The following is a 140,476-nucleotide window of genomic DNA, read 5'->3' on the forward strand; positions in this document are numbered from 1 at the left end:
TGGTCTTTTCTTTGTTAAAGTCCTCCCTGAAATCTTGAATATTTTTCTGTAGATCTGTGAGCATGTTTACTCTGCCATATTTTTCTTCCAGAATGCAAATGTCTTTCTTCTTTCTTCCTTTTTAGCATGAAACCCGAGTGGCTAAAGAGGACTTCCCACATGGATGTCCAGTCCCATCTACTCAAGCCCAGTAAATAACACCTAAAAAGAATACAATCTCTTTATTTCTTCTCAAAATAGAAATGTTCAGATTGGGTGACAAGACAGAGCCAAATAGTGGAGACAATGGCTGGCTCTTCAATTTGTTCTAATGAATTGCAATGGAGAAAGAGGCTAAAAAGGATCTAGACCATTTTGGTCTATTAATATTCAGCTTATCAAATATACAACCTGGTACTTCAGCAGGATTGCCCTAGAAGGCCAGATACACTAACAGTTGAAGTTGGAGACGGCAAATAGAATTCAACATGTATACGCAGTTTAGTCTGATGTCCCCATATGCTCTCTGAAATTTCATATTTGATTAAAGCAAGGTGTGCTATCAGGATGTTCGCCCATCTTTGCTCCACTGTTCCTTTGATTCTGCTTTGCTGCTTTTCAGGGAGAATAGGATCAGATCATCTGGGAGCCAGTGGGGGACATTCCTTTGGCAGCTTGCTGGGCTAACCAGTACTTGCGTCTTTTGGTCTTGGGCCTCTCAAAGTTCACCACAGACATTGGTACTCTCACAGTGTCAAGCCCATTTACCTGTACATAAAACAACAGGAATCCTCAGAGATCAGTTGGGCAGATAATGGCTAACACCACCCAATTGCAGCTTTTAACCCAGTCAAAAAAAAGGAGCCAGTACATGAAACACTCACCGTCACCTCACACCAGTACTCGCCCCATTGTGTAATGGGCCCTTCTGGTAACTTTAATGCATGTGTGGCGACCACAACACCAAGCTGTAAAACATTACAGTCAAAAGGAGCTGTTTACATGCTACTGCAGGCAACCTCAAAGTTCTAGACTTTCTTGTAGTGGCATAAATAAAACTGGGGAGTTTACCCTGGGTGATTTCATGTAAGGGCACAGACCTCCAAAGATCATGGCAGAGAAACTGTCCTAATTTCTCAGAGAGGAAGGTGATTCACAAAGGGAAATAAGGCTTGAAACCAAAATCACTTCATTTACAAAAGTAAAAATTCTCTGGCAGGTCACATTTCCTCAGTTTTCCTCTCTCTCTAGAGAGAAAATAAATGATACCACAATCCTTTCCTATCCATCTTCAAATTCTATATGACCACACTTAGTTCTTAGCCATTTCTTTCCCACACCCCTGCAAACCAACAAAGAACACTTTCCGTAACTCCAGCTGGATGAACATACCCTTTCCTAACAAAAAGATCAATACTGGGCATCCTTCCCAGGGGTAGCTTCTACCCTCAGGGGTCCAGTGGTGTTTGGGAAAACTCACATTTTTGAAGAAGTGGCGGGCAACTATTTCAGGGTTTAGCTCCCATTTCACATTGTTCTTCATCCCCACCTCCAGGTGACAGCTTCTCAGAAATTTCACTGTCTGAGAGGAATTATAATCGAGATAGGTTAGACTTGGAACCAAAGGACAGGAAACATGTTAGCAAGAGGCACAAGGTCTGAGAGTTAAGGCAAGGGGCATAATTTCTGCCTCACAGCCAAGATAAATGATAAGATGAACACTCTTATTGTCTCAAGGTAGATATTGTGAAGATGTTTCAGTGATACTTTAGAAGGCAATGTCACTTATACCTGGCTGGCTCTTCCTATGCAAGGAGGAACAGGCCATGTCAAAGTTACATTTATCAATGGTGGCCAGTGGTACATCTCAGGATAGAATGACGTTTATAGACCATTGTAACCTAATACTCTGGCCTACCCATACTCCATTAATTATACCTCCTGTTTACAGAATGAAGGATAAATTAAATAGCTATGGATTCAAGATATTTTGTAAATCTTGCTCCAATCCTTTCTGTTTTAGCAAGACTGTTCAACTTTCTTTGTTAAAACATGCTTTAATTATCCACTTACATTTTTTTTCCTCAAGAATACCTTTCCCACCTTTCTGGCCTATCCAAAGCCTACTAATCCCATGAGTCCTAATTCAATCCCTTCTGAAAAAAAGACCTCAATCACCCTCACCCATTTTAGTCCATGACATTCTTATAATCTATTGCCTTGAATTTACTGATCACTTTCTAGTTTCTTTATGTTTTCTCCAACTTATCTGTGAATATCCCTAGAGGCAGAGCCCTTATCTCACTTTTCCATGGGTCTCCTGGTGTTCACATCCGGGTTTCCCTCAAAAAGGTAGGGCACTTCATCCAACAAGTCAGGATCTCCTGGGAGATCTCAATACCAACCAGTATGACAGCCACAACACTTCCCCTTTCCCCTATCCTTGTGCCTGCAATCAGGAGACTTAAAGGAAATCAAGGAGCCTATCAGGAAGAGATTACTGGTGATACCTACAGGCGACCAATAAATAAGGACTTTCTATGTTTCTACTCACCGCTTCACCTGCCTTGGTCTGGATCTTCTCTAATTTTCCTTCTTGTCTCAGCTAGAAAAGTAAGTTCAACATGAAAAAAAGTAAAAGAAAAATGAGTCCATGACAAATATCAAATTCTTCCTATGCTGAGAATAAGCTGGGCCTCTAGGTTCCTGTTCTTCTAGTCCCTGTCTCATATTTAAATTAAATAAATCAAAGACAAAGTTACTAGAGGAAATCTTAAGGTTTTATTCTTCCAAGTGCCTCTGCCTTTGAGCTCACCAATTTCTCCTCTTCAAACAGCTTCTTGTTTTCAGGGGATGCATATACAGCCAGTCCTTGAGGAAGTAGTTGATTTCGGCCCATGGATTTCTTCACTGAGACGAGGTCACCCCTCACTCCAAGTTCTGCCAAGAACACAGACACTGGATTAGAACTATCTAGGAAGCCCTAAGGATAAGGTGACCCAAGTAAGAATCCTCTTATTCTCTCACAGTATTCTTCCTAGGAAAAATGTTAATTAATATTAAGTACAACACTTATGAGACTTCTAATTAGTTTCTTTAGGGTCTGACTTAGAAACTTAGTATTTAATCCCTGTACCAAGTATGGTGTCATCCTAACACAGGATTTCTGAATCTGTGGCACATCTGTCGGGCATCTCTCCCCACACACTATTAATGATGTTGATGCATTCATGTACTAATTTTCCAAGCAAGCAACCAATGGCACAGTAATTTTTATGGTTTCCTCTTCTCAAATATAGAGCTGTTCATTTCCACAAAGTAGAGAAAGGCCAGCAAACAGCTGAGGGGGAAAAGTGGATGACAAACTGGGCCAGCCTGAGATGGGAAGTACCTCTGCCAGGCCTTACCTTCCACTGACTGAGTGAGGATTAGCTCCAGGTTGTCTTTGGGCCGGTGTTTTGTGTCCTCCACCAGCTTGTAGACGCGGTGTCGCCGGTGCAGGCGCGGCTTCCGACCTTCTCCGGCCAGCGGCACCTTCCACCAACGCTCTACGATGACCGTGCCCTGGAGGCCAGGGGGGCCGGGGTGAGCGAACGGCCACGGAGCGAGCCCTCCTGTCCCCGCCGCCGCCAGCTCACGGACCGCGCGTTACTCCAGCAGGTCCCAACGCGCCCCCAGAGACAACACTCGGGTGTCAGTAACCCCACCACAGGCAAGAACTCCGTGACTCGGAGCCGGCCCTTACCCGACCGTGGGAGAGGCTGAAGTCGCGCTCCCGGCCGGAGATGCCCCCCTCATGCCGTGGCGCCAGTAGCTCCCGGACTCCCCCTCTCAGCAGCCGTTCAGCGCCCGCTCGCAGAACTCGGCCGCGAGCACCGACAGCGACGGCAGCCATGTTTCCGCGCGCGGAGAGCAGGAGGCGGCGCCCGGCGCCGGGCGGCGGGGAAGGCCCCCACGGAGAAGGCCCCCACGGGCTGCCCCTGGCGCGCCTGAGGCGGCGCGTCTGGGTCCTGGCTGAGCGGGGGCGACGGGCGGCGGCGACGGGCCGGGGCTCACCGGGGCGCTGCCGCCGCGCGGAGAGAAATCTGGGTTAACGCTCCGCGATTCAGCCTGTTCCTCACTCCCTTCTACTTATTTTCGGGGGAGGGACGCCAACAGTTTTTGCTAGATAGTGGAATGAGTGTCAGGTGGACTGACGGAAAAGACACTCTATCTCCCTGATGGCTTCACTTTAGAATGCAGCGTTGGTTTAGCTCTAGCAGCTGAGGTCGCTTCCAAATCTGACATTCTAAGATAACTGGATACTGTGGGAAGAGGGATACTGCTCTCACTTTTCCTTCCTTAAATCTACCTAAAATGGTGGAAGGATGGAATCCTTTGGAAAACTATGCCAACCCCAGGAGGAGTCTAACTCTTAAAATACAATGCGGCATTTACAGAACAATTCTAAATCACGAGGGAGCCACACAAAAAGGAAACTGTTAGGACCCTGATGGTTCCTTGGTGGAGGGTCTCAGTGCTGAACATATAAATGGAATGAATAGGGTGTGTTTGGCAGAGAATATTATGTAAAGATGCTCTAGGCATGTTATTTGACGCATAAATAGCCTTTGACCAGTCGTCTTTCCTAATTACACTTTCTTTACCTATCTTACAATACACCAGTTTTCTTCCCAGTCTCCTTTACTAATACCTCCATTTCTGCCCACTTCCTGCAGTACCCCCAAGGGCTCAGCCTTTGGATTTTACTCTTCTGAGTAAGCACACTCACTCTTGATCTCATTCAGTCACAGGGCTTACAGTGTTTATATGTCAATGACTTCCAAATTTCTATCTCCATACTAGACTTTAAACTCCAGACTTGAATATTCAACTGCTTATTTGTCATCTTCCCCTTATATGTGTAATGGACAAGTCAAAGTTAACATGTCCAAACTAAACTGATCTCTGTTAGCCTGCACCAAACTGCCTCACCTGTAGCCTTCCGTATTTAAATAAACTCTACAGTTTATTTACAAGTCAGGATCTTTTTAAAAATATAAATCAGATCATGCCACTCTTCTGCCCAAAACTTGGCAATGACTTCTCCCTTTACTCAAAAGAAAAAGGCCATACAGGCATCTGCAAGCATCTATACAAACTGGCCCATTCTTTCTCTAACCTCATCTCCTTCTACTCTCCCTATAGCTTACATTGCTCCAACCACAGTGGCCTCCTTGCTGTTACTTGAAAACACCAGGCATTTTCTTCCTAGGGCTTTTGCACTGGATGTTGCTTGGGCACAAAAAGCCCCAGATGTTGATTTGGCTAACTCTCATCTCCTTCAAGTCTTTGATTAAATGTCACCTGTTCAGTGAGGCCTAGTTGGATCACCCTATTTCTGCAACCTGCCCCATCCCGCCCCTTCACACTCCTGATCCTCTTTTATTCTGCTCTAGTTTTCTCCATAGCATCTATGATCTTATAACACAATTATGTTTATTGTTTAGGCTTACTCTCAAAAGTTCCACTGGGCAGGGATCTTTGTTGTGTTTATTGGTGTATCCCAATCACCTAGAATAGTGCCTGACTTGTAGTAGGCCTTCAATAAATATTTGTTGAGTGGATAAATGAATGAATATGCAGAGGTCTCAAACTGGTGGCCCTGAAGGAGCCACAATTTTTGCTTACAATGTTGGTTTTTTTTAAATTAAGTTTTTATTTTTTAAATTAATAGCCAATATTATTTAAATGTGGAGAAATTTACCACAAAAATCTGTCTTTGGGAGCCAAGATGGCGGCGTGAGTAGAGCAGTGGAAATCTCCTCCCAAAAACACATAGAGCTTTGAAAATATAACAAAGAAAAATCTTCCTAAAATAGAGACCACAGGACACAGGACAACATCCAGACCACATCCACACCTGTAAGAACCCAGCGCCTTGCGAAGGGGGTAAGATACAAGCCCCGGCCCGGCGGGACCCAAGCGCCCCTCCCGGTGGCTCCCGGTGGGTGGAAAAAAACTGGAGCGGGTTTTTTTTTTTTTTTTTGCGAGTGCTTTTTGGAAGCCTTAAAGGGACAGGGACCCCGTTGCTAGGGAGGCAGGGTGGCGGGACCGGTGAGCGGGTGCCTGGGACCGGTGCCTGAGGATGGAGGAAATCGCGCGTTTTTCCCCCCTTTTTTTTTTTTCTCTTTTTGGCGAGTGCTTTTCGGAAGCCTTAAAGGGACAGGGACCCCGGTACTAGGGAGGCAGGGTGGCGGGACTGGTGAGTGGGTGCCTGGGACCGGCGCCTGAGGACAAAGAATATCCCGCGTGTTTCCCTGTGGGACCAGTGGGCGGGTGCCTGAGACTGGCACTTGAGGATGGAGGAAATTGCGCGTTTTTCCCCTTTTTCTTTCTCTTTTTGGCGAGTGCTTTTTGGAAGCTTTAAAGGGACAGGGACCCCGGCGCTAGGGAGGCAGGGTGGCGGGACTCGTGAGCGGGTGCCTGGGACCGGTGCCTGAGGACAAAGAATATCCTGCGTTTTTCCCTGCGGGACCGGTGGGCGGGTGCCTGAGACTGGCGCCTGAGGACGGAGGAAATCGCGCGTTCCCCCCCACCTTTTTTTTTTTTTTCTTTTTGGCGAGTGTTTTTTGGAAGCCTTAAAGGGAGAGGGACCCTGGTGCTAGGGAGGCAGAGCAGCAGGACTGGTGAGTGGGTGCCTGGGACCGGCGCCTGAGGACAAAGAATATCGCGCGTTTTTCCCTGTGGGACCGGTGGGCGGGTGCCTGAGACCGGCACCTGAGGACGGAGGAAATCGCGCATTTTTCCCCTTTTTTTTTCTCTTTTTGGCGAGTGCTTTTTGGAAGCCTTAAAGGGACAGGGACCCCAGTGCTAGGGAGGCAGGGCGGCGGGACTGGTGAGAGGGTGCCTGGGACCGGTGCCTGAGGACAAAGAATATCACGCGTTTTTCCCTGCGGGACCAGTGGGCGGGTGCTTTTTGGAAGCCTTGAAGGGACAGGACCCTTGGTGCTAGGGAGGCAGGGCAGCAGGACCAGTGAGCGGGTGCCTGGGACCGGCGCCTGAGGAAAAAAAAAAATCGCGTGTTTTTTCCTTTTTTTTTTTTTTTTCTGTTCCCTCTCTCATTGTTGCTGTTGTTGTTTTGGTTTGGAGAGTGCTTTTTGGAAGTCTTAAAGGGGCAGGACAGGTGACTTAGACCAGAGGCAGGGAATCTGGGGATCTCTGGGCACTCTAACCCCCTGGGCATCAGGGAGGACAGAGGCCCCTTACGGAGATAAAAAGCCTCCCAGCCGATCCCCCTCCAATGGGGCTCCACCATTTTGGAGGAACAGCCCCAGCCAGGCCAAGCCCACAGCAACAGCGGAGATAAACCCCATAGCAACCGGGCAGGAAGCAGAAGCCCTGTATGGACACAGCTGCCCAGCACAAGCCACTAGAGGTCGCTATTCTCCCAGGAGAGGAAGGCCACAAACCAACAAGAAGGGAAGCTCTTCCAGCGGTCACTTGTACCAGCTCTGCAAACTATCTCTATCACCATGAAAAGGCTAAACAACAGGCAGACAAAGATCACAGAGACAACACCTGAGAAGGAGACAGACCTAACCAGTCCTCCTGAAAAAGAATTAAAAAAATCATGAACATGCAGACAGAGATAAAGAGAAAAATGCAAGAGCAATGGGATGAGATGCAGAGAAAAATGCAAGAGCAGTGGGATGAAGTCCGGAGGGAGATCACAGATGTCAGGAAGGAGATCACAGAAGTGAAACAATCCCTGGAAGGATTTATAAGCAGAATGGATAAGATGCAAGAGGCCACTGAAGGAATAGAAGCCAGAGAACAGGAACGTATAGAAGCTGACATAGAGAGAGATAAAAGGATCTCCAGGAATGAAACAACACTAAGACAACTATGTGACCAAGCCGAAAGGAATAATATTCACATTATAGGGATACCAGAAGAAGAAGAAAGAGGAAAAGGGATAGAAAGTCTCTTTGAAGAAATAATTGCTGAAAACTTCCCCAAACTGGGGGAGGAAATAATCGAACAGACCATGGAATTACACAGAACTGCTAACAGAAAGGATCCAAGGAGGACAACACCAAGACACATAGTAATTAAAATGGCAAGGATCAAGGACAAGGAAAGAGTTTTAAAGGCAGCTAGAGAGAAAAAGGTCACCTATGAAGGAAAACCCATCAGGCTAACATCAGACTTCTCGACAGAAACCCTACAGGCCAGAAGAGAATGGCATGATATACTTAATGCAATGAAACAGAAGGGCCTTGAACCAAGGATACTGTATCCAGACACGACTATCATTTAAATATGATGGTGGGATTAAACAATTCCCAGACAAGCAAAAGCTGAGGGAATTTGCTTCCCACAAAGCACCTCTACAGGGCATCCTACAGGGACTGCTGTAGATGGGAGCACCCCTAAAAAGAGCACAGAACAAAACACACAACATATGGAGAATAGAGGAGGAGGACTAAGAAGGGAGAGAAGAAAAGAATCTCCAGACAGTGTATATAACAGCTCAATAAGCGAGCTAAGTTAGGCAGTAAGATACTAAAGAAGCTAACCTTGAACCTTTGGTAACTATGAATCTAAAGCCTGCAATGGCAATAAGTACATATCTCTCAATAGTCACCCTAAATGTAAATGGACTTAATGCACCAATCAAAAGACACAGAGTAACAGAATGGATAAAAAAGCAAGACCCATCTATATGCTGCTTACAAGAAACTCACCTTAAACCCAAAGATAAGCATAGACTAAAAGTCAAGGGATGGAAAAACATATTTCAGGCAAACAACAGTGAGAAGAAAGCAGGGGTTTCAGTACTAATATCAGACAAAATAGACTTCAAAACAAAGAAAGTCACAAGAGATAAAGAAGGACACTACATAATGATAAAGGGCTCAATCCAACAAGAGGATATAACCATTCTAACTATATATGCACCCAATACAGGAGCACCAGCATATGTGAAGCAAATACTAACAGAACTAAAGAGGCAAATAGACTGCAATGCATTCATTGTAGGAGACTGCAACACACCACTCAGCCCAAAGGATAGATCCACCGGGCAGAAAATAAGTAAGGACACACAGGCACTGAACAACACACTAGAACAGATGGACCTAATAGACATCTATAGAACTCTACATCCAAAAGCAACAGGATATACATTCTTCTCAAGTGTACATGGAACATTCTCCAGAATAGACCACATACTAGCTCACAAAAAGAGCCTCAGTATATTCCAAAATATTGAAATTCTACCAACCAATTTTTCAGACCACAAAGGTATAAAAGTAGAAATAAATTCTACAAAGAAAACAAAAAGGCTCACAAACACATGGAGGCTTAACAAAATGCTACTAAATAATCAATGGATCAATGAACAAATCAAAATAGAGATCAAGGAATATATACAAACAAATAAAAACAACAACACTAAGCCCCAGCTTCTATGGGATGCAGCGAAAGCAGTCTTAAGAGGAAAGTATATAGCAATCCAGGCACACTTGAAGAAGGAAGAACAATCCCAAATGAATAGTCTAACATCACAATTATCAAAACTAGAAAAAGAAGAACAAATGAGGCCTAAAGTCAGCAGAAGGAGGGACATAATAAAGATCAGAGAAGAAATAAACAAAATTGAGAAGAATAAAACAATAGCAAAAATCAACGAAACCAAGAGCTGGTTCTTTGAGAAAATAAACAAAATAGATAAGCCTCTAGCCCAACTTATTAAGAGAAAAAGAATCAACACACATCAACATAATCAGAAATGAGAATGGAAAAATCACGACAGACTCCACAGAAATACAAAGAATTATTAAAGACTACTATGAAAACCTATATGCCAACAAGCTGGAAAACCTAGAAGAAATGGACAACTTCCTAGAAAAATACAACCTCCCAAGACTGACCAAGGAAGAAACACAAAAGTTAAACAAACCAATTACGAGCAAAGAAATTGAAACAGTAATAAAAAAACTACCCAAGAACAAAACCCCAGGGCCAGACGGATTTACCTCGGAATTTTATCAGACACACAGAGAAGACATAATACCCATTCTCCTTAAAGTGTTCCAAGAAATAGAAGAAGAGGGAATACTCCCAAACTCATTCTATGAAGCCAACATCACCCTAATACCAAAACCAGGCAAAGATCCCACCAAAAAAGAAAATTACAGACCAATATCCCTGATGAGTGTAGATGCAAAAATACTTAATAAAATATTAGCAAACAGAATTCAACAGTGTATCAAAAGGATCATACAACATGACCAAGTGGGATTCATCCCAGGGATGCAAGGATGGTACAACATTCGAAAATCCATCAACATCACCCACCACATCAACAAAAAGAAAGACAAAAAAACACATGATCATCTCCATAGATGCTGAAAAAGCATTTGACAAAATTCACCATCCAATCATGATAAAAACTCTCAGCAAAATGGGAATAGAGGGCAAGTACCTCAACATAATAAAGGCCATATATGATAAACCCACAGCCAGCATTATACTGAACAGCGAGAAGCTGAAAGCATTTCCTCTGAGATCGGGAAAAAGACAGGGATGCCCACTCTCCCCACTCTTATTTAACATAGTACTGGAGGTCCTAGCCACGGCAATCAGACAAAACAAAGAAATACAAGGAATCCAGATTGGTAAAGAAGAAGTTAAACTGTCACTATTTGCAGATGATATGATACTGTACATAAAAAACCCTAAAGACTCCACTCCAAAACTACTAGAACTGATATCGGAATACAGCAAAGTTGCAGGATACAAAATTAACACACAGAAATCTGTAGCTTTCCTATACACTAACAATGAATCAATAGAAAGAGAAATCAGGAAACAATTCCATTCACCATTGCATCAAAAAGAATAAAATACCTAGGAATAAACCTAACCAAAGAAGTGAAAGACTTATACTCTGAAAATTACAAGTCACTCTTAAGAGAAATTAAAGGGGAGAATAATAAATGGAAACTCATCCCATGCTCATGGCTAGGAAGAATTAATATTGTCAAAATGGCCATCCTGCCCAAAGCAATATACAGATTTGATGGAATCCCTCTCAAATTACCAGCAACATTCTTCAATGAATTGGAACAAATAATTCAAAAATTCATATGGAAACACCAAGGACCCTGAATAGTCAAAGCAATCCTGAAAAAGAAGAATAAAGTAGGGGGGATCTCACTCCCCAACTTCAAGCTCTACTACAAAGCCATAGTAATCAAGACAATTTGGTACTGGCACAAGAACAGAGCCATAGACCAGTGGAAAAGATTAGAGACTCCAGAAATTAACCCAAACATATATGGTCAATTAATATTTGATAAAGGAGCCATGGACATACAATGGCAAAATGACAGCCTCTTCAACAGATGGTGCTGGCAAAACTGGACAGCTACATGTAGGAGAATGAAACTGGACCATTGTCTAACCCCATATACAAAGGTAAACTCAAAATGGATCAAAGACCTGAATGTAAGTCATGAAACCATTAAACTCTTGGAAAAAAACATAGGCAAAAACCTCTTAGACATAAACATGAGTGACCTCTCTTGAACATACCTCCCGGGCAAGGAAAACAAGAGCAAAAATGAGCAAGTGGGACTACATTAAGCTGAAAAGCATCTGTACAGCGAAAGACACCATCAATAGAACAAAAAGGAACCCTACAGTATGGGAGAATATATTTGAAAATGACAGATCCGATAAAGGCTTGACGTCCAGAATATATAAAGAGCTCACACGCCTCAACAAACAAAAAACAAATAACCCAATTAAAAAATGGGCAGAGGAACTGAACAGACAGTTCTCTAAAAAAGAAATACAGATGGCCAACAGACACATGAAAAGATGCTCCACATCGCTAATTATCAGAGAAATGCAAATTAAAACTACAATGAGGTATCACCTCACATCAGTAAGGATAGCTGCCATCCAAAAGACAAACAACAACAAATGTTGGCGAGGCTGTGGAGAAAGGGGAACCCTCCTACACTGCTGGTGGGAATGTAAATACGTTCAACCATTGTGGAAAGCAGTATGGAGGTTCATCAAAATTCTCAAAACAGACCTAGCATTTGACCCAGGAATTCCACTCCTAGGAATTTACCCTAAGAACGCAGCAATCAAGTTTGAGAAAGACAGATGCACCCCTATGTTTATCGCAGCACTATTTACAATAGCCAAGAATTGGAAGCAACCTAAATGTCCATCAGTAGATGAATGGATAAAGAAGATGTGGTACAGATACACAATGGAATACTACTCAGCCATAAGAAGTGGAAAAATCCAACCATTTGCAGCAACATGGATGGAGCTGGAGAGTATTATACTCAGTGAAATAAGCCAAGCGGAGAAAGAGAAATACCAAATGATTTCACTCATCTGAGGAGTATAGGAACAAAGGAAAAACTGAAGGAACAAAACAGCAGCGGAATTACAGAACCCAAAAATGGACTAAGAGGCACCAAAGGGAAAGGAACTGGGGAGGATGGGTGGACAGGGAGGGATAAGGGGGGCGGGAAGAAGAAGGGGGTATTAAGATTAGCATGCATGGGGGGGAGGGAGAAAGGGGAGGGTGGGCTGCACAACACAGAGAGGACAAGTAGTGACTCTACAACATTTTGCTAAGCTGATGGACAGTAACCGTAATGTGGTTGTTAGGGGAGACCTGATATAGGGGAGAGCATAGTAAACATAGTATTCATGTAAGTGTAGATTAAAAATTTAAAAAAAAAAGAAAGAAAAGGGGGATTACTCCTTGATAGGATAAAACTATTGGTAAATCAAAGATCAACGCATGGTTTAAATATCCTTAATGTTGATCACTTAAAGGGTGTCAGATGATCAGCTATGGAGGTACTCTTTTCTGATAATATTCCTTTCTCTTAATTTAAAAAAAAAAAAAAAAGCAGTTACTGTGTGCTGACCTCCAATGAGTTCTGCACAGTGGTATAGAGGGCATGTCAAAGTGTGGGCAAAGGGTCTGTTTGTTTCTATGCAGGAGATCAAGGCCTAGCTTGGATACCCAGAAAATGAACTAAGATACGATATGAGGAGGAGCTTCCGGCATCAGCACTCTCTGGAGGACTTGTGCCGGGGGATGATCATCAAAAAGCCTCCACAGGGATCCGGACGATGCTGCGGTTGTGGCTGCATCCAGCCCATCGTCTCCTGGACTTGCCATAGGAATGAGGAGGGAGATGTCTAGGCTGGCATGTGCATACAGTGAGACAACGAATTTGACCGGATCTGTACTGTTGGAACTCAACCAGGAGTTGGGAGGGGTGCAAGTTGTAGCGCTCCAAAATCTTATGACTATAGACTATCTACGGTTAAAAGAACATATGGGATGTGAACAGATCCCAGAAATGGGCTGCTTTAATTTGTCTGATTTCTCTCAGACTGTTCAAGTACAGTTGGACAATATCCATCATATCATAGACAAATTTTCACAAATGCCTAGGGTGCCTACATGGTTTTCTTGGCTTCACTGGAGATGGATGGTAATTATAGATTTGCTTTGTTTATGTCACCGTATTCCTATTATGTTAATATGTGTGTGCAAATTAGTTAGTAGTTTAAAACCTATACATACTTAAGGTACTATACAAGAAGATATGTCAAAGAAATAATCAATCCTCCCATGTTTCCTTCCATATGCTACATCTATAGCTTTTCTTTTTTCTTCTTTCTTCCTCATTACAACCCTTAAATAGAATTCGTGCCTCATATCGAAGTTACCGAGTATCATAATTCCTCCAGGTGGTAAAGATACCTCGAGACAAGTGCTAAGCATAGAAGCCACAGGGCATAAATCTGCAAAGAAGTAAAAAGCTAACCTTTTCAAACAATATGGCTTCTCTCTCACTTACCAACTTTACATTTCCCTGTATGGCCCCGGAAGATGACTGGTTAGCCAGAGACGGGTAAGATTCCTCAAGGGAGGAACAACCTAAGACAGGCACAGTCGCAGGGGGGCCATCAGGTGAGAATTTGGGGATCAACAGAGATGAGGCTCAGAACCTCACCCCCCCTGCTTTGAGAGAAATCTTCTGCATCCGTGGATGTTTTGCTGCCCTTGTCTAGCCTGGATTAATACTTAGTCCATAGGCACACACCTGAGCATCTGATCATCTACATTTGCCCTCTTACAGCACTAAACTATGTTTTCTACCTTTATCTTGCATCTACCTACCACTTAAGCATTTTATTCAAAATAAAAATAATAATAATAATAAAGGGAGAAATGTGGGATCAACATATAAATCAAGTACAAAAATCAAACGAATATTCATATTTGACCTGATTGTTTATAGGTCATAATGCGTGATCAAAACTGAAAGTTTCTGTGATGAATGCCCTTGTACTGTTCACCATGTAAGAATTTATTCACTATGTAAGAATTCGTTCACCATGTAAGAACTTGTTCGTTATGCTTCAGAAGATTGGAGACTGACGAGAATTAGACTTGAGATGGATTAATGATTGTACATTGAGCATTGACTCCCCCTACACTGAATTTTATTGTTGTTAACAACCATTTGATCAATAAATATGAGAGATGCCCTCTCAAAAAAAAAAAATCTGTCTTTCCAGTTTCTGGTGAAAAATCATACAAAATATCACTGAATTTACATTCCTGCACCTGGATGGAGCTGTGTAGCCTTCTTTTACACATAGTATGAACTTTCCATTTTGCTACAGCCCCACCCAGCAGCTCCCTAATTTCCATTATTTGTACAGGTCCCTGGAGGCAGTTTGCAATTCCTACCCTACAAGGAAATGAGAAAGTTCAATAACATGTAGCACCCCTGGGTTACAAAAAGCAGGGATAATGAAAATATTGAACTGATAAGAACCAGGAACCAACCAATTAGGTCAGCCACTGAATTAGGGCCTTGGAAGCATCCTGCAGTGTCAGAGACCAACCCTTTAGTTGCTGAAGTGGGGTGTGTGTATGCATATGTGGGGAGTGGGCAGGTTGGATGGGCACAGTGTATACTCTACAGAGGCTTAAGTTTTTTAATGACTTGAAACAGCGGTGAAGTGCATACTAGTTGAACAGGGGCCTTGGTTAAGGGGGTAGAGTTGGGCAGGGCAGTGGCAGAGTAGTGAAGTAACATAAGGGCTGATCCCTCGTCCATGTCATAGTGCCCACCGGTGTCACAATGGCATTAGGTTGCCTAAACTCCTGCCACCCATCTCTGAACCTCACTTTGCCACAGAGAGGCACTGAACTGAGAAACTGCCTTGTAACAGGTCATACCCCTGTGTCTATTCCCTTTCTTTTATCAAGAGGGGAAAAGCACAGAACTACCTCCACCTCATCTGGTCTCCATACGCCAATTATCTTTACTGTTACAAATACAAGATCACTCTCCGGGAGAGGATGCTGCCTTGTTATAAAAGGTGCTTTTTTTTCATTTCTACTTAAGGTGGTTTATATGAACTGTAAGTAAAATATAAGAATTTGAATGAACTTCCCAAGTGTCAAAAGAGATGAGAAGAGCAAAGTAAGGTGGAAAGCATGTATGGAACTTTACTTTTTACATCTGGCTGGCTTGAGAAAATATAAACAGGCCGGTCCATAGAAAATACAGAAGACAGTGCCAGAGCCTGGTCCTGTGTAGCTGGAAGTTATGAACCTTTCCCTATCTCAGACTCAGAGAAACTAATTTAGGCCTCTTCTTCCCAACTAGCATCACTTATAAAGAACGGGAGGACTTGACACTCCGGCCCCGTTCCTGCCTTCAGTGCTCCTGAGTCCCTAGCAGGCCTCCAGGTGGTCAGAAGCACCAAGCAGGGTGATCCCGACCAGCTGAAAGAATTGTATTTGGTAAGTGGACTTCTGCATTGCAACAGGGCAGCCCCTTGTTGCTGTAGAGATATCTTGCAGAGGAGGTATAATTAGCTAGTTGGGAAATAAATTACAGATTAGACCTAGAAGAGACCTTGGAGCTCATGTGTGAGGGCTACTTGCATTATAAACAAGGCTTCTGGCTCTGAGATCTCAAGTCAAGGTCATAGAGCTAGCAGTGATGAGTAGGATGGGAGAAGAGCAAATGGCAGCAAAAATAGAGCAGACTACATTAAGACTTCTGGGACCTAAAGTTGTTAAGATGTTAAGCTGGGACTAGAACCCAGAACTGCATCACCCTGTGTCACATTGCAATACAATGGCTGTGTGTAATCTGCATTTCAAATGAGTAATGGTGGAATTCAGAGAAAACCCATATTATGGGGAAAAGGTGAAAGAGTATTATTGGTGAGACAGCAAATAGATGGCACAGCTTTGTTTAAAGAATAAGCTCTGATGTGAATGTTTCTCAAGAGTTAGTGCATCCCTGAGGTGAGATTAGTAGGCAGTAATAATATACTGACTCCAGATTCCAGACTGATATCGAGAAGAGCTCTGTGATAGGGGTGGAATTAGGTCCTAGGACTAATGGGTATGTTAAGACTTTGGCTCCAGTTCCCCCGAGCTTCCCATTAGGCCCCTCTTTGCTCCCACAGACACACCCAAATCAGCCTGAGATCTGACTTGAGGACTAGATGAGTGCACAGGCAGATTATTACTCTCATTTTCTCTTTTTCCAGGCTGGGAACCTGACAGTGCTGGTTACTGCCTGCCTGCTCCATCAGGACCCAGTGCAGGTAGACTTCCACTTTCACCTCACTCCCCAGACCTCTGCTCATTGGCACGGCCTGCTCTGTGACCATCGACTCTTCCTGGATATCCCATATCGAGCCTTGGACCAAGGCCACCAGGAAAGGTGACTAAGCCTGGCAGGGAAAGTAGGGAGGGGAGATAGGGGACTTTACTCTTTTTATCATGGCATCATCAGGTAGTGGGTGTGCTAACCACTGAGGACTGATACAGAGCTGGATACATTTAAACCACTGAACTGGCATGCAGACCAACCTAGCTAAGTCAGGATGTGGGGTTCAAGGAATAACTGTCCATGGAAGGTTGCTGGACTCAGAATCACAAACACAGAAATGGGGATCCATAGAGTTGAATGGGAAGTGCTTTCCAGCTGTTTGTCTTTATAGAGTAATCCCTTCTCCCCAGACCCCTTCCATAGCATGGGTGTCAATCCAGTGGTGTGCAATCCCCTGGCTTCAGAGAAAAGTCAATAGACTAGCAACTTTCATTTTCTGGCTTGGGTCAGGAAAAACCAAGCAAGATTTCTTTGTCCCAGGTAGGCATCTTTCTAGATTCTGAGTTCACTAGACATTACATTAACCATGATTTTTTCTCTGGCCTCTAGTTTGACTGCAACACTGGAGTATGTGGAGGAGAAGACCAATGTGGACTCCGTGTTTGTAAACTTCCAAAACAACCAGAATGATAGAGGTGAGGATCTGCTCTGTCCTTCCAGGATGTTGGTGCTTGTGTTTAAGCAGCTAACAGCAACTTTCCATTGGAAAGTTTCCCTTTAGGAGACCCTCTTTCCCTCACCCTTTAAAAAAGGGCATGCCCAGGCACTTCATGAATTCAACTCCCTCAAATTTCCCCCAAAGAAATTTCCCCTGTTCATTCAGGTCACAACTGTATTATCAGGATGGCCGTGCAGGTAGATTTCAGAAGGTAGACTGAAGGACCACTGGTGAAGTTACACAGAATCCATTCAAAGGATGTGGCTGGTAGAACAGAAAGAGCCTCAAATTGATTAAGCACCTACAGTGTGAAAGGGCCAAGCATGAGGCCAAGAGGATAGGAATATATTTAACCAAATGCTGTAGCACATGTTTTAGGAGCCACTTCTTCCCTCAAGGAGAATATACTGTTGGATATGAAAGATGGTCAGGAGTTTATTAAACCACTGTTAGAAAGTTCATAAACATTTCATTTAATCGTAAATTCTGTGAGGTAGGTTCTATGATCCCCATTTTACAAATGTAAAAAACAAGTTCAAAGGGTTAACTGGAATGTTACAGAGTTAATGAAATGTTAAAGCCAGGGTTAGAGTCTAGGTCTGTTTGGCTTCAAAGCATATCATCCTAATGCCTGCACCACACTGCTTATCTCACAGCCATCCCTTAGTGGAATAGCTGTGCTGAGCTTCAAAGACTGTTATTTCTTTCCTTTCACAGGTACCCTGCTACGGGCCTTCAGCTACATGGGCTTTGAAGTTGTCAGACCAGATCACCCTGCCCTCCCTCCCTGGGACAATGTCATCTTTATGGTATATTCCCTTGACAGGGACCTTGGCCACCTGCCCAGTGAGCCTTCCTGAATGTGCTTATTACTACTATGTGAGGTGTTGGAAACCTTGATAAGTGGAAACCAGGGACCCAGGATGTGATTTAGAATACCTTTTTCCATCCTAGGAATAAAGGGTAGTGCCATCAAGTGTTCACTGGTTTTGGGGGCAAAGGTGGGGTTGGCTGGAGTGAAACATGAACCTTATGGAGCTGAATTCACTGTAGAATAAATGTTTAATGATTGAGTAGATCAGAGGGGCCTGGACCAGAAAGGGAGGGGACCCAAAGATTTTAGGCTCCTTCTGCCTTTCTCCCACCCCTCCCAGTCATTTACCAGCATTCTAATCATTTTCTGAGAGCCTGAGAGAACCAAGCACTAAGGAATTCAGAAAGAAAAGCCTTTTTGGGAGACTTCATCCATATATTCCAGTTCAAACTGGAGGCAAGTACTAATTCCTTCTCTTTGGATGTGGAGGAAATCAGAGAAGGTATGTGGATCCTGTAGTTTTGGTTCAAGGTGACGATTTTGACAAAATAAGTAGGAAGCATAAAAGAGGGCATTCCAGGCAGCAAGAAATTACAGGTTTGTATTGGAAGAATAACCCATGAGAATGGGATGTAAACCAACCAGACATAAAGGCTATACTACATAGACTGCTATGCACACTAACAAACTGCAGCTAGGAGTGAGTACTCATATTCCAGAGCAAGTCCTATGATTTATAACAGGGAACCTCTTAATAAAGGCTGAGGAGCCGAGGAAACTGGGGACCAACTGGCCGCATTACTCAGTTGTAAAGCAGCTCCAATTCCAAGGCCATGCCAGCTTCAGTGAATTAAGTCACTGCAGCCAAAATTTGAAATGTCCAGTCAAAGCAGCCCTGCACTGATTCCTCCACGACTACATGAGCTACTCATGAGAAATGCTCCTTCACTGGAAGCTTTCTAATTGGTACTGAGATTTTTCTGAGAAAATAAATTTTGAAAATTGTGGATATGGGAAAATACAGTTGTTATGTAGTATATGGGTAGATCTAATTTCTAGATTTTAAAAAATCTGCATACAGTATCCTTATGTGCTAATTTTATCTTGCTGATCCTTTAAAAAAAAAAAGAGTCCATTTGCTATTATTCTACCACCCACATTGATAATATTTACTTTCAAGTATGGTTCCTGTTCTCATTGGGTCCTCACGATACTGTCAGAAATGGAGAGATGCTGTAAAGCATAACAGGCTCTCTAAAGTCTCACAGGAAGTTTATGGTGGAGATATATTTCTAGAACCCAGGTTTCTAGAATCAATCTAGGCCTTTTCTTCCCAGTAGTTTAGGTGGGGTCTTATTTACATAATCAAAACCCAGATTGGTCCTGGTTCTTAGTGAATGGTTAATTCTGAAATTAAGGGGAAAGACTATGATTTGTGCATGAGAGGGATGCTTGCTTCATAGATGAGCCCCTCTGAGACATTTGGCAATTTTCACGATTTAGGTTCAGAAGATACCCAAAAGGCCCGTTTCCATCTTGTAATTCAATCAACATTTAACTTTAGATAGTTTTCTTGAGAACTTTATTCAACAAAGAATCCCTCAAGTGACTTAAAGAACTATTTACATTCTCTTTCTCTCAATGGATATGTGTGTATATCTGTATTATAGATACTATACTAACAGTTTGGAGTATTTCCTGAGTTACTCTCTCCTTGTCTACATGTATTTTAACTGAAGTTTACAGGGAAATTGCTGGAGCAGTTTAAAAAACCTGTCTCCAGTAACATCAGTAGTTGAGGCTGGGAGACAGTATGCTCTTCTCACTTCCTGAGGCCTTTTAATGTGATTATGTTGATTTTTGCCTTTGTCTTAACTGCAGTCTTCGAGCTCACCACTCAAAATCTTCCCTTTGCCAGAGTTGCCTGATGAAGTGAGTTAGCCATCTGCAGTCATCACTTACAGTGACCAAACCCTGGCTGTTTCCCATCCTCACAAAGGACACAGCCTAGCAGTAGTGTACTTTATGACTGAGGGGAACAAGCTGGATGCTGAGTAGCCTGAAGTGACACAGAAATATCCAAACACTAGAAGGGGGATGTGGGATGGAGTAGGGGCATGTATTTGTCTTCCTCTACCCCACACTCTTTCTTGTAGTCCAGTGGAAGGAGAAAATGCATTTGGTCCACAGCAAGCCAGATCATGTGTATAATAACTGCATAGATCTCTATCATAGGCTCCTCTCTCCAGGCACCAAATCCTGACAAAGACAAAAAGCTTAGAATTTAAATCAGAATCCCAGAGCCAGAAGGGCTCACTCTGAGAACAAGTTAACCTGCAGAACAGTAGTATTAAGGTAGCTACAGGAAGAGAGAGTAAAGGTCCCTGTTGTCACCCTTATTACTTTCATGTTGCTACAGACAGATAGCTCCACTCACACAGCAGATGGCTGAAGCTGACTTCAGAGCAAGTAATCATCTTCAAGGTTATCATCACCAGACATAGAAGCAGCTTCTACTTAGCAGAAGAGAGAAGGAAAAAGTTAGACACTGCCCTAAGCTAGCAGGCACTGCCACTGAGACCCAGGGGCAAAATGGGTTTCCTGGTGCTCAAAGACCACCTTGGTGAAGGGTCAGGTCCTAACAATCTCCCTAGTTTGGAGAGACTTAACTGAGAAATGATAGCTTCCAAAGATGCTCTAGGAAGGACATGCTGTTTGTACCTGATAAGCTGAGGCAGGACAGGGTATGTGCTATCTCTCCAGAGCTCTTCTTGGTTTCAGTGAGCATACTGCTAAGAGAGACATCTGTTTCTGTAGCCTGAGGGGATGAAAATGAGAAAAAGGAAGAATGTGTAGGTTGGTGAGAAAGGTGAGGCCATCCTATGATATCACTCGCAGTATTTGGTTAAGGCAACTGAGTTTGGCTGATGAGGAGGACACACTGTCTCCTTTGATCAACTAGTGTGGTAATTCAGAGTCCTTAGAAAGGCTCTCTACAAAGTGTCATGCATAACTAGAAGCCTTCATGTCTCGAGGCACCAAGTTTGCCCCCAGGAAATGACTACAATGGTTCACTTACCACATCTTGCAACACAGCAGCTCTGTTTTCTTCCATGTCGTCAGGAAGCTCAACTGCATATCCTTTACGAACTAATTCTAACCCAATATCAAGTTTCTGGAAAGAAAGGGAATGATGTTCTCTCTGTAAGAAGGGTAAATTAAATCTAAGGAAATAGGGCAGAAGTTCTAGTACTGATTAAAGATATTCCTTTGGTGGGATGCTAAGCAGAATCTTACTAGGTAGAAGTAACATCAAATAAGAGTTCCTGAGAAAGAAAAAGTAAATGAGATTGTAAATGTACTGAAGAGATAGTGAGGAATCAATGAACCCCAATCTTACCTTCCCATTGCTAGTATCATATAAATATATCTTGGGCCAAGTTGAGATCCCAGTCTGGACATAGCTGGAGATCTTGGCCACGAGGGGTTTCCAGTCAGCACAGTGAGTGAGTCTGTCAAACTCATCCAAAGCATCCTCTTCCCATTGTTCACCTGGCGAATGATTGTAGGGAGGGCATTAAGAAGAAGTCAGTGCTGATGGGGAGGATTATACCCTGGAGGAAAACAGGAACTACCTCTTTCTACTCAGGAAGGTACCTTTGTTGACTGCCAGGCAGGTTTTTGGCTGCTGCTTTCCAACACTGGTGAGGAAAAGACACCTGTACCCCCACAACTCAGAAAGGTTGGGAAAGTGGGAACCCCCTCATGTGCTGCATGAGAGTCACTCTATTTGGAGGCAAGATCAATAAATAGAATTATGACCAATTTACCTGAGGGGGCAATCTGTGCCAGACTGCACTCTATTGCTTGAAATGGAAGGCTTAGGAAGTCACTCCTAAAGGGAAAGAAATTGAAATTAGAATTCCAGAGCCAGAAGAACTTTCTTACATTCCTCACTTCTAGACGGCACCAATTAAGCTAGTGGGAGAAGATAATCATCTGCTCCTGGTAAACAGGTTCTCTTCCAATCCCTCTGGTAATGACCTCACCACCCTATGGCCAGGACGGAGTCAACAGCTGGGATTCCAGTCTGACTCTACCCTTGCCTCCACACTGACCTGAGTGCCCTGAGGTCCCTCAGTGGGCAATCTCCATTATCTCCAAAGTCAACAAAGTAAAGGTCCAGGTTCCCATTTTCCAAGGTGCCAAGGACCCGGGCACGATACCAGGAACCATTTGTAGGTAAAGGTGCTGCTACGATGTCTCCTACATGTACAGTCAAGTCTTCAGGCTATACATGGGGATGAGGATCAGGATGGGGGAGAGTTAGGGAAGGGGTGGGCTAAAAAACAGATATACAGGGAATACCAGAAAGAAGAAAGAACGAGCAGTTGCTCCATAGAAAGAGAAGAGAATATATCACAATGAAAAAGATATGCCCCTTTTAATCAAACCCCAGCTCTATCCCCATGGCAACTCACCAGACTGTTCTCATAGTGTTGGGTCATCTCATTGACAAGCTTATCCAACTGCAGGCTGCGGGAACCAATGATTTGGATCCAGAAGTGGTTAGGATGTTCAGAAGCAGAGACATAGACTTCTAGGAACTCATCAGCATGGAAACTGAAGTCTGGACTGGGGACTAAACAGATGGATAAGCAGGTGAGGCTTAAGAAACATCACCATCTAATATGATGACCATACCAGAATCATCTCTGGTTGAAATGGGGAGACTGCATGGGGAGGGGGTGAGAGATACAAATGGCTATTACTACTTAAAAAATGATTGGAGTGACAACTGGATAAATCATAAAAGAACATCTGAAGAAAGGTATCAAGTTATGTCCTGTATCTTTCTGTAACTGTAGTAAGAGTTTACATTCTTAGTCATCTGCCACGTACTCAAATAAATCCTCCATGTGCTAGCTGCAGCATGGATCAGTGAAAAGGCACATAGACAGATGAGGGCTTATTCCAGATCCCATTCTACTACTGACTCATTATGTGGCCCTGGACAAGTCTGTGAACCTCTTAGGGGCCCTGGTCTTTCCTGCTCTTTCTAGTGCCTATGCATATAAGAGAAAGCTCACAACGTTTTCATTCTTCTTGAATGGTGATGGTTTTTAAAAACAGGAATGAGACAGGGGAAAAAAAAATCAGTCTGAGTATTTTCCTGTTGCTTGGGAAAGAATATCATGTGAATGATATGATGTATTACAGACTAGTTTCCTATGAACTAGCATATTTCTGTAACATTCTCCATCATTCAGACAAATATTACTCATTTTTCATACTAATCCAGGTAAAATATTACCAGGGCTTATCTGTGATGAGAGACTTGTAAGTGTAGTCAAGAAAAAATAAAGTATTTTTAATTGCTTCCTATTTGGGATTATGGGTTTCCTTTGTTACTTACTTTCAAACATGGACATCTCTGGATTGGTCTGGGCTCCAGACTTATGAAAGTTGTCACCACCAGGTTTCTCCCAGGAACCCTCTTCTGGCCCTACAACAGCCACATCACCACCTCCTTTGCAGGGAGGAACCGCCAGCAGTACAACCGGCTCCATGCTACTAACAGTTTTTTCCCATAAAGCTGGTTCTCCAGTTCCATCAGACTCTGTTACTTCCTTTCTTCTTACACTGATGGGTTGCTTGCGTGGGACTCTGGTTTCTGCAGAATGGGTAATTCTCTTCCGAAGTTCTTCATCTTCTGAAACTTTCTCCAGTATCAAATACTGTGGAAAATAAGAGAAGGGATGATATCTATGTATTTTGGGCCAGGATAGAGTAAGGGTTTCTTCTCATTCACAGACACAAGTCAATCAGCTCCTTGCCTTGGCTGCCGTCACTTCCTTCTGTGTTCCTGAGATTTTTATAAGTCTTGATAGTAGTAACATCCCCTCTGGTTCTTTGTCACAGGTAATTTTGGCTCCAGAGGCTTTACAGATAGAACGAATTGTCTCGCCACCTCTCCCTGCATTAAACAACACATGAAAACCTGTCCTTACCTCTTAACCAAACTTAACTAGAGATATCACTGTTTTATAGATCCTGGGAGAGAGTCAGTTCTTACTTCCAAATTGAACAGAATGTAAGATATTGAATGGAAAGCAGGAGCTACTTTAATCCTTACTGTATGAAGGGAAATACTGGACCATTTGCTCTTCGCATGTCATTTAAACTCTACACACTGGCCAGGTTAACTTTGTCATTTCCATTTTTTAGACACTTGGCCTTTATCTCTTCAGTAGAAGATAACCTACACTGGTGTGTGGAACACTGGACCAGCAACAGGACATTTCTCAGCTGCTAATAGCAGCACAAGGAATGCTCTACAGTTCTACACCTTGAATGATTTGGGATAAAATGAGAAGGCTTAGCTGCCCTTTAAAAATCTATGAGGTAAATACATTTACCTGAACCCTTCCGGAATCTATTTGTAAGGTTCAGATCATACAACTTCTTGAGGTAATGCATTTTGCTTTACCACTGGTTCTGTAAAAAAGTAAAGCTCTGGCTCCACATCCCTGTCCTTTTATTCTCAGCAAAGTGAGGGGAGGAAGGCTAGGAAAAAGCCCTGGGACGGTGTCAAAGTAAGGCAAATGTACAGAAAAAGGAAACAGAGGAAGCGGTCCCATGGTACCTATGATTCTGCCCACAGATCTCTGGGGAACTGAAAGCTGCTCAGACACTGGGGTGTTCTCGGTCAGGATCTGATGGATTGCTGCTTTGGCCTTGCACACCTGAACAGGAAAACCACTGAGGAGCAGCACTCGCTCATCGCCTACATCCTCTGTGTCCACATCAATCCGGGCGCCTGTCTGTTTCTGCAGCTGCAGAGAGAAGGAAGGATACATGGCAGTATGCTCTGAAAGCTCCCATTTGGGTCAGCTAAGGACACTCTCAACCTGACCCTGGAGGTACATGGAATTGGACAGTTATCAGCTAAATCAGGATGCTATAAGCAGTCTTCAACTACTTGTACTTATGGAAGGAGATTAGCAACAAAGTAACCCCAAATAGCAGTTAATTCAAAAGTTTCTCTTTGTGTTTTGAACTCTTTCCCCCTAATTTTATTTGGATTAGAGAAAATTTTGTTTTTTTGACATTCCAACTGAACAGTGAAGATGGTAGCAATTCAGTATTTACTGTCAATTCCACAGAAAATGACAGTTCAAACTATACCACGCTGAGAATCATCCAATCAAAAACCCACTGTTTCAGGCTAAGTCATCCATTCTCCAGGGAGTACTCATCTTTAGAAGGAAAATAGCATAGTTAGCTGAAAAGTTTATGTATTTCTTTGAAAAATATACATAGTAAGGGTGGGTTCTGTGGGATGGGGTGGAGGAGGAAATAAGTCAAAAAGTAGACTCAACCCCTGGGAAAGCCAATTGCCTGCTTGCACATTTACCTGCTTGATATTGGCTCCTTGCCGGCCAATGATGAGCTTCACAGCCTCCTGGGGAACTCGCATCTCTATCTCGATGTCATCTTCCCCAACAAAAGTCAGCCGCTCTTCTGCACAGACATAGCTTATCAGATCAAACTTAGGTATAACACCAAAAGATACTACCAGCCCTCCCATGAATCTGTAAAAAGACACTGATTCAAAAGATAAACTGAGCATCTCTATATAACAAGAAGTAGCACCTGAGTGGAAATTAAAGGTCCCAAAAGGCCAGAAGAGGGGCATTCTCTCTGGGATACTTCAGATGCTAAAACAGCTAAAGCATTTGGTTCTTCAAGGAAGGGGTGCTGGATTTCGGGCAAACTACTTCTTCCAAAACATGACTCATGGAGAAGAATGAAGGTTAGAAGTTGTCTGAGGAGTCAATTAGGCTCAGAGCTTCTGTTTGTATGTAAATCATTTCTCTAGGTCCTATTTTCTAAGACCAGCCTGTGGGGAAACTGGATCCCCCAGTTACCTTCTAAAACCTAAATGGAAGGAGCCTATGAATAAGATGAGTGGAGATATTAAAAAAAAGAAAAAGAACCTATTGCAGTGCTGATGTTGCTGAAGTGAACACATCAACAGAATTACAAAATGAGTTCATTTCATAGACTAGCTTCACACTAAGAACATAGAAAAGAAGAAACCAAACAGTTTCAACGATCCCTCAGAACAAGCCAGTTAATTCCCAACAAACATACCAGGTCTGGCAAGGGAAGTTTTCATTTTGATCTAACAAGGCCAGAAGATAGTCTGAACATTTCTGTATGTATAGCTGTGGGGTTCACATACCTCTGCTTTCCCTGTATCTGCGGTATAGGATATATGCAATTGTTGCACTGGCTGGGATCCCGAGGCCCAGTGCTATTTTCTGAACAGTGGACAAACTTGTACAAGAAGTTGGTTCAGTAGACATATTTCTGCTGTACCCTTACATCCTGAAATAAGCAAATGAGGGAAAAGAAGTTTTCATCACCTTTACGACTGGCAGAGAGGCATGGGAACACATTACAATTCTATTAAAAAGACCACTACTATGAAAACAACAGCACAATGCCTCAACTTCTGTGGGATGCAGCGAAGGCAGTTCTAAGAGGAAAGTATATAGCAATCCAGGCCTATTTAAAGAAGGAAGAACAATCCCAAATGAATAGTCTAAATTCACAATCATTGAAACTGGAAAAAGAACAATAAATGAAGCCCAAAGACAGTAGGAGGAGGAACATAGAAGATCAGAGAAGAAATGAACAGAGAAGAAAAAATCAATAGAAAAAAAATCAATGAAACCAAGAGCTGGTTCTTTGAGAAAATAAACAAAATAGATAAATCTCTAGCCAGACTTACTAAGACAAAAAGAGAATCTATACACATAAACAATCAGAAATGAGAAAGGAAAAATTACGATGGACACCACAGAAAGACAGATTATTAGAGAATACTATGAAAATCTATATGCTAACAAACTGTATAACCTAGCAGAAATGGACAACTTTCTAGAAGAATACAACCTTCCAAGAGTGACCAAGGAAGAAACAGAAAATCTAAATAGACCAATTACCAGCAACGAAATTGAATTTGTAGTAAAAAAACTACCAAGAACAAAACTCCCAGATCAGATGGATTCACTGCAGAATTTTATCACACATTTACAGAAGACATAATACCCATTCCCCTGATAGAAGAGGAGGGAATACTTCCAAACTCATTCCATGAAGTCAGCATCACTATAATACCAAAACCAGGCAAAGACACCAAAAAAAAAGAAAACTACACACCAATATCCCTGATGAACACAGATGCAAAAATACTAAACAAAATACTAGCAAACTGAATTCAAAAATACATCAGGAGAATCATACACCATGATCAGGTGCGATTCATCATTTGAAAATCCATCAACATCATCCACCACCACAACAAAAAGGACAAAAATCACAGGAACAGAGGATTAAAGAAGGCGGCGTGACAGGAGAGACAGAGGCTTCCTCCTAAAACTGGATACAATGAGAAAATTTAATTGGCGCAACTAATCCTGAGAGAGCAACAGGAAAGAGGTCGGCATCAGACTGCACACCTGGAGAAAAGAGCAGACCTCAGCGAACCGTAAGGTACCAGTGCTGTGGCTCCGTGGGACCCCAGCCCCTCCCCACCCCAGCTCACTGGCGGGAGGAAGACAAATGGAGCAGGGAGGGAGTGGAAGGCTTGGGACTGCTGAATACCTAGCTCTGGAGATCTGTGCTGGGAGCACAAACCTACATCTCATGGTGCTTTCATGAGACTCGCATGACTACTGGGTTGGAAAGTTAAAACAGGCAGAGTTCCTAGGGAGACTGGGATTCCGGCTGCTTGTGGAAAGCAGGGATCCATATCTGGCTGCTCTGGGACAAAAATTTATACCTGTGTGACTGGCCCACTGGCTCAGGCAGTGGAGACAGGCACAGCACCCAGGAGGTGGGGAACAGCTCTTTCCTACCCCCAGGGAACAGTACCGCTCCCTTGCGACCCCTGACATTGCTTCAGGGGCTCAGCAGCTCCAGAATAGAGCTTCTGGACACTAGAGGGCGCCATATACAAACATGAAACCCCAAAGGAACCCTGTCCAGAGTAAAATTGTTAAACCAACTCCCGGAAAAGATAGATTTAAATGATATGGACCTCGTGATTCTTCCTGAAAGGGAGTTCAAAATAAAAATAGTCAAAATCCTAATGGAGGTACGGAAAGACATCCAAGAACTCAGGAATGAATTCAGATCAGAGATCCAATCGTTAAAGAACATGATGGAGGGTATTAAAAGCAGGTTGGATACGGTGGAGGAGACAATAAATGAAATAGAAACTAGAGAAGAGGAATACAAAGAAGCTGAGGCACAGAGAGAAAAAAGGATCTCTAAAGATGAAAGAATATTGAGAGAACTGTGTGATCAATCCAAGTGGAACAATATTTGCATTATATGGATACCAGAAGAAGAAGAGAGAGAAAAAGGGATAGAAAGTGTCTTTGAGGAGGTAGTTGCTGAAAACTTCCCCAATCTGGGGAAGGACATAGTCTGTCAGGCCATGGAGATCCACAGATCCCCCAACACAAGGGACCCAAGGAAGACAACACCAAGACACATAGTAATTAAAATGGGAAAGATCAAGGATAAGGACAGACTGGTAAAACCAGCCAGAGGCAGAAATAAGATCACATACAAAGGAAAGCCCATCAGACTAACAAGATTTCTAAGCAGAAACCTTACAGGCCAGAAGGGAGTGGCATGATGTATTAAATGCCATGAAGCAGAAAGGCCTGAAACCAAGATTACTTTATCCAGCAACATTATCATTTAAATTTGAAGGAGGGATTAAACAATTTCCAGATAAGCAAAAGCTGAGGGAGTTTACCTCCCACAAACCATCTCTGCAGTCTATTTTGGAGGGACTGCTATAGATGGAAGTGTTCCTAGGGTTGGATAGCTATCACCAGAGGTAGTAAAATCACAGTAGGGAGGGTGGAGCAGCTGATTGTGAGGCAAATGCAAAATTAAATTGACTATCCCCAAAGTCAATCAAGGGATAGACAAAAAGTACAGAATTTGATACCTAATATATAAAGAATGAAGGAGGAAGAAAAAGGAGGAGAAATAGAAAAGAACCTTTAGATTGTGTTTGTAACAGCATACTAAGTGAGTTAAGTTGGACTTTTAGATAGTAAGCAAAGTAATCTGGAACCTTTGGTAACCACGAATCTAAAGCCTGAAATGGCAGTAAGTACATACCTATCGATAATCACCCTAAATGTAAATGGACTGAAAGCACCAATCAAAAGACACAGAGTCACCGAATGGATAAAAAAAACATGACCCATCCATATGCTGCTTACAAGAGACTCACCTCAAACCCAAAGACATGCACAGACTAAAAGTCAAGGGATGGAAAAACATATTTCAGGCAAACAATAGGGAGAAAAAAGCAGGTATTGCAGTACTAGTATCAGACAAAATAGACTTCAAAACAAAGAAAGTAACAAGAAGTAAAGAAGGACATTACATAATGATAAAGGGCTCAGTCCAACAAGAGGATATAACCATTATAAATATATATGCACCCAACACAGGAGCACCAGCATATGTGAAACAAATACTAATAGAACTAAAGGAGGAAATAGACTGCAATGCATTCATTGTAGGAGACTTCAACACACCATTCACTCCAAAAGACAGATCCACCAGACAAAAAATAAGTTAAGGACACAGAGGCACTGAACAACACACTAGAAGAGATGGCCCTAATAGACATCTATAGAACTCTACACCCAAAAGCAACAGGATATACATTCTTCTCAAGTGCACATGGAACATTCTCCACAATAGACCACATACTAGCCAACAAAAAGAGCCTCAGTAAATTCAAAAAGATTAAAATCCTACCAAACAACTTTTCAGACCATAAAGGTATAAAACTAGAAATAAATTGTACCAAGAAAGCAAAAAGGCTCACAAACACATGGAGGCTTAACAACACGCTTCTGAATAGTCAATGGATCAATGACCAAATTAAAATGGAGATCCAGCAATATATGAAAATAAATGAAAACAACAACACAAAGCCTCAACTTCTGTGGGACGCAGCAAAACCAGTCTTAAGAGGAAAGTATATAGCAATCCAGGCATATTTAAAGAAGGAAGAACAAACCCAAATGAATAGTCTAATGTCACAATTATCAAATTGGAAAAAGAAGAACAAATGAGGCCTCAAGTCAGCAGAAAGAGGGACATAATAAAGATCAGAGAAGGAATAAACAAAATTGAGAAGAATAAAACAATAGAAAAAATCAATGAAGCCAAGAGCTGGTTCTTTGAGAAAATAAACAAAATAGGTAAGCCTCTAGCCAGACTTATTAAGAGAAAAAGAGAATCAACACACATCAACAGAATCAGAAATAAGAAAGGAAATATCATGACAGACCCAACAGAAATACAAAGAATTATTACAGACTACTATGAAAACCTCTATGCTAACAAGCTGCAAAACCTAGAAGAAATGGACAACTTCCTAGAAAAATACAACCTTCCAAAACTGACCAAGGAAGAAACACAAAATCTAAACAAACCAATTACCAGAAAGAAATTGAAGCGGTAATCAAAAAACTACCCAAGAAAAAAAACCCCGGGCGAGATGGATTTACCTCGGAATTTTATCAGACACACAGAGAAGATATAATACCAATTCTCCTTAAAGTTTTCCAAAAAATAGAAGAGGAGGGAATACACCCAAACTCATTCTATGAAGCCAACATCACCCTAATACCAAAACCAGGCAAAGACCCCAGCAAAAAAGAAAATTACAGACGAATATCCCTGATGAAAGTAGATGCAAAAATACTCAATAAAATATTAGCAAACCGAATTCAAAAATATATCAAAAGGATCATACACCATGACCAAGTAGGACTCATCCCAGGGATACAAGGATGGTACAACATTCAAAAATCCATCAACATCATCCACCACATCAACAAAAATAAAGACAAAAACCACATGATCATCTCCATAGATGCTGAAAAAGCATTCGACAAAATTCAACATTCATTCCTGATAAAAACTCTCAGCAAAATGGGTATAGAGGGCAAGTACCTCAACATAATAAAGGCCATATATGATAAACCCACAGCTAACATCATACTGAACAGCGAGAAGCTGAAAGCTTTTCCTCTGAGATCGGGAACAAGATAGGGATGCCCACTCTCCCCACTGTTATTTAACATAGTACTGGAGGTCCTAGCCACAGCAATTAGACAAAACAAAGAAATACAAGGAATCCAAATTGATAAAGAAGAAGTAAAACTGTCACTATTTGCAGATGACATGATATTGTACATAAAAAACCCTAAAGACTCCACTCCAAAACTACTAGAACTAATATCAGATACAGCAAAGTTGCAGGATACAAAATTAACTCTCAGAAATCTGTGGCTTTCCTATACACTAACAATGAACCAATAGAAAGAGAAATCAGGAAAACAATTCCATTCACAATTGCATCAAAAAGAATAAAATACCTAGGAATAAACCTAACCAAAGAAGTGAAAGACCTATACCCTGAAAACTATAAGACACTCTTAAGAGAAATTAAAGAGGACACTAACAAATGGAAACTCATCCTATGCTCTTGGCTACGAAGAATTAATATTGTCAAAAAGGCCATCCTGCCCAAAGCACTATACAGATTTGATGCAATCCCTATCAAATTACCAACAACATTCTTCAACGAACTGGAACAAATAGTTCAAAAATTCATATGGAAACACCAAAGACCCCGAATAGCCAAAGCAATTCCGAGAAAGAATAAAGTGGCGGGGATCTCACTCCCCAACTTAAAGCTCTACTACAAAGGCATAATAAAATAGACAATTTGGTACTGGCACAAGAACAGAGCCACAGACCAGTGGAACACATTAGAGACTCCAGACATTAACCCAAACATATATGGCCAATTAATATACGATAATGGAGCCATGAACATACAATGGGGAAATAACAGTCTCTTCAACAGATGATGCTGGCAAAACTGGACAGCTACATGTAAGAGAATGAAACTGGATCAGTGTCTAACCCCATACACAAAAGTAAATTCAAAATGGATCAAAGACCTGAATGTAAGTCATGAAACCATAAAACTCTTAGAAAAAAACATAGGCAAAAATCTCTTGGACATAAACATCAGCAACTTCTTCATGAACATATCTCCCCAGGAAAGGGAAACAAAAGCAAAAATGAACAAGTGAGACTAAATCAAGCTAAAAAGCTTCTGTACAGCAAAGGACACCATCAGTAGAACATAAAGACATCCTACAGTATGGGAGAATATATTCATAAATGATATATCTGATAAGGGGTTGACATCCAAATTATATAAAGAGCTCACGCACCTCAACAAACAAAAAGCAAATAAGCCAATTAGAAAATAGGCAGAGGAACTGAGCAGACACTTCTCCAAAGAAGAAATTCAGATGGCCAATAGGCACATGAAAAGATGCTCCACATCGCTAATCATCAGAGAAATGCAAATTGAAACCACAGTGAGATATCACCTCATACCAGTAAGGATCACCACCATCCAAAAGACAAACAACAACAAATATTGGCGAGGATGTGGAGAAAGGGGAACCCTCCTACACTTCTGGTGGGAATGTAAATTAGTTCAACCATTGTGGAAAGCAGTATGGAGGTTCCTCAAAAAGCTCAAAATAGAAATACCATTTGGCCCAGGAATTCCACTCCTAGGTATTTACCCTAAGAATGCAGGAGCCCAGTTTGAAAAAGACAGATGCACCCCTATGTTTATCACAGCACTATTTATAATAGCCAAGAAATGAAAGCAACCTAAGTGTCCATCAGTAGATGAATGGATAAAGAAGATGTGGTACATATACACAATTGAATATTACTCAGCCATAAGAAGAAAATAAATCCTACCATTTGCAACAACATGGATGGAGCTAGAGGGTATTATCCTCAGTGAAATAAGCCAAGCGGAGAAAGACAAATACCAAATGATTTCACTCATCTGTGGAGTATAAGAACAAAAGAAAAACTGAAGGAACAAAACAGCAACAGAATCACAGAACCCAAGAACAGACTAACAGTTACCAAAGGGAAAGAGACTGGGGAGAATGGGAGGGTAGGAAGGGATAAGGGTGGGGAAGAAGAAAGGGGGTATTATGATTAGCATGTATAATGTAGGAGGTGGGGGAAAGGGGAAGGCTTTGCAACACAGAGAAGACAAGTAGTGATTCTACAACATCTTACTATGCTGATGGACAGTGACTGTAAAGGGGTTTGTGGGGGGGACTTGAGGTAGGGGAGTGCCTAGTAAACATAATGTTCTTCATGTAATTGTGGATTAATGATTAAAAAATAAAATTAAATTAAAAAATTAAAATAAATAAATAAGTAAAATATAGTTAATCATCAAAAAAAAAATCACAGGATTATCTCCATAAGTGCTGAAAAAGCATTCGACAAAATTCAACATCCATTCATGATAAAAACTCTCAACAAAATGGGTATAGAGGGCACGTACCTCAACATAATAAAGGCCATATATATATGACAAACCCACAGCCAACATTATACTTAACAGCAAGAAACTGAAAGCTTTTCCCCTAAGATTGGGAACAAGACAAGGATGCCCACTCTCCCCACTTTTATTCAACATACTTCTAGAGGTCCTAGGCACGGCAATTAGACAACACAAAGAAATAAAAGGCATCCAGATTGGTAAGGAAGAAGTCAAACTGTCCCTGTTTGCAGATGACATGATATTGTATATAAAAAACTCTAAAGAATCTATGCCAAAACTACCAGATCTAATATCTGAATTCAGCAAACTTGTGGGATACAAAATTACTATATAGAAATCTGTTGCATTCCTATACACTAATGATGAACTAGCAGAAAGAGAAATCAGGAAAACAATTCCATTCACAATTGCATAAAAAAGAATAAAATACCTAGAAATAAACCTAACCAAGGAAGTGAAAGACCTGTACCATGAAAACTACAAGACACTCTTCAGAGAAATTAAAGAGGACACTAACAAATGGAAATTCATACCATGCTTTTGGGTAGGAAGAATTAATATTGTCAAAATGAACATCCTATCTAAAGCAATCCACAGATTCAATGCAATCCCTATCAAAATACTGACAGCACTCTTCAACGAACTAGAGAAAATCATTCTAAAATTTATATGGAACCACAAAAGACCCTGAATAGCCAAAGCAATCCTGAGAAGGAAGAATAAAGCAGGGGGCGGGAAGTCTCGCTTCTCAACTTCAAGCTCTACTACAAAGCCACAGTAATCAAGACAATTTGGTACTGGCATAAGAACAGACCCATAGACCAGGGGAACAGAATAGAGAGTCCAGATATTAACCCAAGCATATATGGTCAATTAATACATGATGAAGGAGCCATGGATATACAATGGGGAAATGACAGCCTCTTCAACAACTGGTGTTGGCAAAACTGGACAGCTACATGTAAGAGATTGGAACTGGATCACTGTCTAGCCCCATACACAAAAGTAAACTCAAAATGGACCAAAGGCCTGAATGTAAGTCATTAAACCATAAAACTCTTAGAAAAAAACATAGGCAAAAATTTCTTGGAAATAAACATGAGCAACTACTTCATGTACATATCTCCCTGGGCAAGGGAAACAAAAGCAAAAATGAACAGGTGGGACTATATCAAGCTGAATGAAAAGCTTCTGTACAGTAAAGGACACCATCAGTAAAACAAAAAGGCATCCTACAGTATGGGAGAATATATTCTTAAATGATATAACTAATAAAGGGTTGACATCCAAAATATATAAACAGCTCATGCACCTCAACAAATAAGAAGCAAATAATCCAATTAAAAAATGGGCAGAGGATTTGAACAGATGCTTCTCCAAAGAAGAAATTCAGATGGGGTGGATTAAAGATGGCAGCATGAATGATGAGACAGAGGCTTCCTCCTAAAACCACATATAGTACGCAAATATAATTAATACAATTAATCCTGAAAGAGAAACAGGAAAGAGGACTGCACCAGACTGCATACACCTGGAGAAAAGAGCAGACCTTATGGAACAGGGTAATGTACCAAAGCTGTGGCCTTGCAGGACCCAAACCCCTCCCCCAACCCAGTGGAGGCCTGGGACTGCTGAACATCTAACTCTGGAGATCTGCTCTGGGAGCACAAACCTACATTTCATGGTGCCTGCATGGTACTCAGGATTAGGGGGTTGGAAAGCTAAGACAGGCAGAATTCCTGGAGAGACTGAGACTCCAGCCACTTGTGGAAAGCAGGGATCGATATCCGGCTGCTCTGGGACAAAAGAAAGGCGGGCAGTCTGAGAGACTTCCTAACAAGGAAACCCTTAGCAAGAGGGCTGCTAAAGGGACAAGGACTGCACAGAGCTTACTGCTCAGGAGAAAGGACAGGTAGACAAAATTGTCCAGGTGCACTCTGCCCAGCAGGTTGGGAGCTTTCACGATTTTCAGGTTCTCCAGCTCCCTGGCTGGCAACACAGCTCCAGGGACCCCCTCCATGATACGCAGCCTACTAAGCCTTTCTCTCAGCCAGCCCCAACTGGCTCGCAAACTAGCAAACCCTACCCTAGCATTAGGCCAGCCAGAGGGAAGATCTGTCTACAGCAACTACAAATGCAAAGCATAGAGGCTTGCACTTGTGTGCTCAGCTCACTGGTTCAGGCAGTGGAGACACGCACAGAAGCCAGGAAGCAGGAAACAGCTGTTTCCTCCCCTGAGGCACCAATACCACTCCCCTGGAACCCCAACATTGCTTCAGGGGCTGAGAAGCTCCAGAAGGGTAGAGCTTCTGGGCACTAGAGGGTGCCATAAATAAATATGAAATGCCAAAGGAACCTGGTTCAAAGTAAAATTATTAATACAACTGCTGAAAAAAGATTTCAATGACACTGACCTCATGAATCTTCCAGAAAAGGAGTTCAAAATAAAAATCATTAACATGCTCATGGAGGTATGGAAAGATATTCAAGAATTCAAGAATGAATTCCGGTTGGAGATCCAATCGTTGTAGAGCACAATGGAGGGTCTTAAAAGCAGATTAGATATGGTAGAGGAAATGATAAATGAAATAGAAACAAGAGAAGAGGAATACAAAGAAGCTGAGGCACAGAGAGAAAAAAGGATCTCTAAGAATGAAAGAATATTGAGAGAACTGTGTGACCAATCCAAACAGAACAATATTCATATTATATGGGTACCAGAAGAAAAAGAGATAGAAAAAGGGATAGAAAGTGTCTTTGAGGAGGTAATTTCTGAAAACTTCCCCAATCTGGGGAAGGAGATAGTGTCTCAGGCCATGGAGATGCACAGATCTCCCAACACAAGGGACCCAAGGAAGATGAGGCACCAATACCACATACAATAATGAAAATGACAAAGATCAAGGATAAGGACAGACTGTTAAAAGCAACCAGAGAGAGAAATAAGATCACATACAAAAGGAAAGCCCATTAGGGTATCATCAGACTTCTAGGCAGAAACCTTACAGGCCAGAAAGGACTGGAATGATGTATTTAATGCAATGAAGCAGAAGGGCCTTGAACCAAGATTACTTTATCTGGCAAGATTATCATTTACATTTGAAGGAGGGATTAAACAATTTCCAGATAAGCAAAAGCTGAGAGAATTTACCTCCCACAAACCATCTCTACAGTCTATTTTGGAGGGACTGCTATAGATGGAAGTGTTCCTAAGGTTTAATAGCTGTCACCAGACATAATAAAACCACAGTAAAGAAAGTAGAACAGCTAATTACTTAGCAAATGCAAAGTTAAATTAACTATCCCCAAAGTCAATCAAGGGATAGACAAGAGTATAGAATATGATGCCTAATATATAAAGAATGAAGTAAGAAGAAAAAGGAGGAGAGAGAGAGAGAGAGAGAAAGAGAGAGAGAGAGAGAGAGAGAAAGAACCTTTAGATGGTGTTTGTAATAGCATATAAAGTGAGTTAAGTTAGATTCTTAGATAGTAAGGAAGTTAACCTTGAACGTTTGGTAACCATGAATCTAAAGCTTGCAATGGCAATAAGTACATACCTATCGATAATCACCCTCAATGTAAATGGTCTGAATGCACCAATCAAAAGATACAGAGTCACTGAATGGATAAAACAACAAGACCCATCTATAAGCTGCCTATAAGAGACTCACCTTAAACCCAATGACATACACAGACTAAAAGTGAAGAGATGGAAAAAGATATTTCATACAACCAGTAGGGAGAAAAAAGCAGGAGTTGAAGTACTTGTATCAGACAAAACAGACTTCAAAACAAAGAAAGTCACAAGAGACAAAGAAAGACATTACAGAATGATAAAATGGTCAATCCAACAAGAAGATATAACTATTATAATCATCTATGTGCCCAACACAGGAGCACCTACATATATGAAACAAATTAGTAACAGAATTAAAAGGGGAAGTAGAATGCAATGCATTCATTCTAGACTTCAACACTCCACTAACACAGAAAATAAGTAAGGAGACAGAGGCACTGAAAAACACATTAGAATAGATGGACCTAACAGACATCTGCAGAACTCTAAACCCCAAAGCAGCAGAATACACATTCTTGTCAAGTGCACATGGAGCATTTTCAAGAATAGATTATACACTAGGCCACAAAAAGAGGCTCTGTAAATTCAAAAAGATTGAAATTGTACCAACCAGTTTATCAGACCACAAAGGTATGAAACTAGAAATAAATTATACAAAGTAAATGAAAAAGCCCACAAAAACATGGAGGCTTAATAACATGCCCCTAAATAATCAATGGATCAATGACCAAATAAAAACAGAGATCAAGCAATATATGGAGACAAATGACAACAATAATTCAACACCACAAAATTTGTGGGATGCAGTGAAGGCCGTGCTAAGAGGAAAGTATACTGCAATACAGGCCTACCTCAGGAAAGAAGAACAATCCCATATGAGCAGTCTAAACTCACAATTAATGAAACTAGAAAAAAGAGGAACAAATAAGGCCCGAAGTCAGTAGGAGGGACATAATAAAGATGAGAGCAGAAATAAATAAAATCAAGAAGACTAAAAAAATAGAAAGAATCAATGAAAGCAAGAGCTGGTCCTTCAAGAAAATAAACAAAATAGATCAACCCCTAGCCAGATGTATCAAGAAAAGAATCTACTCACATAAACAAGAAAGGAAAAATCACTATGGACACCACAGAAATATAAAGAATTATGAGAGAATTCTAGGAAAAATTATATGCTAACAAACTGGATAACCTAGAAGAAATGGCCAACTTTCAAGAAAAATACAACCTTCCAAGGCTGACCCAGAAAGAAACAGAAAATCTGAACAGACCAATTACCAACAACGAAATTGAACTGGTAATCAAAAACCTTCCAAAGAACAAAATGCCTGGACCAGATGGCTTCACTGCTGAATTTTATCAAAAATTTAGTGAAGATCTAATACCCATCCTCCTTAAAGTTTTCCAAAGAGTAGAAGAAGAGGAAATACTTCCAAACTCATTCTATGAGGCCAGCATCACTCTAATACCAAAACCAGGCAAAGACACCACAAAAAAAGAAAATTACAGACCAATATCCCTGACGAACATAGATGCAAAAATACTCAACAAAATATTAGCACACTGAATTCAAAAATACATCAAAAAGAACATCCATTATGATCAAGTAGGATTTATTCAAGGGATGCAAGGATGGTACAACATTAGAAAATCCATCAACATTATCCACCACATCAAGAAAAAGAAGGACAAAAAACACAGGATCATCTCCATAGATGCTGAAAAAGCATCTGACAAAATTCAACATCCATTCATGATAAAAACTCTCAACAAAATGGGTATAGAGGGCACGTACCTCAACATAATAAAGGCCATATATGACAAACCCACAGCCAACATTATACTTAACAGCAAGAGCTGAAAGCTTTTCCCCTAAGATTGGGAACAAGACAAGGATGCCCACTCCCCCCACTTCTATTCAACATAGTACTGGAGGTCCTAGCCACGGCAATCAGACAACACAAAGAAATAGAAGGCACACAGATTAGCAAGGAAGAAGTTAAACTGTCCTTATTTGCAGATGACATGATATTGTGCATAAAAAACCCTAAAGAATCCACTCGAAAACTACTAGATCTAATATCTGAATTCAGCAAAGTTGCAGGATACCTAATTAATACACACAGAAATCTGTGGCATTCCTATACACTAACAATGAAGTAGCAGAGAGAGAAATCAGGAAAACAGTATCATTCACAGTTGCATCAAAAAGAATAAAATACCTAGGAATAAACCTAACCAAGGAAGTGAAAGACCTATACCCTGAAAGCTACAAGACACTCTTAAGAGAAATTAAAGAAGATACCAATAAATGGAAACTCATCCCATGCTCATGGATAGGAAGAATTAATATTGTCAAAATGGCCATCCTGCCTAAAACAATCTACAGATTCAATACAGTTCCTATCAAAATACTAACATCATTATTCAACGAACTAGAGAAAATCATTCTAAAATTTAGCCAAAGCAATAATGAGAAGGAAGAATAATGCTGGGGGAATTATGCTCCCCAACTTCAAGCTCTACTACAAAGCCACAGTAATCAAGACAATTTTGTACTGGCACAAGAACAGACCCATAGACCAATAGAACAGACTAGAGAGCCCAGATATAAACCCAACCATATATGGTCAATTAATATTTGATAAAGTAGCCATGGTCATACAATGGGGGAAATGACAGCTTTTTCAACAGCTGGTGTTGGCAAAACTGGACTGCTACACACAAGAGAATGAAACTGGAATACTGTTTAACCCCATACATGAAAGTAAACTGGAAATGGATCAAAGACCTGAATGTAAGTCATGAAACCATAAAATTCTTAGAGGACAACATAGGCAATAATCTGAATATAAATATGAGCAACTTCTTCCTGAACGCATCTCCTCGAGCAAGGGAAACAAAAGCAAAAATGAACACATGGGACTACATCAAACTTAAAAGCTTCTGTACAGCAAAGGATACCATCAACAGAACAAAAAGGCATCCTCCAGTCTGGGAGAATATATTTGTAAATGACGTATTTGACAAGGGGTTATCATCCAAAATATATAAAGAACTTAAATGCCTTAACACCCAAAAAGCAAATAACACGATTATAAAACACACACAGGATATGAGAGACAGTTCTCCAAAGAAGACATTCAGATGGCCAACAGATACATGAATAGATCCACATCACTAATCATCAGGGAAATGCAAATTAAAACCACAATGAGATATCACCTCACACCAGTAAGGATGGCCAGCATTGAAAAGACGAAGAACAAATGCTGGCGAGGATGTCGAGAAAGGGGAACTCTCCTACACTGCTGGTGGGAATGTAAACTAGTTCAACCATTGTGGAAAGCATTATGGAGGTTCCTCAAAAAATTAAAAACAGAAATACCATTTGACCCAGGAATCGCACTCCTAGGAATTTACCCAAAGAATACAACTTCTCAGATTCAAAAAGACATATGCACCACTATGTTTATCACAGTACTTTTTACAATAGCCAAGATATGGAAGCAACCTAAGTGTCTATCAGTAGATGAATGGATAAAGAAGAGGTGGTACATATACACAATCGAATACTATTCAGCCATAAGAAACAAAGAAATCCTAGCATTTGCAGCAACATGTATGGAGCTGGAGGATATTATGCTCAGTGAAATAAGCCAGGCAGAGAAAGACAAGTGCCAAATGATTTTCCTCATTTGTGTAGTATAATAATGAAGCAAAACTGAAGGAACAAAATAGCAGCAGACTCAGAGACTCCAAGAAGGAACTAGTGATTACCAAAGGGAAGGGGTGTGGGAGGGCGGGTGTGGAGGGAGGAAGAAGGGGATTGAGGGGTATTATGTTTAGTACATATGGTGTGGGGTATAATGGGGAGAACAGTGTAGCACAGAGAAGGCACATAGTGGATCTGTGGCATCTTACTACACTGATGGACAATGACTGCATTGGGGTATGGGTAGTGGGACTTGATAATACAGGTAAATGTAGTAACCACATCGTTTTTTTCATGTGAAACCTTCATAAGAGTGTATATCATTACCTTAATAAAAAAATTAACAAATAAAACAAAAAAAGCGAAGAAAAGAAATTCAGATGGCCAACAGGCACATGAAAAAATGCTCCACATCGCTAATCATCAGAGAAATGCAAATTAGAACCACAATGAAATATCACCTGACATCGGTTAGGATGGCCAACATCCAAAAGACAAACGACAACAAATATTGGTGAGGATGTGGAGAAAGGGGAACCCCCCTACACTGCTGGTGGGAATGTAAATTAGTTCAAACTTTGTGGAAAGCAGCATGGAGGTTCCTTAAAAACTAAAAATAGAAATACCATTTGACCCAGGAATTCCACTCCTAGGAATTTACCCTAAGAATGCAGCACTCCAGTTTGAAAAAGACAGATACACCCCTATGTTTATCTCTGCACTGTTTACAATAGCCAAGCTATGGAAGCAACCTAAGTGTCCATCAGTAGATGAATGGATAAAGAAGATGTGGTACATATACACAATGGAATATTATGCAGCCATAAGAGAAAAACAGATCCTACCATTCGCAACATGGATGGAGCTAGAGGGTATTATGCTCAGTGAAATAAGCCAAGCGGAGGACAAGTACCAAATGATTTCACTCGTATGTGGAGTACAAGAACAAAGGAAAACTGAAGGAACAAAACAGCAGCAGAATCATAGAACCCAAGAATGGACTAATAGTTACCAAAGGGAAAGGGACTGGGGACAATGGGTGGGAAGGGAGGCATAAGGGCGGGGAAAAAGAAAGAGGGCATTACGATTAGCATGTATAGTGTGTGGGGGGCACGGGGAGGGCTGCACAACACAGAGAAGACAAGTGATTTTACAGCATCTTACTATGCAGATGGACAGTGACTGTGAAGGGGTATGTGGGGGGGACTTGGTGAAGGGGGGAACCTAGTAAACATAATGTTCTTTCTGTAATTGTAGATTAATGATACCAAAATAAAAATTTTTTAAAAATTAAAAAAATAAAGAAAGAATGCAGGAGCCCAGTTTGAAAAAAACGTATGTACCCCTATGTTTATCACAGCACTATTTACCATAGCCAAGAAATGGAAGCAACCTAAGTGTCCATTAGATGAATGGATAAAGAAAATGTGGTACATACACACAATGGAATATTATTCAGCCATAAGTAGAAAACAAATCCTACCGTTTCCAACTACACAGATGGAGCTAGAGGGTATTATGCTCAGTGAAATAAGCCAGGCAGAGAAAGACAAGTATCAAATTATTTCACTCATCTGGAGTATAACAACAAAGAAAAAACTGAAGGAACAAAACAGCAGCAGACTCACAGAACCCAAGAATGGACTAACAGTTACCAAAGGGAAAGGGACTGGGGAGGATGAATGGGAAGGGAGGGATAAGGGAGAAAAAGGGGCATTACGTGTAGCACACATTATGTAGGGGGGTGGGCACTGGGAAAGCAGTATAACACAAAGAAAACAAGTATGTGGTGGGGACTTGATAATGGGGGGAGTCTAGTAACCATAATGTTGCTCATCTAATTGTAAATTAATGATACCAACAAAAAAGGCTACTACTGCCTACTTTTGCCATTTTGAGAACTTAAGCAGTCTCAAAATTTTCAAATAATAGGTTTCAGGGCATTTTTAAAGAGTTAGCTAACCTAAGTCCTAAACAGAAGCATACTTCATCCCCCTCAAGAACTATACATTGCTTGTAGTTTTATAAAAGACAAAGGAACAAAACATTATTAAATGAATCAAATATTTTAAAAACATATATTTAGATTTCATATCAAACTACTTAAAATTCCTTGTCTGTGTCCCATTCTTCCAAGCCTTCCAGTTGCTACTGTCTCTGCAAGGAATGGCTTTCCAGGCCTAATTTTGGAATTTGCTACTTTGACTTCACTTCCTTCTTTTATTTACTGTCTGTACTCCTGATTTCTATTTATTCCTCAACTTACAGTGAACAGAAGTTCTGCTCTTCACCAGAACTATAGCTTTCCAGATAATCAGCCTAGACGGTACATATAAGCCTTATGTAATCTTACCTCTGTGCTTCTGGTTTCTCCTGTTTTACTGCAGGGGCCTTCAGAGTTTTGGATTTGTCTTCCAAAGGCCTCTATCCACTGTAGCTGTCACTCTGCCCTGTTTGGACAATTTCATCTACACCTGCAGTAGCAACTGTACCTATACGCTAATGACTCAACAACACTGCACCTGGATTGATTCTGAAGCTCATCAAATCTCATTTAGACCATTGCAATGGCCTTCTCACTACTAGTCTCTGACAACTGTATCTTAATTTTGTTACCAAGCAAATCTTAACATGTGCCTCACTATATTTCCATATTCCATATTCTTTCCCATCCTCCCAATTATTTCATTCCTTCTCTTCTCAAACCTCTAGTGCTTCCTTCTCCATCCTATTAATTGATGTCCTTGTGCCCTATTCCACTGAGAAAGTAGAGCATTCAGAGAAAAAAATTAACAAACTTCTATTACATTTACCCAGCAATATCCTCTCTTCTCACTTGTGGCCCTGGATGAACTGTCTCTGCTCCTAGTGTTAGAGTAGGTAGATAGCTAGACAAAAACAGGGTGAGGGAGGGAGACTTAGGCTGGTGTTTACTTAGGCTAGATGCTTGCTTACATTCTACACATTCTGTATAACTGTTCCCTTGGGATGTGGAGTGACTATAGATAACAGACTGGCCAATTTAAAACTGGGTAGTCGCAACAGGGAGGAGAAAGTGGCCCCGACTTCACCTCTGAATACATTATACACTCATTATCATAATAAAAATCATGCCTCCCCTACCCCCTGCACCATGACAGTTCTGAGAACCAAAGTCAAGAAAAACTTCCCCAATAGACATTAGATAAGAGCAAGCCTGAATTCCAGGAAGACTCCCACCTATTACCTTTGAAACCTAATCTTAGTGATTATTCACCTCCCTTTATAGAAAAAAAGCTCCCTGTTGTTCTCTTGAATCACCCCCTCTGGATCCACTCCACTCTAAGCCCAACTCTCAGGTGTGTACTTGCTGTCTTTTTCTATAATCTAGTTCTCCAAATAAACTCTTAATGCTCAACTGCTTTTTTGTGTCATTCTTGAGTTCTTTCTTGCAGTGAGACCAAGGACCTGCCTCCAGTTAAACACCAGCACAGAGGTTTCTCATAAAAGTGGTGCTCCACCAGCACTGCTCTCCTTCCTTTTTCTGCATTGTTAATATTTCCTCTCTAGTGGGTCTTTCCATCAGCAAACATGCTATTATTATTTCTCTTTTTTGAAGAAAACCTTTTCTTGATTCCACTTATTCCTCCAAATACTTCTCATTTCTTTTACAGGAAAACTCATCAGGGCCAATATTTCTGAGCTTAATTTCTCTTCTTGAGTCTACTCTCACAGCTCTTGTCAAGGTCACCAGGGACTTCTTACTGCTAAAGCCAAAGATCAATTATCAGTCTTTTCTTTACCTCAATTTGCCCCTTGGCTTTCAGACAACACTTTCCTGGGGTTTCCTTCTCCTTTTAGGCTGCTCAGTCTCTTTTGCACCTTCCTTCCCCTTTCTCTAACCACTAAACAATGGAGTGCCCTAGGGCTCTATCCTTTGTTCTTCTCCATTCTACTTCACTTCCTTGGTGACCTCATCAAGTCTCCTTCACAGCTTGCCTTTAAATCCCACCTATATGCTGATAACTCTCAAACCCACTGATCCAGTTAGGAAGGCTCTCCTGAACTCCAGGTTTGCACATCTGTCTATGAGACACATCTCCATTTGATATCTTCAAGGCATCTGAAAGCTAACAGGCACAAACACTGAGCTCCAGATCTCACTCTCTTCCAGTAGTCTTTGCCACCTCAAGTAAAGGGCAACTCATTCTTTTACTTCAAGCTAAAAAAATCTTATCCTTTCCCTCAAACAGCACTTCCAGCCTGTCAGCAAATCCTATTCTTCCTTCAAATTACCCAGTCTAACCACTTTTTACCTCTCCACTGCTATGACCAACCATCTGCTCAAAACCACCATCTCTTGCCCAAATTACTGCAATTCTGGAATTATATCCCTGCATTTAACACCGTCTAGTTTATTCTCAACACAATAGCTGGAGTAAGTCAAATAACGTTACTCATCTGCTCAAAACCTTCTGGTAACTTCCCATCTCACTATGATCAAAAGCCAAACTCATATAATGACCTGCCAGGTCTTCCATTTTGATTGTTTCATCAGAATGTAAACCCCACAGGGGCAGGGAACTTTTGGTTTCCTTCCTCAGTGCTTAGTACACAATAGCCAGTCAATACTCATTTGTTGAATAAATGAATAAACTTCCTCAGCAACTCTGTTGTCTACACATAAACTCCTTAATGCCAGGAGATGTTTTTTATAATCTTCACATCCTTATATTCTAACCAACCTCTACTAGGGAAACAGGATGTAATGCTCTCTGATGTATCCTTGCTAACATGTGCCATTTCTGTCTTCTAATCTTATTCCATAGCCTATCTGGTATTCCCAGCAAAATCTTATTCCTTCTTCAAATCTCAGCTCTACTACCACCACTTCTTCAGGAGACTGGGATTTCCCTTAGTCAATTTAGGGCAAGTTTCTCCTTAGCTCACACTGCCCTGTAAAATGCTACTGTCATGACAGACTTGTTCACAGCACAGGCAATTGTTTTTGTTTTGTCTGTGTCCTCTGGACTACTGGATTCACCAATGCAGTTCAACCACATTTATTTATCTAGCCCTGTGAACAAGAGCAGTAATTTGATCTACACTCTGAATGCTGTCTTTAACAGTACCTTTCTGGCCATAATTCATACCTATGGGAAATAGAAGTTGTAGAGTTTTAGAACTGAAATGATCTCATTCCACTGATAATGTTGCAACTTGGGAAACTGAGGCCCAAGGAGATAAAGGGATTTCCCTAAGGTTACACAGCTATTTAGTCATTTCCATACAACATATTGTGCACTGTGGTCTGAAGACCAGTCAGGATGGCACTTCTTTAAGCAGACTCAAAGGACATTTCTTTTTTTTCAGTTCAGAAACTAGGAGGATCAAGGCAAAAAAGATGTTTGATATTTCTCTGGCTCTGCAGCCAAACCTCCCTCAATCAAATTGGGTTTCATGGCAGAGGGATTCCACAACACTCCAAACATGCATTGCTTTTGATTCTTGACTAACAGCTGTGTCTGTAGTGAGAATGAATTAAAGGAAATAACAGTAGAGGCAGGGAGACCAATTCAGAGGCCAGTCTAGGTGTCAGTAACAGAGCTAGAGAGAAGCAGATGGATTACAGTTTTAAGCAGGTAGAATACACAAGGCCTAGCAATTGACTTACAGGATTAGAGGTTGAGCCAAGGAGCTGACTACCAGATTTCTTCTCTGAGCCAGCTGGTAGGTAGATGGTGGAAACCAGAATATTGACGATTTCGTGGTGGAGGGGATGTGTGTGTCAGGAAGATGATTGTCCATGACAAGGATAAATTTTCTGGGCAACTTCTATTTAAACCAAAAGCTATTTTTCACCTACTTCGGCTGTTACAAATCAAGTTCACACTCATTGAGTTATCAGCTGTTTTAATATCTACTTGATTAATCTAGTTTTGTTTACAATCTACATAACCTTTCACACTGTTGAAAGTTTCTCTTAAGAAATAAAAGTTGGAAATAATACAATGGAAACAGGGATAACTATAATACTGAATACTAGCTTGTGTTTGACTTTATTACTTCAAATTGAATTTGGGAAGGAGACTAAAACTTAAGGTCACAGCTCCTAAGGGTAGCTGGGTAAAGAAAAGAAATGTGAATTATTTCATGGTGACAAATGTACCTAGAAAATGTTTTTTAATAAAACCCAGCTTTGAAGTTTCTTGACATTTGTATTAAAACAGTTGCTAACAACTGACATGTATAACTAAGGCTTACTTTTATATTATCATTAAAAAACAGGTAGGAGTCAAGTCACATTGTGAGTTCCATTCAGTTAAGGGTCTTTCATTCCAGTGTCTCCTAATAACCAGAACCTGGAAAGTACCTAAAACATGGTGACAGGCTTGTTGAATTGAAGCAGTTCATTCAATTTTCTTATTCTGGTTTTTAAACCAGTGAGTGGAAAAAGCCTCAACCCATTTCTCTCAAGCTGAGAATTCTAAAAATGTAGACTTTGACATGGGGGTCTTCCGTCAAAACCCACAATGCTTTAAAAAGGAGGAAAACTGGAAAAACAAAAACCAACTTATTCTGACGGCTATGAATAGTCATCCTTTGAGAGATAAAGAAAAAGTTGGGGAAAATGAAATGCAAACTGATAAAATGATGGTGGTTCTCTCAAAAAGGACCGGTGGAAGAGCCCACGCTCGCTTGAGTAAACCCTCCCGCCCCATCTCGGTCATGGCTTAACCCCGCGACCAGAGCATTCCTTCGGATACGGTTACTAGCACTGGGGGTGAAGCTGCCCCCCAGAGCTGCGCCCCACCACCCGGGGACCCACATTTCAGCCTCCCTGTTGCGGCGGTACCCCCGGCCCAGCCTCTCCCGCTCCCCAAACCTCTTTTCTGGGTCCCGTCTTTACCGCTCCCAGTCGGCCGTCCCGCGCTCAGCGCCGCACCTCACCCCTGCCCTCTCGGCCTCCTTCCATTCGCACGGAAGTCGGAGCCCCTCCCGCCTCGCTCCTGCCGCCGCGTGCCCGCCCCCGCAGCCCGCCCGCACCAATCACCACCCGGCCGGCAGTCAGACCACTCGCCTTTCCCGCCACAACCAATCCTAACCGCTGGCTACCCTTGAGAGACCGCGCTGCGGGGTGCTGATTCCCCATTACCCGGATGGAATTCGAAGCCTCCACCATGCCAGCCAATAGGATCCAGGGAAATCAGACAGTGTTAATTGACATTGCACCTGCTGAGAATTAAACAGCCAATTAGAGGCTTCACTGAGTCCCGCCTCTAGGCCAATTAGCGAGGAAGCTTCCTCCTCCCACGCCACGAGAAATCAGAGCCCCCGACGCAGGGACCAAGGTGCCGGAGGAGTGATTGAACCAGTAGGGCGTGTCACCGTTCGCACAAAATTAGGGACTTCATACAAAACCAGTGTCATCCCACAACTCAGCGACTATTGAGAAAACAGCCTCATGATGGGCGATGCTTTATCACTTGTTTCCTCTGCAATCTTTTGCCTCGATCGGTCTTCATACTGTGACAGGGACTCAGGAGCTAGGGAAAACATTTTTTGGGGGAGAAAACAAAACAAAAAATAGGCTCCGTGGAGACGGAGAGACCGGGAAGGAGCTGCGCAGCGGAGAGCAAGGACCCACTCTATTTCTCTGTCGAGGAATAAGCAGACGTGACGAGGGCCGCGTGGCAGGAGAGATGGAGAGGGACCCGAGTTCCGTGCACACCGTGGTAAGGGAGCTTCGGGTCGTGCGGGCGTCAGGGGCCCGCCCTTCCCTACGGATTGGGGGAAGCGGGTCGGGCGACTGGCGCGAAGTCCCCAAGGAGGACGTTTCTTTGGGAAACGGGGAAAGGTGAAAGGAGGTGGGTGGCTGCAGGCGACGGTTGGCTTTTTAAGAGAGCGTTCCAGCCGCCGTCTGGGTCCCTGGACCGTTAAAGACGATTGGGCTCTACGTGGAGGGGAGCGTTACGTGTGCCCGGCTCCATACCGCGCCTCGCAGTAGGGGCTCACTTGGGTAAAGGGTTGGGCGCTTATTGTAAGAGATCGTTCGTGCTAGCTTCTATTATAATGACTGGCACAGGATAAGCACTCAGTGAATGTTGAATGAATCCAAGATTGTATTTTTGGTCAACTAAAGAGATACCTTTGGGTCTCAGTTTTTGATTTTTTATTAATTTTTAAAATATGCATGTTTTTAATAAGTCATACATGCACATTCTACAAAATCCAAAAGGATAAAAGGTTGTTAAAGTGAATGGTAACTCGTTTCCCTCAGAGTCAGCCAATTTTACCAGATTCTTGAGACTTTCAGAAGATACTCTATAATAAACATACATATATATATATGTATTTTTTTACACAGTTGACTGCTTGTTACATAATTTTACAGTTTCCTGTCTTACAGCCTAGATACCTTACCATAGCAAAATGTATATCTGCCTCATACGTTTCATAGCAGCCTGAGTATTAAGATATATTCAATCAGTCCTTTAATATTGTATTGATATCCAAGTACCCTTCCTAAGATTTTTCTCATTTTCATTCCACCAGCAATTTTTGAAAAGTATTGTATTGCCAAAATGCCTTCCACAGAAATTTGACCAATTTTCTCTCTCATCAGCAATGTATGAAAAGGACCTGTGTGTTATAGTGTTATCAAACTTTATTTTTTGATAATCTCATAGGATAAATGGTGTCTGATTGTAATTTGAATTTCTTCTATTATAAGTAAGGCTGAGCATCTTTTAATATATTTAAGTGGAAATTCATATTTTTATTGTTTATTAGGGCTTAATATTTGCCCTTTGTTCATATATAAATTGAAAGTAGTTTTTCCTTTTCTCAGTTTGCCCTAGATCTTTTTGCTTTACTATTTGCTATGCAAAAATAAAGATTTTTTCATTTTATGTAGTTGAATTTGTCAACCTTTTCCTTGATAACTTGAGTTTTCTATTTTATCATATTTAGACTCCTACTACCTAAGATTATTAAATTCTGTTTACTTTTTTTTTTGGATCCAAGCTTTGAGATAATTTATTAAATTTAGAAATCTCTTTAACCATGAAACCAATACATAGCTAATAGCTGTGTCTAAATTGTAAAATCTATAAATTATAAACACTGATAAAATACATTTCTGATAATTTTTTTTTTGAGAGAGCATCTCTCATATTTATTGATCAAATGGTTGTTAACAACAATAAAATTCAGTATAGGGGATTCAGTGCTCAATGTACAATCATTAATCCACCCCAAACCTAATTCTCGTCAGTCTCCAATCTTCTGAAGCATAATGAACAAGTTCTTACATGGTGAACAAGTTCTTACATAGTGAATAAGTTCTTACATGGTGAACAGTACAAGGGCAGTCATCACAGAAACTTTCAGTTTTGATCACACATTATGAATTATAAACAATCAGGTCAAATATGAATATTCGTTTGACTTTTATACTTGATTTATATGTGTAAATTCTGCTTACTTTTATAGTGGCTTTTTGTATGTGCAAATATTTGCTTCACCTGGAATTAATTTTGGTGTTAAAGTGTGAGGTAGAGATCCAACTTAATTTTTTTTTTTTTTCAGACAGGATCAGACATTCATGAAACAAGTAAATATTCCAACTTAATTTTGCTTTATCCAGGCCTACTTACTGAATAGCCCACATTTCCTCCATTGTTTTTGAATGCTGCCTTTATAAGACCAAAATGCTGTATGTATTTGGTTCTCTTTCCGGATTTTTCATTCCATTGATCTCTTTATTCATACTGTTAAAATTGTTCATTGTAAAAGAAAAAATAAACACAACATAAAAAAAATTGTACATTGTTTTTTACCACAATTAAAAAAATTGATGTACAGTATACATACAGAAAAATGCACAAGTGAAAAGTATACATCTTGATGAATTTTCAAAAATGTAACACATTTATGTAACACCCAGATCAAGACACAGAATATCACTAGCATGTCCAGTGTTGCTCTCATATTCCTTCCCTGTCGTTATTCCCCTCAAGGGTAAACCTTTCTTCCAACTCCTAATAGCTCAAACTAGTTTTGCCTGTTTTTGTTTTTCATACAAGGACAATCATGAAGTATATTCTCTTTTGTGCCTGGCTTCTTTTGTTTAACATATTTTTGTAAGATTCAGCCATATTTTTGTGTGTGGTTTTAGTTAATTCATTCTCATTACTGTGTAGTATTGTGGGGATATATCACAATTTACTTTTTGATTATACTGTTAATGTTATTTTGATTAGAATCACCTATTTTTAGATTACCTAAGGCAGAATTATTGTATTTATCATATAGAATCTTCCCGTATACATGTTTAAGTCACTGATGTCACATCAGTAGCATTTTATAGTTTTTGTCATAGAAAATTTATATATTTCTCATTAAGATTATTCCTAGGAATTTGAGTACCTTGATTGCTATAGTTTTATCTTTAAAAAGATAAAAGAGTAGTCAGACCCAAGGAAGAATATCCACTGTTGCTATAAAAAACAGGCCTACTTTATGGGCCCATCTTCCAGCTCCAATGGAAGATGGTGGGCAAAAAAGAGGAAATGAAGTGGAAGTCCAGAAAGAGGGATTAAGAATTAAAGATTATACCACAGATGGAATTTCTTAGGGTGCCAAAAAGCCAGGTGTAATCACTTTTCCCAGAAATTTTTCAGAGGATTGACTTCTACTTGGCTTGGTAGGGAGGTTGGGGACTAGAAGGAATAACTTTAGGTGAGATGATTCCAAACTCTCAAATCACTGTGTATTTGGGATTTGTCATCTCATTCCTCTTCAGGAGCCCAAATCAGGATCGAAAGATTGAGTTGTGGGAGGCCAGGATTGCGGGAATTGTGATTTTTTTATTCTAATTTCCAGTTGTGAAGAGTCTGTTCTCTTTCTCTTGCAGGGTGTTCTGGGAGTAGGTGAAACTAGTTAACGTAAGGCCTCAGCTGCCCAGAGAGCTCTGTGATCGGTGTTCCCACTCAATAAAAAAAGCAGGAAAACCTTACTACACTGAAGGACAGTGACTGCAATGGAGTATGGGGGAGGACTCGATAATATGGGTGAATGTAGTAACCACATTGTTTTTCTTGTGAAACCTTCATGATACCTTAAAAAAAAAAACAGGAAAGTAGACTTTCACTGGAGGGCTGGGCAGTCCAGGGTTCAAACACAGTAGTCTGGTTCCAAGGCCTTGGCTGCTCAGAGTTCCCTTTCTGGACAACATGCAGTCTATTCAAACTATATTCAGCCATCGGAGTTTTTGGGAACCAGCCCTCATATCTCCCTTTGCCTATTATAGGAGTTACCCTTCTCCCCCCGATTACTCAGGGCTTTTCACCAGAAACCAGCAACTGGGAGTATAGGCCTCAGTATCAGCTTTAATGCTGGTGCTACTGTTAAATCTTTAGGTTAGATTGGTGAATTGGGGCAGGTGTCCTAGGAGAGGGATTCTTCTCAGCTTCTCTGGCCACCACCACACAGCCCTACGTCTTCCTTCTTAATTCCCCTTACAAAGAAGTTTGGTGGAAGAGGACTCAGGAGTCCCTGGTGTCAAATGCCCTCTAGCTGAATCACCATCATGCTCACTTCTCAGAGCAAAAGTCCCATGCAAAGTCTCCTGCCTCTCCCTGGGATGTGGATGCTGGAGGAAAAGGGATGGGGAAGTGAGAACCTCAAAGCAATATTGTGTTTTTCACAGGGCTTGTCCTGCCACCAGCTCTTACCTGTGCTAACATCTTGCACTGTAATCCTTCCCAGCCTCTTCTTGCCTCTAATTGGTCCTGGGGAGACTAATGCTCATCTTTCCCCTTGCCAACCGATGCTTCTCACAGCGGAGGTTCTTAACCTGCATTCCATAGCTTTAGGATGACTGGACAATGTATAAACATTTTTGTTCATATCTGGGAACAGATATTGTCAGAGGGGCCTGTGACTCAAAAAGTTGAGGATCATTGCCTTGCAGAGCATTCATCCCTTGAATCAGGGATCCAACACAGCAAAGGAAATAGAGAAATTAGAATATAGTGGGGACCAAAATGGGGCGTGCCAAAATGCTGTCAGAGTATCTTTGGGCCCAAACTTCTCAGCCTAGGTGAGACCATGTCTGAAATGGAGGAGAGAAGGGGTAGAAGGAGGTCAAAATGGGATAACCTGAGGTAGGTTCTGTCATGCCGGGGTAGGCAGAAGGCAGGAAAATTCCCCTTGAATTGGAACAGCTCATGGATTGTTCCACCATACTAGAAATTCCTGTAACCTAAGAGGTCATTGAGGTTAGAACCCAGAAAAGAACCCAGGAAATCTGAACCCTCCAGTTTTAATCATGAGAGGCTCTATTGCTGGAAGTCAGGCATTTCAATTCAGTCCAGCTGAGCCCTGTAATATCTGCCCCTTTCTGATGGACCCAGGGGCAGAGACAGCAAGGATACTGGGAGAGGGGGCTGAGAAGAAAAAGTAAAACCAACCAACCTACCTCAGCTTCCTGAACCAGGTGCCTTCAAGTTAACCAATGACTGATCCCTGCCTCCCTAAAAGAGTTGTTCAGAGTTGGCGAAGTGGAAGCTGACCCTAGGTTTCCTTTCTCACAGGTCAGGTTCTGTGAGAGTCCTGGGGAAGGGACTTAGGAGAGGAGCAGGCAGTGACTAGAGCAGTGTGGCAGGATGTGGAAGGCATTTGGATTTTGAGCCAGACAGCCCTAAGTTCAAAAGCAGCTCTCCCACTGACTGCTCTGTGTACTTGAACGAATTACTTGATCTCTTTGACCTTTAGTTCCATCAGTTAAGATGCCCTATCTTACAGGGTTGATCTAAGGATTAAATAAGAAAGCATATACAAAGCCACTGACATAGAATGGGCCCTCAATAACCGTTATTTTTCTTCTCTCTCCACTACTGTCCCTCCCTGGGGAGAGACTCCATTGGATTGCCTCCATGATGTGGACCATAACAGCGTTACACATGCTCACACACCACCTGCACGTGTCCCTGGTTGCAGTTACACACTGGTACATGCACACACACACATAGCCTGTACACTCGCACCTGAGCTAAGGGCAGCCTTCCCAGGCAAGTGCCATAAGGGACTGGCTTGTGGATGACTGAACAAGCTGAGGGGGTGGCAGCACTGTTTCATTAAAGGGCTTCTCGCAGAGAAGGTATTCTGGAGAAGCTGCACAAGAAGAGAAAGAAGGGAAGGAGCTGGGTGTCCTAGGTTGGAATTTCTGCAGAGGGATCCACTGGAAGGTAGAGGATCTCTCTTTCTCCAGCTCCAGAGACAGAGTGTACAAGGGAAAGGGCTGAAACTGAACTGGGAAATGAAGTGCTGATTTCTCCAGATTATCTCCTGGTCTCCTTTTCCATAAAGCCTATTGGTCAAGCTGTGTTACATTCAGGTAAGGTCACTGGGATACATGCTCAATGTGCAGGGAGGAAGGGGGAGATTTGACAGAAATGAGGGGTGGAAAAAAGCAAGTAAAACTCCAGAGATCACATTTAGCCATGGCTGCTACTGTCTTGGCCTTTTGGCAGCAGGTTTAATGTGACATACAGAGGCAGGTGTTGGAGATTCATGCAGACACAGTGTCAGTGCGTAGCCTGTCCTCCCCATCACACTTTCATATCCTCTTCTCCTTAGCCTGAGGCCCTTGGCCCTAGTTCCTTGCACCTGGGGAGGGGACAGAGCAGAAAAGAAGAGGAAGACCACTTGGTTGAGTAGCAGAGACTCCAAGAAGCAAGTGGCACTTCCCAGCCCCACCTCTGAAATAATTTTACAGCTGTGATTGGCAAAAGTTATGAAAGGGTGTAAGTGTGTGTGAACTAACAGACTAAAGTCTTGGTTATGTTTCCTGCTCTGTGTGTGTGGGCTGCTGGGCTGACTACAAGGTCTACATCTTCAGCTCCTTAATACTCTCAGGGTATGGTTATCTTTTGATGATAATTTTATCCTCAAACTGCAAAACCATGGAGAGGCAGACTCTCTATTGGGAGGCTTCATTAGCTGTTGGCGCAGTGTGGGCGGAATGTGTGAGAAGTCTGTGCAGCTTGGGACTAGGTTTTTAGTCCAAGTGGTCTTGGTTCTCTTCCCCTTTGATATCTGAAGCTGGCATGTCTAGGTCCCCAGTGTGGAAGCAGAGGTCAGAAGAGCTTGGCAGTGACCCGGTTACCCCCAGAGTTCTTATCCCCAGATGGCCAAGGTGCCACAAAGTCAAAGGTTATGTGATGTTTGACCTGGCCTTTGCTCTTGCTCCAGAGGCGATGAGACCAAAGCAGAGGGTCACTGAGGTGAGGAAGGGGAGGAAGCCAACTGCCAGCACCACAGCTATGCCTCTGCTATCCATGAAGAAAGGCTCTGGGATCCGTGGCATGGTGATGTTGGCGTCAGAGAGCGTGCCATTTGCTGTCTCAGTTTGGATTACTTCCAGCCAGGTCCTCAGGGAATTCCCAGCTACATTGCTGACCACACAGACATAGGCCCCTCTATACCGTAGCTGCACTGAGCGGATCTCCAGCGTCCTATCCCCATGGACCCTTACTCTCCCAGCCCTTTCCAGCCAAGCCCCTTGAGGCCTCATCCAGGAGATGGTGGGGGTTGGGTCTCCATCTCCAGAACAGGAGAAAACAGCATGCCCCCCCTCCTCTGCTGTGACCCATCGGGGCCCAGACCTTCGGATCAGAGCTGGTTGGCAAGTGAAATGCCCTGGGGGTAGAATATCTGAGAACTCCCTCAGGCTCTTCCCCTGAACATGCTGGGGGCCAGCGCAAGCAGGGGGTGATGTGCCAAAGTCTAGGTGGCGGCGGAGCCAGAGCAGCCAGAGGAGGCGGCAGTCACAGATTAGGGGGTTGCCAGACAGCCTCAGGGTGACCAGTTTGTCTGGAGAAGGGAAGGCTGTTTCCTCCAAGGTCTGAAGAGCGTTATCTGCCACATCCAAGAGGTGGAAGGCAGTCAAGCCATGGAAGGCATGGGCAGCAATGGAGGTGAGGCATGCCCGTGACAGACGTAGCTCCTGGAGCTGCACCAGGGAACTGAGCCTTCGTGGTGGGATGGCTGAGATGGGGTTCTGAGATAGATCCAGGACCCTGAGGAAGCTCAGGTGGTGCAGAGCCTGGAAGGGCACTGAGCTCAGATTGCAGTGGGGGATGGCCAGGCTGCTGGGATTGAGCCCAACCAGGCTCCCAGACTCCAGAGCCTCCAGAGATGGCCAGTGGTGGATTTCCAGCTCCTTTAATTGCCCAAGGCCCCGGAGCACCCCTGCAGGCAGCCTCCCAATGTCCAGTTCCCGAAGCCTTAAGACCACTAGGGCTGGGAGATGGGCCAGAGCCAGGCCAGGTACTGTGCTGAGGTTACAGCGCTCTAGGGTGAGGATGCTCAACTTGGCCAGCCCTGAAAAAGCCCCTGGGGCCACAAACACCAGGTGATTGTCCCCAACCTCCAGCTGCTGGAGGCTGCCCAGCTTCCCAAAAGCTCCATCAAGGAAGAGGACAATCTGGTTGAAGCGGAGGTCCAGCAGTGTGAGGGCAGACAGGCCTGAGAAGACCTCAGGCCCCATTACTCGCAGTCGATTGCTCTTCAGCCTCAGAGTGAGCAGGCTTTGTAGGCCATGGAAGGCCCCGGGCTCAAGGGTGGACAGCCGGTTATAGCTGAGGTCCAGTTCTTGGAGCAGGCGCAGGTGGGAGAGCCTTCCCTGCTGAAGCCCCCACAGGCGATTGCCACTTAGGTCCAGGAGCTCAGTGTCCAGTGGGAGTCCCCCAGGGACAGCCTCCAGTTGCTGATGGGCACAGAGTACTGCCTGGAGCTGAGAGGTACAATCACACACAGCCAGGCAGCTGCCACTGTTCATTCCAGGCAGGAGGAGTAGGAAAAGGAGAGGGGGCCACAGGGGCCAGGCTTGCTTTGGAGCTGTGACCACAGCCATCCCCTCTTCAGTCCTGGAATAGATGATGACAGGGCACTTTTTGGAAAGTGACTTCAGATGATGGTAACCCTGGATTTTCCTGGACTTCCATAAAGGAGAGGTCAAGCTGTCCATCTCAGCACTGCCAGCAGATAGGGTGCAGAACTAGGAGGAATCCTGCTGTACCACCCACATGGGGCCTCCTAGGCCTCCTCTTTGGGGAATCTACTTTCCTCCCTTTCCCGCCCCGGGTAACAGGCCAAGTGTTTACTGGAGAAGCTGGAGGGCAGCATCAGGCTGGGCACTACATTTGTCCAGGGCTGGGGGCCGTCCCATTGGAGCTGCACCTCAGCCTAGTCAAGCCTGATTTCTGTGGGGAAAGCTTTATGGGAATGGGACAGGAAACAGCAGGGAAGTAACTTTTGAGTCTCTGAGAGTTTCCCTGTGATGGGTTTTTCCACATACCTATGAGATCCAGGAATACCTCAGGTCCCTCTTCTCTGACACCTGCTCTTCCAAAGCTCTGCTCTGTCCCTCTGTCCCTATCTACCCACCCTCGTTCTCCTATGTTATCTATGCACAGATTTGCCTCAGACCCAGGGGCATCACATCCTTGGCTCCTGACTGGAGAGAGGCCCTTATCTTGACTATGTCACTCAAGGCTAAGCAACATGCTGACTTTAGCTCTGCCCCCAAGTCTCCACCTACTGGCCCTTGCCCTTCTGCAGCCTGGCGCAGGACCTGTGGCCCTGGGCTAGCAAGATCCAAATCTTCCCAAAATGCCTGTGTGGACAACAGCCAAGCAGCACATTAGTCATGGCACAGGATGTAGGGGGCACTTTCATCCCTTACAAGAACCCCAAGGGCAACCCCTCCACCCATATAAATGACGTTGGGCTGTGTGAGAGACCCAAGGGATGCCCAAGCTTTGAGTTTTGTTGCTTGGTTCTCAGTCTTAAGCTTCTCTTATAACCGTCCTTTATGGTGTTTTGATTCAAGTTCAGTGTGAATCTGAGAGACATCTCTTGTACCCTTTGGCCTCAGCTGCCTAAGCAATACACAAGAGACACTGTGAGCCAGGGAGGCATAGACAAATGAGGAGAGACAGCATCTAACCAGTCGCTGTGGGTGGGGAGGTAGGGAGACCTTGGCTGGCGCAGCAGATCCCTGGGCATAAGGAGCATGCACAGCCTGTCAACTTAAAGTGCGTCTCTAGGCACCAGAGGCCTGGAAAAATCAGAAGATGGCGGCTGTGACGACCACTGAGACTGGTTTGGGATGGTGGAGGAGAAGGGGTCCCACAGCAGGTAAGAGCCCTCCACTCACCCTGTTCAGTGTCAGCAGGGACCCAAGGGAAGGGAGGTACTGAAACTGACAAGGGATGGCTAAAGGGATAGGGCAAGAAGCAAGTGATGCTCCCTTTGGAGGCAAGCTGCCTGATTAAATCAGCCACTTCAAAACTAAAGAAAGAGGATGGTTCCAGATCCCCCAGCCCCTGGCCCAGTACACTCTGGGAACTAAGAGGGAACTCACAGGGGTGGGAAGAAGGGAAGCTGGGTTACATGCTTCACTGCCTTTTTGCCAAATGCAGAGCCAGAAAGAGAAGCAAGAATTGCAGTGGTAGTGATAAAGAGCTGACTGTTATGCCTGAGTTTCTTTCTGGCTGCAGATCCTGATCACCTTTGGACTTTCAGACGTCAGGCTGTCTGAGCCCTACAGGGCCAACTTTCTACTACATGCCCCATTTTCTACCACATGGAACTTAAGAGAGAGTATAAGAGATACTGTGAATTCCCCCCCTTTCCTTGCATGCTCCACCCTCCTCTAGAAGGACTCTGGTGGCTCTCCTATACACACTTCAGAGCACTGGAGTAGTTGAGAAACTGAAGATCAAAGAGGCCGAAAGAACAGAGGGAGGCAGGACACCATTCTGAGGCTTGGGGATGAGAAACAGTAGCATGAGGCAAGCAAAGGCTGCTGGCCAGGCCCCTCCTGTCCCTGTCCCAAACTCACAGGTCTCTGCAGCTAAGCATCCTCCAGGAGGGAGATGTCCTGGTCCCCTCATTCCCTCTATGCCTGTTCTGGCAAGTCCACCTGACATGACAGCCAGCTCTTTATCACTACCACTGCAATTCCTGCTTATCTTTCTGGCTCTGCATTCGGCAAAAAGGCAGTGAAGCATGTAACCCAGCTTCCCTTCTTCCCACCCCTGTGAGTTCCCTCTTAGTTCCCAGAGTGTACTGGGCCAGGGGCTGGGGGATCTGGAACCATCCTCTTTCTTTAGTTTTGAAGTGGCCGATTTAATCAAAAACTTCCCTTGTCAATCTCCATGGCTTCATGACTGGCTTCATGCCACTTTGCAGGAAGAGATAGTTTTAAAACCTCTTCTTTCTTTAAATGGGGTGGGGTCTGGGGCATTATCCCCTCAAGGAATAGGGAGCTTTCTTCTTATCTGTATGTGACAGTCCAGAGACACATTTGAACCTGGACATCCTTTTTAAAGGTGACCTGACTGAGGCATGGGGACTTGTGTGGTGAGCGGCACTTGAAGGAAAGATCTCTGGAATATCTACACTGATTGCAGAAAAAACCCTTCTTAAAGGTAGAGGGACCACTTGGGAGATGGAGGGAGGTTGCCCTGGGGTCCTTTGCCACGGGGGCCATCAGGACATTTCAGTTTTCCCGTCAAAGTCCTATGGGGCCTGGATCAATGGTTGGCTGGGGGAAGGGGACACAGCCCCTCTAGCACTGATGGACACCCTGGTCTGGCCTTGCCTCTGAGTATGTGATGGAGAAGGGCAGCTGCAGTTTCGGATCGGAGTTAGGGGCACTTACCGGAGAAGCTGTAGGGCAGCATCAAGTTGGGCACATAGGGCAGCATCAAATTGGGCACTACATTTGTCCGGGGCTGGGGGCCGTCCCATTGGAGCTGCACCTCAGTCGGCAGCCTGCACCTCCCCCGTATGCCTCACTCCCTGCCTGTCTGCTTGCCTGCTGTTGCCACTGCAGCGGCTACTGCCAAGAATGAGTTTGAGAAAAGAGCCAGAAAGCATTTCTCCTTTTTTTTTTCTCTCTCTCTTTAAAACCCGGCAAGAATGAGTCTGCAGCAACCCCGCTGCTGCAGCAAGCACCACTACAGGATGGCAAGTGGGGGGGAGGAAGTGCAGAGGGAGGCTCTGGGGTCCCAGGAGGGGTTAGGAGGTAGAGGCTGCTGGGCCACCCAAAAGGGTCTCTGGGACATCTTGATTCCCCTTTGGGGTGCTCTGGGGCCAAGCACTTCCTTTAGGTTGTCTTTTGGTTCCCTAGATGTGGGGCACTTCTGTGCAACAACTCAGTCTAAGTGTCCCCTGTGGGTATCATCTGTAGGGAAAGTTCTCAGTCCAGAGCATCATCTGCCCTAGAGCTAAGTTGGAGACTCTGGTGGGGGTTCCTTTGGATAAGCTCCAAGCCTCACTGGGGAACTGCTCAGAGCCAGTGATAGAATCTTTATGCTCTTGCAATGGATGGATTGCTGGATTGGCAACCTAGGTCTCTCCACACAGGAATGAGACTGGAGGGCAGCATGTAGGTAATCCTATTTAAGGCTCCCATGACCCTCAGACATATCACTTCTGGCCTTTAAAATAATTTTATAAGGAATGGCACAAGTTGGGGTTTATGTTCACCCAACTAAACCCCTCCTCCTACAGGAGCATACTCTCTCCCTACCATCTGCTGTTTATCCCTCAGAAGAGGGCTCACAGCTGTTTATAAAGCCAAGAGAAGTTCTGGGGTGGGATCGCAGGTCTCTGCCCTGCTCGTCGGTCTCCTTCTCCCTGCTGGTGCCCAGTCACAGAGCAGTGGGATTACATCTGCCTCTTTTCTCCATGAAAGCAAGGCTGGAAGGCAGGGCCCAGACAGTCCTCTGAGGGTCTGTCCTTGGCCTTTTTGACTGAGCAGTGTCCAGACATTTCTGCGTCTCTCTGGGTTTCTCATGATGGGAGGCAGCTGGGGCTGGGATAGAGTTTGGACCACCCCAGGGGCCCCATGAAAGTATTCTGAGGCCCCCTCAGAATTGGGACTCTTCCCTGAGGCCACTAAACGTCTCTGAGCTGTGTCCTCAAGGAAATCAGAGATTGTCAGATTAAATGTGGATCTATAGAACCACATAGTTGCAGGTTGAGTCTGTGAATATGTGTTTTCATCTGTAATGTGGACATGTATCTCAGATTTGTGCTAACCCCTAAAGTTGATTTTTAAAGTGCACATAAGAGGTTTGAATTCTCTCTTTGCCTGTGATGCTCTTGACCTTCATTGTACCCTGTCGCTATACCCAAACCCCATAAAAAATTATCCCCAGCCCTTTACCCCTACCCCATCCTTACCCTCCATAAATCCAATTTGTTTTAAAGCCCCAGGAAGAGGACAGGGTACCCAACCACTTCCTTGCTGAGCTGGGAGGAAGAGGGAAGGCAGAAAATCTAAAGACCCCGATTCATGTTACACACAAGTCCTTCTGGGCTCCAGAGGCCAGTCTCTGAGCTTGATGCATCTACCTCAGCTGAAGCCCACAGGGAAACGCAATGAGGTATTTCAAAGGCCTATTCTTAGCTTCTGAGCCCAAAGATGAGTTCCATTCATCCAGTGTGTCCCAGATCCTCCTGTTGCCCTAAGGACAACTTGGTCCTCCTAGAGGTCCTTATATCCACCCCAGGCCTCCCAGAAGCTGGGGGTGATGGAGCATGGGAAAGGAGACAGAGCAAAGTGAAGGCAGGAGATGGGGTTCCTCCACCCAAGCCTCTGGCTCTTGGCCCACTGCCAGGAAAGCTATGGGCAGAAAGCCAGTCTCAGCATTTGCTCACCCCCAAAGACTAGACAGGGTCCACCCTCCTGGGGGCACAGGAAAGGAAAAGGCTGAGGGTGAGAGGGGGTCCAGGGAGGTGGCCCAGCAGGCTCTAGGGAAGGGAAAGGAGTCCATCCTCAGTCACTTGGACAGCCCCTCAGGCAACTCAGTTTCAGCGCTGAAGAGTTCCTTGTAGAGCGGGGGGAAAGCATCTTGGACCACGATGGGGTGGAGATGCTGGAAGGTCTGAAGCTTCTCCACATGCTGGCTACACAAGCTCCGAAGCTTCCCCTTGGGTGGCAGCTGGAAATGGGTTAACAGGGAAGGAGGGTCAGTACCTCAGCTCTCTCCCCAGAGTAAAGAAGTCCTTTCATCCTTCCTGGGCTACAGCAGACCTCCTTGCTTTCTCCCTATACACTTGGCACTTGTGGATCAGCCAGATCCCATTGGTGGGGGGAGGAATGCGTTCAGAAAACTGGAAGCAAGTGAGAGCTGATGAAGGACAGGTGACTGTTGACTGAGTGAAACCCAAAATCACATTCCTACTACTCCTAAAATGAATCCTGTTAAAGACTCTCATGGTTTTATGCTCTTATCATAGTGAAATTCTTCAACCCCTTGTGTTATATAGTGTCACATGCATCTTTGCCCTTGTTGATGCTGTTCCCTTCACATTGAATGCCTTTCCAGTTCTTTGTCTAGCTAATCCTTGCTCATCTTCAAGTACCACCTCCTCCAGGAATATTTCCCTAACTACCCCCACCTGGATTAAAGGCTCTTCCTTTCGAGTTCCTTCTGTGTAGCACTTAAACCCCATTTGAGGAAAAACAATTGAATTTGTCTGCCTTACCACAGTAGGTTTAGCTCCTTAAGTAGGGCCTCTCTCTCTCTGTCCTCTGTACCTATCATAATGCTTGGCACATGGCAAATACTCAGTTTGAACCAAACACTTTTTAATCACGTACTCAGCACTGCCAGCACTCAGCCGGAGGGGAATGAAAGAGGCCCAGGGGCCCACAAGGACACAGAGGCAGAGAGACCTCAGTGAGAAAGGCTGTGCAAACTGTTTATCTTCTGCATTTCCTGTATAAACAAGTGAGGCTTAAATATACCTCTCACCAGCCACCCCTCCCCCTTATAGCCAGTTTAGTTTTCTAGGAAAAGAGCAGGCAGCATGGGATATCTTGATATCCCTTCGCTTCGCCCTCTTTTCATTTCTACTGGTTTCCTTTGAGTTTGGGCCATTGCAATAGCTTCATTCGTTCAACAAGTATTTGTTAAGAATCTATTCAGCTGTGCACTGTGATGTGCTGTGCTGATATATCAGTGAATAAAAATATCTACCTTTATTAAATGTATATTCTAGTGAGTGAGACAGAAAATAAGCAAATACAGAATATGTCAGAGGATTCCTTTAAAGAACAGCAAAGCAGGGTGAGGGATAGAGGGCTTTTTGTAATGGGTAGTCAGGGAAAGCCTCTCCAGAATGAAGGGATGGAGCAAGCCATCTGGAAAACTAGAGGAAGAACCTTCCAGGCAGTTGAAACAGCAGGTGCCAAAGCCCTGAGCTACAATTATGTGTTCAAGGAGTAAGGAGCAGGGAGGCCAGTGTTGCTGGGATGGGTGACTGAGGGGGCAGAAGAAGGAGATGAGGTGAGAAGAGAAGTCAGGTCATATCATGAGGCCAGTTGACCACAACAGACTGTAGATGGGCAGGTGCAGGAGGACTGAGACCAGCACTGTGGCTGCTGTAGGACAGACAAGGGTGGAACAGGAGTCCAATTAGGAGGGCTTTCTAGTAGTCCAGTGGGAACTGACTGCTGGGGGAGGGGTGACAGTGGGGAGGTGATATATTCTGAAGGTGGATCCAACCAGATCCACTTTCCAACCGTTCTCGCAATCTCTCCTCCTTCTTTTCTATCCTACCAGATTTGGGCAGAGACTGTTACTTAAGGCATTTCTATATCCTCAGCACCTAGCACTATGCCTGGCACATGGCAAGGGCCTGTTGCTTGACTGATTGCATAAATGGTCCCTTTTCACTGGTGCCAAATTAAATTGCCTAAATAATAGCTCTGATGACATCACTCCTCTAGACTTTGAGGCTGCCCATTGTTTAGAAATAAAGCCTTAACTCTTTAATATGACATTCAAGGTCCTCTCTGGTTGCTACCTGACCTAATTTTCAAGCTTGTCTTCTTCTACTCCCCTGCCCTGATCAATCTATCCCAGCTCCAGATCTTATACTTCAGCCAAAATGTACCATGAGTAAAATACTATGCACTATTTTGCTTCCTTATTTTTGCTCATATTGTTCCCTAAGCCTGGAATGCCTCTCCCACTCCCGTGAACGTCTGTTAAAATCTGACATATTTCATGGCCTAGTTTAAATGTCACCTTCTCTGGGAAGCACTTATGATCTACTCCTTTGACCTCCAAGTTATCTTTAATCCCTGTTCTAAGCCTTAATAATATTTCCCCAATATCTCTTGTTAGAGTAATGTATAAGGGTACAGGGATATGGGGGAAAGAGCACTGGGATTAAATGTTGCATTTATCACTTACCAATCACGTAAACTTGGGAAAGTCGCTTTAGTCTCCTTATCACTACAGGGAGATTTGATACCTGTCCTACTAAATTGTCCTGAGGTTGAGAGAGCACTTCTGTGAGAGCATTTTGTTAATCACATCATTATTATATCATATACCGAATTCTACTCTACATTAGAATTACTGGTGTGAATCTCTTCTTCATACCAGATGAAAATCTTGGTGGAGGCATTTCTCTGTCTTTCCATTCCACGGTGCCTTGTACAAGTGCTGGGGAAGTGTTGGCTTTATGAAACTGAATCGTTCCCTAGAGATCCCTCCCATTTCCAGGCTCTTTTACTTTCTGTCGTTACACACACAGAAGTAACTGTTCACTGCCTTAGTTCCCATGCTGTTGCAAGTCCTCTAACACAATTTGCACTGACACACGCCCTCTGCAGGACCCTCACAAGCCCTGATGTCACAGAGCTGGCGCTGGGCCTGACCTCTTCTAAGCCAAACACTGCTCCTACCTTTGCCAGGATGCCTTGGCGCTGAGTCTTGTGGAGATGATGATGGAAGGCCAGCTCCAAGTTGTACTGCAGCTGTTCTACTTTCCTTTTTTCCTGGAGCCCTGGTCGGTCTGAAGGAGGGGACCGGACCACAGCAAGAACAAGAAAGAACATAGATGTTAAGTTCCACCAAAAGGTGTACCATTTTGGACATCTATGCTGGATAGAGGTTTTCTTAGTTGAAGTGTGTGTGTGTGTGTGTGCATATGCGTGTGCATGTTGGTTTGATAATGATAAGCTCTGGGACCTTGGGCTTGGGTTGTTGTGTAAAAGGGAAACTGGGGAGAGATGAAAGTGGTAAATACTCCCAGTCTCCCAACTCTAAGCTGACTTCCTTGTACACACCCTTATATTTCACATAGTCCATGCAATGCTAGGCACTAGGATTCTGCTGTGGGGAAAAAAAGAAACTGGAAAGCTCCCAGCCTTTGGCTAACAATGACCCCAGGTAGGAGATGGCCTTTGTGAAGCCATGGACACTGGCATCAGGGCCTCTGCAATAGTCTGTAGCTAATTTTAACAGACAAACCACCACCTTTTGCCCTGGCTTCATAAAATAGCCAGACATCATCTTTTAAGTCTTTTTCTAGTTCAGGGGATGTGTTTAGGTCTCTACTCATTGGCAAAGCCTGAAGACTGATAACCTTGATCTGCAAACTCAGGTTTAGCAGCTCACCCCACTTTCCCAGTTTCTTCAAATACCTCGCATTCAGCAGGCTCAGCTCAGCCTACTCCATTCTAGCAGGGTGGGTATCCAGAGTCCTGCCATGATGGCACATGGTTTTAAAGTTAATTCACATAGAGTGGTTTCTGTCAAGCTTGGTGGCACATTACAGTCATGGGTGGGAGGCTGTTAAAATTCCTGGTGCTCCAGCTGCACCCCGGATCAATGAGCTCAGAGTCTCCGGGACTGGCGCTCAGGTAGCAATCACGTTTAGAGCTCCCAGGTGATTCCAGTGCGCGAGCACAGTGGAATCACTGACACGGACCCACAAGCACTAACTTCTCTCGGGGAAGTGTCTCACTTCCTCCTGCGCTCGCGTCTTCCTACTTCTTCGACTCCATCTACGCTGCTCTTGTCCTTCTCTCAGCTCCTCTGAATCTTAATTTTAACTCATCTTATTTTATGACAACACTGGGTTCAGGCTCTTCCGTATCTGTTGCGCACCCACCACCTGCATGCTCTTTACCCAAGCCCAGTGACACTCACTGGCATTAATAAGGACAAGGGCTGTGTAGAGGGCGATCTCATCCTCGGAAAAGCGCAAGGCACTCAGGGAACGGGAGAAGTCAAAGATGGAGCTGATGAGCTCGCTGCAGCCTGGCGGAGTGGAGATGAAAGAGTGAGTGAGGTGGGTGAGGCCACAGGGCACAAGGACACCCACCCACTTGGTGTTTGGAGCAGAGGTGGCAGTCTGCCCTGAGAAGAGGGTACGCTGAGTCTTGAAGCTTTAGAAGGATCTCCCAGAGGACTCCGCTCTCTCATTTCCCCTGCCCCTCACCCAAGGCGCGGAACAGCTCCATGCCACCGTATTTGCCTTCAAAAAAGACTGTGTGGTTGTCAGCATTGTAGGCCCGGCACATCCTGACCAGCACCACTTCCATCGCTCCTGGGGAGTGAGGAGAAAAGGTGTAGACACAGCATTAGGCAAAGCCAGGAATCCATCTCTGTTCCCCTCAGTGTCCTGGTTTCTTCAAGCCACCTCCCACCATTCAGCCCTGCCCCGTTCTGTGCCCTGTCTCCCCTCCCCCCAGGCCTGCCCACTGTCCCTGGGCACCTGCTTTGAGTAGCACGATCTGATCATTCTGGCAGAGCTCCATAAAGCCTGAGAGCCTCTTTGCGAACTCCACCACGTACTGAATGGCCTCTGTGAGGTGGTGGGCACAGCGTTCCCACATCTCCCACATGGACTGCAAGGAAGGAGGAGGGGCCCGCTGGAGCTGTTGGTTGACCCCGTGAGCATCCCAAGGCCCTGGAAGCCCAGATTGATAAACTTGCCGGGGTCAGTTAAAAAAATACCGGTGCCTTTTGCCTATTCTTAGCACAAATGCACACTCAGAGTCAATTCCTGTCATTTGGTGGCACTTATGGAGCACCCATCAGCCACTGGCACTGAGTTAAGCTGCTGGGGTAGAATAGAAAACTGTCTGAGATGCAGTTTTGCCTTCGAAGAATTTGCATCTTGTTGCAGCCAAAAGGACATACTGACCCTCCCTCCCCAAGAGGACATGCCCAAAGTTCTCCATATGTAGGGAAGCATAAGTTCAGTGCCAAATAAGTGTTTTTAGGTTGAATGGTGTTGTCAGAGTGTGACAGAGGAGAGATCCTCAGCTCTGGACCGTACGGACCTGCATTTGCCTTTGGCCCCACTACTTCGTCACCTGGAGTAAGTCCATTAACCTCTCTGAGCTCAAGTTTCTTAGTCCATTAAAAATAGAAATAAATGCTAGCCTCATAGGTGGGCTGAGGATAAGTTATATAAAGCTTTTAGTACAGTGCCTGGCAGAGAAAATGATCACCATTTAACAAATGGTGATCAGGATTCTGATCATTGTTATCATTGACAGAGGAGGAGGACAGCATGCCGAGGTCTGGGGATGGGGGATCTAGGGTGAAGTCTGGGTACACTGTTAACAGGCAGGAGCTAAGGGGAAACTCTCATTCATTTCCTAGGGTGTAGAACCCCCCATACTTAAAAGTGGGCACACACTTGTGTATCTTGATGATACCCTGCCTTGCCCCAGTCACTTGCATGTGCAGGTAGCCAGCTCTGGACTCCTGCAGTGGTGGTGGAATGTCCCCCCCACCCAGTCTCCTGGCCTTACCTTCCTCTGGTAGCCAGCCACCTCCTCCCGGGAGAAGACGTTGGTGCGCTGACACAAAAGGTCCTGCAGCCGCAGCTGACATGTCTCTCGGTAGGACTTGCAAACGTTCTGCACCAGGTGCTCTGGGGTCAGAGGAGGAAGGCACTAGCTTGCTTTCACCCAGCTCCTACCCTGCCCATCCAAATGGCACTCCTCTGTCTGGCCTACCCCTGCTCTGCTTCCCTGCTCAAACTCTTGTCCAGGGCCCCTCAACTCTCTTGGGCTCATGTTTGGTTCACATGGCATGCTGACTAGGGCCCCTCTCTTGGAAGCCCCTCCCTCAACCTCCCCCCTACTCCACCTCCCCAGCTGCTCACCTGTCTCTGTCAGGGAGGCATAAGGTGCCCCTGGGGTGCTGTGGAAACTGGGGCTACAGTAGCTGTCTGGTCCCTGTCCTGGTTCCCCAAGCCCAGGATGCCTGGGGCCCTCAAAATGAAGTCCACATCTGACAGGCACCAGCTGGCTGCCTGTGCTATGGAAGCTCTCTGTGCCCTCAGCCTTGCCCCGCTCAGGGCTGTATTCGAGGTGGTATGAGGCCCCATTGAGCTTGGCCTTGGCCAAGCTGTTGCAGAAGGAGGGCCCGGAGCCTGGGCATCTCAGGAGACCAGGAGGACAGGCAGAGGCCTCAGGCAGGTCAGGCGAGGAGCCCAGGGGCAGCTGCCCGTCGGGTAGCCCCAAGGGGCAAGTGAGGGCGTCAGCTCCTTGGCCCCCTGCACGTAGGGTCTTGGCCACTTGCTCCTGCCGCTGCTGCTGCAGCTGTTTCTGCACTTCAGCATGCAGGCTGTCCCTTTGCTTCTTGGACATTCGGCCAAACTTGACAGCTGCAAGAGATTCAGGGATCAGCAAGTGTTTGGGCAGGAGGACCGGGTACAGGGCAGAGTCAAGAGGCATTTTGATCATCACAGAATCAGCTTGCTGTTCCCTACATAGCTGACTCTTGGCAGGGCTTCTTCTTTAGAGGAACCTCCCTTCAGGGGACTTTTGTTCCAGACCCCTCCCACCTCTCGTTTGCTTCAAGCCTCTGTCCAGCCCAGACCTTTTGGACTCTTGAGCAAATGCTCCTAGCCTGAAACCAGCTTCTAAAAGTGGCAGAATTCAAGCAATGAGTCTGGACTGAGGATTCTGAACTCCTGATATTGGGTTTTGGGGGTAGCTGAGTAGGGGGCCTCCATCTGTATTGGGGTCATGTTGCCTGTCTAGGAGGGTCGGAGGAAGAGGAGAGCTGAGAACACAGGTCTCCCTGTGGTCAGGCCTGCAGGCTCCCTGGTGACCTAGATATTCACCACAGCCCAACCCAGGCTCCGCGGCTTGTTTCTGAACATCCTCTTCTGCCCTCTCTTTCCTGCCTTTTCACTCCCCACCACCCCTCCCAGGTGTGGGGGCATGGCCCCTCGCCCCACCTGCCCCTTTGCACCCCTCTGTGTTTCCTTTCACTTTGTTATTTTGGGCGCTAAAATGTGCTGACAGGCTCCTTTCAGCTCCCCATCACCTCGTGCCTCCCCAGCCCTGCTGGGGGCTCCTCCTGTGGTTGGGGGTGGGCGGGGGAGAGGAAGATGGAGAAAGTCACCAGGAGCAGCAGCCCTCCCCTCCCCCACTCTCATGCCTCCTACATCTCATTCCCAGCCGTGGTCCTGTGTCCTCGGATGGGCCTGGGGACCTGGAAGGGAGATGGGGCTAGAACTACAGAGACAGGGCAGGATGTGGAACGTGGCTGGTATCTGGGCCAGAAGAAAGTAGAGTGGGGAGAATCCATTCTGAAGAATGAGGCATCTGGAACCTTGGGGAAAAGAGGGCTGTTCTAGCAGAGACTGAAGCTGGGCACCGTGAAGGCTTTTGATGAGGGTGGCCTGCCTGGGTGGTGAGTGGAGGAGACTAGGGCCCGTCCGAGGGACGAATGGAGAGCAGACCTTCAGAAGGGCGTTTTTACAGGTTAGCCCCTGTGTAGTGCAGCAGGCCAGGCTGCCCTCCAGAGACTCCAGGGAAACTCCAGGGGACTGCCCGCTTGGCCTCACCATCTCGAGACATGCCCAGTGCCAGGCACTTCTGCAGACGGCAGTGCTGGCAGCGGTTTCGGCTAGTGCGATCGATGGGGCAGTTCTGCTGGCGGGTGCAGGAGTAGGCCGCGTTACACTGCTGGCTCCGGCGGAAGAAGCCCTGGGGGAAGCATGAGGAGACCAAGGCTGTTGATCCTGGCTAGGCTCAGCTCAGCCCTGAGCCCCAGGTTTCCATGCCCTAAGACCAGGCGGTTTTCTCTGCTCCATTTCTTAGCATGATTGCAGTTTGCCCTGCAATCACATCCCCAGCTCAAGGTAAGTCTCTCCTGTGAATAGGGCCTTCCAGGTAGGGCTCCACCCAGACAGTACCCTGTGGCCTCAGGAGACCAAACCTGGAGTCAGGACAAAGACTACTGAGCCTTTTCCTCATCTCTAAAGAGACTGTGTGTATGTGTGCACTCACCTTACACCCCTCACACGTGATAACCCCATAGTGGATCCCAGATGACTTGTCCCCACAGATTTTGCAAGGGATCACTTCAATTTGTGCTGGAAGAGAGAAAGAGTAGGAGATCAGCCCAAGAGACTTTTTCCAAATCCTCCCCTGTGTCCCTGGGCTATAGATACAGGGACACAATGCTTCTGCACCCTGCTCCAGCTTGCTGTTTCCTTCTTGCAAAATGGAAGAAATGAAGTGCCAAATGCTGCTCAGCAAAGGGTCTGTGGAGGCTGTTTTTGTTTGGCGGGGCAGCCAGGAGTTGTATCTGCTCTATAGGGTCACAGAAAGCAGCTGCAGAGAGGCCACCTGCTCAGTCTTTCAAGTTGAAAAGCTCCAGTTGCTTCCCTCCTGCCTGGGGACCTAGGAGTCCTCACTGCTTTGCAGCACCTGTTTCCCGCCCAGCGGGCTTCCTCTGTACTGCCCTCCCCCAGTGGGGCTCAGTTCCTATGGGCAGAGCGTGGGGCCTGGTGGGAAGATGTGGTGCACCATGTGAGAGGCACCTGGGGGCCAGGTAAAGAGCCACCCATCCTCAGCCAGGCAGTGAAAGCTCAGGGAAGGGATGTGCAGACCAGGGGCCAAGGCGTGAAGGTCCACGGACTAGGGCCCCAAAGAGGAGGGAGAAGCTGAGATGAAGCCCAGGAGAGTGCATCTGGAGGATGCCCAAGAGCTAGGGAGAGACAGAGCTCCAGGTCCCTGGTCCCAGAGCAGAGAGAGAGTGGCTCTGTGTTTACCAGCATGCAAGAGTATGTGTGCTTATGTGTTTATGGGGATCTGGGCCGCCAAATATATAGGCACAGATTATGAATGTTAACACTGCCTGGACTACAGACCATTTCCTTCAACCTCTTTCCTTTCCTTTACAGACGAAGGAATAGACTGGATGAAGTAAGGTGGTTGGCCCAGGTTCATACAGCTAGTTTGCCCCAGAGCTGGGTCTACATCCCAGTTCCCACAACCTGTTCCATGTATATAGCTTTTGGGGTACACATATCAGTAGGCATCTTTGAAGGTGTGTGTGTACACATGAAAGGTACACTTGGTGTGTGAGCCAGTGGGCATGTCCATTTGAGCCAGCATTCACAAGTGGCTGTTTGAACGTTAGTGTTTGTTCACTGGGTAAGAAGACCCTCACCCCCTCTATTGATCTCCCTGTAACCTGAGCCTGCCCCTCTCCCTTCACTGTGGTTTGTTCTGGCTTCAGGTTCATCTCCTCTACTTTGCCTTGTCCCTGTCAATGCCCGTAGCTCTCCACTGAGTTTCGGGGACCAGCAGTTGGCTTTCTCCCAGCTCATCTTTGAAGGGGAGCTGGGCAGAATTGAGATCCCTGCTCTGTCATGTGTTTTCCTCACTTCTGAGGGCATGTGGGTCTCTCCTCTGCCATTACTGACTTGCTGCCTGCCCAGCCAGAAAATGTAACATGAGGTGGGAAAGATGACTATGGTTCAGCTACCACTCCCTGAAATGTTGTTCCCGTCATCCTTAAACCATCATCCCCTCAGGCCAGCCTTGAGTTGAGTCAGGAGCAAGCAGTTGTCTCTTCATGGGGACAGGGCCACCACAGGTGTCTGAAGCCCTTCCATTAAAATCCAATTTTCTCTCCTGCCCCAGCCTGCCCAACACCCACGCAGTAAGCTGTAATCCAGGACAGATGGAAAGTAAGCTTTTCTGATTCTTTTCAGTAAATTAAGAGCAGATTGGAATGGGGAAAAGGGAAGAAGAGGGGATTGGGCATCTGGAAAAGGGGCAGAAAATGTGGGGCCCCTGCATATCAAGTCATATAGATTCCCTAGGCCTCAATTCCCTTGTCAGTAAAATCAGGATAAAAAGAACAATTGTCTGTCCATGGGGTGACTGTAGGTACCACAGAAGTTAAATTACATCTCCTGTGGAAAATACTGTGCACAAGATGAAGCTCCTTGTATGTTGGATACTACTAGGCAGAGCCGAGGGCCAGAGGTGCAGCGGGCTTTGGAGGCCGGGCACAAGCCCTTGTGTCCCATACAGTCTGCTCCTGCCTCAACACCTTCCCCACCAACACTGTAGTATCTCTTTCCTCGGTGACCCTCAGCCCAGAAAGGGGATAAACCAACGTGGGTCACCCAGAAAGGTAAATGGGAGGAGATCAGGCCAAGCCACAGTGGGAACTCGGACTCCAGCCTAGCCGCCAACCACAGGGCTCCCTGCCTCTTCCCTTCTCCAAGAGCCACATCCGTGTGCGTGTGTGCGCCAACCACACAAGTAACCCAGACAGACCTCTCTGCCTCACGTCCGACCCATGGCTAGTTCCAGGGCTGGGGGCCTCACAGAGGTGTCGCTGAGCCCTTGCTCTTCTCATAGGATGGTGTGGCCGGCCATGGACTCCCTTCACAAATACCCATGTTTGGGGGATGCCAGGGTTTAGAACTCAGCCACCAGGCTGGCCACCCCCCTGTGCCTCCCAACCAAAGTCCAAGACAGAGGTGTGCAGTAAGACAGGCACAGAGAGTCAAGGGTTCTGAGCTAGAGGTTCTCAGACCCTCTACCCTCTGAGCTAGAGAGAGACACCAAGAAATTCAGGACTGGGACACAACAGAGACTTAGACCCAGAGTTGGGAGAGAGCTGCAGAAACACAGGAAAACCCCTACTCATGTCCTGGCACCATGCCAGACCCCTGGCCCCATCAGCATTGTCAGGCCTGTTTACCCTACTCCTCCCTCCTTCCCCTGCCAACTGTGCCCCAGTGAATACCATCTACCAGAAACCTCCAAGAGAAAATACTGATGCACTGCACGTGAGTGTGACTTGTGGAGGAGGGGAGAGGAGGGCAGGGGAAGGGGACTGGCAGAGGTGGTAATGGGATCAGCAGGAGCTGCAGAATACCTCGAAACCTGTCTCCTGAGTCAGTCCTTGAAGCAGCAGGTGATGGGAACCCAGATTGGGGAGGGGGAGCTGAGTAATCACAGGATTACTCAAACTGTTGCCTGGGAGCCTGGCCTGCCAGGAACTTAACATCTAAGGGCCTGCTGGTGCCAGGAACTAGAACCAAGCAAAGTTCAGGACCTCTAGGCCAGGCCCTGCAGGCTGGCTCCCACAGCTGCCCTGATGGGCCTGCAACCATGTCACACCCGCTGCTTCAGGGAAATTCTGTGTCTCACCCCTCTTCTCTCACAGTAGCCATAGCCGCCTCAAGGAAACCCTCTCATTCCAAGGAGAGAGAAATGCCCACACGCACACCATATCTCCTGAAAGCATCCAGTGGCTGGAAGGCTCTAGTCCATTGCTCTCAAACGAGATCACCTAGGGATCTTGGAAAGTGCCGGTCCCTCCTCAGGAGGTGTGATTGGAACAAGCTCCTGGTTGGTGCCCAAGTTTGCTGGTCCTCAGCCTACACTTTGGAGTAGCAATAACTGAACCCCTCTTCTTGTTCCTGTCCCAGGCTGCTCCTCCTGGGGGATGAGGATGGGGTTGGCAGTCTCCTTCCCAGCTCATTCTTGAATTTTCCCTGCCATAAGTGTGACCTCTAAAACTTCATTCTCATACAGTGTTAGGAAAGGAAAATGAATCTCTCCTGGATTGCTTCCTCGATTGAAGTATCACCAGAGAGCTTCCTATGAGCACCTTCTTTGTAGGGAAACATGGTGGACACAAAGCAGTCTGTCCTCCCCCACCACCTCCTCTAATCTCACCCCTCTCCCAGCTGCAAGATTCATTGATAAGTTCTTTGAATGCATCCGCAGCTTGGCCCTGTGCCACCCTTAGGAAGCTGGCCCCAGGCCCTGCCCAGGTGCCCTAACCACAGAAGAAGTGGCAGAACACAGGAGGGGATATCTTCCCTCAAGTTCAGAGCCACCCCAGCCCTGGGGTAGGATGCACGTGAAGGCAGAGGAGCCCTTCACCCTGGGGTGCCCCGTCCCCCTGGGGCGCCATCAGTCTGGGGCTGGGCTTTCCCCGTCTTGTCTTTCTCCTTTCCCCTCTCGTGGACATGGATCAGGGGGAATAATAATGGTAGACATAAGCTTTGGCTGGATTCTTACTCTGTGTCAGACTTTAAATACATTTTTTTCATTTAATGATCACAACAACCCTGCAAAGTAGGTACTACTTGTATTGTTTTCATTTTACACATGAGAAAACCGAGTCCAGGAGAGTGCAAGTGGCTTGACTAACATCACACAGCCAGAAGTCGCAGGTCTGGAATTTGAACCTAGGTCTCTGTAACTCAAGAGCCAGTATCCTGAACCATTTAGCTGTATACCCTATAAGGAAGAGAGGCCCAAATGCAACAAGGAGAATGGGAAGGCGGGCAGGGTTACTGACTGCAGGGAAAAGTATGAAGTGGGGGAAGAAGGGGGTGGAACAGAATTCAGAGAGGATGCCCATGGAACTAAAGCCAGGATTTGTATCTAGAATAAAGATCAAGAGAGACATTATTCCCTCTTGTCCCAGCTCTTCCACCGTGGTGCCAGCCTCCTCTTGCCTTTACTCATTTCTCAGGGACAGGCTTCTAAGGCCAAGGTAGAACAGCTCGCCCATCTCAACAGAGCTTCTGACTTGGGGCTCGTCTGGAAGGTCTCGACTCCTTTGGAGCATAGACTGGCTTTCCTACATCTTGGTAGGCCTCTCTGCGGAAGTGAATGAGTGAATGGGAAAGAGGAATGCATCTTTTTTCTTAGCTTAGCCCCCTTCTCCCCACAGCCAAAACTCTCAGTCCCTCTCCCCACGGAGACCACAGCTCCAGCCAGGGGTCCCTGGGAGCGCCAGCCTGTCACCAGCCTCCCTCCTTTCTCAGCTTTCAGTTCCCGCAGCTTCTGGGAAGCTGGAAACCACCGTGGTGGGTGCCACCACAGGGGAGCAGGAGGGCAATGCTGGGTGGTGGTCAAAGAGAAGCAGCTCTCTACCTGGTAAGCTCTCCTTCCAGCCCATGGCAAGAATTTTCTGCTGATACATCCAGATCCCAGGGCTGAGAAAGTAGTGAAGCTACAACTCAGGTGGGCGAGGAAGAGTCGGGGGTTTTGAAAAGCCACGAAAGCCAGCCAGCCACCTGAAACCCCCTCCTGGTGCCCCCGCTACCCCCACAGTCTGGGACAGGAGAAAGGAGGGGAAACAAAGAATTGAGTGAAAACAACCAGTGAATGAGGGAAGGGGATGAATCACTGGGAGGAAGCTCTGGGTAGTGGGACCCTGGATGTCACAGCTAGTGGCCTTCCCTGACTCCAGGGCTGTGTATCCTTTCCAGAACACCTCTGCTGCTCCAGGGGCCAGTGGGCCCAAAAAGACCCTGGCCCTGGTCCTGAGGCTCTGCCCTGTTACTGTCCCTCCCCCAAAGTAGACACCTCCATCCTTTGATCCCAGAGTCCCAGGGAAGGGGCAGTCGCTGCAGTGGGAGGAGGGAGATTAGACCCCAGAAACGACTAGCTACAGAGGACAGGAGACCTCAGAGCTTGCCTCCTTGCTGAGCTCTTAGCACCGGCAAGTCCCTGCTGCCTGTCTGGGTCGATACAGAAGCAGGGGAGGGGGACCCATGCTCCACTGCAATGGGTCGGGCTGGGGTGCTCTGACTTCTAGTGCCTTGGGCTGGGCATGTTTGCGATTCCTGTTAGGAAGGGGAAGAGAGGAGAAGGTGAAGGTGCAGGAGTGAAGCAAGGAAGGAGGGACCCTTTGTAAAGTCCCCAGATGGTCCTGGGCTCTCGGAGTGAGATCTGTGGCACCCTGGGGACTGAGACTCCTTTCCGGCCCACTGCCCTCATCATCATGACGAGAATGGAGACAGATCAGGGCCCAGCAAAGACAAGCATGTGGCCTCATACCCCTCATCCTCCCACCTCCCCATCCAGGCCCAATGCCTGGCCTCATGACTGTTGGCCCCACACTGGCCATGCCCTCACAGTGAGATAACTGGGCCGCCATCCCTCTGGCTGGCTGGGGAGTCTTTCTGGGTAATGGACATTTCCTCTCTACTTAGTAGCAGGTCACTATGGTAGGGAGCCTGTACTGTCCTTTCAGGATCTCCAGAAAACCCATGCCACCCACTTTCTACCTTGCAAGACCCTATCAATGCTCAGTGCCTCCCCTCTATGCCAGTCTTCTCTCACCTCCCTGGGTCTGTGTGCCCGCCTATCTTCTGGACTCCGGTTCTGTCTGAGGCTTCCTGCCTCAATATTTTGGCTTTCCTGATGTTTCTCCATTTATAACTCCATCTAGACATTCTCTCCCCAGGTGTTTCATTAATTTTCTGTCCTTTGGGTTTGGCCTCTGCATCTTTCTATTTCTTGGTCTGTTTCTGCTCCTTGTGCATGTGGCCCTTGGTCTTTGGTGTGCCATGGTCCCAAGACCCCAGTGCCATGTGTTGCCCCAGCTATCATCAGAGGGCATGGTGCTGGCTGGCACCTCACTAGGGTGTGTGGTGGTGGTGGTGGGGCACTTAGACAACCTGGGGCTGTGAGAGGCCCAGAACTATCAAGTGAGAAGGACCAGTGGCACTTACCCCCAGACTAGAATTAGATGACCTCTCCTACCTGGCAGCCTGGATGGAGCTGTGGGGAGATACCATGCAGAACCAACCAAGTTTCTCCCTCATCTAGTCTGGGAACTCCTACCCTCCTTCCAGGCTCTGCAGCATACCCAGTCATTGTTTCCTGGGGTGAATTTGCTGATTTGGGACCATTTCTGGAAAGTCTGGTCTGCTAACCATTGCTGCTAGTGGGAAGAAAGTAGATGAGACTCTGAAACTCCAAGGCGCCCTTCTGCCTGTGAAAGTGTTTGGCTCTTCTCCTGACACCCCCTCATCCATTCCTGCTCATACACCTGCACCGGAGCCTCTGTCCCAAGCATGGACATGGAGCTCTTTTCTTTCCTTGGACTCTCTACATCCACACTCTGGGAAAGCTGAGTTTACTTCACTGCCCTTGGCTGTGCCCATCTTGGGGACCAGGGCTCTCTCCTTGGTTCAGGGCCCTTAGAACTGGGAGCCTCTCTGAAGCTGGTTTTGTTTTTAAATTCAGCTTCATCTCTCTTGTTTTATTGAGGATTCCAGGGTCCAGTGACTTGCTAACACAGCTAGTCTGTGACAGAGTTGACGCCAGAACCTGGTCTTAGACTATCAAGCCATGGGTCTTTCCAGGACCCAATATGGCTTCCCTTCTGTGGCTCTGGGAAGAACAGGCTGGGGCTGCCTCAGGCCTCAGGGCTCATGGCACTTGCCTTTTCCTCCTTTGCCCTGTGCAGTGAGAGGGTCTCTGGCTTCCTTATGGGAACCTGGGGACCATTGGATTTGGCACCCTTTGCTCTGCTAGAAGGCACAGAAACCCTAAACATCTGTCCACCAGCTGTTGGTCCATGGCTTCAAGCTAGGCAGGGGGTGAATCTGAAGGCTTTCTACTCCCATCTCCACTGCCAGATCCCCCTCATCAAATGGGTCACTGAAACTGGACATACGCACACACACACAGACACACATAGGCAGCAGGTTGGCTGGATTCCACTCAGTCCTCATGTACCTGGATCGGGCAGAAAGCACGGTGTGGCTCCAAGGCCTGGATGCTGGGGCGCTGACTCCTCTATCCACCGACTGCACTTGACTCCCACTGCTGTGCTTCAGGGCACAGCAATCCTCTGGCCTCCTTTTTCACCCCACTCTCAGGCAGGTTGGAGGCAAGGAGGGAAACACTGCAGTGGGACTGGGAAAGTGAGCTTCGGCTGCCTGTGGATTAGCAGCCTCTATCTACTACAGCCGTGTGATCTGGGCTGAAGCACTTGACCTGTCTGCGTCTCAGTCTCTTTTTGTAAAAGGAGGGGGCAGGTTACCTCAGATACTCTTGGAGACTGTTTCCGGAGTTCATGACAGAGGATTCCCTCAACAGTCCCCTTACTACCACTGTTCTATGAGTGTTGCCTGGGGAGCAAGACTCTTCAGCTACTCCATCCATCTACTAAGAGCCCATTGCTTTGACCAGGACACACCCTGCCAGGGAAAGCACTCAGCCTCGCTCACACCACCCCCAAGACACCCCTCCCTTCCAGATGGCCTGGGGGTGACAACCGGATCCAGGCTTCCCCACTCCCAGGTGTCCCCATTCACTTACTTCTCATGACTGAGCTGTGGGCTTTGCCGCTCCCTGTCCTTCTCAGCAGGGGGTGGTCCAGGGATGGGGTGCAGCTGGTAGCCGGGTTGGGGGCAAGGCCTTCTTAGCAGAGCCTCAGCCTGCAGCTCTGCACCTAGCTCTCCCCCAGGGCTTCTGGGCAAGGGGGTTTAAGCTCCACACCACACAGGTGGCCAAGTGACAACCCCCCACTCCCCACACCACCGCCCCTGGGGCACAGCGGGTAGGATGACAGGCGCCCCATGTGGCCAATCTGGACCTGGGGCAGGGTGTGAGGGGCGGGGCAGTCAGTTGCAGGGGGCGTTGGAAAATTCCAAAACCACATGCGACAAGCCACACGTGGTAAACGCTGTTTCCACCCGCCAGGGTAGTTCTGGCTGGGGAGCTGGAATGGAGCTCACATGAGCCAGAGGCCAGGTTCCTACTCCTCCTCCCCCTGAGGATCCCAGAACCTGACCCTCTTTGCCAGGTGACTCCAAGGACAGGGATGTTTCTAGAGGTAAGTCACAGGATGTCTGCCCAGGGAGGTGGCATTTGCCACCTGACACCCTGTATACTGCCAACAGTCGTGCCTAGTGAAGTGCAGTCTGGGAGACTACCACACCAACCCACCATGCTCATGCTCTCCCAGAGACACAGTGAAGGCCCTGGGCTAGGGAATAAATGGTAATCACTAGTAATCATCAGACAGATGCCCATTATCTGCAGGAGGGGTTAGTCTGTCAGAAATTTCCTCAGGAGCAAAAATGCCAATATTGGAATGCAGACAATAGTGATAATGGTGATGGTGATGATGATGGGTTTACTATGTACCATAAATGGTTCTTCATGTTGTATGTGGACTATCGAATCCTCACAAAATATTTTATGAGGTAGGTACCATTATCCCCATTTCAAAGATGAGGAAAGTTAGACAGAGAGGTTAAGTAACTTGCCCAAAGTCACACAGCTAGTAAGTGGTGGTGTCAGGATTCAAACTTGGGCAGTTTGGCCCCAGATTCCACTTGAGAAATGGAAGGATTTCTGTGGTTTAAGTCTGCATTTGAAGGTGGTTCAGCCTACCTGAGAGGTCTCCTGGCATGTGAATCTCTATAGAGTTTCTTGGTCTGGGGGTCCTTCTGAAGGACTAGTACCTTTTAGAGACCCTTTTAGCCTCATATCTCCTCTATAGGATACCTTAGTCTGTGGGTTCCCTCTTCAGGGCCCTCGGTAATTGGTCACCTTTTGGTCTGGGGGAGTCCTTTCTGGGTTCCTCCCTCCTTGGGGTTGTCTCAATTTGGGGCCCATTTTTCCAAGCCTCTCAGCCTGGAGGAGGCATTAATCTCTTTTAGCTTCTCTAGGCCAAATCTCTTAAGAGGCCTTTGATCTTGCTGGGGCTCCAGCAGCTTCTCAGCCTGGTGCAGGCTTTTGCCTGCTGGCCTTCCTTGGGCTCTCTGCAGCTGGACAGAGGATTCGGGGAAGGGCTGGCAGCCTGCGTTCTCAAGGGGACATTCTTGGTGGGTGTGAGTATGGCTGCACAGGACCAGTGGGTTGGGAAGGGGAAAAGGGGTGGTCTTGGCCAAGGTTTCTGTGCTAAGGGGTTAAAGGTTGGAATGGAGTTTAGCCTCTTCCAGTTCCAGCTGCTCCAAAAGTCCCCCTTTTCTCCCCACCCACACATGGTCCCTGGCTCCCCCTCCCCCAGCTCACTCGCGTCACTCCTTGACCCGCTTTCCTCCCAGGGCCCTGCTCAGCATTTCCGTGGGGCCCTGTGGCTAGGGGCAGGTGAGGCACCATCAGGATTGTGCTGAGCAAAGCAACCCCCTACCCAGGAGGATGTAGCATCCTAGATGGCCCCCTGTCTGTCCAGCTCAGGGAGGAGGAGGACGCTATTGCAACCTGAGATTTATCTGCTTGGAACAGGGGGCCTCTAGGCAATTTTGGCAGCAGGAAGGGCGGTGGTGAGCAATCAAAAGGAGCAGGTAGGCCATCCAAGGGAGGGCCATGGAGAAATGCATGTGGCTGCTCCTGCCCCAGAGTGATCCTCATCAGTTCAGAGACCCATGTTTATGGAGGCCTTCTCCATAACAAGGCCTTCTCCAGGTTAACAAGGCATGCATGGCCCAGGGGGACATAAGCCTTGAAACTGAGGTGGAGTGGGTGCATTTTCTGGGGGAGTAGCCTCTCTTACAAATATGATGTGCTGAGAGGTCCCTAGAGATGTTTGCTTGCTAGAATCCATTGGGAAGTCCTTCTTGAACTCTAGACCACTGATCACATGCTGTAGTCTCAGTCTTTCAGAGACCCAGGACTTAGAATGTCCCTGTTCACTGTGTTTCCTACAGAGATGAAGGCTTTCCTGCTCCCTAGCCCTGCATGCCTGGCCCCAGGCTTGTTCACACCTCAGAATGTGTTAACCACAGAGATGAACGCTAAACCTGGCTTTGCTGCCACAAAGCCTGGTGCTGGCTCCCTGAGTTCCTGAGGCCACCCCCGCCTCCCCGTGCTCCGTCTCCCTCCCATCTCCCGCCCAGCAGCTTGCCCCACCTGCTTCCACCTCCAGTGCCAGCCTGGGATCTCTTCTCCCCTTTTCCTAGGGCTCCCTTGTAATTGTTCTTGTTTCTTTGGATGTTCCCTGTCATCCTTCAGGCTTCTTCCTTATCTGCTCCCCTTGCCTTGATCTTGAGGTGTTTTCACCCCTCCCCCTCCTGTCCTCATCTCCCCATTTTCCCTGTGTTTCTAGGCTCCACCTCTCTTTAGGCTCATCCCCTCTGTGCAAAGTTCATGCCTTTCTTTCATGGGAACCTCCCAGCAGAGCCCTTGCTGAAATCTTGGCCATCTCTCCACACCCAAGCACCAGTTCTTGCCTCGACCTTTTACTCACAGGTGTGAGTCTTCTTGGCAGCCAGCAGCTCTGTAAAGAGAAGAGGGGGATGGGTAGGGGCCAAAAGTTGAGGACCATGGGGGACCAAGAGACCCTCTTCCCACTCAAAGGCCCCCATCATCACTCCTTCCTTCCCAACAGAACCTGGCATCTGGGGAGGGGGAACCACCCTCTGTGGCACCCCTCTCTTCATTCTCTGCCCTTCAGTCATGTTGGGTTCTCTTCCAGGTCCTCAAAAGCACCAGGCTCCTCACTATGTCTGGGGTTTCCTCAAGCTGTTCTTTCTGCCCAGAATGCTCTTCTCTCTGTACCCCCTCAATCTAGTCAACTTCTCATCCCTCAAATTTCTGATTATGCCTCTGCCTTGGAGAGGCTGTACAGTCTCCTCTCCCCCACACTCACTCTTGCTTACACACTCAGGACCTTGCATTTGATTTCCTGGCACTTACCATATCCCCTAAGTGCTATAATTGTGTCATGATCTATGAAACCAGGCTTTCCTACTAGACAGTAAGTCCTGTGGAGTCAGGGACTGTGTCTGTCTTGCTCACACTGTTATTCCCAGAGCCTTCCATAGTGCCTGGCCCATTGGAGGTGCACAATAAATATTCTGCTTCCACAGGTAAATCTCTGTGGGAGTTAAATCTCTTGGTTGATCATCCATGCCTGAAAGTGCCTGGGAATCCCAGAGGCGTGGGGTGGGGAGTCGGATGGTGAGGCAGTCTAGAGGGAAGGACGGGGAGTATGCTGCAAGCACTGCCCTGCTTCGTGCTCCGCAGGCCCGCCAGCCTGCAGAGGGAGGATCCTTTCCTGCAGCTGCTGTAGGGCTGGTCTGGGTCGAGGGCAGGCAGTAGGGAGTACAGTGGGTTGTTGTGGGGTGGGCAAGGATTCACAGACTACCATGGGGTAACTGCTGAGGGGAAAGCCTGGAGCATCTTTGTGAAGGGGTAGGGGGTTCCTTCATATGGTTAGCATTTATTAAACACCTACCAAGGGAGCCCCTGGGAAGAGGCTTCCCCTGGCAGACCTTTGTCCATTTTCTACATCCATGCAGCAGCTCCTCATAGAACCCAGGGCCAGTCTTTTGCCCCAGAAAACCCTGCAGCCCTCCCTTCCTTATGCCCTTTATAGTTTCCTTAACCTCTGAATGTGCTCTTCTGTTTTTTCCTTCTGCTGTCCAATCCTGGACACCTCTTCCCCGCCTCTCCACCCTGCTTCCTGCTTCCACTGTTCCTCTGCCTGGCCAGGAGATGCTCTGCACTGGCAGACTTTTGCCACTGGGCTGAGTGGGGGCAACTGGACTTGAAGGTCTGGGCTCTGCTGTGGTGGGTGGACTGTCCAGAGGGGGAGTGGCTTCATCTGGTCCCTCTCCACTCCTCTGCTGGCCTGGCCTGGGCCCACCCAGTTTTCCTCCCTGATGGCACCTTCTCTCTGGCTTCCAGCCTTGCACCTCAGAGCACTGCTAGGGGAGTGGCGCTACCCTTGCTTGTCCTGGCAGTGGAGTTCTTTGTCCACCAGGTGGCCCTGGAGCTCGGAGGCTGTGGCACTCGCGCTTTCCCCTCAGTGCGCACAGCTGCCCAAGCATGTGGCCATGGGATCCTGCTCTGAGAGGGTCTCTGAGTCAAACCATTGGTGGGGCCAGGGACTGCCCGAGTCTCTCTGTCCCCTGCTGCCCCTGGCCTGATGCCCCACCTTCTCTGCAGAAATGAAACCCCATTCCCCTGAACTAATGGGGAGGAAAGTGCAGTGGGCATGGGCAGCTGACAGGGTGTGGTTACTTCTCTCCGCCCCCCCTCCCTGTTTGTCTGTCATCCTTGAAGGCAAGACAGCTTTCTCCACCGGTAAATGAAGAGAAGGTAGAGTGGCCAGCCTTCCAGCCACTGCTGCCCAGGGTCCCAGCCAGCCAAGCAATCTCCCTGTCAGTAAAGCCGTGTCCCTGCAGCCTTCCATGGGGCATTCACACCTGTGAGGCCTGTCCACGTTCTGGCCCTTCATTTCATGGAGCTCCCCGGCCCCGCCCTTCTCTCCTCCCCCAGCTCCACCTGTCTCTTCCTTCACTTCTGCCTTTCTTCCTTGTTAACGAGTTTCCTGTTTCTCCCACTTCCCTATTTCTCCTCCTCTGTCGTGTCCCAGCCTCTCTTCCCATTTATCCTTCAGTTTCTGTCAGTATGTGTCCTGTCTCCTGGCCTGCCCTGCCTTACCAATCCACCTCTCTCTCCTTCTCTCTTCTCTTGTCCCTCCTCCCTCCTACCCTCTTGACCAGTCTCTTCCCAGTCTTCCTTCTCCTTTGAACCTCCTGACAGTCCCTTCCACCTGCCCGTAGGGCTATAAGGCCTCTTACCCTGTGAGGCTCGGTGGCATCTCTGTGGGGTCCTTTCCATGGGGCAGCTCCCTGGGCACCGTCCTTGCTGCCCTGGATGCCCAGGAGGGCAGGGAGCAGGGCCCAGGGGAGGGAGGAGGGTGAAGGGAGGGTGCGCCTGGCCCGTCTGTGGGCAGGGGAAAGGAGTGGCTGGCAGAGCGTGCTGGCACCACAAGGGGACAAGGGGAGAGACCAGAGGAACAGAGTTTGGGGTCTTGAGGAGAAATAGGTTACGTGAAGGGATGGGAACTAGCTTTTATTGATCACCTACTATGTTCTGGGCCCTTTGCCAGGCACATTATGCCAGGCACAGGTTCAGATTATCCCTGTGTCTTTTTGGCAAATGCATGGCCTTTATCCAATGGCCCATGTGCCTATGTATACTATGTATACAGGATGTTGGTCTGTTTGGGGTTCTGCCCCTTGGGCAGGCTCGGAGTAAGAAGCAAAGCTCTCTGAAGCATGACCCACCCAGTACCATTTGGCAGACAAGTAGGGCCAGCAAGAGGGCCTGTGATTTTCTTTGATCCTCACAACTTCCCCCATGAGGGAAACATAATTATTCCAGATTTACCCACAAGCTAAGTGATAAAAATACTAATGACTTTCCCAAGGACAGTATACAGCTGAGCTGCGATTTGAATACAGGTCTTTGTTACTTCAGAATCATGTACTTTCTACCTGACCAAGACATGCAACAGGAGCAAGGGAGATGGAGAGGGAGGAGATGGAGGAGAGATGGCCTATTTGGAGGGGTGGGAGTGGAGATTGTACCTCTTCTCCAAGATGAGGTCAGACTCAACCCAGTGGTTCCTCAGTTCCTTGAGGCCTCTGCCTGCTTAGCCCCTGCACCTTGCTGCCCTTCCGTAGATTTCCTTGACTCTCTGATGCCTCCATATCTTCCTGTTTACTGGGGGCCAGAGGACTGGCCTGGAGGAGTGTGCAGAGGCAAAGGAGCAATGGGAGGGGAGAGGGGAGGAGAGACCCTGTACCGCACTAGCTGGGGGAAGGAGATCCCCCAGGCCAGGTGGATGCACAGCTGGGGCCTGCACTAAGGAAGGGTTCTGCAGAGAGCAGAGGGACAAGGCTTCCACAGGTCCTGGATGCCACTTCTTTCCTGCACAGCCTCAGCCCAGAGTTTGATTAGCTGGGCCTAGCTCTCCTGGTTACCCAACAGGCCAGCTGGCCAGGAGCCAGGCTGCAGTGGGGAGGCTCCCTGGCACCTCCTCTTGCTCCCTCTCCCAGCTGGTAAACAGCAGAGCAGGAGCCAGCCATGCCACAGCACGTGGCACCTGGCGTGGAGAGAGCAGGCAGCTGTCCCTTCCCTCTCTTGCCCTCCTATTTCCCCATCCTCCATTTCTGCTCCACCCTGGGGCTTCACCCTCTGCTGCCATCAGCACCTCCATTCCTGGGGAGCTCCCAGAGCTTCCCAGTGGCTGCAGCTTGAGAGACAAATGTTAGAAGTAGAGAAGGACTTTCCATCTACTACAATAGTTGACAAGGGGGTAGGGAGTGAAGTGGAGTGGAAGGGGTGGAGTGGAAACTTTGGGGACCTTCTTGTACTGGGAGTCTGAGTATGTTTCTGTGCCTTGATTATCCACAGGTTCAGATTATCCCTGTGTCTTTTTGGCAAATGCATGGCCTTTATCCAATGGCCCACGTGCCTATGTATACTATGTATACAGGATGTTGGTCTGTTTGGGGTTCTGCCCCTTGGGCAGGCTTGGAGTAAGAAGCAAAGCTCTCTGAAGCATGACCCACCCAGTACCATTTGGCAGACAAGTAGGGCCAGCAAGAGGTAGAGGGATGAGAGCAGGGGGTGCTGGGGCAGCGTTCTGCTCTCCCTTTCCTGCTCCCGTGATTGGCTTTTCTCCCACCCAGTGTTATCTCTCTGTGTCTCTCCCTGCCAGCCCCCTCCCTGGTGAGGGCTCTTCTGGGTTTTTTTTTCTGCCTCTCCAGTTCTTCCCTATTTCTTCTCTCTAAGTCTCTCTTCCTCTGTCACTCTGGGTCTCCCAGGGCCCTTCCCGACCTCCAAATCATGAGCACAGAGTGGAGACCATGCAGAGTGCCTGGGAATGGGCACTTGGCCATGGTACCTTGCCAGGCAGCCCTGCCTGCTCCAGATGCTACAGGTATGGCTACCTCACCTAGCCATGCCATTCGGTGCCACTCTGCAGGGTGGGGAGGGAGTGGCTGAGGGCTGGAAAGGTGGGGTCCTGGCCTCTAACAGCCTTCAGTCACAAGCTTCCTAGACTTTCTCTTGTCTCTCTACCCCTGCCTTGCTCTTAGTGTGGATGGCTGGGGTTCTTTCTCCCTAGGGCAGGAAAGTACTGTGCTCATTCTTTTGGGAAATCTCCCCTTATACCTAACCTTCCTCCCTCCTGCTCTGATCACAGCCCCTTTTCTGGAGGAATCAGTCCTTTCAAAGCAGAGCAATGGTTATTTCCTCCTCAAATATATTCTTACATTCTTATACAAGAAAGAAGCTGACAGGGATCAAAGAATCATTTCACCCCCCACTACCCAAGTTCCCCTACCAGGCTGGGGAATCTCAATGCAGGGGGCAAGCAGCCTGGGGTGAGGGAAGGTGGAGGACGGTGGTGGTGGCTTGGAACTGGGGAGCAGTCACCAACTTCTCTTTCCCTCTGTCCCCATCCCCTAAACTACAGAAACCACTCAAAACTCAATGTAAGCCTGCCCTTCCAGGGAGGGCTTGGGGCTGTGAAGGTGGAAAGACCATGGGCCCTGGGCAACCTTCCTGCCACATACCACCCAGCCCTATCCCTATTGGGTCACCCCTTGGGGGAGCCTGATCAAGTGACCAGGACCACCTCTCTTTGGGCCCTCCCTAGGAGGTCCATGCCTGGGGACTCCTCAAACCACTGGAGCAACTTAAGGAGGGGGCTGTACCTCCACCTCCCTCAGCCATTAAAAAAGGGACAAACTAGGCTCTATAAACATCTGTAGACCTTACAGTCTCCACCCCCTCCCATTCTGGTCACAGAAGCCGCTGTGGCTGGAGGGAATAGTGGGAGTTTGACCCCAGCTCCTGGCCCTGAACTTTCCATGATGACCCTGATTATGCCACTTACCTTTCAATTAACATTTGTGGCATTTAGGCTTGGGTGCAATAAGGAGGGTCAAAAGGCAGGAATTCTGATTTTTGGAGCCAAAGACTTGGATAAGAATGTGGTCTGACTTTTATTAGTCCTCAATTACCACATCAGTAAAAAGGGACAATAATAACTGTCCTGACTTGTGTTTGTGTACTTTTTCTGAGACCAGAGCAGTCTGCATGCAGGAGTGGTTCTTAGGACCTTATTCACATTCGCAAGTTTCTATGGCTTTAGCTAGCCGGGAAGTTCCAACACAGGGGGACAGTTCACAGCTGTGTACACTGAGTGAGCTGCTTTTGAGCGGAGTGGACTTGAAATCCCCCGCACAACTACCTCTGAGTGGTAGGGCAGGGTGGGGGACCTCGGAGGAGTCACAGTCCCAAAGTACCCCTGCAGCTAGCACTGCTCCCCAGGCAAGTTCACTTAACCCCAATGATCTATCTCCTCAGTAAAATGGGAATAATACCTATCTTAATGAGTGGTTGGGCTGATTAACTGGGATAGCACAGGTAAAGTACAGGACTTGGTACAAAGTACTGTGGTTAGAAAAAAATGTTTCACTCCCTCCCTTCTTCCCATTACTATAATCTTATCTTCTTTTTATCTTACTCCCTTTTTCCTATGCTCTTTCCTGCCTTTTCTCTGTAATATCTTAACAAGTAACTTTTTTTTTTTACATTTTACTTATTCATTTTGTAACTTGTCTGATCTCATTTCTGTTTTGATCACTGCTGTACCAATGCCTGGCATCTCACAGGTCCTTCCTAAGTATTTGTTGAAGCAATGCATAAATGAAGGTTAAATGCCCTCTGTTTCTTTCCAGCTACTTTCAAATGGGCACTGATCCAGTTGCTTACCAAAGGTTATGGGAGGATTTGGGGCTGAAGTAGAAAGACAGTACTAGGGATAGAGTTAAACATATGGGTCGACTTCACAGACTGAAAAGACTGGAGCGCTATCATCCTAGGGAAGGAGGAGACCCATTTTAGTGACCTGGCTGGGGAGGCAGCAGCAGGCACTTAGGGATAATAGTGAGGTGATAAAGAGCCCAGGCTCTGAAGCCAGACACTGTGGGTTCTAATCCTAGTTCTACTTCTCCTAAAATGAGTAAAGCCCAAGGTCGCATTGGATAACAGTAGTACTTAACCCTCATGGCAGTTGCAGGGAGGAATAAATGATAACCGTGGGAACAGTTCCTTCCCTGGTACTAACAGTGCGGCCGTTAGCCCTTATTATTATTTGGTCAATGCTACCACCTGGTGGACATCTGGAGCAGGATTTCCCTGGCCTAGGGCTGGAAAGAGAGTACCTTATCAGGAGGAGGAGGGTGGAGGACCTGGGATGTGTGTTGCATCAACATTACACATGTTGAGGTTTACTGGGAGCTAGTGGGCTAGGCCCTGGTTCTTGGCACTGTGAATATGAGAACCGGCCCAAGGAGGGCAGGGAGAGAAGCTGGGTTTGCTCAGTGCCTCCCTCCTTTTCTCTTTCCCTTCCTCCCTCCCTCCCTCCCTCCCTCCTCTCCTCCTCCAAGCTTGGCCTGAGCCAAGAGGAATCAGCTCCAAGGAAGGTAGAGAGAGAGAAGGTCACTGTTGACGTCAGGGACATTCAGGTAAATATAATCTGACCTACATTTATCTGCCTTCCATACCTTCCCCCTACTCACCAGGATAGCCTTTTCTGGGCCTCTCTGATAACAGCTCTCACACTGTGGTAGGACCCCCCTCCTCCCCAGAGATCTCCATCCCTGGGACTTTATATCTAGGTCGTTCAGTACCAAATGCCGCTCTGGCTCTTGGCTCCAGCTTTGCCTCCTAGGGTGCACAAGCGTAGAAGGGATAGCGAGGACACCTAGAGGCACCATGGGCTAATCTGACAACCCCTGACCCTCTCCCAAGGCACAGAAATTTCATCCTGTCAGGGCAGATGTGAGCGTGAGTAGGGAGGTGGATAGGTGGGGGGAAGTGCATCCTAAAAACAACCTCAGGGGAAGGCTTCCATTGGCTTCAGTCACAGAGCCTTTTCTGGAGTGACTCAGTGATTGGAGGGTCTCCTGAAGAGGTGGACAGGGACGCCTTGTGGGACAGGGACCCTAGGACCTACCCAGCCTAGACCTACTGGACTAGCATCCAGGGTATCTTGGGGATGGACCCCAGGATTCTGCATGTTTAACAAGCTCATCCAGGATTTCCATTGTCTGGTTATTCTGACGGCCCTTCAGGTTTGAGAACCACTCCTTAAAAGTGTGCTCTAACTCAGACAATGTGAATGAGCTGCTTCCATCCCTCGGATGGCCAGGGCAGGGGAAGAGGGTAGGCTGCAGATCGCAGAGCGTAGGGTGCCGATACAAGCTGGGCAGGGGGAAAGGATGAAGACTGCAGAGCCAGTGATCTCTTAAGGTAGACTGTCTCGTCTACAGGCTGAGATGCGCAGGCGCTGAGGAAGCCCCCGGCCCTGGCCCCCCACCCAGGGGAGGCAGCAGGGCAGTAAGGGGCGCCTCGCACTCCCCCAGCAGCTCGTCCCTGCGGAGTCCCGCTCCCCGGTCCAGCACTTTGGCTCTCAGACTGCGCGCTGCAAGGTCCGGAGGGCCCAGGCCGTCGAAAAAGAAGTCCTCGTTGAAGATGGGGTTGGCACTGCATTTGACCGCGCGGCTCCGCTGGCCCCGCGGCCGGACGCGCGGCCGCAGCCTCAGCACCACGCAGCAGCCGCCGCCGCCGCTGCCCGCGCCGACCCGCGGCCTGGGCAGGCCCTCGGCGCTCACCAGCCGCAGCCGCAGCCTGCGGGGCCCGGCCTGGTACTCCGCAGAGAGCCGCAGCTGCCCGCCGCGGGGCCCCAGACGCAGTACGCTCTCCTTGGTTGGCTGCAGCTGGCGGCACAAGAAGTCGAGGTGGAAGAGCGGCGGCGTGGGCGGCCCCGCGCGGCGCGGGGCGTACGGGCTGGTGTCGGCGGAGCTCGCCTCCTCCGGGGACAGCGAGTGCGGCCGGGGCGGCCGTCGCCGGCCGGGGCCTGGCCGCGGCGAGCCGAAGGGTGAAGAATCCGGCGACGACGCCGTGTCGCTGTCGGGGGCCCTGCACAGGCGCAGGTCCGGCGCGGAGGCGTGCAGCCGGGCCTGGGTCGGCGGAAAGCCCCCGGCGGGGGCGGGCTGCGGGGGGTGGAACAGTGACTCCCGCCGGCGTGTATGCGGGCTCTCGGGCAGGAAGGCCCAGCCTTCGCGGCCCGCCAGGTGTGGCAGCGAACAGACCGAGGGGAGGCAGCGCCCGGCCAGGGCCTCGGCCGCGCCCGGGTCTGGAAGCCGCGGCGGGATGAAAAACTGCGGGATGCGGTCGGGGGTGAGGACGTTGGGGCAGGCGCGCGCGCGCGGGCCCTGGGAGCGGCGCTTAGAGAAGAGGCTGGAGGGCGCCCACCAAGCCCTGGGCTCCGCGGTCCTTACCCTGCAGCCAGCTTTCTCCAAGAGCCACATGCGGTGGGTGGGGGTGTGGAAGTCCAAATTCCGCGGGGCCGAGAGGGTGCAGATCCAGGCCTGGGAGGAGCTGGTCTGGTCTGGAGAGAAGAGGAGCCAGAGCAGGATGATGATGCGAACGCACCCCGGGTGGACTGACGTTGCGCCGTTCTCCCCTGGCCCGCGGGGCGACCGGGCCCCTGCTTGAGCAGGAAAAACAAAGGGTGCCAAGTCTGGGCCCCCGGGGAGAAATGGAGGGAGCCCAGGACTATACAGTCACATTTTCAGATGCAGACCTCGAACATACACAGATTCCTCCATTTGTACTCAAGGCCTACTCATTTCAGAGTGAGAGAGCCCATCTCTCCCACTAGAACACTAGGCTACTTACCGTTGGGGGACTACAGTAACAATACCAAAAGGCCTGTAGTCACAAACACGGACTTGGGTCCCGAACCCCACTCATATACCCCGCTCCCGCTCAAGAGACACGGTGGCACTAGGCGGGCTCACTCCTTCATCCCAGCCCATTTCGAAAACTCGGACTTTCCTCCAAGATCGGGTCTGGCGCCCCTTGGGCTGTCTCCACCCCGTCCGGGCGTGAGCTTCTCCAGACTGAGCCGTCCTTCAGCCCTAGCCCCACCTGCCTCCTCTTGCTCCTCCCTCGCCTTCTCGAGTCGCTCCAGGCCAGAAGCAGACTCGCTGCATTTCAGGCTGCTACCTTCGAGCACCCAGGGATAGTCCAAGGAGACGACGCACCTCTCGCGGGGCACATATCCTACCCGCTGAAGCCCCGATTGTCCCGCTCCGCCGCCCAGCCCTACCGCACCCCGAATATGCAGGGCGGGGCCCGGCCGTTTGGGCAGCCCCTCCCACTCTCCACTCCTTTTCTCGCTGCGAAACTACTGAGTACAAAGGCAGCATTGATTCTTCGCCACCCCCAGAGCTGGCTCAGGCAAGCTCCACCACCGCGCGCTCACCGCACCCCGGCGCCGCACTCCCGGAAACGTGATGTTCCCACCGGTCGGCCTGGCAGTCCGAGCCCACAGCGGGCTCCGTACAACGCCCAGAGTGCAGGCCTCACCTGAGGGCAGCTGCTGAGTCCAGGCCTCTGGCCGGAAGGGGTTCAGAGCCAGGAGGGCAGCAGCTTCCTCTCCAGCTTGCTCCCCCAACCCAGTCCTTCTGGGAGGAGCTGGCAGGGGCCTCCGTTGCCTACGTACGACCTCTTTTCCTGGATAAACACAGCTCTGTCTCTGCGGCCATCAGCCCGGCCTTCTTAACTCCTTCCTCCAGGGTTCTACCTGCAAGCCAATCCTGCGCCCCGGGCTCCTCTACTAGGCCCAGGGAGACCTGCAACGAAGAGGGAGACTGCCATCAGTGGGTGGTGGCTTCCATCCTTCTGTACTGCCCTGATCCCATCCAGCCCTCCTAGGTGAAGCCCGTAGCCGTGACCACAAAATCTATGTGCTCTGCAGAGCCCTCCTCGCTGGGCTCTGGCCTTGGCCCCGCTGTCCCATTCTGGAGCAATTCCAACAGCTCCCAGACAGGGCGACTTGCAGGGATTAGTTCTCTGAATTACACTGGCCCAAGAAAAAGTGACCACGCTCAAGTTTTCTGGACATAGAGACACTGAGGACAGAGCTGGTTCCTTCAGTGGTCAAGGAGAGGACGCCTGTGCCCCCTATCCTTGCAGAAATCTGTTAAACTCCAATCATGGAGGATGTCTACCCCTTCCCTGCATGCAGATCCTAGGGAGCACAGACCACCACTGACAAGGCACTCCAGGCACACCTACCATCCCTGTCTCTGAAAGGCATCAGGCTCATTTCCTCCTTAGGAACTTTGCTAGGCTATTTTCTCTCCTAGGACCATTCCTCCCTTTATCCTTCAGATCCTGAGGCCCTCAGTGACATCCTCCCATCTAACATAGGGGCTTCTGTTGTGTACCTTCACAGCACCCCATACTTTTCCTTTATGGCACTGACCAAAGTTTTTTTCTGTGATTTATGTATGTGATTATTTATTTAACATCTTACTAGACTATAAGCACTAACAGTGCTTAGCATGAGATAGGTGTTCAGTCAGGATTTGTTGAATGAATTAATGATATTAAGCAGAATTGTACCTGAATCTGTTCATTGATCCATTTACTTTACTAGGTAATGGGGATGAATAGAATGGGGAGCAGTCTAAGGAGAGAGGCAGACAAAAGTGCAAACAACAACAGGACAAGGCTAACTCAGCTCAGTGGTGGTTCTGGGGATGGTGGAGTCCTGTAGCTAAGAACTCACAGCTTTGGTGTCTGTCAGGTGAGATCGGGATCTGCGCTCTGCAATTTCCTAGCTGTGTGACCTCTGGCATGTAACTTAATCTCTCTGGGGCCCACCTTTCCCATCTGGGAAATGGAAAGAATATACCCAACTCTCAGAGATGGCATGAAAATAAAATGAGGAAACTCATGGGCATCAGGCAGACTTCTGCTGAAAGTACAAGACAACAAAAATCCTAATTCAGTCAGACTTGACAATTGGATATGTTTGGCTTCTGCAGTAAGAAAAGTCCAGAGGTAGGGCATGTGTCATTCAAGGAAGATTGATTGTGTGTGGTTTCATTCATTCATTCATTCGTTCATAGTTAGTGACTACCAGCTATATGCCAGGCTCTGTGCCATACTCTGGGGATATAGCAGTGAGAAAATAAATCTCCTGGCCAGATGGACTTTATGTTTTAGTAGGGGAAGAAAGATAATAGACAAAAATAAATTAGTAAAAAATACAGTTTATTAGATGGAAATCAGTGATGGAGAGAAAATTAAAGTAGCAAAGTTATCATAGACAGGAGAGCAATTTTAAATAGGGTGATCAGGGATGGCCACCTTTAGAATATAATGTTGCAGTAATGATGTGAGGGAGGGATGAAAGATTTCTGAGGGAAAAGCAGTATTATAATAAGACCCTGAGGCCAAAGCATGCCTGGAGTGTTCAAGGAGGCAAAGAGGACAGTGTAGCTAGCTCAAAATGAGTGAAGGGAAGAGGAGGTCAGGATTGTAGTAGTCAGTTTCTGGATACACTGTGAAGATAGAGTTAATAGGATTTCCTAGGAGCCATCCACATCTAAAGGGAAATAATGATTCAAGAGTTCTGGCCTGAGCAACTAGAGGAATGGAGTTACCATTTGAGGGGGGGAATATCAGGAACTCAGTTTGGGATCTAATAAATTTGAGATGTCTGTTAAACATCTAAATGGAGAGGTTGGGGAAGCAGTTGAATATATGAACCTGCAACTTAGAGAAGAAGTTCAGACTAGAAGTATAAATGTGGGTACCATGAGAAATGTAGAAGGGATTCCAAGTCAGGAGGCTTGATGAAGTGTAGGTAGAGAAGACTAAGGATCCAAAGACTGAGTTCTGGGTGTGCCAACATTTAAAGGGGGAGGGGAGAAGGGACCAGACATGCTAGATGCTGTCACAAGGTCTGGCAAGATGATGACTGAGGACTGACCACTGGACTTAGCAATGCAAACCAGATGTGCTAGATGCTGTTGCAAGGGCTGGCAAGGTGACGACTGAGGGTTGACCAACTTGACAAGGGCAGTTTCGGTTGATGGGTAGAAGCAAAAACCTGCTTGCAGTGGGCTCGAGAAAGCCTTTGAGAAAGAGAGAGACTAAAGACAACTCTCTTGAGGAGCTTCCTGAAAGCAGAGGGAAGGGGAGGTGTACATGAGGGAAGTGGCATCAAGAGAGAACTTTCTTTTTTTTTTGTCTTTTAAAAAAATTTTTATTTGGTATTATTAATGTACAATTACATGAGCAACATTATGGTTACTAGATTCCCCCTATTATCAAGTCCCCACCACATAGCCCATTACAGTCACTGTCCATCAGCGTAGTAAGATGCTTTAGAATCATAACTTGTCTTCTCTGTGCTATATACTGCCTTCCCATATCCCCCTCACTCACTGCTACATTATGTGTGCTAATCGTAATGCCCCTTTTCCCCCTTATCCCTCCCTTCCCACCCGTCTTCCCCAGACTCTTTCCCTTTGGTAACTGTTAGTCCATTCTAGGGTTCTGTGAGTCTGCTGCTATTTTGTTCCATCAGTTTTTTCTTTGTTCTTATACTCCACAGATGAGTGAAATCATTTGGTACTTGTCTTTCTCCACCTGGCTTATTTCACTGAGCATAATGCCCTCTAGCTCCATTCATGTTGTTGCAAATGGGAGGATTTGTTTTCTTCTTATCACTGAATAATACTCTATTGTGTATATGTACCACATCTTCTTTATCCATTCATCTACCAATGGACTCTTAGGTTGCTTCCATTTCTTGGCTATTGTAAATAGTGCTGTGATAAACATAGGGGTGCATCTGTCTTTTTCAAACTGGGCTCCTGCATTCTTAGGGTAAATACTTAGAAGTGAAATTCCTGGGTCAAATGGTATTTCTATTTTGAGCTTTTTGAGGAACCTCCATATTGCTTTCCACAATGGTTGAACTAATTTACATTCCCACCAGAAGTGTAGGAGGGTTCCCCTTTCTCCACATCCTCGCCAATATTTGTTGTTGTTTGCCTTTTGGATGGTGGCAATCCTTACTGGTGTGAGGTGATATCTCATTGTGGTTTTAATTTGCATTTCTCTGATGATTAGCGATGTGGAGCATCTTTTCATGTGCCTGTTGGCCATCTGAATTCCTTCTATGGAGAAGTGTCTGTTCAGTTCCTCTGCCCATTTTCTAATTGGCTTATTTGCTTTTTGTTTGTTGAGGTGCATGAGCTTTTTATATAATTTGAATGTCAACCCCTTATCAGATATGTCATTTATGAATATATTCTCCCATACTGTAGGATGTCTTTATGTTCTACTGATGGTGTCCTTTGCTGTACAGAAGCATTTTAGCTTGATGTAGTCTCACTTGTTCATTTTTGCTTTTGTTTCCCTTGCCTGGGGAGATATGTTCATGAAGAAGTTGCTGATGTTTATGTCCAAGAGATTTTTGCCTATGTTTTTTTCTAAGAGTTTTATGGTTTCATGACTTACATTCAGGTCTTTGATCCATGCTGAGTTTACTGTTGTGTATGGGGTTAGACAATAATCTAGTTTCATTCTCTTATGTGTAGCTGTCCAGTTTTGCCAACACCAGTTGTTGAAGAGGCTGTCATTTCCCCACTATATCCCATGTATATCCATGTATATATACCCATGTATATCCATGGCTCCTTAATCATATATTAATTGACCATATATACTTGGGTCATATCTGGACTCACTAGTCTGTTCCATTGGTCTATGGGTCTGTTCTTGTACCAATACCAAGTTGTCTTGATTACTGTGGCTTTATAGTAGAGCTTGAGGTTGAGAAGCGAGATCCCCCCCACTTTATTCTTCTTTCTCAGGATTGCTTTGGCTATTTGGGGTCTTTAGGGGTTCCATATGAATTTTAGAACTATTTGCTCTAGTTCATTAAAGAATGTTGTTGGCATTTTGATAGGGTTTGCATTGAATCTGTAGATTGCTTTAGGCAGGATGGCCATTTTGACAATATTAATTCTTCCTATCCATGAGCATGGGATGTGTTTCCATTTACTCATTTCTTCTTTAATTTCTCTCATGAGTGTCTTGTAGTTTTCAGAGTATAGGTTTTTCACTTCCTTGGTTAGGTTTATTCCTAGGTATTTTATTCTTTTTGATGCAATTGTGAATGGAACTGTTTTCCTGATTTCTCTTTCTGCTAGTTCATCATTAGTGTAGATGAATGTGACAGATTTCTGTGTATTAATTTTGTATCCTGCAACTTTGCTGAATTCAGATATTAGATCTAGTAGTTATGGAGTGGATTGCTTAGGGTTTTTTTATGTACAATACCATGTCATCTGCAAACAGGGACAGTTTGACTTCTTCCTTACCAATCCGGATGCCTTTTATTTCTTTGTGTTGTCTGATTGCCATGCCTAGGACCTCCAGAACTATGTTGAATAAAAGTGGGGAGAGTGGGCATCCTTGTCTTGTTCCTGATCTTAAAGGAAAAGCTTTCAGCTTCTCACTGTTAAGTATGATGTTGGCTGTGGGTTTGTCTTTTATGGCCTTTATTATGTTGAGCTACTTGCCCTGCGTACCCATTTTGTTGAGAGTTTTCAATCATGAATGGATGTTGAATTTTGTTGAATGCTTTTTCAGCATCTATGGAGATGATCATGTGGTTTTGTCCTTCTTTCTGTTGATGTAGTGGATGATATTGATGGATTTTTGAATTTTGTTTGCTAATATTTTGTTGAGTATTTTTGCATCTATGTTCATCAAGGGTACTGGTCTGTAATTTTCTTTTTTTGTGGTGTCTTTGCCTGGTTTTGGAATTAGAGTGGTGTTGACCTCATAGAATGAGTTTGGGAGTCTTCCCTCCTCTTCTACTTTTTGGAAAACTTTAGGGAGGATGGGTAATAGTTCTTCACTAAATGTTTTGTAAAATTCAACAGTGAAATTGTCTGGTCCATGAAATTTTGTTCTTAGGTAGTTTTTTGATTACCAATTCAATTTATTTGCTGGTAATTGGTCTATTCATATTTTCTGTTTCTTCCTGGGTCAGCCTTGGAAGGTTGTATTTTTCTAGAAAGTTGTCCATTTCTACTAGGTTATCTATTTTGTTACCAGATAATTTTTCATAGTATTCTCTCATAATTCTTTGTATTTCTGTGGTGTCTGTAGTGATTTTTTCTTTCTCATATCTGATTCTGTTTATGTGTGTAGAGTCTCTTATTTTCTTGATAAGTCTGGCTAGGGGTTTGTCTATTTTGTTTATTTTCATGAAGAACCAGGTCCTGCTTTCATTGACTCTATTGTTTTCTTCTTCTCAATGTTATTTATTTCTGCTTTAATCTTTATTATGTCCCTCGTTCTACTGACTTTGGGCCTAGTTTGTTCTTCGTTTTCTAGTTTCATTAATTGTGAATTTAGACTGCTCATATGGGATTGTTCTTCTTTCCTGAGGTAGGCCTGTATTGCAGTATATGTCCCTCTTAGCACGGCCTTTGCTGCATCCCACAGATTTTGCGTTGTTGAATTATTATTGTCATTTGTCTCCATATATTGCTTGATCTCTGTTTTTATTTGGTCATTGATCTATTGATTATTTAGGAGCATGTTATTAAGCCTCCATGTTTTTGTGGGCTTTTTCATTTTCTTTGAGTAATTTATTTCTAGTTTCATACCTTTGTGATCTGAGAAGCTGGTTGGTACAATTTCAATATTTTTGAATTTACTGAGGTTCTTTTTGTGGTCTAGTATATGATCTATTATTGAAAATGTTCCATGTGCACTTGAGAAGAATGTGTATCATGTTGTTTTTGGATAGAGTGTTCTGTAGCTATCAGTTAGGTCCATCTGTTCAAATACTTTGTTCAGTGCCTCTGTTTCTTTCCTTATTTTCTGTCTGGTTGATCTGTCTTTTGGAGTGAGTGGTGTATAGAAGACTCCTAAAATTGCATTGTATTTTGCTCTTTAATTATGTTAGTATTTGTTTTACATATGTAGGTGATCCTGTGTTGGGTGCATAGATATTTATAATAGTTATATCCTCTTGTTGGACTGACCCATTTATCATTGTGTAATATCCTTCTTTGTCTCTTGTTACTTTCTTTGTTTTGAAGTCTATTTTGTCTGATACAAGTACTGCAACCCTTGCTTTTTTTTCTCCTATTAGTTGCATGAAATGTCTTTTTCCATTCCTTTACTCTCAGTCTGTGTGTGTCTTTGGGTTTGAAGTGAGTCTCTTGCAGGCAGCATATAGATGGGTCTTGTTTTTTTGTCTATTTAGTGACTCCATGTGTTTTTATTGGTGCATTCAGACCATTTACATTTAGGGTGATTACCAATAGGTATGTACTTATTGCCATTGCAGGCTTTACATTCATGGTTTCCAAAGGTTCAAGTATAATCCCCTTACTATTTAACAGTCTAATTTAATACACTTTGTATGCTATTACAACCACAACCTGAAGATTGTTTTTCTTTCCCTCCTTTTTCTTCCTCTTCCATTCTATGTATGTTATGAATCATATTCTGTACTCTTTGTCTATCCCTTGGGTGACATCTATTTAGCCTTAGGAATACTTTCATCTATAGCTGTCCCTCCAAAATGCACTGTAGAAGTGGGTTCTGGGAGATAAATTCTCTCAGCTTTTGCTTATCTGAAAATTGTTTAATCCCTCCTTCAAATTTAAATTATAACCTTGATGGGTAGAGTATTCTTGGTTCAAGGCCCTTCTGCTTCATTGCATTAAATATATCATGCCACTCCCTTCTGGCCTGAAGGTTTCTGTTGAGAAATCTGATGATAGCCTGATGGGTTTTCCTTTGTATGTGATCTTACTTCTCTCTCTGGCTGCTTTTAATAGTCTGTCCTTATCCTTGATCTTTGCCATTTTAATTATTATATGCTTCGATGTTATCTTCCTTGGGTCCCTTGTGTTGGGAGATCTGTGCATTTCCATGGCTTGAGAGACTATCTCCTTCTCCAGATTGGGGAAGTTTTCAGCAATTACCTCCTCAGTGACGCTTTCTATCCCTTTTTCTCTCTCTTCTTCTTCTGGTACCCCTATAATGCAAATATTGTTCCATTTGGATTGGTCACAGAGTTCTCTCAATATTCTTTCATTCTTAGAAATCCTTTTTTCATTCTGTGCCTCAGTTTCTTTGTATTCCTTTTCTCTGATTTCTATTTTATTTATTGTCTCTTCTACTACATCTAATCTGCTTTTAAATCCCTCCATTGTATGTTTCATTTCAGATATGGAATTTCTAAATGATTGAATCTCCATCTTAAATTCGTCTCTGAGTTCTTGAATATTTTTCTGTACCTCTTTCAGGAAGATTGGTGAGTTCAGTTTCATTTGGCCCTTTTTCTGGGTTTGTGAGATTTTGGTCTGAAGCATGTTCTTTTGATGTTTCATATTTCTGTGTGGTGCCCTCTAGTGCCCAGAAACTCCAGTCTTTCTGGAGCTGCTCAGCCCCTAGAGTGAGTGGAGTGAGACAGTGGAGCTGGTGCCTGGGGGGAGGAAAGGTCTGTTTCCTGATTCCTGTCTGTTGTGCCTATCTCCATATCAGAGCCAGTGGACTGAGTACACAGGTGTAAGCCTCTGTGCTTAGTGTCTCTAGGTGTTGTAGGCAGGGCCTCCCTCAGACTGGCCTGACACCAGTGCAGTGACTGCCGGTTTGCGAGCCAGCACTGTCAGGCCAGGAGGAAGGCTCAGCAGACTGCGTATCACAGCTGGGGAGGTCCTCGGAGCTGAGTAGCCAGCCAGGGGGATGGAGTGCCTGAAGCTCCTCAAAGTTCCCAGTCTACTGGGGGGTGTGCCCCCAGACAACCTTGTCCAGCGCTCCCTTCTCCCATGTAGCAAGCTCCTTGCAAACCTGCCCCTTCAGCAGCCCTCTCACTGCGCAGAAGCCTCTCAGACCACCTGCCATTCCCTTGGCCCAGAGGAGCCAGATGTGGATCCCTGTCCTCCACAAACCACCAGAATCTGTCTCTCAAGTACTATGCCTGTCCCAGCTCCCCATCCTCCAAAGCACCACACAATGTAGGTTTCTGCTCCCAAAGCAGACCTCCAGGGCTGGGTGTTCAGCAGTCCCAGGCTTCCACCCCATCCCCCACTCTGTTTCTCTTCTTCCCGCTGGTGAACTGGGGTGGGGAAAGGGCCTGTGTCCCGCTAGTTCAAGGCTTTGGTACGTTACCCTGTTTTGTGAGGTCTGCTCTGTTTGTGAGGTCTGTATGCAGTCTGGTGCAGTCTTTTTTCCTGTTGCTGTTTTAAGGTTAGTTATACTAACTATATTTTCACATTATCTGTGGTTTTGGGAGGAGTTCTCTATCTCAACTCTCATGCTGCCATCTTGAATCTCCTCTAAGGGAGAACTTTTTAAGTGACAGAAATAATGGTAAGTTTGTATGCTGATGGGAAAGAGCCAATAAAAAAGGGAAAATTGATAATGCAGAAGAGAGAAAGGAGAATTATTTGAATGTTGTTCTTGTGTGTTTTTCCTAAAGCTGTGTTCAGCTGTACAGCATTCAGGGGAAAATGCACAGAGATATGGATTTAACCAGGATTGTGCTTAATCTTTGACAGTTCACTTTCCTGTTCCTTCTCCCCTTCCATTTCCTTCTCTTGATCAATAAAATTAAGGGTGCATAAAAGAGCGCACACCTCCTGGTCTATACAGGAGTGAGACTGAAAACTGACTGTAGATAATCCACAGCTTGGCCATAGTAGTCAGAGTCTGGTGAGGCAAACAGCACTTGCTGTTGCTGGGTGCTTCAACAGAGAGAATTTCACACAGGGAACTTGTTACAAAGATCTTGGAAGAGCTTAAAAAGCAAACAGGATGGTGAGGGCTCTCTTGAATTGCTTTCCAAAGCAGAGAAAAGGAGAAATACCCCTACTTCTCCCTACTTCCCACCTTCCAATCTGCTACCAGAGCCTTTCAAAGCCAGATCACAAAGACAAAGGAGACTGGGAAATGTAGTTTGTAGGCACTAGCCCCTCGCACCCCCATCCCCCATGGCAATCTAGGGCAGATTATGGGAAGGACGGGGATGTGAGAGCAATCAAGCAAATGACTGGCACACTGGGTAGCCAAAAGTTGATTTAATTAGAACAATAAGATATCAGACCTGGAAGGATCTTGAAGATTACCTTATCTACCCTCTCATTTCTATAGATCAGGAAATAGGCCCAGAAAGAGATCATGTGCCAGACAGCAGCAGAGTTGAGACTAGAACCCAGATTCTCTATATCAAGGAGCATTGTTATTTTGTATGTTAGGAGTCTTTGAATTTGAGCAAAGCTGCTCCCTTGAATGAGGACCCAAAGTGCTGCCTCTTCAGCTCTTCCAGCACCATTGCTGCCACTGAGAACTTCGTAGGAGACAGAGGGCCCTGGCCTCCTTTTTCTTGCTGGTACAATTAGAGGACTGGGCAGTACAGAATGCTTTCCTGGATTCAAGTCAGATGAAATGGCTGAGAGGGGTCCAGCCATTCCTCCAGGGAGGTGGGAAGCTGCTATAGATTCCCTGGGTTTTCGGGTCTCATTAAGCTCTCTGTCCCTTGGCCTTGAGCAGGGGCCCCAGGTTGCATGACTTGGCTGCCAGTGTTCAACTATGGGTGATGGGGTTGGTGATAAACAGTGTTTTAGACCTTTGGCTCTTCCCCTAGGACCTCTGATGAATGGCCTAGCTCTGCAGTCTTAGTTCCAGGAAGGCATAGGGCCCCTACTTTAAGGTAGCTGGTATGAGCTAGTGATGTTCCCTGCCTTCTTGAACTGTTTGTTCTTATAATTGCCTTATTCACTCTGGTTTCTCTTGGCACTTGACTCAGGCATCTGGAGAACATATCCTCTACTTCAAGCAGAATAAGCTGCCCTATTTGCCTGGATGGTTTGTTGGATTTGACCCCATCTGCCTCTGTAGTTGTTGCATTCCAGATGAATGTACTACACATGGGAATGGGCTTTTAAAGTGTGAAAGCAGCAGTTCCCCTTGTTTCTACCTAGAAAGCAATACTTGGCGTCCTGGGAGAGGAGAGGCATCTATCAAAGGCCTAGCCACTAGAGAAGTGTTCAGCAGCTAATGACTTTGTTTTCTGTTCAAGATCCCTGCCAGCCCACTGGCCTCATCCAGTCAAGGCTGACACTCCCAGCCTGACTGTGGGGACTTGATTGAGAGCCTTCCACCTCTGTAGATTTTGAACTTATGCCTGTTTCTATTAGATACTGGACCCAGAAGAGAATTGCCAGGATGCATTCAACCTGTTTTAATATGGAAATTCAAATACAACTGTTTTGTTTTTCTTCCTTTTCTTGACTGCATAGGAAGGATGGAATACATTTCCCTTCTTCTCTTGGGAGTGTTTAGATGAAGATTAGGCTCTTCTTGACCATGAATGAAGGACAATTGTGGTATTCAGTGATTCTGAGTTCATAAATTATCTTGGCCAACTGGGGAAGCACAAGAGGAGAAAGAGAAAAAATTCTTAAGTATATGGGGAAGGGAATAATTGGTTGGCACAAGATTTCTGGCTAGGAGTGTGTGGTCTAGTTACTAGAAAAAGAACCTAATTCACCTACCTCCCACCACTGATGAATTTGTGTCTAACTCTCTGACCCTGTTCCATGCCACAAAGGCTTTCATTCTCTCTGATGCCCTGAATCTCCAATCCCAGCCCCAGATCCTGGAAACTCAGCTTAGGACTGAATTAGAATTCTTTGCTTGTCAGGGTAAGGGTTTGGACATAGATTCTTCCTTCCTCTGCTGATCCTACTCTCAAACTGAGGCAGTGGCTGCTAGCTATTCAACAAACCCAGTTCCCTCTTTACTGCAATTAGACTGTATTTTCCAACCAATCTCTCTTGCGATTGAATTCTGATAAATGGAAATACTTTGAGACTTGGCCTAAAAACACATCCCTTGTGATTCTCTCTTCTCTTATCTGGCACCTGGATGTCAATACCCAGGATGACTTTGGAAACCATGTGCTGAAGATGGCAGAGCTTTTCTCAGCCAGTTTCCTGAGTGGTTCCTTGATGCCCACAATTGGACTTTATGTGATGAGAAGTACATTCTGATTAATATACAGGCTAGGCAATGGAGATATAGTGGTTTATCTGTTTCAACACTTGGTTTTACCATGCCTAATAATAAAATCCTTTATGATATGTCTCCTGGAGCTCTCATTCTTTGGTAAAACAGTTCTAATTCTTCATGGCCTCATGGACATTCCCTCCACCGATTGGCCTCAGTGGAATCCTGCCTGTCCCTGTTTCCCAAAAGCTTCCTACACCATCCTCTGCAGGCCTAGAGGGTGGCTTCTCATGGATGGCCAGTGCCTCCTCTAGTCTGTGTTCTCCTCCTTCATGTCAATGTCAAGTGAGCATTGTATTGTGTTTTTTCCTTCTGTATTATGCTAAGTGAAATAGGTCAGACAGAGAAGGACAGATAGCATATGATTTCACTTATATACGGAATCTAAAAAAATAAAGCAAACAAAATAGAAATAAACCCATAAACACAGAGAACAGACTGGTGATTGCCACAGGGTAGGGGAGTGAGGGGAGGTGAAATAAGTGAAAGGAAAAAATTAGTGAGAATGTTTGATATCGTGATCTGGGTGATGGTTACATAAGTATACACATGTCAAAACTCATCAAACTGTGGACTAAGATTTGTATGTTTTATTGTATGTACCTCAAATTAAAAAGTAAAAATAAAAAAATAAAAAATAAACAAAAACCAAAAATCTTTTTTTTCCATAGAAATGTGTACCAGTCATGTTACCCTTTCCTCCCTCACCACCATTCTCACCTGTCTTATCTGCCATTGCCCCTCTAGATTTCCAGCTGGCTCATACCTTCCCTTACCCCAGGTTGGTGCCACTCCAGATACGTGTTTTCCACTAGCAGCTGGCCCTTCAGCATGCCTTGACCCACATGTACTCAGCCACTTTATTTCCTGATCCCCACAGTGGCTTATTCAAATCATTGTCCTTCCTCAAGACCTCTTTCCCCACTGATGGCCTTCCCTCGTATTTCACCAAGGAAGACAAAGCACTCTGGCATCAAGCCCTTCAACTTCTTGTCCTGCTCTGCACCACCCCTTTACTATTGGTCTCAGAGTCATGTTGATACTGCCATGACCCCTATGTCCACTTGTGCTCTTGACCCATCTCTAAGACCAGATAGCAGGTCTTCTGCATCTCTCTCTCTCTTAGAGTTTCAGCCTCTCTCCACTGGCTTATTCCAAAGCAAATTATAAATATACTCAAGCATCTTTCTTTAAATAACAATAACAACAATGAAATTCCTAGAAAGAATCATCTAAATTCACTTTGTCATTTCCATTCATTTATTCATCCACCATAATCTGGATTTTGCTTCCATCTCCTGGCAAAGAAGACCATCACCTTCCTTGTCACCAAATCCAAAGACCTCCTTTTAGTTCTCATCTGCCATGCCTTCTCTTCAGCATTTGACATCACAGACATTGCCCTCTTAAGGACAGTCACTCCTGTCCTGTTCCTGGCCTCCTTGGTGGGTCTTTGGTCCTCTGTCCCTGTCTTAAGCCTTAGTGTGAATGAAGGCTCTATCCCTGGCCCCCTTCCTTGCCCTTCCTTTCTCTCCCCTTTCCTCACTGCCAGTCCCCTTGCCTCCTCACTCACTCTGCACAATCCACTCCCAGGGGTTCTAGGTCAGTTTTTATACTGATGACTTACAAATTGGGTCAGTAGTTCATCAGTCTTGAACTCCAGATCACAATATTCCTTTCTGCTGGAGCTTACCATGTGGTGGAAGTGCCATGAGCATTTCAAGCTCAATGCAAGTGAAAGCTCAATGCATATGAAACTGAGCTAAATATCTACATGCACCTCAAACCTGCTCCTTTATATTATCAGTGATGCCATATAGAATTCCCAAGCCAGAAATTTGGAGTCACCCTTGAAAGCTCCTCTTTATAGATCCACTATATACAATCAGTGACAAAGTCCTGCATCTCTTGTTGGTAACATTTCCCACATTTCCTATCATCATGGTTCTGACCAGTGCTGGCCCTTACTATCTCTAGTTTGGAGCCCAGCAGGATTCTCCTAACCAGTGCTCCACCTTCAGTCTTGTTGACCAGTTAATGCCACCAGAGCCATCTTTCTAAAAAACAAAACTATATGTCATTCCCTACCCCAAACCCTTCAAGGGCTCCCAGTTGCCTAGAAGACAAAGTTCAAGCTCCAAAGCAGGGTTTATGAAGCCTTCCATGGCCTGTTCCCGCTCCTCTCCCTTCTTTCCCTAAGCTCCTGCCCCACCCAGCACTTTGCCCTTCTCCGAGGTCACTGTGCTCTTTCACCCCCTGGGCCTTAGCTCTTACCATCCCTCTGCCTGGAGTCCTTCCCCCTTCCTTGCTTACCTGCTGAACACCGCCTAACTTTTAAGACTTGTTTCAAACACAGCTTCCTCTAGAAAGTCTTTTTATCAGTTTCATAGAGTTAAATTGGTCCTTTCTCTCTTTGTGTCTACACTGCACCCATAGCAGGAGCTGGGGGTGGAGTGGGAGGAGCTGGTGGGATGCTCTGTTCCTGGCCAGCAACTGTGCAACTCAAGGCCAGGGGCACTGCCTTTCATTGCTGTGAGCTTGATGCCTCAGCTGGTGCCAGTCTCTTCTGTTGGCACTGAATGAGAAGGTGGGATTGTGTGTGGCCCTGGTCGGATTTTGATTTCCTACTACAGAAGGGTCTTGGGCTGAAATTGGGGCTGTGAAACTTTATCTACTCAGAGACTTTATTTACCCTCACCCTCACTTCGCCAGTCACTCCCTGGAGACCCCTCCCTGCTCTGCAGAGGCTCCTGGGCGGTCAGCGTGGGCTCTCCTGAAGGTGTATTGACTGTTACTGTGATGACTCTTCTTCCAGCTGCAGCTGAAGGAAAACAGCTGCAAGAGAAGGGCGACCTGAGAGGTAGGACTGGGCAGAGATGGCTGGAGCGCAACAGGCGCTCTGAACACATGCTTGGAGGTCTCAGTCATTCGGTACCTGGAACACATCCTTGTACAGATTGTCCACTCATACATAGAAAAAAAGGCCTGGTTAGGTTCTCCCTCACTTCATCTGTGTCTATAGCAGGTGCCCAGTCCCACTCTAAAAAGTCGTACCTCAGCTTGGGACTGGGCCCTTAACTCTGGGGGTCGGGGTGGCAGGACAGGGCCTGGGGCTGAGGCTGAGGGTGTCTTTACCTGAGGACTTGGCATAGACTGTGTGCTGGTCACTGCTCTGGATGATGCAGGACATGTGAATCTTCTGGTGCTCAATCTTTTCCACGTCCACATTCAGAATAGCCAGAGAGCCCACGGGGATCAAGCTGGGAGAGCAAGTGGCTTAGCCCACCCCTTATGTGAACTTCTGCCCCCAAAGCCCTTCACTCCACTTCCCATTCTTCTCTTCATCCCACCCTGTCTCAAGGAATTAACTCTGGCCTCAGAGCCCATTTGCTGGCTCCCAGAGTTGGACAGCAGAGGTTGTGTTCTCAACAAGGACTGGAGGAACTGCTTGGCTGTAGACTGGGAAAAGAGGTGGCAGGCAGGTCTCCTGTACCCCAGCTGCTGAGGATAGCAACTCCCTCCATGATGAAAATGACTGTGATTTTGGCCAACATCCCAAGGATCTGTACTTACTTTTTGAATCTGATGTTAAGGCTTATTGTGAACAGTCCCTCTCCAGCCAGGTACGCAGTTTTAGAAAAGGTCTCATCCATCATGGCTGCCAGGGACCCTCCGTGGGCAAATCTGGAGTCAGGGCAGAAAGCAAGGCCAGGACTGCAGCCTGGGCAGACTGTCCACTGGGCCTTCCCCCAGCCCGCAGGCAAAACCACCACAGCCTCTACTTTTCTCCAGGAAAAGAAAGGAAACAGAGCTGAATCCTGTCTGCTCAAACCCTTCAAAATCAACTGAACTTTTCTCCCACGCTGTTTCAGTATGTGTTAGCAACCATTGATAGAATTATTTTACCAGGAAAACATTTTTTCTGATAGAGCTAATAGAAAAGCGTTTTTTTGATTCATCACCTAATTGCTGGCAGCAATTGCCATGATTTGGAAAGGTGCACTTATATAGAGAAAGGAAAAGCCCTTAAACTTTTTGACTGAGTCTCTAAGGCATGGCCTTGGGTCAGCTCTAACCTTACCAGTCACTATGGCCAGTGCTAAGGCCACATTTTCAAGGCAGGTGAAGTGAAACATAACTCATGACCTATAAAGTGCCAACAAGATGGACTCCTAAGCAGTGCTGCCTTCAGAAAGCTAAGAACCAACTTCAGCAGAATACCTGCAAAAACTTGTTTTATTTTAAGTGAGTAAAATTCTCATCCTCACTTGTGTAAGCTGACTTTTGTGCCAAAGCTACTTCATTGTTAGATAAGTTGAAGAAAATAGAAGGGCATCTGCAACATCTCTGACACCAAATGCATGGTGTATTTCTTCCTTATATTCATGTGTAACGGTTTACACACAGCAGTAATAGTAGTGTAACTTCATTCAGGTACCTGGACCTGATTCCAATGTGTGTATGGGGGAGGGGATCTTCCCACACATACTTAGACCAAGCAGTTCTCAAACACCAGCAGGGTGTCCAAGAATTCAACTCAATTCTGATGCTCTCTGCCCACAGACAGTACCAGATTCCCAGGTTAAGGGCTCCATCCTACAAGACTAGCCCCTACCCCCTCCAAACACACTCCAGATGCCTGTTGCAAGCCCCAGTAGCTACAGACTGGAGGTTCCCATGACCTCCCCCTTAGGTTTGGTTAATTTGCTAGAGCGGCTCACAGAACTCAGGAAAACACGTTTATCAGTTTAATAAAGGATACAAGTTAATAGCCAGATGAAGAGAGACATAGGGCAAGTTCCCAAAGGAGCGTCTATTCTCGTGGAGCTTGGGGCCTGGCTAGGTGGCACATGGAGGTGTTCTGGTTCCCCAAGTGTAAAAGCTTTCTCCGACCAAGAACCAGGTTCCAAACCAGCAGAGCAGGAAAAGCAGAGAGCAGAGCAGAGCAAAGAGCTCTTCTTGCAGGTTTTGTGAGGGCTTCATTGCATAGTCATGATTGACTAAACTATTGGCCATTGGCTAATCCAACCTCCAGGCCCTGGCCCTCGGTGGGGGGTCCAAAAGTCCCTCATTAACATGACAAAACATCTGCTTCACCTTTAAGACTGCGGGTTTTCAGAAACTGTGGATGAGGACAAATGTACCTTCCAACTCATTATATTACACCACCCAATTTTGGAATGCAGGTAACACAAAACAGATTCAAGTTTCTTAATCTGCTTCTCCTGATCTGATGCTCCAGGAACCAGGTCAGCTGTCCCTCTGTGTTATAGTGGGTTACCCTCCTGCTGCTGCCACCAATGGTCTTTCTTCCTGGGCCCTAGCTTCCCTTTTCCTTTGTGGAAAGAGCTGGAGGCCATGGAACCACACCTACCTGGTTTGACAATTTGCTCCACCACACGCTACCACATGTTTGATCTTGAGCAAATTGCTAAACCTCTCTGAGTCCCAGTTCTTCTACTATGAATTGTAAATAAAAATAATTTCTAAACCATCAAATTAAATGAGTTAATGTTTACAAAAGCTCACATACATTTCCAGTCACTTCCTTCCACATATTGCCTGAAAGAGGGGAAAAGGAGTTGGTGCTAAAGAACCCTAAATCTGCTCTTTCCCCCTTACCCTCACTGGCCAGGCATTGACAAATGCCTAGATTCTGCAGGGTAGCCTTTGGCCACTAGTAACCCACCCCTCCTTAGTGGAAGGGGCTGAGTGGGTACTTGTCAAAGAATAGAAAAAAATATATATATATATATATTGGTTTTTTACCTTAATTCCTGGCACAGAGTTCCTAAAACCCTTGTAATTTCCTGGGTGATAGGAATGTCTTTTGTTCTAATGAGGCAAGTCTGGGTGGGCTCCTGGATGAGGGCTGGTCACCAGAAAGACCGATCCGTGATTAGAAGATAGGGATTTTTAGTCTCATCCCCCATACTTTAGGAAGGGGAGAGGGGCTGCAGATTGAGTAAATGATCCATCATGCCTACATGAGGAAACCTCCATAAAAATACCAATAGTATGGGTTCAGATGGTTTCCAGGCTGGTGATCATCCACATTGGGAGGGTGACACAATCTAACCCCACAGGGACAGAGAAGCTCCTGGGCTCAGGACCCTCCCGACCTCATCTTTTGTATCTCTTCATCTGGCTGTTCTTCTGTGTCCTTTATATATCCTTACTAAACTAGTAAACATAAGCGTTTCCCTCAGTTCTGCAAGCCACTTTAGCAAATTAATGGAACCTTAGGAGGGGGTCATGGGAACCTCCAATTTGTATCCAAAATGGACAGAAGTTGTGGGTGACCTGGGGTACCTGTGACTGGAGTCTGAAGTGGGATGACAGCAGTCCTGTGGGACAGCCCTTAGCCTGTGGGATTTGACACTTCCTCCAGGTAGGTGATGTTAGAATTGAGTTAAGTTGTAGGACACCCAGCTGGTGTCATGGAGAATCGCTTGGTGGGGAATACTTCCACACACTGGATGACCAGAATTGTCATAAGTAGTAAAGGAGACACACTACTAGTAAAGGAGAGAAAGACATGACAGAGAAGAACTAGGTTTTTCCATGCAGGGGAAAGACTGAACTGGGCCTATCTAATTCAGTACTAATCTCTTCTCTGCACCCCTCAGTCCACTGGCCTCCGTGCTGAATGGTCCTCCCTTGTCTCTCCTGCCCTGTCTCTATGAACCATAAATTAAAGTCAGCCACATTTCATTCCCATTCCTGCCTCCTGGGGTTTTCCTCTTCAGAAGGAAGGGATTCCTTGGCCTGCACAGGGCTCTAACCTAGTGTCCCAGTGTCTCCATGTGTGAGTATGGGGATCAGTGTCCTCATGGAAGGCACCCATGGAATGGCCAAGGCAAGCAAGGGCTGCAGTCTGAGTCCGTGACCTGGGGAGGTGCTGACGTCTGGTGACCTCTTTGAATTCTGTTTTACTGGCCCTGAGTTTCTCCTGGGCCTTGGGACCTGAAACCTATTTCTGTCCCCTTTTTCCTCTCTCTCTTTCAGGGACTCTGGTGCCACGCACAGACCTTAGTGGCTGTCTAAAGCAGGAACAGAGATGAAAGAGAAGGCAGACAACCATGGACTTGGTGGCCCAGGGACCTTAGGCAAGATGCTAAGGACCAGCCTAACTTCCTTGAGTTCCTTCCTGGGTCTTTACCAGGTTTGGAGGCAGTGGAGCACAGTAGACAGAGCAATGGACTTGGAGGCCCAACTTCTAGGTTAGAGTTCTTGATCTGGTCATGAGTGCCTGTGTCACCCAGGCAAGTCACTGTGCCTCTGTGTGCCTCGGTTTGCCTGTGCATAAAGCATGAAGTTTGGATAGTGGTATCTGATAGCTATATTGTGCATTATGTTTTATATTCAGTACACAGGCCCCAAATATCATCTCTCTCAGTGGCTCTGGCAGGTAGATATTATTATCCAGTTATTATTATATATATTATTAATTAATTAATTAATAAAAAATAATAATGTTATTCCCAGTTCTCAGGGAAGGAAACTGAAAGCTAGAGGTTAAATTGCTAGCATGGGTCCCAAGGCTAGTAGCAGCAAAGTGAACTGGAAGCCTACTTCCTAATTCTAGATCTTATCCTTTTTCAAATTCACCACATACTTCTCAAAGTGGTGATCAAGGCCTCTTCTTATCGGAAAATTCCCAGACCTCCATGAGGAGGCTCCCCCTAATCTGCACAATGGGAGCCAGATCAGATGACGCAGGATGGCATCGCGGCATGATACCGTTGAGACTGAAGCCCAGTGCTCTGCACGCCCGACCGGGCTCCTTCAGGGGAGTCTGAGCCCCAGGGCCTGGTGCGTGCTGAACCAAGCCCAGGACGCAGCCCATGATAGCCCATTTGGCTCTGCCTGGGGTCTTACCCTGGAGCCCCCTCCAGGTAGGGACCTGGTTGGAAAAGACAGATGGACTTCTTCTTGGATGGATGGAAAAAGATGACGTACTCGTAGCCTTGTCCTTCCACTTGGATGCACCTAGTGAAGATGCGCCAGTCGCTTATGTCTGGGGAGAGAGGGGTAGTGTTGTAGCTGTAGAAGGGAGTCTGTGAGGGTGCGGGGGCCAGTCAGGATGCAGGGCCTGTCATTCAGCACCAGGGGTTGAGCCCTGCCTCAGGCTCTGCCCTTGGGGAGCCTTCAGCGTGAAGGCTCAGCCCTTGTCTCAGGGAGTCCTCAGCCTAGAGGGAGAAACACTCAGCAAATTCACTGGCTGAGGGTGCGGACAGGATCAGGGTCAGGGCAAGACTTTAGCAGATCTTAAACATGGAAAATTAAAAATATAACTCATGTAATTAAAAGTAACAACAATACTAAACAGTAAAATAAGTGCAGAAAAGGCCACTAAAGTTCTGATTTTTCCCAAGACAACTATAACAACTATACCCTTTTTGGATAAATACCAAATTCTTGTAAACAATTATTTTGGTGTCCCTACTTTGTGTCATAAACCTTTGTGTCTTCCTACTCTACGACACATTCATCACTGGCCAGGAAAACCACAAAAATGAATGAGAAAGACTGTGCGCACACACGTGCACGCACACACACACACACACACACACACCACACACCACACAAAAACACAGAAAGCTGAAGGTGGAAAGCCCTATTAATCTGACCTGGTAGCAGTTTGGGGAGAGCCACTCTGGGCCTGTGGGCAGAGGATGCGTTCTCAAAGGCCTTCATGGGATAGGGGAGGAGAATCTGGAACAGGCTTGACAGTAAGGGAAGAACAACCCGTGAGAAGGCAGAAGGGCCGGGAGCTGAGCTGCAGTTCTCCGGTGGGGACACTCTTGGCTGGGAGTCAGAGGCGGGCCACTAGGGGATACTCTCTTCAGGTGGGAGGAGAGGAGCCAGAGACCCAAGAGAAAACCCTTCTCATCCACCTGCCTGGGACAGCAGCAGGAGGGGTGCAGTGAGTCATTAGAAAGACCTGGCTGGGGAGCTTGTGAATTTCCTTCCTGAGAGCCCTGAACACAGGGAAAGGGGCTGGCTGACCTGACCCATGGGGGCAGAGGCACATGTGTACTGATGGGCCCTCTCAGGCCAAGCCTTACCCGAGGTAACTGCTAGCCCAAATGGGAGCTTGAGCCCTTGGATATGCTCTCTGTTGGACTTGAAGGAGGGCAGTTTGATCCAGCCATTGGTCTTGGTCTTCTCCAGAAATTCCTGGTACAGGCTTAGCATGTCTGGACACCAGCTGGCATTAGGAAGGGCTAAATCCTTCAACTCTTTCTTCTCCAGACAGAATCTTGAGATCTGGGCAGTAAAAATCAGGGAGACTAGATAGCTTCTTGATGGGTAGGGGTTGCTGCTTGCGCTGTGGGGCCTCTAGGTAAGGTTCTTGGGCTCTTCAGTCCCTCCTATCAGTGTTGATTTGGCCCATCTACCTTACCAAGTATTTGGGGACTTCTGTGGGTGACTAGGCAGGGGGGTGCTAAAGTCCCAAGGAAGGAAAAGAAGGATTTGGGGCTGCAGTTAGAAGCATGCTGCTTTGTGGTGTTGAATTACAATTGTGTCCTGTTTTAAAATCTGTGAGCTGTTCTTTGAGGCTGAGAGCTGCTAGTATTAGCCCCACTGAATAAATGGGAAACAGGAAATATGGCTAAGCCTGCCAAGCGTGTGAGGATGACAGCTGATGGTCAGACTAGAGCCCTTTCTGAGATGCTGTTTACCCTGTGGTTGCACCACAGTGGGTGAGGACCATTGTTACTGCCCTCTCACCTCTGGGGCTACTCCAGCTCTGTCCACAGCTGTGGGTCTGCCTGGGCAGTGTGGTTCCTTTGAAACATGTGTTGGTCACCCACAGAGGTGGGGTACCATCTGTGGGATGAGGGAAAGTCCTCTATGGCATCAAATGCTCACGTACCAATCACAGTTGTGGGCAATAAGCCAGCTGCTTGCTAAGATCACACACAGGGTCCTCCACCTATCAATGCCCAAACTCAGCTGCAACTGCCTGAGTCCCATAATAGCACAGTGATTCATTGGTGACCACACTATTTCAGACTAGGACCAAAGTGTCCTGGTGGACTTAGTGTTGGATGTGGGCTACTTGGTATCCCAAGAATACCTCATTGCCAAATCAAATAGCTCCTGGACACACTGCCCACCTGCTCTAGTCATGATCTGGGAAGAAGAGAATTGGGGTGCTCCTTATGGTCTAGGTCAGGAGAAGGGCTGCCTGTCTGGCTGAGCTGGTACCTCACTCACCAGGGAGTCCGTGGACGATCCAAATGCTGAGGCAGGGCTGAGTCTGGGCAAAATGCAGGGAGCACCAGGAAAGGCTCTATGGTGGCCAAGTCTTGCTGCTGCCTGGAAGCCTCTCCTTATCATGGCTGAGGCTGGGATGGGAGTTGGCAGGGCTGCTAGCTGACTTCTGAGGAAGCAGAAAAGAGAATGAGAGCTTTTTAGCTGCACCTTGGGTCTATAGGTGCAGCCAACGCTCAGAGAAACCTCTCTCCTCTCTGTCCCAGGGTTTTCAGCCCCAAGCTTCCTCTGTTAATGACTAGGCAAGGCTGGGCTGGTTTGACACAACAACCCAAAGGTGCTTGGGGCCTTTAGCTAATGCTGGGCCCCACCCAGCATTTAGGGAGGGACAGACGCTGCCTGGGGATGAATTCATAACAGCAATGGCCTGAGTCCAAAAAGAAAAATTTGTTAACGAAGCAAAAATGGTGCATGAAGAGGTAGTTACATGGGTACATAGAGTACATGGAACTGCCCTGGAACTTACAGGGGAGAACCCAAGAAAATTCCCTGAAAGGTAAGAGAGGTCTGCTTTTTGAAGGGAGGGGTTGGTGGAGTGTCTGTTTATTGGTGGAGCAGTTGTGGCATGTGCTCTGCAGCACAACTCTGCAAGCTCTGATAAAATGCTGGGACTCAGAAAATCAGCTGGAACTCCAGGGAGAGGAAATCTGGGGGCAAAATGCCTCTAAAATCAATATCAGTCAAAGGGAGAAATAAAGTTTAAAACTTGTTTATTGCTTACAAACTGTACTCCAAGGCCATCTCTTTCCTGCTCTGACAGAAACCAGCAAGACCTTTCCCTCACCTCTCAGGTTCAGATAAGCCCTCAGTCACCCAGGTAATTGCCCGCTGATATGGAGACGAACTTCTCTCCACCCTGAGGAATGCCTGTTGATATGCAGATACACTAACGCTAGGCAAAATATTCTGGAAATACTACAATTTTACCCACACCAGCCCACAGCCCTTGGTCACCCATTTCTTTTATTCCAGACAAAGGGTAGCACAGAGGAGCCTCTGCCTGCTCATCCCCAGCAGAGAAAGGGGTAGGGAGGTGAAGACAGAAAATCAGAGGAGGCAGCTTAGCAAGGTACTTCCTTTTGGGGGAGCACAGGATGAGCAGGCAGTGTGAGCTTTGTCTCTGGTGAAGCTCCATGAGATGCATCTTTGACTGGTGGAGCCTCTGTCTGCAAGGTTGTGGCTTTTTTTCTACTGGATTAAAGCTGCCAATTTGCAACTGAAAGTCCCAGTTTTTTTTAAAATTTTTTAATTTTGGTATCATTAATCTACAATTACATGAAGGACATTATGTTTACTAGGCTCCCCAATTCACCAAGTCCCCCCCACATCCCCGTTCACAGTCACTGTCCATCAACATAGTAAGATGCTGTAAAATCACTACTTGTCACCAAGTTCACAGTCACTGTCCTTGAACATAGTAAGATGCTGTAAAATCACTTGAAAGTCCCAGTTTTTAATGGACTAGAATAAAGCCTTGTTAGGGTCTAGGACTCCGGGGTTTCCCAGAGAACAAGACACACGGACACGGAGATGAAAATCCAAGCAAAGTCTTCATTCAGCCAGCAAGCTGGGGTCTACAGCACCTCCCCTGACACGCAGGCCGAGTCTGAGCTGCCGACCCGGAAGCAACTTTGGGTTTTGATTATATAGGATCTTCACAGCAGTTACATCAAAGCCCGCGCAGTTCTACAACTAATAGGTTTAAAACACACTCTATATTGTAACCAATGGGAAACATTGTAACCTTTTTAGGGAACGCGCCAGTTGCCTGCCCGCTTCAATTGTTATCTCTTGCTTACCCAAGCATGTCTATGTGATTTATCACGGATTACATCCCCAGGCGTTCCCTGGCTGTTGCCCACTTCTAGTTATCTAACTTAGGGTAGGCGCATTTCTCAGAAGCCTCAGGTAATTTACACAAGAAAAGACTGGGTGGCTCTCGCTCTAGGCAGTCAGGTTAAGTGTCATTAGTTCTTTTTCCTGACTTGATGCTCTCTGCACTCCGTTACATTTCCCCGCATTTCTTGATCAGACTAAGGAATCTTCCACAGCGGTGTCTAGGGCCTGATATTTTTGGCGAAGGACCAGGAGTTGGACGGTGTCAAACCTCTCCTGCACAAACTTAAGCAGCCTGTTTATTATAGACGGGCCGATGGTAAGCAAAAACAGCAGGATGACCAGTGGCCCTGCAACGGCCGAGAGGAGGGTAGCAAACCATGGCTTGTGCTTGAACCAAGACTCAAACCAGCCTTCGCTGCGGCTGCTTTCATATTCTTTACGCCGCCTGTCAAGATCTTTTTTTAGTTTGGCTAAGGAATCTCTGACTGCACCTGTCTTATCTACATAGAAACAGCATTCTTCTTTTAGGGCTGCGCATAGCCCACCTTCTTTCAAGAACAAGAGGTCCAGGCCTCTTCGGTTCTGTAGGACCACCTCTGACAAGGAGGTGAGGGATTGCTCCAGGTCTGATATTGACTGTCGGAGCTGTTCTAGGTCCCTGTCGACTGCCAGCCTCAGGGCTGTGAGCCCTTTTGCCCACATCACAAGGGCTGCGACCCCAGTGCCTGCCCCTGCTATCCCTAGAGAGAAGAGGGTCCCAATGGTCAGGGCGGTAACAACCTCCCTCTTGCTCTGGTGGGGGCTCAGCCTTTCTTCCCAATAAGAAAGGAGAGATTTATGAGAATGATACATTAGGCGAGGTAGAATGGCCACCAGCACACAAAACTCACCATTAGCATTGAACACAGAGGTGGATAGGGCCGGCGTGAGGCCTGTCTTTGAGCAGAGCCACCAGCCCGAGGAGGGTATAATCCACTTTCCCTGCTCCCACGTAGTGTTATTATAGGAGGAGCATAACTGGCTCTGGGTCGTTGGGACTGTGCCTACACACGTACCAATGACTGAGACTTGAGTGATTGTAAGTCCCCACGGTCTCCCATCCCAGTAAGTGGGATGGGAGTTGTTGATAGTGTAGGAGCCACTTATCCCGATTGCCTCATAGAAGGGGGGTGAACCTGGGTAGCATAGCCAACAGGGATCGGTGAGGGAGGAAGTGGTGTGGTTAAGAGTCTCTACTACTGCCTGCACTATTTCCCACATGGGATTATCTAACCCGGAGGGAGTGTGCTGGGCCCATAACCTAGAGGTCGATGGACCCGGTCCTCTCATGGGCTCTGGAGCAAGCGTTCTGGTCGGCATTTTCTCATCCTTTTTGCTCAGGCCCTTGTCCTGAATTGAAGGTTTCTGGGGATTTATAACCGGGTTGGGACCTACGGCGGCCATGGGAGTTGACACGGTTAATTTAATGATGAGGGTCGAGCCGGCATGCCCCCCATATTTATAATACACCATTCCCCACACTAGTCCGTTTATCCAGTGCGATACCTCAGTGTTTTTGCCCATCTCGGTGAATTGAACTCTTACCCAATCCTGGTCTGTTTTGTCACAAGCCTTGGTTTTGTAAAGGGTCATAGGCTGGTGACAAGGGATGCCCTCGTTGACATAAGTAAATTTGACAGAATCGATTTTTGTAACTGTCCATCTCCAATCCCTATCGTTCGAGGTTACACAGTCCCAGCTGGCACAAAAGAAGTCATGCCCCCCCCCCCAACAGTGCCTTCCTTTACCTGTTCCTGGGCAAGCATAAAACCCATTGGAGCGAGCCAAATTTTGAGGGATGGATTGGTAAACGGGTTGATCTGCCGAAAGCAGAAATACAGGTCAGGCCACCAGGTTCCGATTGGCACACTGTTTTGTGTGGAGTTGATGACTTCCCCATTGTCGCTATCAATCAGCATCCAGGTCAGGTTCCTTGGTTGATGGGGGTTGGTGCCTCTGATCCCCACAGATGTGGCTCCTGTGAAGATCCATACTAAAGAGCTTATTAGCAGGATCTCTTTCATCTTAGGCTTAAGTGTAGTTTTAGGGGATTGGCAGGATGCTGCTGCACCTTCCACTCTTCTTTTCGGTTCCTTGGATCGTTATGAGGTAGGATCCGAATGTGGGTGTGGTGCACCCATGGAGCGATACCATCAACTTTGAGAGCAGTGGGGGTGGTAAATAATACAATGTAAGGTCCTTTCCACCTGGGCTCGAGAGTCCTCACTTGGTGTCTTTTGACCCATACCATATCCCCTGGGACTATGCCATGTTCCGGGCTCGGAATTTTCCTGCCCTCATAATATGCTCTGATCAGGGGCCAGATTTCCTGCTGCACTTTAGCAAGAGCTTGCAACACATTCAGATAGTCAGGGGATGGGTCCTCTGCACCGGGAAGCTGTACTCGCTGGGTTATGGGTGGAGGGGCTCCGTACATTATCTCAAATGGAGTTAAACTATGTACATAGGGGGAGTTCTGAGTGTGGAAGATGGCTAAGGGAATGAAGGTCACCCAGTCCCCGCCAGTCTCCAATACCAATTTAGAAAGTGTCTCCTTCAGGGTCCTATTCATTCTTTCTACCTGCCCAGAGCTTTGTGGGTTATAAGCACAATGTAACTTCCAATCTACTCCAAAAAAGCTAGGGCTAGTCCTTGCAGGATTTTGCTAACGAAAGCCGGGCCATTATCGGAACCTATTGCTTCAGGGACCCCATATCTGGGGATGATTTCCTCAATTAATCTTTTTGCTACTACCTGGCTAGTCTCATGCTTGGTTGGAAAGGCCTCCACCCACCCAGAGAAAGTATCTACCATAACCAGCAAATACTTATATCTATACTTTCCTGGTTTTATTTCGGTGAAGTCTATTTCCCAATTCCTCCCTGGAGCCCTCCCCCTTTCCCGGGTACCTACCGGGTGCAGCCCTCTTGGGGCTGGTCTTAGCATTGCACAGCTACTGCATTCTTTCGTGATCTGACGAGCTGCCTCATTCTGGTGGGGAAACACCAACTGCGCAGACTGGAAAAGGCTGAGCAGCTTTTTCCAGCCTAGATGGGTGGACTTATGCAGATTAGCAAGCATGTACTGCCCCAATGCTTCTGGCAGGATCAACCTACCTTCTTGGTCCCTACTCCAATTTCCCTCTCTAAACACTTTCCCCGAGACTTGTTTCTTAATCCACTCAAGATCCTGGGGGGAATACTCAGGTTTGGGTGGCAAGGTGGGCAGTTCAGGTATGGGTATTTCGAGGGCTGCAAGTACAAGGGAGTCCAAGAGGGCTGCCCTCTTATCTTCCGCATCAGCATGGCTGTTGCCGATGGCCTCAGGTGTCTTCTTTGATTGGTGGCCCGGTACATGTATAACTACTACCACTTTGGGTTTTTCGACAGTCTTTGGACTTCTTGCAGATTCCTCAGTCCCTTCCCTTCCGTGGAACGGAATCCTCTTTCTCGATAGATGGCACCGTGGACATGGACAGTGCCAAAGGCATATCTGCTATCTGTGGAAATGTTGGCCTTCTTGCCTTCTGCTCTTTCCAGGGCCTCAGTGAGAGCAATAAGTTCCGCCTTCTGTGCTGAGGTGCCAGAGGGCAGAGCTGCGCTCCAGACAACTTCCCCGTCGTGGGTTACTACTGCTGCCCCTGCTCTCCTGACCCCCTCCTGCACAAAGCTGCTCCCATCCGTATACCAATTTAGCTCACAGTTTGGTAACGGTGTGTCTTTCAGGTCTGCTCACACCTGGATAATTTCGGAAAGGATGTCTCTACAGTCATGGATGGGGGTCGTCAGATCTGGGTCCGGCAGAAGGGTGGCAGAGAAGGCGATTCGTGGAGAATCTAGTAGGAGCCCTTGGTAGTGGGTGAGTCTTGCATTCATCATCCATTTTCCTGGAGGATGCTTGAGGATCCCCTCAATGGTATGTGAGGCTGTTACTCTCAGGTTCTGGCCAAAAGTCAGCTTGTCAGCCTCCTTTACTAGTAGAGTGATAGCTGCTAGGATATGCAGACAAGGTGGCCACCTGGAGGCCACTGGGTCTAGCCGCTTGGACAAATAGGCCACAGGTCTTTTCCATGGGCCCAGCTGTTGAGCCAGGACTCCTTTAGCCACTCCCTTCTTTTCATCTATAAACAGGATAAAGGGTTTTTCTGGGTCTGGCAGAGATAGGGCGGGGGCCTGGAGGAGAGCTTCTTTTAGTCTGTCAAAAGCCTCTTGTTGTTCCTGAGTCCATTGCCAGCCCAGCCCTTCTTTGGTCGCTTCATATAGCGGTTGGGCTATTTCTGCATACCCTGGAATCTAGAGCCTGCAAAACCCGGCTGAGCCAAGAAATTCTCTCACTCCCCGGGGTGAGGAAGGGACGGGGATAGTCAGGATAGTTTGTTGCATAGCCTGCGTTAGCCACCTGGCCCCATTAGATATTTTGTACCCCAAGAAGACTACTGACCTCTGAGAGATGTGGGCTTTCTTGGTGCTGGCTCGATATCCCAGTTCGCCCAGTTCAGCCAGCAAGTTCCCCGTGGCTTCTTCGCACTCTTTACGGGTTTCTGTGGCCAGCAACAGGTCATCTACATACTGCAGCAGTGTCACACGGGGGTGGCTCCTGCGAAAGGGCTCCAGGTCCTGGCTTAAGGCTTCATTGAATAAGGTGGGAGAGTTCTTGAAGCCCTGTGGTAGTCTAGTCCAAGTAAGCTGCCCTTTTCTTCCCCCCCCCCGGCTCTTGCCACTCAAAGGCAAACAAAGGCTGACTAACTTCAGAGAGTGGGATACTAAAGAAGGCGTCTTTCAGGTCCAGAGTAGTATACCACACATGCGTGGGTGGCAGGTGGCTGAGTAGGGTGTAAGGGTTGGGCACTGTGGGATAGATGTCTTCTACCCTCTCATTGACTTTCCACAAGCCCTGCACTGGTCTGTAATCTCTACTGCCAGGCTTCCTCACTGGAAGCAAGGGCATATTCCATGCAGATTGGCAGGTTTTAAGGATTCCTGTCTCCAAAAGTCTATGGATATGGGGTGCTATCCCTTTCCTAGCCTCTTCCGGCATTGGATATTGCCAGACCTGGATGGGTAGAGCCGCGGCTTTGAGTTGAACAACGACCGGGGATAGGTGTTTAGCGAGACCAATTCCTCCGGTCTCGGCCCATGCGGAAGGGAACCTCTGTAACCAAGAGTCCATTTCTCCCCAGCCCCCCTTTTCTTGATCCGCCTGAAACAGACGATTTCGTCGGCCAGGGACAGAGTTAACACATGCGCCAGTTGTAGGGGCTGCCCTTCTTTGTCCATGATTTTTATCCCTTCGGGTTCAAAATGAATGCATGCCCCAACCTTGGTTAGTAAGTCTCTACCTAACAACTGTGCGGGGCTCTCAGGTATGACCAGAAATGAGTGAGAGACCTGAGGCCTTCCTAGGTCCACTTTTCTGCTAGTGGTCCAGGCACATTTCTTGGACCCTTTCGCTCCCTAGACTATATTTGTGCATCCTCGGTTCAGGGGACCATGGGCCTGGTTAAGAACTGAATATTGTGCCCCAGTATCTACCATGAACCCAATGGGAGTCCCCTCCACACACAGGGTTACTACCCAGAACTCTGGAAGGGGTGCCGAGCCCTGTCCCCATCAATCCTCCTCTCCTAGGTGCAGGGTCTTAACAGGGTTCCCTCTTCCTTGTTCCCTCCTTTGGGGGCACTCCCTCTTCCAATGTCCATATCTCTTACACAGGGCGCATTGATCTTGTCCTAGTCGGGATTGGTGGGGTCCTGTTCCTGAAGTGGCCTAGGGCCTTCCTTCACCCCGGCCAGGAATATCCTGGCCATCTCCTCCCTCTGCTTCTTGTTCTCTCTCTTCTGAAATTCTCTGTCTTCCTTCCTATTTTTCTCCTGCATTACCCATTTCTCTTTCCTCAGCCTTTCTTCTCTATCCTCCGGAGTTTCCCTAGCATTGAAGACCTTCTCCGCCTGCTGCAGCAGTTCTCTAATAGAGATCTCCCCTAGGTCCTCCTGCTTGTGGAGTTTTCTCCGGATATCGGGGGCTGCCTGGTTGATGAATGAGAGGACTACAGCTGATCTATGTTCCTCTGCTTCCGGGTTTATGGGGGTATACTGCCTGTAAGCGTCAAACAGCGTTTCCAGGTACGCGGCTGGGCTTTCCATTTCCCCCTGAACAATAGTTTTTACCTTAGCCAAGTTAGTGGGCCGTCTGGCGGCTGCCTGGAGACCAGTCATCAGAGTCTGGCGGTAGACCCGGAGACGCTCCCTACCTTCTGCAGTCCTGAAGTCCCAATCCGGGTGCGTAAGTGGGAATGCCTCGTCGATGATGGGCTGGAGAGTAGTGGGTCTTCCATTCTCTCCGAGGGCATTTTTCCTGGCCTCATTGAGGATACGCTCTTGCTCTTCTGTCGTGAAGAGAGTGCGGAGCAATTGCTGGCAGTCGTCCCATGTGGGACGATGGGTAAACATAATGGACTCCTATAGACACTTGGGGTCCTCTGAGAAGGGTGGGTTCTGAGTCCTCCAATTATAGAGGTCACTAGATGAAAAGGGCCAGTATTGATATTGTTGAGCGATGCCTGTACCGATGGCACGCACAGGCAGAACCGGCACTGCTCCTTCTGAGGTGGAGGAGGGAGCCTCCCCTTCTTGTTCCCTGGCCCCCCGAGGCCTTAACTGCATTCCTCCTGTTCTACCTGGCTCCCAGCATGGGGCCAGGGCGGGGGAGTGTGGGGAAGCTCTTTCCGGCCTCCTGCCTTCCTCTGTTGAAGAGTCTGGGGAAGCTGCGGCCGCCTGGTTCCCACTGGGTTCCCCAGCCTCGTTTTCTATCCTCCCGGTAGCTTCACCCCTCTCCTCCACATATGGGAGTGGCTGCTCAATCGGCAGAAGCGGGTAGAGAGGAGAACTATTGGGGAGGACAGGCGGCGCACTCGGGCACACAGGATTTCTGGCCCTGCGATCAGAGGGCTTTAATTTTTCCTGAGCAAATAGGACGGAGGCCTTTAGTGGGTCAGTATGAGGTTTCCCCACCAAAAAGGGCCTCAGCCAGGATGGAGGGTTCTCAGCTAGATATTCTCAGACCAAGATATAGGGGAGTTGGTCAGGGTGGCCCTCAGGGTCTGGTCAGTAGATAATGGTTTTGACTTTGCCGATAAGGTCCAGGGAAAGAGACCCCTGAGTCGGCCAGCCTACTCCAAAGGAAGGCAACTCGACTGAGCAAAAGGTGTCGAGCTTACCCTTCTTGATGCCAAGGCTCATATTTAAGGCCTTTTCCTTGACCTCCGGGAAATGGGAAAGGATCAGACTCTTAGGAGTAGCCTGAGTCTGACCCATAGTGAAAAAGAAGAAGAAAAAGAATATGAGGGAGACAAAGGCGAAGGATGAAGATGCCACTTCAAACAAGATGACTGTTGTAAGTGCTTGTGAACGGGTGCCTGTTGTTGCACAGTTTTTCTTCTGTGGGGGATGCAAATTTATCTGGGATTTGCGACTGTGACCCCTTTATCCTGTCACGGGAGTCTTCTAGTGGCGGGCGTCCTAATGGCTCTTAATTGCCTGACCCGTGCCTGTGGGGAATGATGTAGTGGCAGAAAGGAGGAACGGAGAGAGCAGGAGAACCTTAGAACAAGGAAACTTAAAATGAGAAGCGCAAAAAAAAAAAAAAAAAACCGAAACCAAAACACAATAAAACAATCAATGATAACACCAAGCACACACACCACATCTGATCACACTTGTTTGGACCGGTCCTTCTTTCACTCTGGTGCGCACCACCCTCACCACTTTCAGGATCCTCAAAAACTGTCGTGATTCTCCCGAAAGGCGTCCACTCGGACTGCCGCAGGGTGACGAGCTCAATCCTTTCCTCTTCGGGCGCCAGGTTCCTGCCGATCAGACTTGCTTTCCTAAGGCCGAGTCACTCAGACCCTAGGGCCAGGATTAGTCACCTGGACTTCACCCAGGGTCACTAACCCGGGGGCCGGGACTACCAACCCGGACTCTCTCACTCGGGGTCACTAACCCAAGACCATACACGGGATGGCGACTCCCACTTTATAATGGATTTATGCAGACACAAGGGCGTGACCCTCGAATTACACTGCCCCATCCGGACAATTAGACCTTGCCTCCAGCCGTCCTTTGTTCTCAGGGAAGCCGCATGGATCCCGGACGAGCCCCCAAATGTTAGGGTCTAGGACTCCGGGGTTTCCCAGAGAACAAGACACACGGACACGGAGATGAAAATCCAAGCAAAGTCTTTATTCAGCCAGCAAGCTGGGGTCGACAGCACCTCCCCTGACACGCAGGCCGAGTCTGAGCTGCCGACCTGGAAGCAACTTTAGGTATTGATTATATAGGATCTTCACAGCAGTTACATCAAAGCCTGCGCAGTTCTACAACTAATAGGTTTAAAACACACTCTATATTGTAACCAATGGGAAACATTGTAACTTTTTTAGGGAACGCGCCAGTTGCCTGCCCGCTTCAATTGTTATCTCTTGCTTACCCAAGCATGTCTATGTGACTTATCACGGATTACATCCCCAGGTGTTCCCTGGCTGTTGCCCACTTCTAGTTATCTAACTTAGGGTAGGCTCATTTCTCAGAAGCCTCGGGTAATTTACACAAGAAAAGACTGGGTGGCTCTCGCTCTAGGCAGTCAGGTTAAGTGTCATTAATTCTTTTTCCTGACTTGATGCTCTCTGCACTCCGTTATAGCCTGTTCTAAAGATCAAAGTCATGTAAAGGTGGAATCATAATGGTGATGATGACAATGATGATGGTCCCGATGGTGATGGTGATATTTTGATATTTTGACATGTCCTGAAAGATCAGATTGATTTAATATGGAAATTTAAAAATTTTGTCCTACCTTCTGTATTTGGCTATCCTAGAAGACTACAGTATAAATATTTTCCTCAACTCTTGTTGAGATTTAAATTAAAAACTTCCTCAAGGACTAAGAGAACCAGTTTTTTTTAATTGATTCATTCTCTAAGTCTAACAAAAAAATATTTGAATTAGTTGCCAACACTTAAAAACAGGGAGTTTTTAGACAAAGCTGAAGGCCAAGTATCTGCAGGGAAGTGGGAAAATGTGTGAACTGGGCATCTTAATTCCCATGTGGCATCAGCTGGCTGGTGCTGACGCCCAGTGCCCTCTGGCTTGCCCCAGGTCTCCCTCAGGACTGGGCATTCTCTCACTCCCTTTGCCAGCCTTTATGTGTAATTTGGAAGATAGGGCACAAGGAAGAGACAAAAGAGAAAGGAGGAATCTTAGAAATTGTCAGTGGACTGAAGAGGAGTCCAAGGGAAAGGGAGTGGGGCAAAGGAGAGCCTTGGCAGGGGCCCCAAATGCTGGGGGCTGAGCCCAGGAAGGGTGCCCCAGGAAGAGGCTGAGGCTATCCTGCCAAGAAGAGCAAATAGTGGGACCTGGGAAAGGAAATCCTTGTTCCATTGCCTGAGAGTCATTGCGGGCTGGGTCGTCACCCTGCACACCTAGGCTTTCCTTGTAGATTGCACATCCCAAGGGCATCTGCATCTCTTGTTGTCTGACTAGAGGCATCTTCTGTGTAGTCATAAGAAACGTCTCTGCTCCCTGGTTCCTGACACAGAGCTCCTAAATCCTTTGGAATTTCTTGGTGGTAGTGTTGGGGGGTTGAATTCATTCTCTGCTTTCTGTCCCTGCCGCAACAAAGAACTGAAGGGCAGAGACACAGCAGTGAAGCGGAGCTAAAGGTTTATTTGAATGCACTCCAAGGGAGGAGCAGGCCAGACTCAAGGCAGACAAAGGCAGGTTTGCTTGAGTAAAGTGGAGAGGAAGGGGAAGCTCACTGAGGGCAACTTGCAAGCTCAAATCAGAGCTCTTAGTAACCCCTCCCTACTTATCTGAAGTTGGACAGAAACAGTGAAGACTTGTGCTTAAAATGTGGAAAATGGAATGAAATAGCAAACTGACAAAGACACTACTGTAAGAGCACAGAGACGAGGTATAGTAAGTTGAGCAGTAAGAAATCTTATAAAAATACACACTCCAAGAATGGGGAGTGCGAGCAACCTCAGAAAGGAGGTGCACTTAAGGCCTTAGGATTCTGTATTTTAAAGCTTTCAAGAATTGGGTAAAGGTAAAGGATTGGAGGGGTCTAGGCTTGTCATGCAGTCTCATGATGTCTCTTTCTGGTGAAAAACAGTATGTCATTATAGATAATCAGTCCTCGAGATAATTCTGTAGGATAAACTTTGTTTCTCTCCAAGATATTGGCTACCCCAAGCACTGGGAACATCATTAGTTAAGACTGTTTGCCCTGCCTTAAGATACATTGTTGGCTGGTTACCAAAGAATATGCCAGGAATCTAACTTCCAATTTTCTTTTAAGATGGAATCTTAGCCTTAAGATGAGTCCCTCCTGTTCTCATTATGCCATTCATATATCAGCGTTTTTAGGAAAATTAATCATGGTGCTTGTCCCATGTCTCTGCTCTGTCTCACTTGCATTAGCTAGAGCAAGTCTCAACGTCAGCCCAGATTTAGACCGTGTGGAATAAATTTACATTGCAAAGGGTCTTAACTCTGTGGGTTCTTTCTGACTCTGGCTTTATCTGATTCTCGGTGAGCCCCATCTTCTTTCCATCCTGCTCATATATCTTTTTCTGCCTAACAGTAGAATGTCTTTTGTTTTAACTAGGCAATTCTGGGTGGGCTCTGGATGACAGCTGGTTACCAGAAAGGCCACGTCATGATTAGAAGCCTGGAATTTTTAGTTCCCATTTTTCAGGAAGGAGAAAGGGGCTGGAGATTGAGGTAGTTAGTTATCCATAATGCCTATATGATGAAGCCTCCATAAAAATATCAAAAATATGGAGTTTGGAGACCTTCCAGGATGGCAAACACACACACACACGTTGGAAGGGTGGCACACCCTAGCTCCACAGGAATGGAAGCCCCTATACTCAGGATCCCCCAGGTATCATCCTATGTATTTATTCATCTGGCTATTCATCTGCATCCTTTATTATATTCCTTATTATGCAATAATCCAGTAAATGTAAGTAAGTGTTTTCCTGAGTTTTTGGGAGCTGTTGTAATCAGTGGTCAAATCCAAGGATAGGGGTCATAGGAACCTCTGACTCAATGCCAAATAGACAGAAGTTGTGGGTTAACCTGGAACTAATGGTGGGATTCGGAAAACCAACTTGCAGACCTTAGCCACACATTTCTTCTCACTCAGACAAAGGGTAGCACAGAGATCTTCCATCTGCTGGCCCCTCTCCACCTGCAGGGATAAGGGTGGGGAGGTGAAGACTGGCATCTGAAGCGGGGGCAGTCTGGTGGGACTAAGCCCTTAACCTGTGGTGTCTACACCTAACTGTCAGAATTGAATTGTAGGACATTAGCTGGTGTTGTAGAGAATTGCTTGGTTTAACTTTGGGGCAGAAATCTCAGGGCAAAATACCTTTGAAACTGAAATCAGTCAAAGGGAGAAATAAAGTGGGAGAAACCTGTTTATTTCTTACCAGCAGTCATCTCATGTCCCTCTAAACCCAGCTGCAGAAGAAGAGACCCTCCACCCAACCTCTCCAGTCCAGATATGCTCTCGTTCACCCATGTAATTACCTTTGATACAGAGCTGGGCTAAGGCCAGGCAAGAGATTCTGGAAATATTGCAACTTTACCCACACTTGATATATGGGAAGCCCCACACCTCTGGTGTCTGAATGTTGTGTGTGATAGTAAAGAAGAAACACAGGGAATTTTTCCTATAGATACACTAATACTTTAGTTGTTTCAGTTTTTGGTTAAATCAGCTTTCAAATACTTGCAACATCATGATTGTGTAAATTTTGCTCTCAGTCTTGCTATATACTATAATTAGGTTTCCTTTTTTATATAACTTTTATTTTCCTTGAGTTGATAATTACCAAGATAATTAGTGGGGGACTGAAGGAGTTAACCAGTGGAGGGAAGAGAGTCCAGGAGAAAAAAAAAAATGAAGATCTAGCAATGCCTCTGATATTTAAGAACAGAAATAATGGGATCAAGGTATGACAGATTGAAGGTAATTAAAGAGAAAGATATCTAAGGAGAACATCAATGCTGATGGCAAAACTATGGGTGTGGCTCATCTTTTCCATTCTACACTTCTGCAGATTCGTTCTGCAACACTAAGCCCTTCTTAGGTGTGGGCTGGGAGCTCAGCTATCCAGGTAGGTGGAAAGGTGCATGGCACTAACTTGAATGGCTTTTGTTACCACATGAACTTTGGCCCCAATCCTTTTTCTTTGTGAACTCAGTTCTGAGAGAACAAAGAAAACTCAGCTTAGAGAAAAGAAAGCTTCTCCCCAGACCTAGATCTTCGGGAGAAGCAAATAGAAAAAAGAGGGAGGTCACTGAAGTTTCATTATGATTCAGAACTCCTGTTGGATTCTGATTTAGCTTGTGTACTGCCTGGTTCATTTCCAGTTTGGGATCTCTGGGACATGTTGAGTTCGGGTGCTTCTCTCACTGTGACACGTCCTCAGAAGCACATCCTGGACCCGACTGGATCAGCAGTCCAGAGAACCACAGTAGTGTGCTGGTAAACAATTAGCAACACGTTCTTGGGCAGTTGAGAGGGGAGCTCTGATTAGTAGCATTTGTCAGAAATGGCATAAAACTAAATGTGATTCATTCCCAGAGGAATTAATGTTTAAAAAAAGTATTAACAAGAAGCCCACATGTCAGAACATGAACCAGAAGGTCGCTCTGGCTAGGAGGAGGAGGGAAGATTAAGGTAACAAAGAGAGGGCTGTGCATCTTTTTGAAAAAAGCAATGCAGAAAAAGTTTTAAACCAGCCAATAAAATTAAGATCAATGAATAAAAAGCCTAATACAGATATAACTTGGTTAGGTGACATCTGGGAAAGAATGTGAACCCTGTAGTACTCAGCTAATGAAGAACCAGGGGAGGGACTCACTTGCTAAGGAACAAGTTGATTGTTGTAACCACCCTGAGTGTGCCTGCTCACCAGACACCCAGTCTTGCAAGACCACCCTTAAAGCCTCGCTCTGCTGTTCTCTTTGACTAAATTTGGACCAGTGAGCATGTTTCTCACAAATTGGGGGCTCCTCTGGGATCCTCTTGCCAGGGTGAGGTGGGGGCCCAAGCAGAGTGGGAAGATGTGACCGCCTGATGTTGGGTGGCCCACTCTGTCTGGGTGTTTCACCTTCTCACGGTAGCTGAGAGAAGACCCAAGAGTGTTCTGAGGAGACAGCGTGACTGGCACAGAGGAAGTCCCTCAGGCACTGCGGCAACCAGGCAAACTTGTCCACGAACCAACGCAGGAAAATTGGGCTGTAAGTACTGCCTTGGTGGTTGGGCAATTTTCAGAGGTCGAGTGTGTGACTGAGACATATCCTAGTTACAAAGTGAGCGTGGAGTCCCAATCCGAGGTTCTATTCTCCCACGAGGGAACCAGCTGGAGATGGATGAAGCAAATCTCGGGGCATGTGCAAGAAACCTTCATTACGGGGGTGTTGAGTACACAGGGAACTCAGACACAGGGACCTCTTGAAAGATGGGAAATACAAATTCTAGGCCCAGGGAAACGGAGAGTGAAACAGAAGAGCTCCCTTGGGATCCCTCCACATAATCCACTGGAGTGAAGGTTATGGCACTGGGGGCACACCTCCTGTACCAGGGTTCAGGGCAGACAGAAGATAATACAATTTTCCTGTTTTGTCTGGTTTAAAGAACTGATCCTTAAGTTGTCAGTTTTCTGGCCAAAGTTTGGATTGGATGAAAACTGGCTTTGCCAGGTTTAAATTCTTTTTGAGAGTAATAAAGCCTCCAGTTCACTGGAGGAAAGGGCCTATGCCTGCTGCTAGTTAACAAGGTGCTTTCCAGGGGCCTCTGGCCCCTATCAGGCCCCCTACATAAACACCCACCAGGCCACGGTGTCCAGCCAGCAGAACAGAAGTTACTAAATATCCTGGGTAGGATAATAATGATCCAGGGGATGGAATTAGAATGCAGGGTCTTTGAGGATAATTGCCGAGAGACTCAGAGAATCAGCCCCTATATCTCAAAATGTTACTAAGGCATTTGAAGTCCAACAGGAGAAGGAAGAGACCCCAACTGCATTTTTAGAGACTTGGGACCCAAAAAGCTTTAAGTCTCTGGGATCAAAAACTGTAATCAGGTTAAAAGATGAGATTACAGAGAGATCATTCTTGTGTGCGCTGAAGCAGAAACTAATCTCTTGGGAAGAGATATAATTATTCAATTAGGCCTGGGTCTAGGAATAAAAAAGGCCAAATAAAGGTTTTAATGACCTATCTCACAGAGGAGGAAGAAAAGAAAATAGGCCCTAGAGTATGGGTGTAAGTCCCGGGAGAGGAAATCCTGGGGCAAAATACCTCTAAAAACCGAAATCAGTCAAAGGGAGAAATAAAGTTTAAAACCCGTTTATTGCCTACAAATTGCAATCCAGGGCCATCTCTCTCCTCTGCTCCTGAAGAAGCAAGCCAGCAAGCAAGCGAGCCCATGCCTTTAAACTCTGTTTCAGACATGCCCTGGGTTGTCCAGGGAATTACCCATTGACATGAACTTCTCTCCACCCCTGAGGATATGCAAATGCATTAAAGCCAGGGGAGATACTCTGGAAATGTTGCAATTTTACCCACAGGCCACCCCTCCAGAAATCTCGCCTTACAATCTACTCATTCCCCTTCTTCTGCAATGGTCCCTGGGTGAAAAAACTGGAGCATTGTGACCAGACTAATAACATAACAATAGCAACAGCAATAGAATTATGACAGTTTTCAAACTGGAGGATTCAGCTAGGTTCTTATGCAGATTAAGTCCACAGCTTGTCTGTTCCATAGGCAGGCAGTAGCTGAGGGTTCAGAACAATCATCATGCAGCAGCTGCATCCAGGGGGTGCCTACAGGCCACAAGGACTGTAGGAGAAAATAAACTTGAGGGCAATAAGATATATGTTTTAATGACCTAAGCATAGGCAAATCAAATCTTGTCCATCAGGTAGGATACATACAAGAGAGTGGTCTTGTGATTAAACAGTAGCGGGAATGGGATCTCGTCCTGGTCTAGTATATCAGACTTTCACCCTCTGCCATGTGGGGGTTACAGATGGGTTGATATATAGGGCTATGGGAGGTACATGCACTGGCCATAAAGATAAAACAAAACTCCCCCTCAAGATGCTCTCACCTCCTGGCTGTTTTGGGTGTACTACCGTGACCTTTGGGTGCCATTCAGCTTTTACTCCAGGAATACACATGAGACCAGCTTCCAGGTCTTTCCCCCAAGGTGCCAGAAGCCTTTGTTGGTCCATGTTTCAAAATGTCCAGGGCCACGTCCATTCAACAGTGTCTCCAGGGCTTAATGCAGTAGGGGCTGGCAGCAGGATGTTGCTCTGCTGGCCATATCCTGGCTTAAATAACTCTTCTTTGGTTTGGATGTACAATTCTATAGGAGAGGCAGCAAGGTGTGTAAGCATATCCACAGGGCTCAAAGCTCCTTTACATGGCTATTCATTCAAACGCTGCAGCACTGTCCATAGGGGAACTGACCAACCCCATAGACTATTGGTGTCTGACTTCAGGCCAGATTTCAACAAACCGTTGTACCTCTATATCATTCCTGCCCCAGTAGGATTATATGGTACATGAAATTTCCACTTTATTCCTAATTGCTGCACCCATTCTTGTAACACATGTACAGTAAAGTGGGTGCCTGGATCACTCTCAATCACCTGTGGCTGGCCATAGACTGCAAAGAGAAGCTCCAGGCCCTTCTAGGTGGTTTGCTGATCTGCACAACGTGCAGGAAAAGCAACCAATAGTCCAGTAGCCGTGTAAACACAAGTCATGGCATACCGATGTCCGTCTGATACGGGCAGAGGCCCAATATAGTCTATTTGCCACCTGCCAAGGGGTATTGGCCCCCTTACTATTGTCCCATGTTGCTGTGGGACTCAGTGTAAGTCCCTCTTAGAGCACACAAGGCACTCCTTCTGGGCTCAGCTGACTTCTTCAAAGGTCAATGGCAAGCCCCATTGATGGACTACAACCCACATTGTTTTTTGCCCTCTATGCAATGAACGCTGGTGCAGCTATTGGGCCACACCAGAGGCAGGCTTTCCTTCTAGCCAGTGCACCTGGGCCAATGTGTCTGCTTCATCATACCCTGGGGATGCCAAAGGGAAATGGCCAATCACATGATATACAGTAACAGTCTTAGTCTGACCAGAGGCCCGTAGGTCTTGCCACAACTCTTGCTCCCAAAGGGACAGGTGACCAACCATCCAGTTGGCATGGTACCATGTCAGTAGCCACAGGGTCAAGCCCCAATAGACAGCCCAGCTGTCAGTGCAGACAACCATGTGGGAAAGCTCCTGGGTGATCACGGGCCATACTGCCCACAACTCAGCCCACTGACTGCTCTTCCCCTCTCCATCCTCCATCCTTACTCAATCTTAGGATGGAAAGCCACGCCTCCACTTTGAGGGCTGACCATGACTGGAGCCATCTGTGTACCAAGCATCTTCAGGTTTAGGGGCTTTTCCCTCTTGATGAGGAGTCTTGGCTACTAAAGGCTGAAAAGCAAGTTCTTCCTGCTTCCCACTGGTATAGGTCACCGGCCCCAATAAGCATTGGAGTTCTCTACTGAAGGGGCCAGTAGAAAGGGCACTGCACTGCTGTAATTATGTGCCTCATTTGGCCCTTGTAGGTGTCCATGCCACACCACTCTGTGGCTGTTGGGTACAGTCTCTCACCCACCCTGCGATGGGATAGGTAGTTACTACCTTGGTTGGAGCTGTTCCAGCGATGGGCTCCATAGCCAGCAAGGCATGGTACACAGCAGCCAGTTGTTTCTCTATCGAGGTGTACTTGACTTCTGCTCCTCTGCCTAGTTGTGACCAGAATCCAATAGGTTGGCATGTCCATACAGGCCGCTGCCAAAGACCCCATCCATAGCCATCTTCGGTTACATGAACATCTAGTTCACAGGGCCTTGATGAGTCCATTACATTCAAGGCCTGTATGGCCTTGACTGCCTGCTTGGCAGCAGTAAAAGCAGCTGCACATGTCCCATCCCAATCCCAACTGATGCTCTTTTGTACCAACTGGTATAAGGGCTTCAGAATTTGTGCCAAGTGCAGTATAAACACTCTCCAGTAGCCTGAAAGATGCAAAAACTCTTGTAATACTGCCACAGTGATAGGGGTGAGGAAAGCCTGGACCTTGTCTACACCTGCTTCAGGAACAACTTTAGTTTGACCTGACCAGACAACCCCAAGAATTTCACAGACAAACCAGGTCCCTGAACCTTGGTGCTGTTCACAGCCCATCCTTTTTCCTGTAGACATTGCAGCAGTCTAGGAACTGCCCCTTCTAAATCTGCAAGACAATCAGATGTGAGCATTATATCATCAATGTAGTGATACAACCACACTGTTTGTGGTTTCCTCCATGTGGCCAAGTCCTGGGCTACCAGTCCATGACAGATGGTGGAACTGTGGAGATATCCCTGTGGAAGGACAGTGAATGTCCACTGCCGGCCTTCCTATGTGAAGGCAAACTGTTCCTGGCTTTCCTGTGCTATGTCAATAGAGAAGAAAGCATTAGCAACATCTACTACATAATGATACATTCCCAGCTCATGGCTGAGGGTGTCCAGAGTGTCTGCTATAGAGGGGACAGCAGCATGCAAAGGGGGTGTGACTTTGTTCAATTCCCTGTAGTCTACAGTCATACACCAGGAGTCATCTGGCTTTCTCACTGGTTACACTGGGGAATTAAGAGGACTATGAGTGGGCTTTATGATGCCCACCCTCTCCAACTCCTGTAGAGTTTCTCCAATTTCCTTGTGCCCCCCAGGCAGTTTATACTGCTTAATATTTGTCACCTGCTGAGGTACAGGCAGAGCTACAGGTGGGTGCTTAGCATGTCCCCTCAGAACTGCCTTTACCACACGCACTCTCAGTCTGAACTCGCTTGCAATGGTATGTAACCACAGGACTGCAGGATATTTACCCCCAAAATATACTCAGGGATGGGAGAAATGTACACAATGTACTCCTTTGGGGGTAAACACCCTATCCCCAAAGGGATTTGGGCTTTCTTCACTCTAATTGCCTTACCCCCATAGCCATCTATTACAGCAGAGGTCCCGGGAAAATGTTCAGGGTTGCCATGCATCAAAGAACACTTAGCTCCTGTGTTCAAGGTGCCATTGAAGAAGTCCACCAGCACCAGGACATGTTGTACATTCACAGGGGACCAATGAATTGCTAATTCTACATGTGGCCTCTTGTCCCCCAAGGTGGGGTCTTTGATGGCACCCTCAGTTGAACCATGATGCCCGATCATCGTTCTGTGGGGGTGAGGGCCCAGGCGAATCCTGAGTACTGTCTCCCATGAAGTTTTACAGGGACCCAGGCCAGGCATGAGGCCTTGACTCTGGTTTCCATGTCCTGAACTCAGCGGCTGGAACTGCTGCTCTGGCTTTAATTGGTGCTACAGTTCTAACAATATTCTATTGGGCTGCCCATCAAGTTTTTCTTTCACTACCGCAGCCTTTATCAAATCAACCCACATATGGGTCCTCGAGACCTTCACGGGGCCTTTTACACTTCTCCTTCCAGTCATGGCCCATACTTCCCTCTGTTCCCTTATTGTTTCAACTTCCCCCAGATTTGCTAAAGTATGAGTAGCATCACTTATGGGTTGCCCTAGGTGGGACCTGTGGGGAAGTTGGGGTTCCTATGGCCAGGATCCTCACTGAACTTAAACCACCTGATGTAACTGGCCTGTTGTTAGGCTACCACTTCCACACCTTTAGGCAATAAACTATATAGAGAGCTTGGCCCAGTGCTCTGGGTTGAGCCAGATATTCTAGTGCTTGACCTACCACTGGGAGAACGAGCCAGGTAATAAATTCACCAAGGAACGTTTTGCTGAAACCCATTGGCAAGACAGTTGGCGAAGCCCGCAGGATTCATTGTTGACCAAGGAAAAAGACAGGCTGCCCTTATGGGAGGGGTGCTTCAGTGGGCTGCCTCAGTGAATGAAGAGACAGTGGAATGTCCCCCAGTGGGTGGGTGGTCTGAGGTGGCTTGCCTCCTAGAGGACTGTGCCCCACCCAGGACTGGAGGCAAGTGGAGGTGATACCAGAGGCAGTAGGGGTGTCCCTTGGTATAGTAAGTAGGTCTTTGGACATGGTATAGTAAGTAGGTCATGGGCACAGAGTGCCCATGAGGCAGCGGGGACTGTGGGTTGGCTGCTTCTCACAGTATTAAAAATGTCTACAGAAGAGAAGGACATGCTCCTGAAAAAGATGCAAGAAATGGTGGCATGAGAACACGAGTTGCAAACTTCTGTGGATTTCCTGAAGAAGGAAATGACATTGTTGAAATAGGAGGCAGCAGGAGAACACTGGCAGCAAGGTGCCATTGAAGAGGTAAACTTTCCTTACAGAATGAGATGGCAGTGCTGCCAGGTGCTCTGAAAGAGGAAAAGACCATCAAGGAAAAAGACAAACTCCTGAGGGAAGCACAGGCGGAGGTGGCACAAGAATGCCAGCTGCGAAGCATTGAGGTGGAGGTAGGAGAGCTGCTGAAGACTGAGCTAGCATTGGTGCAGGCATGGTAGAAAAAGTAAAGGTTGTAGCAGAGGAGACACTCGTGGAGGGGAGAGAAAGGTGCCATCAGCCCCAGAAATGGAGGAGCTGGGGAAAGATGAAGGGTGGTGCTGGAGTTACTGGCGTCTCCTGTATTGAAAGCATGCCCAGTGGTTGTCAAGAAAATGAAAGTTCCCCAAGGAGAGGAGCAGCCCCCTCCCCAGGTCGTGGAACACTCTATGCTCTGCCCCTATACTCAGGCTAAGCTGGTGGATCTGGGCTCCTGATTTAGGCAGAAGCCCTCGGGGTCAATATCAGCTTGGTCCTCCATCTGTGGGACTTAGGGGTGGATGGAATTTTTCTGTAGGGATCAGAGATGGGAAAGCTGTCTTCCCTGACAGTGCAGCCTGACTTGAGGCAGTGATTACAAAATGCACATCAGACCCCAGGGAGTCCCTCCCTCCTTGATTGGCTTACTGCTGCACTTCATGCTGTGTGGCCCAATCCAGGTGATCTACCATCCTCTCCTGTTAGATGGCAGACATAAGCTGAGCTCCAACAGGTGTTACTAGAGCTAGGAATAAGAAATGCCATCTCTAGTACAGAGAATTATGACCCAGATGAAGATATTTTCACTACTGGGATGAGAAATATTGTGCTTCAAATGGCTCTCACATCCCTCTTTGGGTTTCTAGTGGCCATTCTTTCCCCTCACTTACGGCATCCCATAAGTGAGGTGACATGTGCAGTAGCAGACTTAGCAGAGGCTGAAGCAATGAGTACACAGAAAGAAATAAGGTCTGCTACTCACAAGAAGAATTTAAAGGGCCCCATGGAGGTTATGAGGATGCAGATGTGGGTTGATTTAAAATGGGCAGACAGGGCCATGCAGGCCTTGAGTGTGATAGACCCATCAAGGCCCTTTGAGCTGCATGTTTATGTGACTGAAGACAGTTATGGCTGGGGTCTCTGGCAGCAGCTTGAATAAACTCGCCAACCTATTGGATTCTGGTCACAACACTGGAAAGGGGCAGAGGTATAATACACCTTGATAGAAAAACAACTGGCTGCCATGTATCACACCTTGCTGGCTACAGAACCCATCACTGGAATGGCCCCAATAAAGGTAATAACCACCTATGCCATCTTGGGGTGGGTACAAGACTGGACCCAAAAGCCAAGGAGTGGTGTGGCACAAACGGCCACACTGGCCAAGTGGGGTGCTTCCCTACAGCACTGTAGTGCCCTCTCTAGTAGCCCCTTGAGTGAAGAACTCCAACACTTATTGGGCCTGGTGAAATATACTAGTGAAAAGCAGGAAGAACTTGCTTTGAACCATTAGTAGCAGAGAGCCCCTATCAGGAGGGAAGAGCCCCTATAACTGAAGATGCATGGTATACAGATGGCTCCAGCTATGGGCAGCCCCCAAAATGCAGGGCTATAGCTTTCCATCCTAAGAGTGAGACAATATGGATGGAAGATTGTGAGGGGAAAAGCAGCCAATGGGCAGAGTTGCTGGCTGTGTGGCTTGTGATCAGCCAGGAGCCCTCCTCTGTAGTTGTCTGTACTGACAGCTGGGCTGTCTATCGGGGCTTGACCCTATGGCTACCAACCTGGTACCATGCCAACTGGCTGGTTGGTCACCGACCCCTTTGGGGGAAAGAATTGTGGCAAGACTTATGGGCCTGTGGTCAGACCAAAATAATTACAGTATACCATGTGACAGGTCATTTGCCACTGGCATCCTCAGGAAATGATGAAACAGATAAATTGATCCAGATACATTGGTTAGAAGGAAAGCCTGCCTCTGATACAGCCCAATGGTTACTGTTAGGGTCCAAGAACTCAGGGTTTCCCCGAGAGAACAAAGCACGCAGGCATGGAGATGTAAATACAGGCAAAGTCTTTATTCAGCCAGCAAGCTGGGGTCGACAGCAACTCCCCTGACACGCAGACCGAGTCCGAGCTGCCGACCCCCAGGCAACTTTAGGTATTGCTTATATAGGATTTTCACAGCCGTTACACCGAAGCCCGTGCATTTCTACAACTAATAATTTTAAAACACATTCTATATTGTAATCTTTCAGGAAACACTCCAGCTGCCTGACCGCTTCAATTGTTATCTCTTGTTTACCCAAGCATTCCTATGTGACTTATCATGGATCACGTCCCCAGGCTGTTGTCCACTTCTAGTTATCTAACTTAAAGCAGGCGCATTTCTAAGCTTAGCCTCGGGTTGTTTATTCAAAACTGGATGGCCCATGCTGAGAACAAAGCACACAGGCAGTTAGGTTAAATGTTATTAGTCTTCTTTCCTGACTCTTGATGTCCTCTGCCCTCCTTTACATCTCCCCCCTTTTCTTGATCAGACTAAGGAATCTTCTGCAGCGGTATCTAGGGCCTGATATTTTTGGTGAAGGACTAGTAGTTGGACGGTGTCAAACTTCTCTTGCACAAACTTAAGCAGCCTATTTATTATACACGGGCCGATGGTAAGCAAAAGCAGCAGGATGACCAGTGGCCCTGCAACGGCTGAGAGGAGGGTAGCAAACCATGGCTTGTGCTTAAACCAAGATTCAAACCAGCCTTCGTTGCTGCTGCTTTCATATTCTTTATGCCGCCTGTCAAGTTCTTTTTTTAGTTTGGCTAAGTAATCTCTAACTGCACCTGTCTTATCTACATAGAAACAGCATTCTTCTTTTAGGGCTGTGCATAGCCCACCTTCTTTTAAGAACAAGAGGTCCAGGCCTCTTTGGTTCTGTAGGACCACCTCTGCCAAGGAGGTGAGGGATTGCTCCAGGTTTGATACTGACTGTCGGAGCTGTTCTAGGTCCTTGTCGACTGCCAGCCTCAGGGTTGTGAGCCCTTTTTCCCGTGTCACGAGGTCTGCGACCCCAGTGCCTGCCCCTGCTATCTCTAGGGAGATGAGGATCCCAATGGTCAGGGCAGTAACAGCCTCCCTCTTGCTCCGGTGGGGATTCAGCCTTTCTTCCCAATAAGAAAGGAGAGAGTCATGAGAACAATATATTAGGTGAGGTAGAATGGCCACCAGCACACAAAACTCATTATTAGTATTGAACACAGAGGTGGATAGGGCCGGGGTGAGGCCTGTCTTTGAACAGAGCCACCAACCCGAGGAGGGTATAATCTACTTTCCTTGCTCCCACGGGGTGCTATTATAGGAGGAGCATAACTGGCTCTGGGCCGTCGGGACTGTGCCTACCCATGTACCAGCAATAGAGACTTGAGTGATTGTAAGTCTCCATGGTCTCCCGTCCCAGTAGGTGGGATGGGAGTTGTTGATAGTGTAGGAGCCATTTATCCTGATTGCCTCGTAGAAGGGGGGTGAACCTGGGTAGCATAGCCAACAGGGATCGGTGAGGGAGGAAGTGGTGTGGTTAAGAGTCTCTACTACTGCCTGCACCATTTTCCACATGGGATTATCTAACCTGGAGGGAGTGTGCTGGGCCCATAACCCAGAGGTCGATGGACCCAGTCCTCTCGTGGGTTCTGGAGCAAGCGTCCTGGTCGGCATTTTCTCATCTTTTTTGCTCAGGCCCTTATCTTGGATTGAAGGTTTCTGGGGATTTATAACCAGGTTGGGACCTACGGCGGCGGTGGGAGCTAACACGGTTAATTTAATGGTGAGGGTTGAGCCTTCTTCCTCATGTCTCCAAGATTTATAGTACTTTATCCCCCATGTTAGCCCTCTTATCCAACGTGATACCTCAGTCTTTTTGCCCATCTCAGTGAATTGAATCCCGGTCCCCGTCACAAGCCCTGTCCCTTTGCACGTGACGTGGGAGGCCCTGGTTGACATAAGAAAATTTGACAGCATCCCCTTTTGTAACCGGCCATTTCTGACCCTCATTGTTCGAGGTTACACAGGTCAATTTGGCACACCAGAAGGGCCCCCACCCACATGACTCTCTTTTACCTGCTTTTGGGCAGGCATAAAATCTCTGGGCCTGGGTGCCAGCTGAAGGGGCAATTCTCCAAAGGGTCCTGTAACCTTGGTTGATCTGTCGAAGGCAGAAAAACAGGTCAGGCCACCAGGTTCCGAGTGGCGCACTGTGTTCTGTGGTACTGATGACTTCCCCAGTTGCGCCGTTGACCAGCACCCAGGTCAGGCCCCATGGCTGGAGGGGGCTGGTCACAGATGTGGTTCCCTTTAAGGTCCATACTAAGGCACTTATCAGCAGGATCCCCTTCATCTTTGGCTTAGGTGCAGTTTCAGGGGATTCGCAGGATGCTGCTGCACCTTCCACTCTTCCTTGCGGGCCCCTGGATCCTGATGAGGCAGGATCTTCCGAACGTGGGTGTGGTGTATTCAAGGAGTGATACCGTCAACTTTGAGAGCAGTGGGGGTGGTAAACAATACAATGTAAGGTCTTTTCCACCTGGGCTTGAGAGTCTTCACTTGGTGTCTCTTGACCCACACCATATCCCCTGGGACTATGCCATATTCCGGGCTCGGAATTTTCCCGCCCTCGTAATATGCTCTGATCAGGGGCCAGATTTCCTGCTGCACTTTAGCAAGAGCTTGCAACACATTCAGATAGTCAGGGGATGGGTCCTCTGCACCGGGAAGCTGCACTCACCGGGTTATGCGTGGAGGGGCTCCGTACATTATCTCAAATGGAGTTAAACTGTGTACATAGGGGGTGTTCTGAGCGTGGAAGATGGCTAAGGGAAGGAGGGTCACCCAGTTCCCACCAGTCTCCAATACCATTTTAGAAAGGGTCTCCTTCAGGGTCCGATTCATTCTTTCTACCTGCCCAGAGCTTTGTGGGTTATAAGCACAATGTAACTTCCAATCTACTCCCAAAGCTAGGGCTAGTCCTTGCAGGATTTTGCTAACGAAAGCCGGGCTGTTATCGGAACCTATTGCTTCAGGGACCCCATATCTGGGGATGATTTCCTCAATTAATCTTTTTGCTACTACCTGGCTAGTCTCATGCTTGGTTGGAAAGGCCTCCACCCACCCAGAGAAAGTATCTACCATAACCAGCAAATACTTGTATCTATACTTTCCTGGTTTTATTTCGGTGAAGTCTATTTCCCAACTCCTCCTTGGAGCCCTCCCCCTTTCCCGGGTACCTGCCGGGTGCAGCCCTCTTGGGGCTAGTCTTAGCATTGCACAGCTACTGCATTCTTTCGTGATCTGATGAGCTGCCTCATTCTGGTGGGGAAACACCAACTGCGCAGACTGAAAAAGGCTGAGCAGCTTTTTCCAGCCTAGATGGGTGGACTTGTGCAGATTAGCAAGCATGTACTGCCCCAATGCTTCAGGCAGGATCAACCTACTTTCTTGGTCCCTTCTCCAGTTTCCCTCTCTAAATACTTTCTCCAAGACTTGTTTCTTAATTCACTCAAGATCCTGGGGGGAATACTCAGGTTTGGGTGGCAAGGCAGGCAGTTCAGGTATGGGTATTTCGAGGGCTGCAAGTACAAGGGAGTCCTTGAGGGCTGCCCTTTTAGCTTCCGCATCAGCATGGCTGTTGCCGACGGCCTCAGGTGTCTTCTTTGATTGGTGGCCCGGTACATGTATAACTGCTACTGCTTTGGGTTTTTCGACATCAGCTAGTAGTCTTTGGACTTCTTGCAGATTCCTCAGTCCCTTCCCTTCCGTGGAATGGAATCTTCTTTCTCGGTAGATGGCACCGTGGACATGGACAGTGCCAAAGGCATATCTGCTATCTGTGTATATGTTGGCCTTCTTGCCTTCTGCTCTTTCCAGGGCCTCAGCAAGAGCAATAAGTTCCGCCTTCTGTGCTGAGGTGCCAGGGGGCAGAGCTGTGCTCCAGACAACTTCCCCATCGTGGTTACTACTGCTGTCCCTGGTCTCCTGACCTCTTCCTGCACAAAGCTGCTCCCATCCATATACCAATTTAGCTCACAGTTCAGTAACGGTGTGACTTTCAGGTCTGCTCGCACCTGGATAATTTCGGAAAGGATATCTCTACAGTCATGGATGGGGGTCGTCAGATCTGTGTCCGGCAGAAGGGTGGCAGGATTTAGGGTTACTGGGTCAGAGAAGGTGATTCGGGGAGATTCTAGTAGGAGCCC

The 140,476-nt window shown here is 46.6% G+C and overlaps 7 protein-coding genes and 1 long non-coding RNA gene across 32 annotated transcripts in view; 2 read left to right on the forward strand and 6 right to left on the reverse strand.

Annotated features, from left to right (window-relative positions):
* Positions 1 to 206: 206 nt before the first annotated feature.
* On the reverse strand, positions 207 to 3,918 carry MRPL9 (mitochondrial ribosomal protein L9). Its single transcript, XM_017656854.1, has 7 exons — positions 3,725 to 3,918; positions 3,387 to 3,543; positions 2,795 to 2,919; positions 2,534 to 2,584; positions 1,460 to 1,561; positions 864 to 947; positions 207 to 747 (listed from the first exon to the last, which is right to left on the reverse strand). The coding sequence occupies exons 1-7, from the start codon at positions 3,872 to 3,874 to the stop codon at positions 613 to 615; spliced, it is 804 nt and encodes a 267-aa protein (XP_017512343.1). The 5' UTR covers positions 3,875 to 3,918; the 3' UTR covers positions 207 to 612.
* Positions 3,919 to 15,376: 11,458 nt separating this feature from the next.
* Positions 15,377 to 18,700, forward strand: OAZ3 (ornithine decarboxylase antizyme 3). The gene is given in 6 exon segments (XM_017659771.3): positions 15,377 to 15,411; positions 15,702 to 15,762; positions 15,764 to 15,838; positions 16,600 to 16,775; positions 17,274 to 17,359; positions 18,100 to 18,700. Coding segments are annotated over 6 exon segments (561 nt in total). The 5' UTR covers positions 15,377 to 15,391; the 3' UTR covers positions 18,243 to 18,700.
* A 1,061-nt stretch (positions 18,701 to 19,761) lies between these two features.
* TDRKH (tudor and KH domain containing) lies at positions 19,762 to 48,005 on the reverse strand. Of its 5 annotated transcripts, XM_017659769.3 has the most exons (14): positions 47,898 to 48,003; positions 26,445 to 26,590; positions 25,614 to 25,720; positions 24,843 to 25,032; positions 24,034 to 24,173; positions 23,613 to 23,934; positions 22,678 to 22,838; positions 22,315 to 22,487; positions 22,027 to 22,091; positions 21,597 to 21,748; positions 21,276 to 21,371; positions 20,918 to 21,014; positions 20,634 to 20,709; positions 19,762 to 20,455 (listed from the first exon to the last, which is right to left on the reverse strand). In XM_017659769.3, the coding sequence occupies exons 2-13, from the start codon at positions 26,566 to 26,568 to the stop codon at positions 20,657 to 20,659; spliced, it is 1,680 nt and encodes a 559-aa protein (XP_017515258.1). In that variant the 5' UTR covers positions 26,569 to 26,590; positions 47,898 to 48,003; the 3' UTR covers positions 19,762 to 20,455; positions 20,634 to 20,656. The 5 variants fall into 5 exon arrangements, with proteins under 5 accessions (XP_017515258.1, XP_017515255.1, XP_017515256.1 ...); XM_017659766.3 differs by lacking the exon at positions 20,634 to 20,709 and having other exon boundaries at positions 47,898 to 48,004; XM_017659767.3 differs by lacking the exon at positions 20,634 to 20,709 and having other exon boundaries at positions 47,874 to 47,984.
* A 6,483-nt stretch (positions 48,006 to 54,488) lies between these two features.
* LINGO4 (leucine rich repeat and Ig domain containing 4) lies at positions 54,489 to 59,860 on the reverse strand. The gene is made up of 2 exons (XM_017659762.3): positions 59,724 to 59,860; positions 54,489 to 56,922 (listed from the first exon to the last, which is right to left on the reverse strand). The coding sequence occupies exons 1-2, from the start codon at positions 59,810 to 59,812 to the stop codon at positions 55,209 to 55,211; spliced, it is 1,803 nt and encodes a 600-aa protein (XP_017515251.3). The 5' UTR covers positions 59,813 to 59,860; the 3' UTR covers positions 54,489 to 55,208.
* A 76-nt stretch (positions 59,861 to 59,936) lies between these two features.
* Positions 59,937 to 83,951, reverse strand: RORC (RAR related orphan receptor C). 5 transcript variants are annotated; one of them, XM_017659764.3, is made up of 12 exons: positions 83,450 to 83,951; positions 81,109 to 81,138; positions 78,231 to 78,304; positions 70,134 to 70,219; positions 69,689 to 69,830; positions 67,994 to 68,497; positions 67,638 to 67,759; positions 66,590 to 66,722; positions 66,350 to 66,421; positions 66,022 to 66,132; positions 64,773 to 64,882; positions 59,937 to 62,013 (listed from the first exon to the last, which is right to left on the reverse strand). In XM_017659764.3, the coding sequence occupies exons 1-12, from the start codon at positions 83,467 to 83,469 to the stop codon at positions 61,852 to 61,854; spliced, it is 1,566 nt and encodes a 521-aa protein (XP_017515253.3). In that variant the 5' UTR covers positions 83,470 to 83,951; the 3' UTR covers positions 59,937 to 61,851. The 5 variants fall into 5 exon arrangements, 2 of the variants coding, with proteins under 2 accessions (XP_017515253.3, XP_017515252.3); XM_017659763.3 differs by having other exon boundaries at positions 66,314 to 66,421; XR_005057227.2 differs by having other exon boundaries at positions 61,900 to 62,013; positions 66,590 to 66,784.
* A 2,698-nt stretch (positions 83,952 to 86,649) lies between these two features.
* Positions 86,650 to 91,194, reverse strand: C2CD4D (C2 calcium dependent domain containing 4D). Of its 12 annotated transcripts, none has more exons than XM_073234643.1 (3): positions 90,782 to 90,986; positions 90,014 to 90,225; positions 86,650 to 89,725 (listed from the first exon to the last, which is right to left on the reverse strand). In XM_073234643.1, the coding sequence occupies exons 1-3, from the start codon at positions 90,795 to 90,797 to the stop codon at positions 88,997 to 88,999; spliced, it is 957 nt and encodes a 318-aa protein (XP_073090744.1). In that variant the 5' UTR covers positions 90,798 to 90,986; the 3' UTR covers positions 86,650 to 88,996. The 12 variants fall into 12 exon arrangements, with proteins under 12 accessions (XP_073090744.1, XP_036859290.1, XP_036859296.1 ...); XM_037003395.2 differs by having other exon boundaries at positions 86,650 to 89,893; positions 90,782 to 90,985; XM_037003401.2 differs by lacking the exon at positions 90,782 to 90,986 and adding an exon at positions 91,107 to 91,194 and having other exon boundaries at positions 86,650 to 90,123.
* A 10,599-nt stretch (positions 91,195 to 101,793) lies between these two features.
* THEM5 (thioesterase superfamily member 5) lies at positions 101,794 to 117,849 on the reverse strand. Of its 5 annotated transcripts, XR_012130370.1 has the most exons (9): positions 117,720 to 117,816; positions 116,555 to 116,799; positions 112,872 to 113,037; positions 111,716 to 111,917; positions 110,526 to 110,664; positions 106,218 to 106,328; positions 105,780 to 105,904; positions 105,343 to 105,479; positions 101,794 to 102,001 (listed from the first exon to the last, which is right to left on the reverse strand). XR_012130370.1 is itself a non-coding variant. In XM_073234644.1 (8 exons), the coding sequence occupies exons 2-8, from the start codon at positions 116,704 to 116,706 to the stop codon at positions 105,436 to 105,438; spliced, it is 939 nt and encodes a 312-aa protein (XP_073090745.1). In that variant the 5' UTR covers positions 116,707 to 116,799; positions 117,720 to 117,816; the 3' UTR covers positions 105,296 to 105,435. The 5 variants fall into 5 exon arrangements, 4 of the variants coding, with proteins under 4 accessions (XP_073090745.1, XP_073090746.1, XP_073090748.1 ...); XM_073234644.1 differs by lacking the exon at positions 101,794 to 102,001 and having other exon boundaries at positions 105,296 to 105,479; XM_073234645.1 differs by lacking the exon at positions 101,794 to 102,001 and having other exon boundaries at positions 105,296 to 105,479; positions 116,555 to 116,784; positions 117,720 to 117,808.
* LOC140848986 (uncharacterized) overlaps positions 116,713 to 140,476 on the forward strand; it is a 49,326-nt gene continuing 25,562 nt past the window's right edge. Inside the window, exons 1-3 of one of the 2 annotated variants that reach the window (XR_012130372.1) lie at positions 116,713 to 116,915; positions 118,532 to 118,664; positions 120,790 to 120,923. This is a non-coding gene — a long non-coding RNA (uncharacterized lncRNA). Of the gene's footprint in view, positions 116,916 to 118,531; positions 118,665 to 120,789; positions 120,924 to 140,476 lie in introns of those variants that run through there. The other variant, XR_012130371.1, reaches the window with a different exon arrangement.

Source organism: Manis javanica, chromosome 4 (genome assembly GCF_040802235.1).
Source record: "Manis javanica isolate MJ-LG chromosome 4, MJ_LKY, whole genome shotgun sequence".
Taxonomy (NCBI): domain Eukaryota; kingdom Metazoa; phylum Chordata; class Mammalia; order Pholidota; family Manidae; genus Manis; species Manis javanica.

Excerpts from the sequence above, each read along its gene's own strand:
- MRPL9 (XM_017656854.1), bottom strand. The coding sequence starts at position 3,874 with ATGGCTGCCGTCGCTGTCGGTGCTCGCGGCCGAGTTCTGCGAGCGGGC. Across the intron at positions 1,562-2,533 it reads AGACCAAGGCAGGTGAAGCG|ACAGTGAAATTTCTGAGAAG; the intron begins GTGAGTAGAAAC and ends AATTCCTCTCAG. Across the intron at positions 948-1,459 it reads CCCGCCACTTCTTCAAAAAT|CTTGGTGTTGTGGTCGCCAC; the intron begins GTGAGTTTTCCC and ends AATGTTTTACAG.
- TDRKH (XM_017659766.3), bottom strand. The coding sequence starts at position 26,568 with ATGTCTACTGAACCAACTTCTTGTACAAGTTTGTCCACTGTTCAGAAA. Across the intron at positions 21,749-22,026 it reads GGCACAGATTGCCCCCTCAG|GTGAACAATGGGAAGAGGAT; the intron begins GTAAATTGGTCA and ends ATCATTCGCCAG. Across the intron at positions 21,372-21,596 it reads ATGATACTAGCAATGGGAAG|AAACTTGATATTGGGTTAGA; the intron begins GTAAGATTGGGG and ends CTTTCTTTCCAG.
- LINGO4 (XM_017659762.3), bottom strand. The coding sequence starts at position 59,812 with ATGGGACGGCCCCCAGCCCCGGACAAATGTAGTGCCCAATTTGATGCT. Across the intron at positions 56,923-59,723 it reads GCTGCCCTACAGCTTCTCCG|GACTGAAGAGGGGATGGCTG; the intron begins GTAAGTGCCCCT and ends CATCTATTCCAG.
- RORC (XM_017659763.3), bottom strand. The coding sequence starts at position 83,469 with ATGCCACCGAGCCTCACAGG. Across the intron at positions 69,831-70,133 it reads TCACGTGTGAGGGGTGTAAG|GGCTTCTTCCGCCGGAGCCA; the intron begins GTGAGTGCACAC and ends TGCTTCCCCCAG. Across the intron at positions 62,014-64,772 it reads GCCAAGGCATCCTGGCAAAG|CTGCCACCCAAGGGGAAGCT; the intron begins GTAGGAGCAGTG and ends ACCCATTTCCAG.
- THEM5 (XM_073234644.1), bottom strand. The coding sequence starts at position 116,706 with ATGGGGAAGTCATCAACTCCACACAAAACAGTGTGCCAATCGGAACCT. Across the intron at positions 111,918-112,871 it reads GATCGTCCACGGACTCCCTG|ATCTCAAGATTCTGTCTGGA; the intron begins GTGAGTGAGGTA and ends TTTACTGCCCAG. Across the intron at positions 110,665-111,715 it reads TGGGCTAGCAGTTACCTCGG|ACATAAGCGACTGGCGCATC; the intron begins GTAAGGCTTGGC and ends CTCTCTCCCCAG.